Source organism: Phalangium opilio, unplaced genomic scaffold (assembly GCF_054372755.1).
Source record: "Phalangium opilio isolate 3A_F unplaced genomic scaffold, DU_Popi_V2 ptg000042l_1, whole genome shotgun sequence".
NCBI lineage: Eukaryota > Metazoa > Arthropoda > Arachnida > Opiliones > Phalangiidae > Phalangium > Phalangium opilio.
The window spans coordinates 3,217,741-3,349,580 of NW_028324166.1; the positions used below are offsets into that span (position 1 = coordinate 3,217,741).

Sequence of the window (131,840 nt, forward strand, 5' to 3'; positions counted from 1 at the left end):
TTTCCTCTCCATACGGGACTTACGACGTTACCAAAAATACCACCCCCCTTTTCGGAGAGTTGTTCTGCCAAGGCTACGGAGCGCGTTCGACGACAGGGAATGTCAGCCACTAACTAAAGGCCAGCGCCCACAGAAATACCTCTCGTAAACCCCGTATTGCAACTTCACTGATTTTTTTCCTCTCTTTTACTCTGCACCGATTGCGCATGTTCTGATAACGAGCCACAGCTCGGTACCGGTTTTCAAAGCGAGAATTTTGTCTCTTCGAGTCTCCTTCTCATAGGTGCTCACTGACTCTAATTGGAGTTCTGACGTCGGTGTTTACAGTTGATCTGCGATATATTTTCCAAATAACTTTCAGTTAGCCGAGATAAAACGAAGTATATAGTTCATAGTTCTAATCTTAAGTTTGAAACTTTCAGGTCCAAAAATATTTTTAAAGTAAGACTTTTTTGCTTAAATACTATGAATAATATGTTAATAGTTAGGTTTTATTATTTTTCTTATGATTTACTAGGCCTAATTGTTTTTAACGAAATATTCGAAAATAACCATTCTTGCCAATCAGATCCTACTTCTTGATCAGTGAAATTTGGTGAATAATCTCGAGCTATATTAGTGATGGTTAACACGCTTAAAAATAGAAGTTGAGTGTTCTATTCCCAAAAGAATTTTTCTTGGCTCAATTTCTAAACACATTGACTTGCTTTTATGAAATACTAGTAGCAAAGGACCCGGTGATGCTCGTCAACCCATTGAGAAATTTTTATTTTAATTTTCGAGCAGCTATTTAAAAAATATAACGGCAAATCGAAGCGCCAAACACAAAGGATATAGGGAAGCAGGATTCTAAATATTCAAAGAAAACTGTTTAAATAAGACCCATGTAGTTAAGTCAAAAGTTGTATTGTCTGAAATGGCATTTAGAGCAATAGAATCATTTTTCAGATTCAATCTGTAGTGTGAACGTAGACGAAGCTAAATTTAAAGTCAAAAACATTTACCGATAACAGATTCAACTTAACGCATTATGGGTTATAGTAAGGGGTTTCAGACAAACATTTCAAACCATGGCTTAACTACATACGCATTTAATACTTTAGAATGCTGAAATTTGCGTTGTTGATTGCGTCTCAGCTTCTTATTTGCATTCACCTAAAAGCTCTGGCTCAACACACACCACCTCGATGTCGTATGTATTGCAATTTTAAAAATATTGTTTACAGAAAAAAAAACGCAACTTCAATATGCATGTATAGGCCTAATATGTACATGACTGTCCTTAATTTAACTGGTTTCAAGATAAGTTCATATTTTGTACAGTAAACTGTGACCTTGTCGCCGAATGTGCAACGCAGAATCCATAATTTAAAAAAGGGCTTGTAGACAATTGCAACGTTTATAAGACAATTGAAAATGGAAGGTCTTGCGTTGATGCAGCCCAAGTAAATATAATACAAATAATTTTAACCTGAAAGTGATAATTTGGATACTATTGTAATTAAACGAAAAATTAAGTGCTGTGTAGACGTAACCTAAAAATATTCACCCGTAGAGTTAGGCTGAATAACAAACTTGAAGGTTAACGTGAAGTGGAAGCGTAGATGTGTTGGAGCTAGCGGTTCAAGGTGGAAAACAACATAACGCAATGCTCTATAGCGAATTTCACCTTGAAATGGCAGCACATACAAAATCTATTAATGTCACACGACATTGCCGTCAGTTGAAAGTTAGGATGAAACCGAAATTAAATTTGAATGATAAGTGTGGCAAGAAATGCCATAGATTTGTAAGACAGAAAACCGAATAAGAAGAATGCAAACATACGCTATCCATTTCAGACAGCGAGGTCAAATATTTACTAGGGTACATACGTGAAAAGGTCAAACGGGTACCAGTTGTCAGTAACAGGGGAAGTCGGTTTGTTTTAAAGGAAGTGGTCTAGTAGGGTCTAGGGAAGTGGTCTAGGGGGGGAAGATAGCGGAGGTGTTGAGCTCAGTGCTACTGACCATAAACTCATTGAGCACGTATAAGGAGGAAGGTAACTATAACGGCACAACCTGATCTCTTTCTCACGCGCACCTACCTCGGCGCACAGCCAAGGATCCAGACGTCACGTGATCCGTACTAGCCGTAAACAAACTTCTCTGATTTTCTTCTCTCTGTTTGCTAATAGTGCACGTGCGAAACTCTGGTACCGAGCCACAAGGGGGAGGGACTGACGGAGAATTTGGTCTTTCCGAGTTACCTTAATCAGGGCCTTAATTCTTACACGTGCTCACTGATACACTAACCGAGCTGACTTTTAAACTGAAAAAAAAAAAATAAATAGTTCTTCATTAATTTATTTGCATATTATGATTAAATTTCTTATCTAATGACAACTTTTATCGAAATTAGGACGCCCAGTGCATACTTAATAGTATTCCTCACGAAAGCTCAGTAAGTCCTGGAAACGTCTTAAGATTTTCTTAAGAAATATGCAGGGTGATTTATAATGGATGATAAAGAAAAAAAATCCCAAATCACCCTGTATGAAGTGAAAAACTTCCAATTAATTACTTAATTCATTTTCTTTAGGATGATATAGATACAGTAGTGTCATTTCATGTAAGTCTTTAGGCTTCTAATTTTAAAAATGTCTAAAATATTACGTTATTAGATTAAAATAACTACTACCACGTGTATAATAACAGGGAACCATATTTTACAATGGAAGTAAGGAATAAATTCGCTAGGTTAAAAATAGAAGCCTGTTCTGACACAAATAAAAGAGCCAAACAGTTTCCGAAATTGAAGCAACTCGGTAACACTTAATTGTCACGCCCGTACCGAATCGCAAGGTACTCTGGGATGGGCTCATTGTCGTCTATGACGTAAAAACATTTCTCTCCCCCCTGCAACTCTGCTACGAGGGACACCAGCTAATTTATTCCTTCCTTTTTTAAAGTCATGTCTTCCTTTAATAATTAATATTTATTTATTTTTAACAGAAATGTACCTATCGGTTTTCCAATAACTACAGAAGGTGTTCAGAAACTTAATGCAGAGAAAAAAGCTATGAAAATGTAGACGTAAACATGTGGAATTCAAACTAATGGAAACCTATATTCTTATTCACGCACACTTGACATTAAAAAAACTTTATATATATATATATATATTATAATTAGGGATTTTATATTATAAAAGGATACGGTGTTTTAAAAATATTTGCACTAATTATTATGTAATGCAATGACATAAATAAATATTTAATCATCATGTCAATTTTAAATTAATCAAAACTGCACTGGTAGAACCAAGACTAGCATCGATATAAATGAGGTAAGTACGTGACTGAAGGCCCAGTCATGCATGACTCAGGATCAACCATTAGATTAACTCTCATATACTAAACTCCAATTTTTAGTAAGTTACGTTTCTAGAAGAATAATTGAAGATTAGTTTTAATTAAATTTGCTATATTGCAAAAATAAATCTGTATCATTTCTCAAAAGTAATTGGAAAACGTTGCAATTGATCATATTCTTCATATCTGTCAGAAATAATTGTTATTCCTAGAAAAAATCTAGCGTAGACGCATATTGCTATATGTTATAAAAATTTCATCATAATGCAAAATGGTATTACTTCTACTTGAAGTTCTCAAAGAGGATTTCAGTAGTCTCGCGTGTCTCTGGCAGTATACTGCGGTAAAACGTACTTCAAAATTTGCTCGACTAAAATATTAGTTTCAAAAATGTTCCAGAAGTAAGAAATTTTGATTTTATTTTATGAGTTCCTTGTTAAATAGTCAAGTGTGATTATAAATAAATGATTTAAGTTTTACTCTCATTTGATTACGTGACAATGGAAAGCACAGAGCGTTACATGCAGAGTCAATTAAAGTTCTAAGCAGGATAGGTGAAAATCTGGTTTTTTTTAAAAAAAAAAAAAAATAGAAAACCAGGTGATTTTAACAGGTTAAAACTATCAGTAAAATATTTTTATTTTGCGGGAATCTAGCCCTCATAAAATACATCCATCGGTTATTTTTAGCAAACGACTATAAAGCCATTTAATAATTAATGACATGTATTTTAACAATTTAGAATGCTGAATATTGCGTTGTTGCTTGCGTCTCAGATTATTATTTGTATTAACGCCGAAGATTTTGACCTAAAAAAACTAGCAATGAAATCAATCAATCCTTTCTGTGGTAAATATATTGTACAGACATAGACCATTACCATTTTCAAAAGTCGGAGGTAAAATAGTCTGGGGTTTCGACCACTGTTACGTATGCTTTTAAATAAAAGGACATTGGTGGACGGGTAACTTAGAAGCTTTATCTAAAGTCTTTGTTTCCACATACAAAATTATCCCTACACCAAGCAGACTATACTGCGCCCCACGTACTTGAAAAACGTGTCTAATCAGTGTTAAATTCAGTACAAGGAAACGTTTATATAAACAAATTCATTCCTGACTGTTTCTAATTGAACTGATTTTAAGAATCAAGATTCTCAAGAAATAATTGAGATTTGTTCATAGATTCTACAGAAAGAACTCAGGTTTTAGGTCAGTGTGGAAGTACTTATCAAGATTTTGGAAATGCACTGGTGGCTTGTAATGTTCAAACGACTGAGAATGGTCGAACTAAAATAGATTGTGCTAATCCGGAACAGGTAATTATTTTTGAAATAATATTCACCTTACTGTATTAATATCTGTGATATTCAAAATGATTGAAAAATGGAATTTTGTCCTCTTTGAATAATTCTGAAGTCTAAAATACACGTACTCGGTAACGCTGACGAACAAACGCGAAGGTTAACTTGAAGTAGAAGCAAATTTCCGTGGGAGCTAACGTTTCGATGTGAAATACGACAAAGAAAAACGCAATGTAAAAATAATCACATTAATTTGTCAGAACGTACAAATCTATAGAGTGTCAGTTTAAGGTTATAGTATGGAACAGTGTTACGGAGGAATATTAGATTCCTGTCAAGTTATACCAGTACTGACTGTACGAGTTAAAATACAGATAACCCCAATAGACCATTTCGCTGTTACTAAGAGGGAAATACAAGGGGAAAATTTCGCCTTCCATTTCGTTTTGGCGCCTGCGCTGTAGACATTATGTATCATGAGACTACGCAAAAACAGCGATGTATCAACCCTCTAGGATGTCTCTGTACTGAGGGTTGCCTACCCATTTTTTTACGTTATAAAAATTAAATACCCGAGTAATAAGGTCCTTTATTGTTGCCTCAAAGTAAAATTGTACCCAGCTAGTCATACAATATTAGCAAATTATAATTAAACATCTTATCAAATAACATTCTTTATCGTAATTAGGGTGCGCAGTGCACGCTTGAAAAAATCCCTCACGAAAAGCCAGTAAGTGTTAAAAATAACTCTAAAATGTAGGGTGGAACGAAAAATCAAGTGATTTTTTCATCGATTCTTCTGCTAATTATAAGATTAATAACCACGCAGGAAATACCTAAAATTGATTTAAAATTTCATATTTGATTGATATTTCATAAAAAATTTAAATTAGCACCTCCGAAAATCGCGTAAATTTACAAGGCAAGTTCAAAATCTCGGGCCACGATTGTCACATCGTGTGCACTTTTTATCAAATTTTGCACTAAATTTCAACAACGTGGTGCGTGTCATTGGAATTTTTGTTAACATAAAGGCAGGACGTTTCGTGATTGGTCGGAGGTGCAAACTAATTTGAATTTTAAAATCAATGGAGATACATTTATTTATGTATTTCCTGGATGTTTCACTATGCAGAATGGCCTCATCGGCCAAAGTTCACTTGATTTTCCATTTCATCCCCCCTTAAGACTGCTAAAATGCAGAGTGATTAACATAAAGAAACACAGTCTATGAGAATGAAGAGAAAATATTGCAAAACAAACCCACTTAACTAAATATATTGCGTTTTTTTATTTTAACCACCCTGTATGAAGACAAACACTTCTAATTAATTATAACAATTAATTTCCTTAGAGTGATATAGATACATTAGTGGCATTTCATGTAAGACTTCTAATTGTTTAAAATATATCTTCCTTTTAAAGTTTTTGTTTTGCTATTAACAGAAATGTATAGGTGTTACACTGACTCCAGAAAAAGTGATGGAGTTTAATCAACAACTTAAAGATTCCCAATCTGGAGGCTCGACATAATAAATTAAAACTATAGGACACCCATATTCTTATTCAAGTGCACTTGACACGTCTAGATTTTATTTTACACCAGGTTATGGTATTTCAATAATATTTGATGTTTTACTATGAAGACATACATAAATAAATAATCATGTCAATATTATACAGTAAAGGAATTTTAATAAAATTTTAAAAACTTCTTTGTTTAATAACAGTTGGTAATAAATGTTTATATGTTACAAAATAAGAATTATCTAATCAAAATTAGATATATCAGCATAATTTTCTGACAGTAGACCAGCCTCTTTAGCTAATTCATGGAAAACAGATTTACTGTTCGACATCAGTATCGAAGGCTTATCAAACTCAATTACGGATCCTTCACTCATTACCATTACCCTGAAAAACATTAGAAATAATAGAAAATTCCATTAATGCCATGAGAAAAGCATTCTCGCCAAGAACCACCGCTAGAGGCAGTGCGAGTTGGCGGGTATCAAGCTAGTGAACTCGGGCTGTGTCTCGTGTGGCCTCTTGGCTAGTGGGCGGTAGCCTCCGGTGACGGCCCCGCCCCTGTGCCTTGGCTTCTCCAAGTACTTAATGCAATGGTCTATACTACACATGAGCACTCGTTGAAAAATTGCTCCAAAACTTGCCTTACTTCAAACAAAAAGACTTTGAAGGATTGGTAACTTTGAAGCCCTATCTAACGTCTTTGGATCCATATACCGGAAGTTCCCTCTTAACCCCATATCAAGCAGTGCATTCTAAAAGGGTGTAGGGTTACTTACCTATCGCAATCCATTATAGTGTTTATCCTATGAGCTATAGTTATCACTGTGCTTTCTTTAAATTCTTCGCGTATTGTTTTTTGAATCAGGTTATCAGTTTCAAAATCCACCGAAGCCGTGGCTTCGTCTAAGACCAAGACTTTCGTGTTTCTCAACAGAGCACGCGCCAAGCAAATCAACTGACGTTGGCCCACACTTAACCAAAACATATTGAAAAGAAAAATTATTACAGTAGACAAAAGCATTTCTATGCTTCATTTACCTTAAGTTGGCTCCTCCTTCTGCAATTTCGTGTTCCAAACCGTGAGAAAATGTTTTAACCAATGAATTTAAATGGGCTTGATCGACAGCCCGATAAATATCGCGATCCGAATAGTTGTTAAGTGGGTCCAAATTGAGACGGAGAGATCCGGCGAAGAGAACAGGATCTTGAGGAATGATAGTTAGTCTAGATCGCAGCTCAGACAGTCCAATATGATTGATATTTATGCTATCAATTAAAATGTTGCCTCTATCAGCTTCGATTAGACGAAATAAGGCTGACGTTAACGAGGATTTTCCTGCACCTGTTCGACCAACTACCCCGATCTATTGTAGGAATAAGGAGTATTAGTTACATATTGATCACAATTCAATTGAAGATGGATGCTATAGTTTAGGAATTTATGGCTAATAACAGAAGAAAATAGGGGAAGTATGTATTTCCAGCTTTAGCTAGTGTAAGGCATCCCTTTCCCGTAAAAACACGGTTTGTGACGCAAAATTTGAATTCGTCCAATCAGAGAGAGAGAGAGGCAAGTTATCGAGAGAAATGTTCTTAAACGCATTACAGACGAAGGGAAAATAGTTTCGGGGAAGTGTTTTCATCCGCGACTTCCCGCCAAAATCACGATTGAAGAAGGGCGGGAGAAAAGCCGTACTACAAGGTGGGTCAGTAGCGATTTCCAGCCCCCCCTAATACTCGAGGCCGATAGGTACCCACTTCCGGAACGTATAAGCATCGTCTGCTTCAGGCGGACCGCTGATTTTTTTCAGTCGCGACGTTAGGGTTAACGAGTAAAATGTAAAAACATTGAAATTAATGCTTTAAAGGTAAGATAATTTAATTTTATTTACGAAACAAATTAAATTATCGTAACTTCGAAGCGATAACTTCATAATTCAATTATTAAAGCATTTGCTCGTTAGCCCTAACTTCTCGACTGAAAAAAATTCAGGAAGTCTATAGCTGAGCTAGCACTTCAAAAAGAAACTATAATCCCCACCTTTTCCATAGGGTTTATGACGATTGAGATATTTTTTAATGCTAAATCCAGATCTTCTCTGTAACGAGCGCAATACTGATTGAAAATTATTTCCCCACTTTCTGGCCATAATCGGTACAGATTCTGACCAGGTATTTCCCATTCACCCTACAGGATTAGATTGAATTAGGAATTATCATTATAATTGTTGAACAGAATCACAATTACTTCGGTTTGCAATCGTGAATATTCAACTATTCTTTCAACTGATATGAAAGAGTCTTCCACGTTGGTTCCAATGACTGTGCAATTGAATAGCATCACAGCAAGCTGAAAAGAGCTTGTATACTACTTCTGCCAATACTTCTTTAACGAAGCGTGTTTATACCAGAAGAGCGTTGTTTATAATGTAAGCAACGTTGGCCGGAGTTATTTCACCTTCTTGAAAAACAGTTGCTAATGATATAGTGAGAACCATAATTGAACCAAGGACGCTAACTCTGGCGGACAACCATCTAACATAGAAAGAAAATTTATTAATAAATATATTCTAGTATACTGCTTTCTCGAAACGCTCACCTAACTGAATAGTTTCTTAGGTTTTCGACATCCCTGTTTTTATCAATTAGTAATTCTGCTTTACTAACGAATCTTCGAATTGCGTCATGAGCTCTAATGACGTGTGCTCCAGCCAAAGATTCAGTGAAATGGGAATACAATGGGGATCGAGTTGTTCCGTTAATTCTCTTCAATTGAAGACTTGTACTGGCGTACATTCTCTGCAAGAACAGCAAATGTCATAATGACAATTTAAAACCGAGGAACTGATCACTTTAAGAATGCTTGTACACCAATAACGAAAATATTACTCGGAATACACCATGCAGGGTTACGTGGATGATACTAAAAGTACAACATGATCACCTAGACAGTGCCGGATCAATACCCTAGGTGGCCCCCAGGCAATAGTCATTCGGGGGCCCACTGCGATATGACAGCTGAGATCTTAAGGCTGACCATCGGGGCCCCCTGGGCACGTGCCTACAGTGGATAATCCGGCACTGTACCTAGACTGCATCATGATTACTTGGATTGCACCCAGGTAACGGGGATAAAGGCCACAAATCATTAAGATGTTACTTAATTATTTCGAGCTACGTGTACAAAGATTACACGACGTGATCAACCCTCGAACAGAAACAATTCAATATTACCTGAACACATAAAAGTAACACGGAAAAAATTACGACTGTCGCAATAAAAAGGGGAATTTCAATTGCAATTGCGACGATGTTACTTATAATACCAACTAATCGCAGCAAACACGTGCAAAGAGCGTCTGGTAACTTGGAGTCCACCTCATCGACGTCGAAAGAAAACCTATTCAGAATTCTACCTAACGGTGTTTGGTCGAAGAAGGACACTGGTGATCCTATAACACTTGTCAACATTTCGTGATGTAATATTCTGGAAGCTCTATGGCTTCCCAGAAGCAACAAGAAACTACCCAAGTACATTAAAAGACCTTGACCAATCACTAGAACGGCATAAATCGTTATTCTAGTGTTCTGCGGCATCATTAGATTTGTGGAAGAGTGTGTTCCGTTGACAGGGGATAAATCGTTGCTCCATAAGACTAACCAATAGGAAGCCCAGATATAAAGGCCTTGTTGGACGAATAGGCATATAGTGACCAAAATACTCAATGCTACGCCGAAAGACTTTAAATAGTGGACAAAAACCGCTGTTGATGTCTGAAAATTACGAAAAACTAATTTGGTAAAAATTGCTTAAGTAAAGTTATGACATCACCGTGAAAATACTGAGTGTTTCTGATAAGTTTACAATAAAGTGAAGAGTGTGTTCTTTGGATCAGCCTGACTGAAAAGTGAAGAAAAACACGGGGTCTAAATCACACTTACTTACCAGAAACACCCTGCCTAACACCACAAAGTCATTCTTTATCAACATTCCCAAAAACTTACGCGTCCTTTTGCAACTGATTCGGGTAATATGAGGTTCTTAAGTTCGGTATTTTTGGTATCGTTCTCGTGCCCTGACAAGACGCTTTCGACGCTCAAAGTACTTTTTCGCCTGTTGTAGAAGTCTGTCAAATTAGTTCCTGAAGTTCATTTGATCTATTTATCATTTTCATTTACTTTTGCAATAATTCATCCGGAGTTTGCTTTTGAAGTGCCTCGAAATAGGGTGACTCATTATCAGATATTTTGTCATACGGTCCTTGGTCAATGACAGTGCCATTTTTAAACACAATGATAAAATCAACCTCTCGCAATAATGCCAGATTGTGAGTTACGAGAATCCTTGTCTTGATGATAGAGGAAATATTTTACACAATTGAAAATATATTTATTGCAACAACGCTTAAAGCAAAATTTCGGCTCCGGTGGTACCTTAAAATTCTGACTACACATAAATTTTACCTTGCCAAAGGCAGGAGCCAATCAGAACTCGTTAATGTCGAGGGCGGAGCTAAAACTAGCCTTTGCTAATTAAGCTTAGAGAGAAAGTCAACTCCACCCCTCGATTATGGGAGCATCTAGTGGCAATTTTTAAAACTAAACCACAGCCGATATTTACTTTAAAAGAGCATGAAGGATTGAACAAAATTAACTTCTGTGAACCATTCATGCCACATTTAAGTTTGTTAAGCTCTAACTTTGTGCTTCAGAAATCCATTTCTCCCAATAAGGTTCTGGAATATTTGATTTCCAACGCGAGCATCAACAGCGCTGAGTGGATCATCCATGAGGTAAATGTCTGATTTCATGTACGTTGCCCTGGCTAAACTGATTCTCTGTTTCTGTCCACCACTTAGATTGACACCCTGAAGAGTTCGACACATAATTTCAATTCCGAAATAGTACCATTTATTGACTTCTTCGGGTCTTCAACTTACATTCTCACCAATTTCAGTTTCTTCATTAGCAGGAAAGGACTGAATATCATTGTTTAATGAACATACTCGAACCACATCGTCAAATCTTCGTTTTTCATACATATTATCGAATACAATATTATCTTTAACGGATGCATTTTGAATCCAGGGCTGTTGTGGTACGTAGGCTAAGGAACCCTAAAATTAAGAGCTCATAATTTTAGCATGTATTTTAAATTACGTTAACACTCTTAACTATTACGTTAACTATAATTTCTCCTGCTATCTTATACATATCTCCTAAAATGGCTGAAATAATTGATGATTTTCCTGAGCCAATATCGCCAACGATTGCCACTAGAGAGCCTTTTGGGATCTGCAAGCTAATGTTCTTCAAGAATGACGAGTCGTCACTCCAACCAAAGTCAGCGTTCAAAATCTCTACACAAACTGAGAGTTATACAGCAGAATGTTAAATTGGTAGCTTCATTTAAGAATGGCCCGGGGCCAAGTACGTTCTTAAACTCACAATTATTTTCTCGTTTAGTGACGTAGTCGTGTGTTTCCTCCGCGTTTAACACAGAGTTGATTCTCTTACTCGAAACGTGAGCCTAAAAGAGATTTGTGATATTAATTTGTAAACATAAACGTATAATCCGTAAGTATGGGTTTAGTCGTCTGCTAAAACGGATACAATCGAACTTCTCGTGCTTTTATTGTAAATATGCTTTCTCAAAAAAGAAGCCGTAAAGGCTTTGAAAGCTGAACAGAGATCGAAAGTTATTGAACAAATAGAGACGTTTATCGAAACTTTTGGTTTCGCTTTCATTTCTTTTTTAACAATAAATTTCGTTTCTTCAATAAAAGCAATATCAAACTTCAAAGTGTTTTCTATCTTCGTCTCCCATTTCTTTGACGCCATTGATTACCGAACCAGTGTCACCCATACATACGGATAATTAAATATTCTTCGTATGTTTTTTTTATTTACCATCGAACATGCGTTTATTAACTTTGGGAATAACGTCAAGAATCTCCGCAGTGCTAAGAAAATTCGAAAACTCATAAACGCCGTAATTGCGGTCAAACTAACAGAGTCGTGAACGAGATACGTGGTTAACGTGATGAACTGCAGCTATTTAGAAAACATTAAAAATGTTTTAAATTTTGATTTCCATCAACCACCAAGATCTTATAATGTAAAAGGTTTTCATTTTCGTACCAGCACAGGAAGATAGTTGAAATATACGCTGTTGAATGCGTTAACGTAGCACATTCTTTTCAAAATTTTGATTTCCCGTTGTCGCATTTTAACAAGTTTTTGTTTGAATGATTTTTCCCAGCCGTAGAATTTCAGAACCCTGATACCACTTAAAACTTCATTAAGTGTTTTCATACTCTTATCCTTACATCGCATAAGCTCAACCTACAACATTGGAGAGCAAAAATTAAATTTAAATTAAACTTGTAACTTGCAAAGTTTGGGTGAAGCATAAATTCATAGTTTAGTCGCTTTAAAGGAGGGGTTTAATCGAAAATCAAGCGATTTTTTTAACCATTCTTGTACTAATTGTAAGATTTATCTGCATAGTGAAACATCCAGGGATTACCTCCGAGGTGATTCTAAAATTCAATATAGTTACAGATTTCATAGATACTTGGAAATTTGCACCTCCGACCAATCACGTAACACCCTGCCTTATTGTTAACAAAATTCCCGTCGAATGGAATTTAGCGCGAGATTTGATTATAATGGCGTGCCATATGACATAGAGCGTGCCGAGTAAGTTTTGTTAACAATAAGGCAGGGCGTTACGCGATTGGTTGGGGGTGCAAATTTAAAATTACCCATGAAATCTGAAAACTAGAATTTTAAAATCATTCGGAGGTATTTCCTGGAAGTTTTACTATGCAGATTGGATTTATTATTAGTTAGAATAATCGATAAAAATCCCTTGATTTTCCATTTCACCTTAACTTTAATAGTTACCTGTAAGGCATGTTTACACTTCGAAGTGATAATGATAATTGGAAGACACAATAGCGTTATGCCTAGTCCTACGAATGCAATCACACCCAGTACTTTCCATAATGCAAAGATTAACAAACTTATATGAATGGGTGTCATCCATATAACCTGAACCTCATTTACGACATCGGTAACTATCTGTACATCAACTGAAATAGAGTTCTGAATTTCACCCATTGTAAACCGTCGTCTCGAAGAACAGGACAGCTTCATTGCCTATGAAATAAAACACATTTTGTGATATTAAATAATTATTTGTTTTGTAAGGTCTTTAATTATAAAACGATTATGAATCCTGCCTTTTTGAAGAGGCTTATCGTGATGGCTGATTTTAGTCTCAAACTTGTCTTCAGGGCATGCGCCGTGTAGTAGTCGTCCATAATGCCTAATAGAAACTGTTGGCTGAATAAAATAATGCAGTACATAATCCCCTTCCATATTTCGTTTTCATCAGACGCAAAATCTATAAATAATCTGAAAAAAATAATATTGAAATGAAACAATGTGAAATTCCATCAAAAATCTTGCGCTAACATTATCTAGCAAATATTACAAACTATCACTCAATGCTAGTTCCCTACGCTGATTATTCGCGTGCACCATAATAAATCTCTGCATTTATGCTTATCAAAAATTCACAAAATTATAGAAACGGCTAATGAGGCTTTCTATCTCACAATTTGAAAGTGGTAATATCTAACAATCCTCAGATTAAAACATGAACAAAAATTAATTAGAAAGTAATTAAAGTTTCAAACTTACATCAACGAAAAGGAGACCGTACAAAAGAGAACGTCACTTATCATTTGTATTGGTGCAACTGCTAAGACTGATGGCCCAAATGCCTTCATTAAAGCCGTAGCTAAATTGATGTTGGATTTTGGAGTACCTCTAAATAATCCACAAAAAAATAATAATATAAAACCGTCTAAATTTTATTATAATTAGTCACAGACCTTTTCAAATACTTTTCAAGTCGTTGAGAAACAATAGTGGTTTTATCTTCAAAGTTCCCGTTGAAAATATCCTTTACCGTGACTTTCGCCTTCCTTAGCTTCCAAATGAAACTGTTCCAACAATGTCAACAGTTCGGAATTAAATTGCGAATAAACGGAACTTGAAATCTAAACACTACTTACGGAGAAAGCCAGAAAAAGAAGAGTGTTGAAACGTACGAAGAATTTTCTTCGGGGTTTTCATTCTATAGAAAATTAAGATTATATAAGCTTAACAATTACGCAATTTCTTAAGAAGAGTAGGACTATGCTATTTTTTTAGAAGATGCAATTTCGCAATTTCTTTAGAAGATACAACTACGCAATTTCTTTAGAAGATACAACTACGCAATTTCCTTAGAAGATGCAACTACGCAATTTCTTTAAAGATTCAACTACGCAATTTCTTTAGAAGATGCAACTACGCAATTTCTCTAGAAGATACAATTACGCAATTTCTTTAGAAGATACAATTTCGCAATTTCTTTAAAAGATACAATTTTGCAATTTCTTTAGAAGATACAACTTCGCAATTTCTTTAGAAGATGCAATTACGCAATTTCTTCAGAAGATTAGGATTACGCCATTTCTTTGGAAGATACAACTACGCAATTTCTTAAGAAGACGCAATTACACAATTTCTTTAGAAGATACAATTACTCTATTTCATTAGAAGATACAATTACTCTATTTCATTAGAAGATACAATTACTCTATTTCTTTACAATTTCTTTAAAAGATACAATTACGCAATTTCTTAAGAAGATGCAATTACGCAATTTCTTAAGAAGATACAATTACCTCGATAGAACAGTATTGTTGCTCTTCCTCTTGGAGGCGATACTTGGGTTTCTTGTCGGAGAAACACGAAAATAGAAGCATAAGAAAAACGGAGACATGTTCCAAGGAATTTAAAATCAGCTCCAGAACATCTACATCGTGGTCCTAAGAAAATTACGAAATGAATTACAAATAAATCTTATTTGAAATTTGAACTATACTGACATTTCTTATCATAGACAGCAAAATAATTATATTAGAAAATGTCGAGAGTAACCAAAAATTAAATTGAACTCCTGAAGTTCGAATACCATATATTTTGTGCAATGGCACTAATAGCAACAAGACAATCTGAAAATATTTAGTGAAGTTATTCATTTAATTTGATATGTTAGAATAATTCTTTTAGTAATCGACTTACGTTTGTGACACATTTCACAGAATTCGAGACAACATCCGCTGAGTAATGTGTCTTCGAAAAAAGTTTTAAAATCAGATTTGCGATGGATAAGCCCACGAGTAGTGTTAGCAAAATCTTTTTTTTAAAAAAAATGTAAATTTTATGTAATAAGCGTAAATAAATGATACAAAATTAAACAATGCCTTGCTGAAATATAAATAGAATTGCAAAATAAATTACGAAAAAATAAGATGCGCACCATTTTGGAAATGCTCAAAAATGACCATGGGATTTTGCTGTACTTCGACCTGTACACTGTGATAAGTTCCAGAGGAAGAAACAAGAAGAAAAATCCACATGGAATCCATATTAAAACGGTTTTGTCGAAACAATCGGTGAATTGTAAGGGTTCCGAAGTGTACCACGTCAAATTCGAATTCTGTAAAGTACAGTATAAACGAAACATGTAAATTACTATCAGTTGATTATGAAAGCTACACAGTTGAAGAAACATTCATGTCAATAAAAGCTCGTATTTCAATTACATTTTATTTACAGAGTATGTGTGTTGTAAATAAAAATGATGTTGGCTGCAGTTAGGCCTAGTTATATTTTTAAAATATTTTCGACAAAAGTTTGTTATATTGTTAAAAAAATCATGTAAATGTTTGTTATATTTTAAAAATAGTTTCGGCAACAGTTTGTTATATTTAAACACATTCTTTCAGGGAGATCTGGAACTTTGAAGAGATATTCTCTTACTATACAAATACAATATACCTGAAGAAAGTAAACTTTCAGATAATTTCCCTACATCTTGTACTTGAACGACAAAAACTTACTGGAATTGATTAAGAGAAGTTTCATATCCTAAATATCTAATTGTTCTTGGCATCTTCAAATGCAATTAAGTTGAACGATGCTTCATAAAGAAGAAGATAATTCAACTTAAGATGTAATGTAAAGTGATTTCAACGAGTTGATCAAAAAGTTCAAAGATAAACTTATAAAAACACTCAAGTATCGATCGCCAATCAATATTAATAATTTTATCAAAGGCTATTAAAATTATATCTTCATTTTACAAATTGGTATAAAAAGGCAGGTCGTTTCTGGTGATGATCACAACATTCATTCTTCGAAAACATTTGTTATTACAGTTCGCTCAAAATGTTTAAACTAGTTTTTGTCTTCACTTTGGCTGCTTTGGTAATACGATGGTTTACTTTTTATTTGTTTAAAATTTATTTTTCTCAATTAATTTAATAGTTTAAATTGACTTATAAGTTTACTTCTCTTCTGCGTTTGTAAAAACGGCATATTTCTCAAATAACCAATAGTTTTCTTTTAATACTTTGACTAGCACTCCTAATGGCTAATTCTTGCCATAGACCAAACTTAAACATTTGGATGCTCTTTAGCAAGTAATTCAGGAATCGGTAGTTACTTTAACAGTCATTTTTGATTTAGGGCGCAGCCCAAAAGTCTCACGACTACATGGGAGCCTCAGGATGGCATCCGTCTGCTGCTTTTGAAATGCGTGCTCCCCTCCCTGTCGAAGTGGCCCCACTAGGAGGAAAAGGATGGGCTCCGTCCGCAGCTGCTTTTGACGCCCGTGCACCTCTTCCCATGGAAGTGGCCCCATTGGGCACCCCAGATTGGCTCCCATCTCACGCTACTTTAGATCCCTTAGGACGACCCATTGACATTGCTGCTCCCCTCCCCGTGGGTCCCGCTGCTCTTCCCTTGGAAGTTGCCCCATTAGGAGCACCAGTTGTGACTTCCGCTGTCGCACCGGAAGTGATTAACTTCCCTGCCCCCGCCGCGATGCCTGCTGCCCCACTTATCAACTTGCCCAAGGGAGCCCCGGATGTCGTCGATGTACCCCACAACAATATCGTCATGCCCGGAGACAAACTTGAGAACAAAGACCTTCTTTTGAACTTGCCATCACCAAACATCGAAGGACCACACCCGATCCTCAAACCCAAGGATGTCTTGATCCGTTTCCCCCAAGATATTTTCGAAGTCCCCAAGCCCTCCATTCAACTCGTAAAGATCATAATATTTTCTTTAATAATTCGATTCAGTTGACTTTATAAAATTTCGCTTTCTAGAAACCCGTGCTCCACAAAGTTCCCCTCACCACCAGAATCTTGACACCCAAAGTCAACCTTCGTGAGTTTCTGTTCAAGGTACCCAGTGCCCAAATCACCGGAAAGAGTGGATACGTTCAACCTCTTCCTACACTTTTGTAGAAAATTTGTCTTCAACTAATTAGTTTACCCTAATTTCACAGTAGCTTAAAATGTAAATAAACAGTGATTGAAATAAAATATTTTTCTTAAGGGAAAATTTTCTAGTTATTGAGTTTCAATTTTTAATAATTTTTGTATAAAGGCATAAATGTACGTGCAATACTGACATACTTAAAATCTAATAAATTTTTAATTTGCAGTGAAAGTAAGGTGGTTTTCAAAGAAAATTCCCTTTTTAATTTTACACGGAATTTTAATTCCGGTAACATTTAAGAAAGGGCCCAGGTGCCTATCCCTGTCCCTGTGCCAGACGCGTACACGATTTGGAGAGACATTATTTGATTCGAATGGTTTTTAAAAATTATACTTTAGTGGGGTGCACAATTTAGTTTCATTAATATTATTTGAAATGTGACGTTATTAGAAATAATACACGGTGGTGTTTCAGAAATGTTTAGGGAGATCAACTATATGGGGGGGCCACGTGAGCCGTGTAAAATTAGTATTAAGGCCCAGCTCTTGGGCCATCTTGTTTAATATAAGATCTCTCATTCGCTGTCACACTTTTTGGACTTAACGACCCGACCAGTCAATGGTGTTTTGGAGATTCACAATATAGAAAAAAATCCTTTCTTACCCAAAACGACGTGGATTTGCAGATACTATCCGTAATAGGTGATGACATTTTTTTATATATAATTACCGACCTAAAGGTAATGAATTATAAAATAATTCAGTCAAAAACTGTCCTGTTTTAAACTGTTTTAAATTACACAAACAAAACAACGTTCCGATCACCCGCTATCTCACAGTGTATATCAGTTACTAGATGCAAGTGTAGTTGTATCACGAGCGCCACAACGCAGGAACCAAAATCCCTCCAGCCATGAAATGTAGATGCATTGAAATCAACATATTTGTGTTATCCATTTTCGGTAGGCCTCTACAGTCTAGTTTTGCCATATTTTTCTCATTTTATATAGGATTTCTGACATTTAAAAATAAAAGGATAAACATCTTTCTTTGACTTGCTGAAAATGACTGTTTCATATCGAAATAATCCTTAAGATAAAATAAAATTGTATTTTTAATGTAATTTGATATATAGAAACCAAAATAATAATTGAAATAGTCAAAAGTTTATAGATTAAAAAACAGAAAGTATACTTCGTTCACAGTTCCCAGAATTTGGAAATTAGAAGCACCGTTCCCTCTTCTTCTCAACCCCCAACACGAACCAATCAATCAGAGAACAACGTTTTTTAGGTCAAAAGTTAATATAAAATAGTACTCATGGTGGTTATCCAAATGATAATTCTTGGTACTAGAACTAGCATCGGATACTATATTGAGCCTGATCACGCATGTTCTCTGTACTACAGTTCTAAACGTAATCTTACGCAGAGAGGATCGACACATTTACAAGTTGTAAAGGGGTTTTTATATTACACAGGGCGAACTAGATTCTGTGATTTATACCATTTGTTTCTATCTAAGCATTTTTGACTTACGCATGAGTATTTTAACTTTCCTCTCCGAGTGACGATGACGTCACGGAGAGATATTAGTTTTATCTGAAGTGAGATGAGACTAGAGGTACTGAGCTAACCAAATTCTCACTTGGCGAAAGTGAATATTCTTGATAAGACACCAACGGTTGGCCCTCTGGTAGCGGTTTCTGAGTCTTCCCTCCAAAACGTGAGACGCTCGCGACGGTAGACGGCCGAACTAGATTCAAGCAGAGGCGTGCGTGTTTCGCGGCTTTAGGTTGAGGGGAAGGGGGTAGGATATGTTTTTGGAACTCGACCAATTTTTTTCTCTGTAGTGTATGCGCGATGGAAGCGGCATAAAATTCTCTAGTGCCAGGATCTACCACCAATGCTAGAGCCTTTCACTTCTAGTCCCATCTTACTTCTGGTTTTATTAATGTTAATTTAAATAATAATCTAAATAAAAATTGGCCTTATCTGTTTGGGCAGCAAGATAGTAAGGAAACTTTCCATTTTAATACTCTTATTTTGAAGTAATCAACTTGTCGCCAAATATTGAATACGTAATTAGGTTATATCGTGAAGGTCGAGACGAACAAAAAAGTAATCAGATTTATTCCCTATAGGGAAGAGCTAATAGATGATTCAAATATTAATAAGGATTTTCTTACGGATAAATTACGCCTAAAATGTTATGGTAAGACTTTCCTGCACAAACTGACAACAAAGGGCAGTTTTAAAAAATGTTAAGCCAGAAATGTTATTGTAAGCCTTTCCATTGCAAACTGACAACAAAGGTAGCTTCGAAATGCTGTTGTATTTATTTCGCAATGATAAAATCTTGTGTGATTTCCCAAGAGTATGAGATCATATAGATAGTGCTAGATATTTTGACATGATAATAGGTGATTCCTTAAATTCTTCGGAGAAAGGCTTTGCCCCTTTTAACATTTCCAAGTGATAATCCTTTTGTACGCTAGTAGGGTCAGAGAAACCACCAATAAGAAGGCTAATGCTTTATTTGGAGGTTCATGAACACTAAATTTTATAGTTAACTGTGTTTTAAAGATTTAGTTTAGAAACCACGGGAATGGGTTGAACGTATCCTATTTTTCGGTGATTTGGACACTGGGGACTCTAAAAGAGATTTTGTCAGAGGTCGGCGTATGCAGTTCAAGTGCGGAGTGTGTGAAGAGCCATTTAGATAAACGGATTTCCACAAAACCAAAATCAAATCAGTTAACTGAAAAGAGTTAAAGTTGTGGTGTTGAAAGACAGGCTTGGAGATTTAAAAAATATGTTTTCTAAGAAAATGTTGGGTAAGAAGACGGAACATTTCAGATTTGTAACGGTATTGGCCCTTAGATAACTGGTGCTGGCAAGTACAAAGCAAGTCTTTTTTCAATAGGGATTATCCGGCCATGTTAATATTAGTGTGAGGAACATTTTTGTAGAAAAACACTTTTATTTCAATCACTATATATTTACAGAAATTCAGCTAATGCCAAATTATTGGTATTTAATAAGTTTAAGACTAATTTCCTAGAAGACCCCTGGAAGAGGTTGGACGTATCCGCTCTTCCCGGCGATTTGGGCACTTGGAACCTTGAAGAGATATTCATTAAGGTTGACTCGGGGTGTCAAGATTCGGGTAGTGATGGGAACTTTGTGGAGCACGGGTTTCTAGAAAACCAAAAATATTAAAATTAAACTGGATCGAAATATTAAATATAATATTATGTTCATTACGAGTTGAATGGCGGGCTTTGGAACTTCGAAAATATCTTGGGGGAAACGGATCAAGACATCCTTCGGTTTGAGGATTGGTTCTGGGCCTTCGATGTTTGGTGATGGCAAGTTCAAAAGCAAGTCTTTGTTTTCTAGTTGGTCTCCGGGCATGACGATGTTGTTGGGGGGAACATCAACGACTTCTGGAGCTCCCTTGGGCAAGTTGATTAGTGGGGCAGCAGGCATCACGTCGGGGGCAGGGAAGTTAATGACTTCCGGTGCGACAGCGGAAGTCACGACTGGTGATGCTAGTGGGGCAACTTCCATGGGAAGGGGAGCAGGGACATCGATAGCAGCGGGAGATGGTACCCAGTCTGGTTGTACAAATGGAGCTTGAGTCTCGACGTATCCAGGTCCTACCAAAGGAATTTGAGGCTCCAAGAATCCAGGTCCTACCACTGGAGCTTTAGGGTGAGGTGCGATGAATCCAGGTCCAGCCAATTGATCAATTGGGTGAGGCCCAACGAATCCTGGTCCTACCAATGGACCTTGAGGCGCTACGAATCCAGGTCCAGCCAATGGATCAATTGGGTGAGGTGCGACAAAGCCAGGTCTAGCCAATGGAGCTGGTGGTACTACAAATCCAGGTCCAGCCAATGGAGCTTTCGGGTGAGGTGCGACGAATGCAGGTTCAGCCAATGGAGCTTTTGGGTGAGGCCCAGAAAATCCGGGTCCTGCCCATGGAGCATTAGGTGCTACCAAACCTGGTCCTTCCCATGAACTTGCCGGAGGCACCCAACCTGGTTGTCCATAATCGTGGAATTTTTGCGCAGCGCCCTATGAGAAATATTATGCTTTGTTAGATTGTAAATACGATTCAAAAAGTTGGTTTAATTTTCGATGTCAAAATAGAAATGAATTAACAATATTTTAAGGAACTTACCATTGTGGCAATAGCCAGCAAGATTACTGATGTGAACATTATTAGAAAATATAAATTGATGTTACTCTACGAACTTTGAAGTAAGAAACGATTGTGATGAAAATACAGCAAACTACATGCCTTTTTATATGAAATAATTCTGTGATAGGTCACTGAAGTATCACTAATCAAGAACTATAAATTTTTAAGGATTAACTTTCAAAAGCTATTTATCTCATGAGCACGTCTCGAAATATAACTTAACCCGTTTTCAATTATTAAATTAGAGAATGCCATTAGTGAAAGATAAGCTCGATCATTTCTAATTGTAGTTGAATTAATATCTTCAATGCGATAAAAATTATCGTATTAAAGGCAGAATATGTTGTTTCAAATATTCTAACAGAAAGATATCATAGAATTATTTTAACCGTTAACATATTAATTTCTTGATTAGTGACACTTCAGTAAGCTATTGAAGAATTATTTCATATAAAAGCTCGTGCAGTTTACTGAGTTTTCATCACAGTTGTATTTGTAGGCTAATATCAAGTTACAAATTCCAAAAATGTTCAAATCAATAATCTTCCTGGCTTTTGCCACAATGGTGAGTTCCTTAATTCAGGGGTTAATCATGTCTATCCAGACATGAAATAATTAGTAAAAATTATACGGATTATATTTTCAAAACTGACAAGTAAATTATTTCAAACAGAGCTCTGCGCAGAAATTTCACGACCCTTATGGATCACCAGCTTGGGTCTCTCCGACGGGTTCATGGCAAGAAGCAGGATACGGTGCATCTCACCCGAAAGGTCCATTGGTGGGACCTGGTTTTGTGGAACCGCAAGCTCCATTCTTTGGGCCAGGATTCGCCGCGCCTAAAGGTCCACATGTAGAACCAAATTGGGCCCGTGCTCCTCTTCCCGTGGAAGTGGCTCCATTAGGAGGACCAGTCGTGACTTCCGCTGTCGCACCGGAAGTCATTAACTTCCCCGCCCCCGCCGTGGTTCCTGATGCACCACTAATCAATTTGCCCAAGGGAGCCCCGGAAGTCGTTGATGTTCCCCACAACAATATTGTCATGCCCGGAGACAAACTGGAGAACAAAGACCTTCTTTTGAACTTGCCATCACCGCTTATCGAAGGCCCAGAACCAATCATCAAACCGAGGGATGTCGTGTTTCGTCTACCCCAAGAAATTTTCGAAATCCCCAAGCCCTCCATTCAACTTGTAAGGAACATGAGATTATATTTATTAGTTCGTTTCCAATTTTTCAATTAACTTTAAAACTTTCTAGAAACCCATCATACACAAAGTTCCTTACACTCTCGTCACCCTGACGCCCCAAGTCAGACTCCGTGAATATCTCTTCAAGGTTCCCAGAAAGAGCGGATACGTTCAACCCATTCCCAGTGTATTCTAAATTAATTAATTAGTTAAATACCAACAACTTTACCATGTAAATTTTACAAACTTAAAATAAAACATTCGCCTTTTTATTCTTGGCTTCAAACAAACACTCTGAACTAGAAGTTAACATTACTTAGAAAAAGGGCACATTCAAAGATACATATCTAAGCATTTAAGAGCAAAACGTTTGCCCCAACAGTTTTTAACAATCACCTGTTACTAGAATTTTATAATAGATGTATCCTCATAATACTTTAGTTATGAAACAAGATTCTTCCCAGTGTCACCCTTTTTGTTTGCTCCCCTTCTCATTAAACTTCTGATGGGAATTCTGTAACTGTTTGGTACTTAATCCTATATTACGCTATTTTATAATTATTTACATTGTTTATTTCGCTAAGTGGTGAATAATGAACTTGGATTTTATTTAATTTGAAGTGCATTACAAATAATTTTTATAGGAAAATCATAGAGTTAGTTACTGTGGTTCAAGTGTGGCTAATCTGAACCAGTTTTGCAGCGTATAAACTAGAATTAAAAACGTTCCAATTCTACATGACTCTCACTTTAAGCACTGTAGATAATATGATTCTGATAAACCCACAGTAGTTTCCATAAGTATGGGTGTGCGGATGAGCCCTATCGGCAATCGAGAACAGAATATTACTTTGACTTCCGTTGAGTGTGCACGTAGGAAGTATAATTTGGACCCACACTTATAAGGAGTATTATGGGATAAAGTTGACATTGATATGAAGATAACATTTAAGTTTTAGAGCAGGGGTATATTTCAGCTGTCGTCTACTTTTAGTATACTTTTGTAGGCTTATAGTTATAGTTATATTCAACAATAATTTTTTTTTTCTCAAAACGTTACGATCATATTTATTTAAATCATATTTAATCTGAATTTCAATTATTTGTAATTTTTTTAGATTTCTCTGGGAATGGCTTGAGCGTACGCGCTCTTTCCAGTGATTTGGGCACTGGGAACCTTGAAGAGATATTCACGGAGGTTGACTTGGGGTGTAACGGTGCGAAGAGTGTGGGGAACTTTGTAGACGATGGGTTTCTAGAAAAACACAAAATTTGTTAAGTCAATTGAATCGAAATACTAAATATAATCTGATGCTCTTTACGTGTTGAACGATGGGCTTGGGGATATAAAAGACAGGTTGGGGAAGACGGAATAGGACTTCTTTTTCTTGGATGATGGGCTTGGGTGCTTCCACAACTGGGGTTGGCAAGTTCAAGTGCAAGTCCTTGTTCTGGATGGAGTTTCCAGGAAGACGGATATCGGCGTGGGGAACGTCAACGACTTCTTGGGCTCCCTTGGGCAAGTTGACAAGTGGGGCGCTAGCTAACAAGGCAGGGGAAGGATATTCCATGGTTTCAGATCCGAGGTGGGCGGTCAAAACTGCACCTCCTTCTTGGGCTACTTCCACTGGGAGGGGAGAGCGAATGTCCAAGGATCCAGAAGATGCTGGAAACTGAAGGATTTCTGATCCGAGGTTAGAGGTCATAATAGCTCCTTCTTCTTTGATCATATGGACAGGGAGGGGATTACGAAGTTCTACGGAGCCAGCTGAAGTGATCCATTCCGATGCACCAACTAAGTCGGATGACTTCTGGCCAGCACACTACAAGGAATTTGTTTTCAAAGACATTTCTGGGAAATGAAAGGTTTATCATATTTATAAAGTCAAATTACCATTGCTGCGACGGTGAAGGCTAATACTAGTCTCAACATATTGATAACTAAACTGTAATTTTAATTTCAAATATTGAAGCAAGAGAAGATTTGTGATGAACAGAACGACATAACAGGCCTATTTATACAAAATTTTCAAAACGCATAAATTTCAAGAGGTAACTTAAAACGGGTTTTAAAATTGAGATATGTTCTTGATTTACATCTTCAAAACCCCTTAACGGAGCTTTGACCTAGTTTAATATAAGTTTTACAATCTCAATGGTGCGAAATATTTCCGAAATTTGACTACCACTTGAAATGATAAATAATTTAATTCTAATCTTTTATCGGATTATAATATAAAATCCTTTAACTTCAATTTAAATCGATGTGAAAATTTTGATATAAATAGGCAATCGATCTGTTGTATTCTTCACAAATCCAATTCTCTCTCAAACGTATCCAACTCAAGAAAAATCACCAATATAAACATTATGATGAAATCAGTTGTTCTCCTGGCTTTGGTCGCTTTGGTAAGAATCTGCGTTATTTTTAAACTTATTTCTGTGCTCAATATTTAGAGATTTCTTCTAATTCATGATCATAGTGCGCTGCCCAAAAGTCTACCGAATTCTTGGGTGCTTCTGAGATGTTCGCGTCTTCAGGGTCCTTGGGTGCTTCTGAGATGTTCGCGTCTTCAGGGTCCGTGGACATTCGCTCTCCCTATCCGGTGGAAGTAGCCCAAGAAGGAGGAGCGGTGTTCGCCGCCAACGTGGGATCGGAAACCTTGGAATATCCCGCCCCTGCATTGTTATCTAACGCCCCACTCGTCCACTTGCCCAAGGGTGCCCAAGAAGTCGTTGACGTTCCCCACGCAGATATTCGCCTTCCCGGAAACTCCATCCAGAACAAGGACTTGCACTTGAACTTGCCAACCCCAGTTGTCGAAGCACCCAAGCCCATCTTCCAAGAAAAGGAAGTCCTCTTCCGTCTTCCCCAACCTGTCTTTTATATCCCCAAGCCCATTGTTCAACACGTAAAGAGCATCAGATTATATTTAGTATTTCGATTCAATTGTCTTTACAAATTTTGCGTTTTCTAGAAACCCATCGTCTACAAAGTCCCCCACACTCTCCGCACCGTCACCCCTCAAGTCAACCTCCGTGAATATCTTTTCAAGGTTCCCAGTGCCCAAATCACCGGAAAGAGCTCCTACACTCAAGCCATGCCCAGGGCGTGGTAGGATAATTCAATTTAAATATCCAAAATCAATTTCTGTAAATTATTGAAATAAAGTATTTGGCTAACATTGTAACGTAATCGTTATATTTTCAATTCAAACCACTCGAATACAAAGTGGACTTGATTAGTTTAACACGTTTCACTTGAGTAAAATGACAAGGCCCATTCAGACTAATCTGAAATCTTACGTACACGTCGTTGTAGTCGCTTTCTCTTAGACTGTTCACAACTGTCAACGACTACGTTAAATTTTCTCGGGTTTAGTTTGAAATTTTTCAGTTTCATTAGACAGTGTCGAGATGGCACTTTTCTTTAGCCATAGCTCAGTCGATCATGCTTTACTGACGCATAATAGAGTTACGTATGTTTTTGCGGACGATGTATGAAAAGTTTCAGTATTCATGGGGCGCTCTTGCCTTATCTGTCTTTTTCGAAAATCCAAGGATGATGATGATGATGACACTTCTTCAAATACGTTTTCTGATTAGTATATTTGTTAAATCATGAATCATAATCTTTCAATCGACGAAACGTGCAACAGATAAAGCCTAGTTCTCTTGAAATTGCAATTGCAGGCAAAAGACGTGTTCTGATCTCTCCCAATGAAATTGATATATATTTTGCATAATTGTAGAAATGTATCGTATCACTTAAAATTATGAAAAGGCAAAAAGGCAATGGGATTATTAGTAAATGAGGAACTGAGGTGGATGAAAGCGTTCCCTTATGATCGATATGATTTTTTACAATGCGAAATTTGGGCTTCTATGGTCTCCGTTCCATTAATGAGCGTAGTTATACCCTAAAGGCCCATTAACATGCAGGCTGTTGCTCGTAAAAACAGAATTTTACTTGAAATAGTAGCAAGGCCATTTACATGGCAGCTTGAAGCTTTACTTATTCCTTAGTTTGATTATCAACAAGCTCAATCCGCGACCGAATCAAATGTTTCAAGAGCCAATAAAAAAATAGCACCAGAAGCGCATGACATACGAAGTGATTTTCTATTATGCATAACATAGCGGCCGTCTTATACGGAAAGCTTTTACCATCAAGGGGGGGGGAATGTCAGCCCCCTTTCCAACTTTATTTTTCCTCTCGCGCCGAGAAATCCAAGCGGGTGGGGTTCGGGTGGATTTTGTAGGTGCGTACGCATATATCACCGTCTAGAAATAGTTCCCCTTATTCTCGCCAGACGGCAACCCTAATAAATCGATGCAGTTCTTGTCAGTATCCCCCTTAGGTGGCTAGTGCCGACTCAAATAAAAATCTTTCCGTATGAGACGGGTCTACCAAAGAGTCTAGAAAATCACTTCGTATGTCATGCGCTTCTGATAGCACCTATAAAAAATACGTCTTTTCCGTTTTAACTAATTTCAATTGGTGTCGTCGAAATGACAAATGTACCGTATTGACGTTATGATTTATATTGAGCCAAATGGTATAGATGAACCATCTAATTTAGAATTTCTCGAATTCCCATTTTAATTTTAGCCGTTAAAAATATTTCTCTCCAAAAAAAGTAGCGTCATTGATTGTCTAACAGCAATGACTGCCATTTAGGCTTAACATAAATACGAAAAAATAGGCCTAAATGTTTTTATTTTTTTTTCAAAATTAGGATCAACACATGTTTGAAAATATTTGCCTTAGCAAATATCTGGATAATAAGAAGTTAATTATTTTGTTATGTTCTTAAAAGCATGTAAAAAAGTGTGCTTGAAGGTTCTGCTTGAGCCTGTGAAAATGTAAGGAAAAATCCTGAGCTCACGCTGCAAGCGGATTTGTAGAAACCAGGTAGGCCTAATCAGCCTTAAAGCAAAGGGCGGCTCCGTTGATGCCCCTGAAAGATGCCTTTTCTGCTACACGTTGGCTAAGCTTGGCAAAGGCTAGTTAAACCAAAGGCAGGAACCAATGAGACCTAGTGCATTGGGTCTGATTGGTTCCTGCCTTTGGCAAGGTACAATTCGTGTCCAGAAGATTAGCCAGCATGCTAGGGGTGATAATGGAGCCGCCTGTTACTTTAAGTGTTTTAAAAACTAAATGTTTCACTTTCTCCAGAATTAATATGGCAATTCTAAACATGGTATCAGTATCTATTATTTCTATCTACTTTTGTTACTATATTTCGTTCGATCTATTCCATCTTTGGCTTTCATTTAAAACGACTTTTTATGTAAGTTTGAATTGAATTGTAATTATAAAACAGAATTCAAAATGTTAGCCGAATACTTTATTTCAATAATTTTGAATTTACAGAAATTTGTTGAAGGAGTTCAAATTGAAATATCCTACCACGCCCTGGGAATGGCTTGAGCGTACGCGCTCTTTCCAGTGATTTGGGCACTTGGAACCTTGAAGAGATATTCACGGAGGTTGACTTGAGGGGTGATGGTGCGAAGAGTGTGGGGAACTTTGTGGACGATGGGTTTCTAGAAAAATGCAAATTTGATAAGTCAACTCAGTCCAAATACGAAGTATAATTTGATGTTCTTTACGTGTTGAACAATGGGCTTAGGGATGTAAAAGACAGGTTGGGGAAGACGGAATAGGACTTCTTTTTCTTGGAAAATGGGCTTGGGTGCTTCAACAACTGGGCTTGGCAAGTTCAAGTGCAAGTCCTTGTTCTGGATGGAGTTCCCGGGAAGACGGATATCAGCGTGGGGTACGTCAACGACTTCTTGGGCTCCCTTGGGCAAGTGGACGAGTGGGGCGCTAGATAACAATGCGGGGGCGGGATATTCCATGGTTTCCGATCCGAGGTTGGTGGCGAACACCGCTCCTCCTTCTTGGGCAACTTCCACGGGGTAGGGAGATCGAATGTCCACAGACCCAGAAGACGCGAACATATCTGAAGCCCCCAAAAATTCGGAAGACTTTTGGGCAGCGCACTAAACGGAACAAGTCTTTAAAAACCATTTTTGGAAATATAAAATATTCGAACTTATTTAAAAATTACCATTGCTGCGACGGTGAAGGCAATTACTAGTTTCAACATATTGCTAACTTAACTGTTATTGTTACTTGTAAAATTGAGGAAAGAGAAGATTTGTGAACAACAGAAAGATTTCACTTGCTATTTATACAAATATTTCAATACTCATCAATTTCAAGAATTAATCTAAAACTACTCTTTATAAACCAAGATATTTTCTTGATTCGCGTCTTAAAAGCTCAATTGAAAGAGCTTTGACCGCGATTAAGATAAGTTTTGAATCGTCGATGGTGCGAAACATCTTGAAAATTGACTACCACTTGTCAGAAACGATTTAATCCTAATCATTTATCGGATTGAAATTTTAATTTCTTTAACTTGAGTTTAATCCCTGGTGATATTCTTGGTATAAAATGACAGTTATTTCGCAGTATTCTTCACAAATCCAATTCTCTCTCAAACGTATTCAGTTCAAGAAAACTAACCAATATAAAAAACATGATGAAATCAGTAATTCTCCTCGGTTTGGTGGCTTTGGTAAGAATCAGTTTTTTCTTTCAACTTTTAGGTGTGCTCAATATTTAGACATCTCTTCTAATTCATGATCATTAGTGCGCTGCCCAAAAGTCTACCGACTTCTTGGGTGCTTCGGAGATGTTCGCGTCCTCAGGGTCCTTGGGAGCTTCAGAGATGTTCGCGTCTTCAGGGTCCGTGGACATTCGCTCTCCCTACCCCGTGGAAGTGGCCCAAGAAGGAGGAGCGGTCTTCGCCGCCAACGTCGGATCGGAAACCATGGAATATCCAGCCCCCGCGGTCTTCTCTAGCGCCCCACTCGTTAACTTGCCCAAGGGAGCCCAAGAAGTCGTTGACGTTCCCCACGCCGATATCCGTCTTCCCGGAAACTCCATCCAGAACAAGGACTTGCACTTGAACTTGCCAACCCCAGTTGTGGAAGCACCCAAGCCCATCTTCCAAGAAAAAGAAGTCCTCTTCCGTCTTCCTCAACCTGTATTTTATATCCCAAAGCCCATTGTTCAACACGTAAAGAACATCAAATTGTACTTTGTATTTGGACTGAGTTGACTTAACAAATTTACGTTTTTCTAGAAACCCATCGTCTACAGAGTCCCCCACACTCTTCGCACCGTCACACCTCAAGTCAACCTCAAAGAATATCTCTTCAAGGTTCCAAGTGCTCAAATTACCGGAAAGAGCTCCTACACTCAAGCCATGCCCAGGGCGTGGTACGATATTTAAATTTAAATATCCAAAATCCATTTCTGTAAATTATTGAAATAAAGTATTTGGCAAACATTTGAAATTAACTACTATATAATCCGCACGCTAATAAATTAGGAAACTGATAAAATTAAAATACATGTTGTTTCTGATAAGTCTGGCTTAATTTGTAGGGTGTATTCTTTGGGATAATCTGAGTCGAAAGTGTGGAGAAGATTAGGCCTATAATATTTAGATACGGAGACAAGGGCTCCCAACCATTGGCCCCAAAAAGACAAGGGATCATTCTGAGTCTGAAAATTAGAACAATTGCTCTGGTCAAAAACCGCATTATTAATTCCTTGGACTAGTTTTTAAATTCAAGAAGTGGGGGTTACTGGTCATCGTTACCAGTTAATTAATTGAAAATCTATAGGAAACCTAAGTGGGACCAGTCCTATGGAATAACTTATTATTTTGGACGATAGGAGGGTCACTGGTCCCAAGGACTAGTTTAAAAAATATTCTTTTTTCCCAGACTGCATGTCGTGTTAAACATATCAGCCTGATCATCTTGATTAGAAGTATTATACAGTTTTAACGGAGTCTACCCATTCAACCGAATACCATTGGAACATGGAACGAATCCCATTCGTCCGAAAATTTCTAGCCAGTATTTTAAAATCTAGCCCAATGGCGTTTTTCTATTAAAAGGGAAAATTTTCCCATTCAATCGAATCCCATTGGAACGAATTGCCTTCAACGGAAAGTTCCAAGCTAGTATATTTGTTTATTTGATTTCGAAGTGATCTGCGTCCCACCGTGGTCTACTGGTAAAGCGTCGGATCAACACGCAGAAAATCTTCGTTCGAATCTCCCTCTAGAAGGTGAGTTTACCAAAATCGAATTATAAGTATAATTCTGAATAATCGATAATAATCGAATTTAATTTCTTTGCAGGTGCTGAATTTAGAAGGCGAATTTAAAGTTCAGCAGTATTAATAATAATGTGCCTTTTCCAAAACATTAATGTTATGTTAGGTTAGGTTTGGTTAAGTTAGGTTAGTAGTATTTTATAAATCATTTAACAATGTTAAGCCTTTTCCAAAATATTGACGTTTAGCTTCATGGACTTCTCAAATGATATACCTTTTCCAAAAGATTACTAATATGTGCCTTTTCCAAAACATTAATGTTATGTTAGGTTAGGTTTGGTTAAGTTAGGTTAGTAGTATTTTATAAATCATTTAACAATGTTAAGCCTTTTCCAAAATATTGACGTTTAGCTTCATTGACTTCTCAAATGATATACCTTTTCCAAAAGATTACTAATATGTTAGGTTAGGTTTGGTTAAGTTAGGCTGGTAATATTTTTTAAATCATTTAACAATGTTACGCCTTTTCCAAAATATTGACGTTTAGCTTCATTGACTTGTCCAATAATATGCCTTTTCCAAAACATTACTGTTATATTAGGTAAGGTTTGGTTAAGTTAGGTTAGTAATATTTTATTAATCATTTAACAATGTTACGCATTTTCCAAAATATTGACGTTTAGCTTCATTGACTTCTCCAATAATATGCCTTTTCCAAAACATTACTGTTATGTTAGGTTAGGTTTGGTTAAGTTAGGTTAGTAATATTTTATAAATCATTTAACAATGTTACGCCTTTTCCAAAATATTGACGTTTAGCTTCATTGACTTCTCCAATAATATACCTTTTCCAAATCATTACTGTTATGTTAGGTTAGGTTTGGGTAAGTTAGGTAAGTAATATTTTATAAATCATTTAACAATGTTACGCCTTTTCCATAATATTGATGTTTAGCTTCATTGACTTCTCAAATAATATGCCTTTTCCAAAACATTACTGTTATGTTAGGTTTGGTTTGGTTAGGAGGACGTCTCTTCCTCTTTGGAGCGGTTATACACTTCAAGTAAATGTATCCCTTATGGAATGAAAAAGTAAATAAATAAAACCATCAAATACTACTCTATTTGAGTCTTTTTGGGTATGCAATATTGGGTTAATTGGAATAGGAGAACTGGGAATTTAGTTGAATGAGGTTTGGGTAAATGGGAATTGGGTGTTTTAAATTGAGTGAAATGGGGGTAACCAAAAAGTTATAAGTGCAATATGACCTTTAATTTTTCCTATATTTACGTACAAAATATAAAAAGATTAATTGGCTAAAACATTTTTATAAGAAGATATCTAGAGGCTTTTAAGACCAAATTACTGCAATAATTTACCGCCAAATTCGGCTACATTCCGGTCGAATGGGATTCTGTCGAATGGGATTCTGTCGAATGGGTTTCGGTGAAATGGGTTTCGGTCGAATGGGCCAGAAGCGTTTTAACAGCCTTCAATCTAAAAACGTTATCGATCCTTTATCTAACAGAAGTTTGTGATGGTAAAATAAAGCTAATTCAAGGTGTTTTAAATCTAAAAGAACCCAGTCCAAGAGCTTCGAGTTAAGGTACTGTACCTTTTATTCGTACAAAGCTGACATCGTATTTTAATTTACGGAAAATGGTTGTGAATGACGGGACTAGAGGCATGCTAGAGGCGTAAAAAATAGGTGGGGGACTCTGTTCTCGACTGAAACAGTTATTCAACAATGGAGCACCGTCCGCTAAGAATATCGAAATCTAGTCCAATTCGGAATTGAAATTTACAGAATAAATAAATGTTGTTCTGATATTTATATATCTGTGTTTCCTCATTTTATCTATCTGAATTAAATTTATTTAAGCTTAATATACCTATACCAATCCATTAATTCCAGAAGAGAAGCAAAGATCACAGGGGCGGTTTTGACCACATCCTTTGCGCTAAAGAACGCCGCTATAGGCAGCGCACATCTAGCACTCGGCGTGCAGTGAATTTAGGCTCCATCTGGCATTGCCTAATAGAGCGGCCTCTCGCCTATACGCTGGTTTTTCCAGGGAGGTATGAAATAAGATGGAGTGGTAATGACGATTGGCGACACGACCTCTCACAGTGTACCTTAATCACGCCCCTAACTTCGGTAGGCGATTGTGAAGTGCTGCCGTATAGCGCCTTTGTATTTGTATGAGAATTAGTTTCTAGTTTCAAGATAGAGGTGGCATCCTTTACGATTCAGTACAGTACGACCCTACCTAAACGCTTAGCATGCTGGGTCACTGGGGGGACTTCGGCGCCGTAGATGGGGGTACAGCGGTAGCGTTAAAGGTATGGGGGTTACCGCTCCATCCCTCTCTCTATCCTTCAAGGTTTTTCAGCTAGTAAAAAATGGAATGGTCTATTATGAACCGCTAATAGAAATAACCATAGAGATACAAGAGGAACAGTTGAGAGTCATTTTTGTGACGGTTTTAAGGCATTCGCCCCTTCGCATGTGTAATGGGGTGAAAGACTGGTGGTGCCCCTACACGCGGCGAAGGTAAACTAAAAACACGTTTTCAAAAATCCAGAAATTGCAACTTGGATTTCCCGCGCTTTAGTTTTTTTATTTAATAACTCCTTCGCTCGTCGATAGGGAGGTGCCACCAGTCATTCACCCTATCACACATGCGAAGGAGGAGAAGCGAAAAGTCCCTCACAAAAACGTTCAAGGGCCGCTTTCCCCAATAGTTTGTCTAGGCTTTAATAGTGTAAAAATGTCCATGGAAATAACCTTAAGCTAGGAACTTGGTGGATAAAAGCCTCTATAATGCCCGATATAATGTACACATCTCGAAGTCTGGCTTTCTCTCTAGCTTCTCTGGTCGACCAATCATCGATCAAATTTGTAACGTTAAATTTTCTCTTAATGCTATAAAAATAGTTCGGATATTGAGGCTTTCAGGGCAACCCTGGTGAATGTAATTTTGTTGTCGTACTTAAGCTAGTGTTCATAAGGAGGTTTTCCCTAGAATATCGATAGAGAAGTCGCAATTTAAATGTTATTCGTTGTCTCAGTGACATCGTGAATCACTTTTCTACTCATTGACTCACTTTCTCTTATTTAAATTTGTCCTTGATGATACATTACATTTTATCAATATATCTGTTTTCTTTCGAGCGGGTTTTATATGAGTGTGTATTGAATCTTAAACTTAATATCGAGTTCATACGGTTCATATTGATAACCAAATACTTCATTTTAATAATTTTTAATATACACATATTAATTTAAGGAAATTCAGTTGAATTATCCTACCACGCTCTGGGCATGGTTTGAGTGTAGGAGCTCTTTCCGGTGATTTGGGCACTTGGAACCTTGAAGAGATATTCACGGAGGTTGACTTGAGGGGTGATGGTGCGAAGAGTGTGGGGAACTCTGTAGACGATGGGTTTCTAGAAAAATGCAAATTCGTTAAGTCAACTGAATTTAAATACTAATCAAAATCTGATGTTCTTTACGTGTTGAACAATGGGCTTAGGGATATAAAAGACAGGTTGGGGAAGACGGAAGATGACTTCCTTTTCTTGGATGATGGGCTGGGGGGCTTCTACAACTGGGGTTGGCAAGTTCAAGTGCAAGTCCTTGTTCTGGATGGAGTTTCCAGGAAGGCGAATATCGGCGTGGGGAACGTCAACGACTTCTTGGGCTCCCTTGGGCAAGTGGACGAGTGGGGCGCTAGGTAACAAGGCGGGGGCTGGATATTCCATGGTTTCCGATCCGACGTTGGCGGCGAAGACCGCTCCTCCTTCTTGGGCCACTTCCACGGGGTAGGGAGAGCGAACATTCACTGACCCTGAGGACGCGAACATCTCTGAAGCACCCAAGGACCCTGAAGACGCGAACATCTCTGAGGCCCCCAAGAATTCGGTAGACTTTTGGGCAACGCACTAATGATTTTAAATAAATAGTGAGACCCACTGTAAAGTGAAAAATAGGGTTGATTCTTACCAAAGCGACCATCGCCAGAAGAACAATTGATTTCATGACGATGCGTAAATTTCTGATTTCTCTAAAGCTAATTACTTCTTAGAGATAATTTGATTTGTGAAGAATATGGCGAAGCGACTGTCTATTTATACCAAAAATAGCGTAGAGTTTTAGATTGAAGTGAAAGTATTATAATTCGATAAATGATTCCGATTAAATATTTCTTGTCAAGTGGTAGTCAACTTTTGAAGATTTAACACCATCAATATTCTAAAACTTATCTTAATCGCTGTCAAAGCTCTGTTAAAGGGCTTTCAAGGGGTGATTCGTGAAACGATCTCGATTTAGGCAGTTTCAGATTAATTCTTGAAATTTATGGGTATTGAAATATTCGTATAAATAGCCAGTGAGATCGTACTGTTCATCACAAATCTTTTCTTTCCTCAAGTTTTATAACTACAATAACAGTTCAGTCTTCAATATGTTGAAACTAGTAATTGCCTTCTCCGTCGCAGCAATGGTAATTCTTAAATAAGTTTAATATATTTTATTTTCAAAAATTGTTTTTAAAAGACTTGTTCCGTTTAGTGCGCTTCCCAAAAGTCAACCGAATTTTTGGGGGCTCCAGAGATGTTCGCTTCTTCAGGGTCCTTGGGAGCTTCAGAGATGTTCGCGTCTTCAGGGTCCGTGGATGTTCGCTCTCCCTACCCCGTGGAAGTAGCCCAAGAAGGAGGAGCGGTGTTTGCCGCCAACGTTGGATCGGAAACCATGGAATATCCCGCCCCGGCTTTGTTATCTAGCGCCCCACTCGTCAACTTGCCCAAGGGAGCCCAAGAAGTCGTTGACGTACCCCACGCCGATATTCGCCTTCCCGGGAACTCCATCCAGAACAAGGACTTGCACTTGAACTTGCCAACTCCAGTTGTCGAAGCACCCAAGCCCATCATCCAAGAAAAAGAAGTCATCTTCCGTCTTCCCCAACCTATCTTTTACATCCCCAAGCCCATTGTTCAACACGTAAAGAACATCAAATTACACTTTGTATTTGGACTGAGTTGAGTTAACAAATTTGTGTTTTTCCAGAAACCCATCGTCTACAGAGTTCCCCACACTCTTCGCACCGTCACACCCATCGTCAACCTCCAAAAATATCTTTTCAAGGTTCCAAGTGCTCAAATTACCGGAAAGAGCTCCTACACTCAAACCATGCCCAGAGCGTGGTAGGGTAATTTCCTGAAACCATTTTGTGTAAATTTAAAATTATTGAAATAAAGTATTTTCTAACATTTTATTCCAATGTCTTAATTACAATTCAATACAAATGTCTATATAAGTCGCTTCCAAATAAAACCTATAAAGGGTTAATGTAGGAAGAACGTTGCACATAAGAAATCCCCTATCTGTCCTGGACTACTTCGCAAATAGGATCTTGAGTCATAATTTTCGTAAGACATTTTGCCGTTCGGGTCACCGTTTTCAAAGCTTTATATCTCGGAAATAGATAAGCTTATAAAAATAATTCTTTTCGAGGTGCCAAAAAAATTTATTATAGAGTATTTCTATACGGTAGATCGGAGTTTTCATAGGTTGTGGTGGACTTATCAGAAACACCCTGAATTTTATTGGTTTCGTTATTTGAAAGCGTGTGGATTAAAATGTAAGTATAATACTGAATACCAAATGTTGGCCGAATACTTTATTTTAATAATTTTGAAATTACAAAAATAGGTTTAAGACGTTAACATAGAACCGTCCTACCACAAACTGGGAATGGCTTGAGTGTTCGAGCTCTTTCCGGTAATTTGGGCACTTGGAACCTTGAAGAGATATTCACGGAGGTTGACGATGGGTGTCACGGTACGAAGAGTGTGAGGAACCTTGTAGACGATGGGTTTCTAGAAAACGCAAAATTTGTAAAGACATTTGAATCGAAATACAAAATATAACTTCATGTCTTTACGTGTTGAATGATGGGCTTTGGGATATAAAATACAGGTTGGGGAAGACGGAAGAGGACTTCTTTTTCTTGGAAGATGGGCTTGGGTGCTTCCACAACTGGGGTTGGCAAGTTCAAGTGCAAGTCCTTGTTCTGAATGGAGTTTCCGGGAAGGCGAATATTGGCGTGGGGAACGTCAACGACTTCTTGGGCTCCCTTGGGCAAGTGGACGAGTGGGGCGCTAGCTGACAAGGCCGGAGAAGGATATTGCATGGTTTCTGATTCCCGTCGTTTGCTCCACACCATTCCCTCTTCTTGGGCCATTTCGACCTCTAGAGGAGAACGGATTTCCAAAGAACCAGAAGATTCAAGCCATTTCTTTTCAACGGCTAAGTCAGACGACTTTTGGGCAGCACACTAAGTGGAACGTACATTGAAAAACCTTTCTATGAAAACAATTTTGTGAATGAAATTCTTACCACCGCGACGACAGCCAAGGCAATGACAATTTTCAACATTTTGATGCTCGAATTGATTTGGGATATAAGATTTGTTTGAACAAACAAAAGATTTGTAGTGAATTGGAACACCTTACCACTCTATTTATACCAAATTTTTGAATATCATTCTTCAAGAGATAGTTAAAAATATCAGTCAAGTGTAGAAATATACTGAAATCAAATCTTCTCCCATTAAAAGATCTTTGACTGCGACTTGAAGATGATTTTCGCAACAACAATAGTATGAAATATATTTATTTTTAACACTTGAGATTAAGATTTGAATATTTTCGAGCCACAATAACGGTTCTTATGTTTGGTATAAATAAGAGCGCTGCTATGCCTCAATTCATCACAAATCTGTTCTCGCTTCAACGTTTCGAGCAAATCACCACTTAGTAATCATGATGAAATACGCTATTTTCTTAGCTTTGGTCGCTATGGTAAGAACTTTATTTTACTTTAAATTGACGCTACTAGAAAATCACTTCGTACGTTTTCACTAGTGCGTCGCTCAGAAGTCTTCTTCTACTATGAAACAAGTAGAATGGACTGAAAGTACCAAACCATTGGAAATCCGTTCTCCACTTCCGGTGGAAGTTGCTCACGAAAGTGAACCAAGCCTCCGTTCGGAAAGGATGGAATATCCCCCGGACGCTATGATATATCCTTCCCCCGCCTTGTCAGCCAGCGCCCCACTCGTCCACTTGCCCAAGGGAGCCCAAGAAGTCGTTGACGTTCCCCACGCCAATATCCGTCTCCCCGGAAACTCCATCCAGAACAAGGACTTGCACTTGAACTTGCCAACCCCAGTTGTGGAAGCACCCAAGCCCATCTTCCAAGAAAAAGAAGTCCTCTTCCGTCTTCCCCAACCTGTCTTTTATATCCCCAAGCCCATCGTTCAACACGTAAAGAACAACAGATTATTTTTATTATTTCGATTCAATTGACAGTTACAAATTTTCGTTTTACTAGAAACCCATCGTCTACACGGTTTCCCACACTCTTCGTACCTTGACTCCGGAAGTCAACCTCCGTGAATATCTCTTCAAGGTTCCCAGTGCTCAAATCACCGGAAAGAGCTCATACAGCCAGCCCATTCCAAGTAGCTTGTAGGATAATTGTACTAATTAATATCTGTGCTTAATATTAACCATAGAATGTTGAATGTGCCAATGGTAAATAAAGAATAAATGTGACACGAATTTTTTTCATACTTTATTTGCTATGATATAGATAATGCGGAACTATTTTTACAAGTTTCCATGCTGTAGGCCAATGAAATTTAAAGGGTTTGTGAGTTAGTACTTAACAAATAGGTGCTCACTAAAGGCCCTTTCGGACGATGGACATTTTCACTAGAGTAGATGGTTCAAAAAGTCAGCGATCAATTTAAAAAATTGGTGATTCAACTTGTCCAAGTTTTGAACACACGCCACAACTTTTTTACTCAACTTACTTTGACTCATCTAACTGTGGCCCACCCATGTTGGAATACAACAATTTCAATGAATGGTCAACTGCTCTCTTTAATTCAGATAATCCAACACTTGGTAAATTATGTAATACTTTTAAAATATAAATTAAAAAAATTTTAGTAAAGAACCAGCTGCCTAAGATTGTTGCCAGAGCTCACGTTTGCCGGCGACATCGTCCCTCGTGTTTGTGAAATATTTTTACGTAAGTATATATTTGTTGACAGAAAAACGTTTTATTTCAATCATTGTATATATTTACACATTTTAAGCCATTGTGAAATTAGGGTAAATTAATTATTTGAAGACAAATTTTCTACAAAAGTGTAGGAAGAGGTTGAACGTATCCACTCTTTCCGGTGATTTGGGCACTGGGTACCTTGAAGAGAAACTCACGAAGGTTGACTTTGGGTGTCAAGATGCGGGTAGTCATGGGAACTTTGTGAAGCACAGGTTTCTAGAAAACAGAAAATCCTAAAGTCAATTGAATCGAATTATTAAAGATCTTCTCATGTTCTTTACAAGTTGAATGGAGGGCTTGGGGACTTCGAAAATATCTTGGGGGAAACGAATCAAGACATCCTTGGGTTTGAGGATCGGATGTGGCCCTTCGATGTTTGGTGATGGCAAGTTCAAAAGAAGGTCTTTGTTCTCAAGTTTGTCACCGGGCATGACGATATTGTTGTGGGGAACATCAACGACATCCGGGGCTCCCTTGGGCAAGTTGATTAGTGGGGCAGCAGGCATCGCGGCAGGGGCAGGGAAGTCAATGACTTCAGGTGCGACAGCGGAAGTCACGACTGGTGCTCCTAATGGGGCAACTTCCAAGGGAAGAGCAGCGGGAGCCACGGCGAGGGGAGCAGCAATTTCAATGGGTCGTCCTAAGGGATCTAAAGCAGCGGAAGATCGGAGCCAATCTGGTGTTCCCAATGAGGTTGGAACCCATCCTTTTCCTCCTAGTGGGGCCACTTCAACAGGGAGGGGATCACGCATTTCAAAAGCAGGAGACGGATGCCATCCTGGGGTTCCCACGTAGTCGTGAGACTTTTGGGCAGCGCACTAAAACGTACAAGGCTATTAGAAGACATTTTCTTTCCTATTTTAAAAGGTTTTATTTTCAATTCTTACCAAAGCCACCAAAGTAAAAGTAACTACTGCTTGCAGCATTGTTGTTTGCGACTTCGTATTAGTTTTAATTAAAAAACTTGATTTGATGAACCTATTAAGACTCTGAGCCTTTTTATACCAAAAATTTTCGAGTGATGCTTTTAATAAGATAGTATTTAAACCGCAATTATAGTGAAAGAGGAAAATTCGAAAAACTGAATCTAATCTTCAATAACAGCACTTTCATTCGAGTTCACGATATTAGAGAAAAATATTTCTCAAATGATATATACTAGATATTTAAGAAAAGGGTTCAAATTTTATTTTCTTGGTCGATAAGATACTTAAACCGTTACGAAAATTTCATATAAAAAGGCCAGTATTTGACTGAATTCATCACAAATCAACAATTTGTTTCAAACAACCAATTTCATCATGAAGTTTGTTCTTTTCTTCGCTTTAGCCGCTGTGGTAAGATCAATATGTTGTCCTTTTACCTAGCTTGTTTGTATATCCATCATTATTCTTTTAGTGCGCTGCCCAAAAGTCTCATGACTTTGTTCGACCAGCTTCAACTTGGGAACATTGGTCTTCCCCTGCTTTGGCAGATTCAAGATGGGGTGCCCCATTGGCAGCTCCGAAACTTATCGAGACCTCTGCTCCCTTTGACATCCGTGCTCCTCTCCCCTTGGAATTGGATACCTTAAGACGATCCTTTGACATCCGTGCTCCAGCAGCCTTAGAAGTCTCTGCTCCTCTTCCCATGGAAGTAGCCCCATTAGGAGCATCAGTCATGACTACCAATGTCGCACCGGAAGTCATTGATTTCCCTGCCCCCGCCGCGATGCCTACTGCCCCACTAATCAACTTGCCCAAGGGAGCCCCGGATGTCGTTGATGTCCCCCACAACAATATCGTCATGCCCGGAGACAAGCTTGAGAACAAAGATCTTCTTTTGAACTTGCCATCACCAAACATCGAAGGACCACACCCAATCCTTAAACCCAAGGATGTCTTGATCCGTTTCCCCCAAGATATTTTCGAAATCCCCAAGCCCTCCATTCAACTTGTAAGTAACTTGGGAGGATCTTTATAATTTGATTCAGCTGACTTTATAAAATTTCGTTTTCTAGAAACCCGTGCTCCACAAAGTTCCCATGACTACCCGCATCTTGACCCCCAAAGTCAACCTTCGTGAAACTCTCTTCAAGGTTCCCAGCGCCCAAATCGCCGGAAAGAGTGGATACGTTCAACCCGTTGCTAGCGTATTCTAGAGATTGTTAACTTTGTTAATTTAACTTTTGTCTGTCACTTGACGTACAATAACGGAAATAAAAAATATTCTTGCAAAAATTATTTGTATTGGTTTTGTTTTTTATTGAACAGCGGATGAGCAAAGTATGGGGAATGATTATGCGGGCTCGCCCTAGTTAGGTTATATCGGTTTAAAGGTTATAGTGTAATTTATAAGCAGGAGGTGACGAAAATGGTGGTGGGGTCAATTCCTCTCCAGAGGACGCATTGCAATCGGTACCTTGGGGACAGTAGACTCCCTTAAATTGCCGACAAAGTATTTGTACTTAATTGATAGAACTTATGATTAAGGACATATCTCTTCAATGTTTACAGAATATTTTTTAAAAATCAACAAAAATATATTGGTACACAGCGGTAATAGAAGCTCTGTAATGTTATCAAAAAATGTAGGAAATTTTAGACCAAATAGGCCTACCATCAAAGTTTTTTTTAAAAAAACAGATCAATCAAATTTATAATATTTGAAGCGAGTAACTTTGGATAACTTCATTTTGGAGGTAAATGTCCCCACTAAAAAAGTTTCATTTAAATTCGCCGCTAGTTAGCAGTGGCGTCTGTTGAAAATGAAAATTATGACTTAGGTGTCAGCAAAAATTATGGGGATCAAGCATTCGTACAACTACCAAACGCCACTACCAACGTTTCCGGTGTCTGTGTTTTACGCCTTTTCTACATCTATGTAAGTTAAAATTTGTTTATGCGGAGTTTGAAAATTAAGGTTACCAAGGGATTGCTTCAATAAAATTCTACAAAACCAAATTTTCACCGTAAAATATTTAGGCAATAGACTAGTAGCACTAAATGTTATTTGTCCATAGACCTTAATACAGTCAAAGTTGGGAAACTGCCATTACTCTATTATATACTATAATTTTATTTTTTATGTTTTTATTTGTTTGTGTAAGTCGTTCGTTATCATCGTTTAGTAGCTAGTCCTTTTGAGTTTGAAGTTTTTAATATTATCTGTCTTTTATCTTTTGTGGTTCCGCTATCATTACACTAGACACTTTGAAACCGTTTTCAACTGTTTTAGAAACATCAACATATTATGAGAAAATTAAATTACTATCTTGAAAAAATGAGTTTCAAACTCTCTAATGTAAACGCGACCTTTCAAAATCGCTGAAATTTCTATGTACTAATGCTCAATAAAATTCTGTACCTGACGTTTTGAGATACAAAAGCATAGATAATAAAAACCGCGAAGTTTTAAAAAAGAGTACAGTACCTTAAATGGAGATTGGCAGATATTGGTCCAAACTTCGTCTACCGTATTCATTGTTTTAACACTGGTTTATACACCCCAAACTAAAACACACCACGCGGTCAAATAAGCGGATCGAGGAACGCAACCTAAATATGCGAATTTCGAGCACTGGCACAACTAAAACGCACGCACCACTAGTTTACAGTGACTCTCTGCTACTGTAAGCGAGAAAAGCTAACGCGTCCAATATTCTGGCGTGTCTAGTACAGGTTTGTTTTATATTATATATTATGAAAGCTTGAAAGTTTTATTACTGGTAGTTTTAAAAATCAATCATTTTCAACGTCAAATGCTAAACGGCAAAATGTTTTTAAATTTAGTTTGAAGGTACTCTTTTATACTATAAACTAAGTATAACGGTTTTTTACGTTTTGAAATTTTTACTTTTATGTCTAAGTACCAAACATAATATTTATATATTAATTCTTATAATTTTACTTATTAAAATTTCTTGTGTATGTCTTGTAAATCTCATGCCAGGCAATGATAATTAAAAATATTAAAACTTATTAAACGATATTATCCCTTTAACAGACACTCACTAATTTAAGTAAGATTACTTCGTAATAACTAAAAGGTTAATTGCTACCCTCAGACAGATAAAATTGTATGCTGTTTGTGGTGCGATATTATCAACGTAGAAGTGAAAGGAACTCTGTTAAGGCAGTAGCAAAGGTGTGAGACTGATATGGCTTGCGCAACTTGTTTAAAATCGATGAGAATGTAGCAGAGTACAAAACCCGTCAATGTGGCCTCTTTCCCGCTTTTCATAATGTATTCGTATAATTTAGGTTATTCCTGTAGGCTCATAAATGCTTGCTTATATCTAGTACAATTGAATGCATTCCCCATTCCCCAATAGATTCTCCCATTTGGTTTACGTACAGCCATCCCTGGTACAGCACAAACTTTCGAGGCTCAACATGTTCAGAAATCATCTTTTCGCTTTAATGTTCGCCTTCTATTTTATTTTTCCCATTAATAGTCAAACGTGCAACAGTTGCGAAATTGTTCCTGATGGTTTTCCTTGTTATACCGATGAAGAGATCAACGGTTGGCTTCAAGTTTATGTTGCAAACGGATGTAGTAAGTCAATTTATAATTCATACAATGTTACAAATCGCCAAAATGTGTTACAACGGTACATAAGTATTAAGTGGCATTTCAAGGAGAAAGTATTGTGCTACCAAGCTTGGTAAACCACGTGTCCAACTCTTTAAATACCGAATCTAAAACGCCAGTCCAAATTTATTTGGTTATAATTTTTTTACGACTTATTTTATAGGTTCAGAGGCTACTGATGATCAAATCACTCAATTTAACAATTGTATAAACAATATTCCGTACTTCTTCGAAAACGTAAGCGTGTTTAATTATATGCAGATGTAACTTTCGGAACCTCATGTATGTAATTTTGTTTTAAAGAACGTTAACCTAGCCTCGGCCAAGCTTCAATGTGGGGAACAGCTTATTGACAACTCAGGCCTTAGTAGCGACGCTACTCCTATGGATTTCCAGTCTTTGTTTTGCGAAACTCTTAATGGATCAAACGACGAAAATTCGGTAAGTACCTGGTCAATCGTGAACTACGGTATTTAGCACAGATAAACATAGGCCTTGTAATGTGAGGTAATAATGAGAGTGATTACATTAGACTTACTCGGCATCACTTGTAATACATATTTCAGTATACTCGTAATAGAGCTATTGTAATGAAGATATTTGAAAAAAATTTATTATCTTAACCAACAGATAATTTGTTTTTGCCACCTAAAAAGGGGCTTGATTATAAATTTGAAGACATATTCTTTCAGATTAAAATAGTGTCATGTATTCTGTATGAATATGCGAGGAAATTTTCTCTGGAAAAGCAAAATTTCCAAGATTTTCAAGTAAATAAATAATAATAATTTTCAACAGTATTCCGATTTTTAACATGATTTTCTATTCTTAGTGCACTAATAACTCAACAGCTGGAAGTACCTCTATGAAACAATCTTTGCCAGATACTGGATCTCAAATTATTACTCAAACAATTACACAGGGAAAATAAATTAAAGTTAACATATTACTACTGTATGGTGGGGTTGTTTAATTGTCTGTTTATGGTTTTGGGTATACATTAAAATACAATATACATAAATTTTCTTTGTGTTTCTGTTAATTTTTGAAATACCACATAACAGAAGTCCCCTATGTTCTTTCCCACCTAGCATATCCATTGAAAGTGGCTCTCAATTAGGACTGATATTTATTCCTCCACCTTTTAATTGAATAAATTCCTGATCAAATTAAAATTAAGTGTGTTATCTTTTTTAAAAGTGAACGAAAATTCTGAAGACAAAATAATTTTTTTTTGACAATGTTTGCTGACTTGAAAATATCAGAAGGACTCTTCGATATCGTTCCGATCGTTGACATACTTCAATACTCGCTTATATATGTCAAAGATATCATATGATTAAATACGAGCGACCTATAACTCCCGTGACATACAACGCTAGGTAATGAAATATAGGTTATTAAGAATAATGTAGCGCGCTTAGCAGAATTGACAGTCTCTAACCCAATATTTACGAGTCTAGCTTTGAATATGCTGATTCAGTATAAACACCCTTATCAATATCATATATTGAAATTGGTAAATGGATCACGGTGTGGCCTTATTCTGACACCTATTTGATAATGTGCAACGCTTATACATTCAATGTAGGTTATTTATCATGCAAAAACCGCTCGTTTAGACCCGTAGTTATTAAACCATATTTTCGATTCCAATAACGTTTATTTCTCTATATTAAATATGTTCTTAAAGTATTTATTCTTTGGCGTCTTTCTAGTTTTTCAGGTTAAAGGTCAAACTTGCAAGAGTTGCGAATCCGTTACTTCAGGTTTCCCGTGCTATACCGATGACGATATTTTCAACTGGGTTCAAGCAGTTCGTGAAAATGGTTGTAGTATGTACCAATTATTTAAAAATTAAATCTTTTGAGTTGTGATCAAAATATTACCGCAACATTTTAGGTTATAATTCCACGGATGACCAAATAAGACAATTTTACGATTGTGTCATGAATATTGCTCCGGACTATATTACAAACGTGAGACAATATTAAGTTTAGAGTCTTATACCAGGAATTAATTGATAGGAATGAAAATGTTTCATATGAAGAAATGCAAAACGAGTAGAGCCTAGTCCCTTCGATCCTTCTTATTTGTCCCTCTCTCCAACTTGTTCGTCTTTAGCCTGTCTTTTTGACTTTCCAAAAAAGACCTAATAATGGACACTTAATGAGGATTACGCTTATGTTATTAGTAATAGATAATTGATATGTTTTCTTCATACATTGTTATAAAGGTTGTTGAAAATGTAATGAAACCTGATCTTCAATGCGGTGAAAGACTTGCAAGTAACACGGGCCTGACCGACGATTCCAGTCTCTTGGATGGCCTTGCTGCATTTTGTAGAAATCCACCAGGACGTGAAGACACAACCTCCGTGAGATACTTCAAATTAATTATACTTCAAGTTTTGATGTTAATATCCAGATCTTTTTAGTTCAAACTATTGTCATGTTCATTGTATGAATACGCCAGGAAATTTTCTGCAATGGGAAAACAAGACTACAATAACATACAAGTAATTGCAAAAGTTATAGTTTCGGAGCGTTAAACCATTTTGTTTATTATTGTTTGACCTTCAGTGCCCTGCTAATAACCCATCTTTTGGAAATGTTAACGCTGGTCAATCTGCATGAGGTCTGGCATCATAAACAATCACTCTGGAGTGGTAAACTATGTATCATGAATGACAGAATGTACAGTAAAATTGCAAACTTAATAAATTACAAGAAAAATATAAACAAGTACTTTTTCATCTTCGAGGAATTATACCATTCATATATAATCATTTCCTAATCCAAAATGATATCTCGGAGCACAGATACATTAAACATTTGCGACTCAAAATGACTCGTGGTACCAGTTCTATTCAGTTCCAACCACAGTTAAAGCAAGGCCTTGTAAATAACCACTGATAAATCATAGAAGCACTTAAATCACTTTAATCAAATAATTCCATATCTCCAAAACAGTAGCCCGACGGAGAGATTCATTAAACATTTTCGACTCAAACTGACCCAGTTTTATCATAAGTTTATAAGATTATGTTCCATAAGTATGACACTACCTATACTTCTTTATACTAGTTCGAGAACGACGCGAGCATTGACTACACTCGGTTAATTTTGCAGTCCATCATCCTATTTAGTCTCTACTAAGCCTTTGACAGCGTCTCAGCAGAAGTCTCTTTACTAGAATCTACGATGTTTCACCTAAGTCACTTCATGACAAGCTCTCAGTAACCAGTGACAAACTTAAAGACAATGGCGACCAGAAATATAATTAAACCTTTATCAAATAACGCCAGCGCGTTTCACTAAAACTTAATACACTGGTTCCCTATATTGTTACGGACTTTATGACTATTGTAATTCGGTTTGAGTCCATATTTTAAAATGGCGGCCCCAAATTAAGTAAAAATGTCACAACGGGCTGACGATTAATTAAAAAAATATTATTTCCGAACCATCTTAAAGCTTTGACTTTTTAGTTTTGCGCTCTTTAAAGCTGGAAAACTATTGTTAGGACTTCTTGTGGCTGCCTATCCCCCTTTCTTCCCCTGTTTTTGATATGACCTGTGTCAGCGTAAAACTGTAATATGGCCGGGGCCATTTTGTTTTAGCCCAAAACGGGTCAAAATGAACTGTTTATTACTAAAACCTTCTACCTACACCATTCACGTTTGTTATCGAGTCAATATATCATATAGTATTTAGGTTAGGAGAACTGACAAGACATATAGCGCTGTGAGTGTTTTCAATTCAGTTTAGACCTGGTTCGATAAACCACCTACACAAGTATGCAATCTTGTTTGTTATTGCCGAATACCTATATAAAATATTCTAAAGCAAATTCATTTATGCCATTCTACTCTGCAGCGAAGGTAGATGATCAACATGCTTGAAAAATTAAAATTAGTTTTCAGTTTGTTGTTTCTTGCTCCGAAAGTTTATGCTCAAAGCGAGAACAGTTGCGGAGATGTTCCACCAGGATTCCCCAGTTATACCGAGGAAGATATCAACGGTTACATTCGCGTTTTTAATGAATATGGTTGTAGTAAGTCTGAAAATTATAATTTTTACCAAAAGTTGACTAAATCAAAGTTTCCAAATTACCACGTCACGGTGTTAGATTCCCTAAATAGACCATCTCATCTCGAGTGCTTATTAAACTCCTTCAGCCTAAAGCAAGGCTGAATACATTCTCAGTACAGTAAATGGTATTTGAAACACTAAATCGATTTTTCAGTGCTGCCGCGTAGCGCCATTATATTTGTATGAGAACTAGCTTCTATTTTTAAGACATAGAGGGCGTACTTTACGATACCGTACCGTACGATCCCACCTAAACGCCGAGGATGCTGGGAGGGGGTGCCATAGGTGGGAGCACAGAGGCAACGCTATGGGTAAAGGGGGTTCACACTCCATCCCTCTCTCCTTCAAGGTTATATTTGGGGCATCATAGTAATTTGCGCTTGTGTAGCGGTGGGGGGCTTCCACTTCTTCCCCTTTTTATCTTTGTAGGCGGAGATACGCTCTTTGACTTATTCCCTTTTGCTTATAATTAAGATTGCCCCATGCTTCCTTTTCCCTTATACTTGCTACATTATGCAACATGAACCATTTAAAAATAACTTTAATCTTGAATCTTAGGCCCAGACGCAACTGATGATCAGATAAGAAAGGTTTACGATTGTTTCGTAGAAAATGTTCCGGTTTATCTGACAAATGTAAGAAATCTTATATTCGAGAAAGTGGTTTTGGTTTGTTTGAATGCATGTTCAATTAACCAAATTGATTACTGTTTTTGGTATCAAGAATGATATGGTGATTAAGGCTCCTCTTCAATGTGGTGAGAAGCTCGTCGATAACTCTGACCTAACGAATGATCCCACTTTATACAACAGTCTGTATTTGTTTTGTAAAAGTCCACCTGGACCCAACAACAGTACTTTTGTGAGTATCTCGTTTAAAGTTAAAGATTTCAATAAAAGCAAGAATGAAAACGTATTTTTAAAGAAGCAGAACGAAATAGTAGGTCATTTAGTTTAAAAAAAGGGGCTAGGAAACTATTACTATCATGTTTGGAGCGTGTCAATTCAGGGCCGTTGAGAGATGGGTTAATTCGATCAGTTTTCCCGGGGTCCGTACCTTCTTAGGGGGCCCGGGCCACAAGTAGGGCCAGCAAACTCTCTCGAAGGCCCTGCTTGTGACAATCATCCTCCACGGGACTTGGGGTAGGAAAAGGCGACTGAGATAAACAGATATTTTTCGACTGTCAGTCAGTAACATGATGAAAATGAAGATTTTTCAGAATGCTTTAAATACAGTGAGCTGTAATTTATTTAAAATGGATGCTCCCCCTGTAAATGAAATAAATTTTAACTCGTAGTGGTCCCATGAGTAGATAAAAATAGAGACGAGAGATGGTGTTGTTGGGTACAGTGTAACTCACCAATCCAAAATAAAAATATTTTTGTTTTCCAGTATAAACTTATCTCATGCGACTTATATACCTATGCCAGATTTTTTTCATTGGAAAAACAGAACTACCAAGATTTCAAAGTAAATGCTAAACTTTACTGCAATGGCTGCGTTCAGTAAAGCTCTTGCGAAAATTAACCGAGAAGCCCTACAGCGAGAAACCGGTCTCAACGGGTATTAAGTTTAGGGTTACTGAACGCAGCATACAATGAACAGTAGGCGTTGCTGCTTATTTTATGATCTGATTTATAGTGTCCTAATATCCAGCCGTCTGGTGGAACTGACTCTGACGGCGGAGCAACAGAATCTCAAGTTATTTCGCAAACCATATCTTGAAATAGATACAAATATTCTGCCTAGATTGTATTTAAAAATATTGATAAACTGAGCATAATTCAATGTATAATTCAAAATAAAATTATGTTAAAATTAAGGGAATCACGACGTTAATTTTTAACCGATTAGAGATACAATATCTTCATGAGTAAGAAGAAAATATTTAGTCGTCAATAAAGTTTTTCAACAAGGTTGCCAGTTTCCTAAAATTTTACGAGAATCTATGACGTTCCACCTATATCATTTCATGACAAGCTCTCAGTATCCAGTGACAAACTTATGGAAAATTACGTATGGTCTTATGGTAGTACTTGATGTGTTAGTTACGAGACTAATGCACAGATGGCGCTAGCTCTCTATCGCCTCAGTTTTTATCAAGTATGAAAGCAAGGAGTAATATAAATTAAAGACTGTGTAGTGTGTAGTAATATTGTTTTTTGATCTAGCTGCAGTGTATATGCGCTTTTAAGGAAAACTTAACTATCACTCCTATACAATAACTCCATGGAAAATTCCAAAGGAAATCAGTACTTGCTCTAAATATTGTGCACTATATGGGCTAGAGAAATTCCCTCCCCCATTTCTTAAATTTACCGCGATTCAGGGTTGCCACTAATTTAGAAAGCATCCCAAGATTGGAACTGAATGATCTGAATCGAACTGAAATACAAGCTTTCAGTCCGTTGTAGACAACGGTTCAATTGCACTGACAAATGACTGGCAACACTTGTCTGCAAAATTATCAATATGGAGATAGTGATCCAGATTTAGTATTGTTGTAAAAAAGCATGTTAAAGCTAATGACACAAGTTTTATTGAGTTTTAAATTTTTTAAGGCCATGTCACATGACATCTTTTTATTTTGTATAAAAACCAATTGAAAAATTATTATATATTTTTATTCATTTCATTTGTAAATTGATTGCTTGAGGTGTAACTTCGAATTACATGCCAATTATAGTTGGCATTTTACTGTCGTAATTGTAATCTGCATTTTAAAATTTTAAAAACTATTATCCAATTTATTTAAAGTTTAGTTAAATTTATTCGTGTCTTGCAAGTGTTCATAATGGACAAATATTTAAACGAGAATGTGTTCAGGGCCTCGATGAAAGGTGACGCGAAGACTGTGAAAAAATTACTTCGAAAGGGTGCTAAACCTAACGTGGTGGATATACATGGATGGACTCCATTGCTATGGGCGAGCAAGAAAGGTAGCGCTGAAACTGTCGAGGCTTTGTTGGATAACGGTGCCTTCGCGACTGTATTCTACGAAGAAGATGGTGCTCAAGACAAAGTGACTCCTTTACACGTCGCCGCCAGAAACGGTCACCTTGAGGTAGTTAAATTACTCTGCGATAGGACAGGCGAGGTCAATTATAAAGACGATGAAGGCAGAACAGCCCTGCATTACGCAGTTCTCTCGGGCAACCTGAACATAATTCATTTGTTGTTCGGCGAAGGAATCGATCCCAAAATCACGGATAACCATGGTAAAACACCATTGGACTTGGCCAGGTATGTATTCGTACTTTGGTAATACCTAGTAGGACGATTGAGAAAAAGAAATCAGAGAGAAATTTGTTTACAACTTACGGCCGAGGCTTAGCTCTGCTGCTGTTATTCATGCTTGGTTAGTGTATGCTTGACTCTGGCTCCTCGGTTGTGCCCTCTGGTAGATGCACGCATGCGCGTGAGATACAGAGACAACTGTGCCGTTCAAGTTACCTTCCCCCTTCACTCATTCACTCGCCTCTCTAATTCATCCACGATTTTAAAGAAACAGGTTGTACGCTCGGGTAGATGCACGCATGTGCGTCGGATACAGAGACAACTGTGCCGTTCAAGTTACCTTCCCCCTTCCCTTTTTTCACTCGGCTCTCTCTAATTCAACCACGATTTTAAAGAAACCGGTTGTGCGTTCGGGTAGATGTACGCATGCGCGTGAGATACTGAGACGACTGTGTCGTTCAAGTTACTTGGTTAAAGAGCACATTTGAACGACGATAGTGCAGTTTTCTCTTAATTTCTTTTTTGGTTCTTGAATGTTGGCCTACAATACCATTTTTACCACATCATTGTATTGGTATTTTTAGGTCTTGCATGTCTTCTTGACCAGACTGTTAATCATTAATTATTGTCCATAGGGAATGGGGAGAGCGAGACATAGTGGCATTATTGTGGGAGAAATGTGACTACAATCCTCTCGACGACCTGAGTCATTTGGCCGCAAAAGTCGAAAAGTCCGAGAAGGATCTGAAGAATTTATCCCATCACATGGACCGAAAGAAGGAAGCATATGAGGTTGAAATAAAACACCTAGATGAGCTTATCGCTATATTAGAGAAAGAGGAACACTAAATTTTACTTATCAATTTTATAATAATTGAATATGAATAAATTTTTAATATCAGATAATTGCAAATGAACTTTAAATTATTGATCATGGTCAAGAGAAGTATGAATAGGTTGGCCTGACTCTCGTGAGTTTAATTTTTCGTTAGGGTCTCCCGATATCTCCAACTTATGTTTTTTACCAGAATCGCCCAGTACTTTTCCACTTCAACGTTAACTTGCTGTTACCAGCGGCGTCGCTCGCGTGTAATAAGAACTTCCATCAAAATGATATAAAGAATGGGTACATTTTACTGATGACATATTTTTGTAGCACACTAGGAGCGAAGGCACTTGGCGTTGCCCGTCAGCCCCTAGGGATGCATTTTTTATTACTTTTCACGCGGACATTATTCCATAAAGGGGGATTTTAAATTTCTGACCGCCATTTGAAAGGATGACAACAAATCGAACCCAATAGACCTTTCAGCCCGTCTATAGGTTATATATATATTGTTGATGAGGAGGGTACGCGCCCTAGCACCGATGCCAAAGGCATATTGTGCATCCTCGTAATCAGGCCTTGAATAGGCCTGTAGCTGCAGCGTAGCGAAGAATTCGCTCCACCGTGAGAGAGGAGACCCTCGAGGGTTCCAGGGTGTGTGAATCAAAATATTCTAATCTAAGCGAGGCGAAGTAGTCGCACTCGCAAAGTACGTGGGCGGATGTTTCTTCCATCTCCTGACACGACCTACAGAGAGGGTCGTCGGCAAAACCCATCAGATGGAGGTGCCTATTAAGCCGGCAATGCCCGGTCAAAAGACCGGTGGCCAGCCTAATATCCCATCTGCCGAGCGAAATTAGGTCCCTAGCACGAGACCTGCAGGGACCATTGACAAACAACTTTGTCTGTCTCTGGCCCTCCATGCTGTGCCAGAGCTGATTTTGTATGACAGTCAACCTGTCATGCAGACACCGTTTGACGTGCCTGTAGGGGATGGGGACGGCCGGCTCCGGCCCCAAGAGCTTGGCCTCCGCACCCCTTCTATAGGTTAAAGGAAACCAGTGTAAAAAATATTTGTGGAATCGGTTGAAACGCGCGGACTTTGTTGCAAAGAGAAATGTTTTTACATTTCTTGGCGCCATTTATTAAGATGGCGGCGGATTGGGAAAATCTTTCTTAGTACGCGCCTACTACTTATGAGTAACGTTTCTGCAGATTTTCAGCCTTCTAGGGCCATTGGTTTGAGCTGGGCCTTGATTATCAGTCAGTCAGATTTAGATATAGATTTAGATGGTTATTTTATTTCTCGATAAATAAAAGGCGAAAAGTAAACAAGTTTTTTATCGTTTTGTTTTGAGCCATCATGCTATTGTATAGACATTTTTCGATGAGAAACTAAATCCTCAAGGTAGGTCTAATTGAAAAAAGGTTTTTATCACTATCCGCGTGTCATACTAAGTGTACACTAAAGAAAATTCTTTCACGGCGGTAATGTCTCATATAATTAAATACCAAGTTGCGGTGAAACGTATTTTAGGCTGCAGTAGGACAGACTAGCACTCTATAGATCCCCTTTATACAGATAAACTTAATGGTAGATTATAAATTTTTGGTTATACTGTGGGAAATATAAGAAGTGGTTTTGTGGTTGAGTGCAAACCCCTTTCCTCAAACGTTCTTCTGAAGACCGGTTCTAGACCATAGATATGTTAAAAGGGTAGATACACAATTCAATGGGAGGTCGACGTGGAAGGGGCAACGAGCAGACAGCCGCTATTTTCTGGGGGTAGCCGTATAAAACGCCATCTATCGGGAACTTTCGAAACTAAATTAAAGGATGAGCTTAGAGTAGTGGCACTCTATGTTAACCCCCTATAGGGCATAATAAGTCAAACCCTCGGAGATGCCATTACTCCATTTTATACGAGCTAAGAGCAGAAAAACGTATTTTATAAATTTTACACCTGTAAAATCGTTTAAAAAACACTTGGAACTTGTATTTCTACTTACTTTCGAGGAAATACCACCGTTTTCTGAAGGTAAGAGTCTTTTTTTATACATTTATTAGTAATAAAAACATTTAAGGCGAGCTAAGCCTTGGTCTTGTAAAACACGGCAGATTAGTGATTAGCGTTGTTTTCAGCGTTGAAAAACGTTATTTTATCATGTTAAAAAAACGTTAGCAACGTTTTAAGGTACTGATATTTAAATATCCGGACATTAAATTGTTACATATTCTTAAAATAAGAGTCGATAATGGTGCCCACCATAACAAACTTTGATAAGTGTGTGTCTCTATATTTAAAGGCATAAAACAAAATATAACATAAACGTTTTTATTTACTTATTTATGTAACAATCATGGCTTCAACTCCTGTTTGCTGCGTTCAAACTGTAGGTGTAAAGAACGTTTTCTTTCTTACCACAACTTTCCGAAAGAGACTACCACTAGAAAGAAGTGGATTAATTCTATAACATTAGCTGTAGGACCTCTGTCCACTGATATCTCCAGTTTACGGATTTGTTCAAAACATTTTACAAAATCAGATTTCTTTCCCACCACTGGAAAGAGACTACGTAGAGCGCTCAAACCGTACGGTTCGCGATTCCATCCTAATTTGGAGATCAAATTAATGTAACCGATGAAATTATCCCTAAACTGACTCTCCGTAATTTGACTCTCGAGCAACAATCTGAAGCATTAGAAGAAATGGGAGCGTTGTCCTTTGATCATGGATTGAAGCATGAACCCGCTGCTTTTTCAAATATTCAGGCAACACATCAATACCCAGTGTCACACCTCTGTGGGTTTGATTGTTAATCCAGAATTTTTCTTCCTTGGGGCAAGCCCCGATTGCCTTATACTGGTTGAGGACCAGCTGTACTTAGTGGAGATCAAATGCCCTTACACTATTTTCAAGAATAAAGAAACTATCAGAGGAAAAGCAGCTTCCGGTAACTTTTACCTTTACATTGACGAAGAAACGGATGAACTGGAACGTCTATCATCAGATTCAGGGTCAGATTTTCGTGTGTAACGTACCCGTATGCTTTTGGGCAGTATTTGTGCCACCCGATAACATCGAAATCTTGATGATAGTGAAAGACAACCAATTCATCAATGATACCTTGCTTCCAAAATTATCCTCTAAATATTTCATTAGTCTCCTAGGCCTACCTCATTTTGCCATAGAAATGTTCGAAAAGCCTAAAAAATAAATTTTCCAAGTCACAAAAGTACAGCCTCTTTTCTCTATGTGCAAATCAAATCTACATTATGGCCATGACCAAGGCTTAGCTCGCCTTAAATGTTTTTATTACTAATAAATGTATAAAAAAAGACTCTTACCTTCAGAAAACGGTGGTATTTCCTCGAAAGTAAGTAGAAATACAAGTTCCAAGTGTTTTTTAAACGATTTTACAGGTGTAAAATTTATAAAATACGTTTTTCTGCTCTTAGCTCGTATAAAATGGAGTAATGGCATCTCCGAGGGTTTGACTTATTATGCCCTATAGGGGGTTAACATAGAGTGCCACTACTCTAAGCTCATCCCTTAATTTAGTTTCGAAAGTTCCCGATAGATGGCGTTTTATACGGCTACCCCCAGAAAATAGCGGCTGTCTGCTCGTTGCCCCTTCCACGTTTTTTTCGTTAAGCCTAAGCCAGCGAAGTGGATCTAGACCCTTTATAGTTTTACTATATCTATGTTCTAGACCACTCGTCATTTTAGCTTAACGAATAACCCCTAATTAAGAGTGGTATTTTAATTGAATTCTAGTTTTAAAAATATTAGTTTTTTTGTTTAAACATAAGTATGCAAATTTAACAGTGAACCATTTGATGTTTAGTGTCCTCATAGGAAAGTCTTCCATGGTTTCAATGCCTTAAAACGTTCGGGCGACGCCGGGTAGTTTCGCAAAGTGCAATTTTAATAGTCATTTTGTAATAGCTCTCATTTCTATGGAATTGTTTTTCCCATCAAAAGGAAAAACATTTGAAGACCTGAAAAATTCCATAAGACTCTTATGATTGTTTTTATTGGTTCTTGCAAAACACTAATAACAAAATATGGGTATTTTCATTTTGATAATTTTTGGACAGAAGTATACCCTCGAAAATGAAGTGATGTGTTTTTGTTATATTAGGAAAAACACATACATATATACTGTCTGTCTGACAGTAACGCTGGGGCTCGCAAACATGATTGATATTAAGTATTCTGATTAAGTATTAATTTCTAGTTAACAAATTAGGTATTAACAGTGTACAAACTAGTTACACTTCACAGCACAAAGAGTAAAGATGGGATTATAAAGAATTGAGGTGTTTAATCACGGAAAAATTTGAAGTTAAATGAGGATTATTTGTGGTAAGTTTACCACCTGCGAAAACTGGGTAGAAGTAGTAGTTCTTATAAACCTGGAAAACCTTGAAATGTTAGGGAAATAATGGTTCATTAAGAATTACAGGTAAAACTCATATATTTATAATTTTAGTAAAATTCGGAAAAATAAGGGAAATTTGTAAGGCTTGAGTACGTTTTCTCTGAATTTAAAATAAGTAACCCCGTAGTTATTACTCCAAAAAAAACCCCACTCCACTTACTAGGTGCTCTTGCACTTTAAAATATCAGGGAAATATATGGGAAAAACCCTGGAAATTCAGTTTCCTAATAGTTGTATGTACCCTGTTCAAATGTTGGCTTTGTATCACAAATCGTAAAATCAAAGATGTTTAATCGAGGAGTTGGAATAGGGCATCATAAAATTTAAATAGATTTGTTCAAGGTCAAGATCCAACAAAAATGGTTTTTATGCACACAGAGTGAAAGAGTAAACGATGGGTGAGCGAGCCGAGTCTAGTCTTAGCTTCCTCTGTCGAAATTCCCAGAACTCGTCCTTTATGAGGTCTTTGTCATTGTTTTCAAGTGATATGTTGACAATCAAGCCACAATGTACAATACAATATACTCTTCATATGACTCTCGTCATAACGTATTTATAAGCCTCGGCTTTGCTAAGTGCATTAGAATATTTCTAGAGACAAATCAACAGAAACCGTAGGGCCTAGTCTTTAGTAATCTATTTCCCAAAAACATTTTGAAAGCATCGAGAACTTATTCCCATAATTCGCAATTCTAATCACGTGATTATCAATTAGTTGCATTCAATAAGGTTTAAAGCGCTGATAAGATAGTAGCGTTAATTTCACAAAGTAGCCTCCTAGCAGTAACATCGGAAGTCTGGGGTTATTAACAAAGTCTCCATAATTAAACGTTTGTATCGTTCAGTGTGAGACGATGAGCGCGAGATTAGATGATAAACTGTCCATGGCGTCCATCTTCGGCTACTCAAAAACGATGGAAAAACTTCTTGAAAGGGGCGCTAACCCTAACGCGGTGGATATCCATGGATGGACTCCACTACTATGGGCTAGCAAAAATGGCCACGCTGAAGCTGTAAGGTCTTTGCTCGATCATGGAGCTATTTTGAACGTTTACAACACCGATGATGGAGTCAATGATCAAGTGACCGCCTTGCACGTCGCCGCGAAAGAAGGTCACGTGGATGTTGTTAAGGTATTATGCGATCAAGGTGCCGAAGTCAATTACAAGGACGATGAAGGACGAACACCTTTGCACTACGCAGTTCTCTCTCGCAATCAGAAAATAATCCATTTGTTGTTCAACGAAGGAGCCGATCAAAATATCATGGATATGCATGGAAAAACACCGATGGATTTGGCCAGGTACGTGATTTTAAGTGGGGTATCCGAAATCACAGGCAATCAGTGCCTTAAGAACCCAAGTCTAAAAGATCTAAACATGGCGATTAGCATATGGTACGGGGGTTTTTGCGCATTTGTTAGGTGCGTTCAAGTAAAGTAACCGATTGAAAACGCCTCCTAAAAGTGTTGTAAAGTTGGCTTCGACGGCTGGGTAAAATTTATTTGAAATGCGCCACAGGCACCACCACGTGATGCCAAGATTAAGGACTCCATATGGAGTAAGACTGGACACCTAGTCCTGGTTTTACGCAAGATAGTAGGAGGCATCAATTTCCCGAAGTGGTAGATTTCGAATCTTTTTTGACCACGTCTTTCCTCAATCACGTGCATGTAGCGTATTTCAAATTATCTCTATCCACAGACACTTTAAAATATATTGATGTTGCATTAAAATTAATTAAAATATCGTTATTTTTGATTGATAGGCAATGGGGTGAAAGAGAGATGGTAAATTTATTATGGGAAAAGGCCAGCTACCGTAATGACAGTTTCCGGCACATAATTAAGCAAATACAAAAGGCTGAGATTGATGCGAGGGAAATGGCCATTCATATGGATAACAAGAAGATTGAATATCAAGCCGAAATTGACAGACAGAACGAGATCATTGCAGATTTGGAAAGAAATGAATGTCAAAATTGAAGTAAACTACTTTGTCGTATGAAACAAAACAATCGATAAGCATGACACTTACTGAAATTCGAAAACAAAGAAATGAAATTCCTCAAACGAACTGGTTAATTAATTGCTAATCAAAAATTAAATTAGAAGCAATAAATCCATGGGTTTGATGCAGAACTAATAAGTATGAACACCAATTGGGTAATATTGATTTGGTACCCAATTATACCAAAAATTAATTTTATTATAAAATATAGAATTTAATATTGTTCTGTTGTGCCTATAAAAAGTCCCCTAGGTGACTCACGAGAAATTTAATTATATATCTATATAATTAAAATTATATAGTTTAAAAGGTCAATAAAAATAAATTGAAATTATATGGCAAGAGTTAAAAAATTTAATGAAAATAATCGAAATTATATGGGAAGAGTTAAAAACTTTAATAAAAGTAATTGAAATTATAAGGAAAAAGTTAAAAACTTTAATTAAAATAATTAAAATTGTATAGAAAAAGTTAAAAACTTAAAATTATTAAAATTATGTAGAAAAAGTTAAAAACTTTAAGTAAAATTATGTAGAAAAAGTTAAAAACTTCAATAAAAATAATTAAAATTATATAGATAAAGTTAAAAACTTTAATATAAATGAAAATTATATAAAAAGAGTTAAAAACTTTAATATATAATTTAAACTAAATGAAAAGAGTTAATACTCTTTTTATTACTAAAATTTATATCTTTCTTTGTTCACCATTTTGTAATGCTTATATCGTTGTTTTGCATTATTTACCATCAGCGTTAATATTAATCTATGTGCGAAAACAATATTGTGAACCCATCATAGTTTTAAATTGAGCTTTATGTACAATTTTACCATCTTTGAATACGTTAATTTTTAATCTGCTCATTTAATTATTAAACCTCTTGATTTTGTGCAATAAATAAAGTATCAGTATTAATAATCGTTACTTTTCAATTTTACTCAGAATTTTCAATGGAGTTGATTTAGATCCTGATTCAGATCTTTTCGAAATTGCACTATAGTTCAAAGGGCACAGGACCAACAAAGAATCTTATTCATCACAAATCAATTTTGGAAATAGCACAGGTATACACATGTCCAAAAGCAGTTTATTAATTGCTTAAACAAGCGTTTAAATTAACAAAGTTTTGAGGCAACTTTTCAAGGTCAAAGCTTGAAATTGCGTTTGCGACTTAGTTTTGAAACTTCCGTCTGCCAGATTTCGCTACGATTGACCTAAAAAAGCAATAGATTTCAAACTTTAAAACTAACGTCTATAAATTGCAGCGTGTATCGAAATTCTTTGCTACTATCGCTTTAGAGAAGATATTTGTTGACAGAGTCCAGTTAGATCTAGCCAAATTAATCGTTCAGGTTTTTTATCTCGTTCAACGCAAAAACAATTGATTTAATAGTAACAGAAGCTTATAACCTTAAGGAAGTAAACATCAGCTCTGCAGTTCCGGTGAATATTTTTTGTGGCTATGACAGCTGAGTGTTGTAATTTCCTAGTCCTGTCAGGCGGAAACTAAATAGAAAAAAACTGCAAGCTATATCTATAGACCGAATTGCGTCAGTAGGCCAAAAATGACGTATAAGTCCTATTATCTGGGAAAGAAATAAATATTAAACACGTTTCTGCTTAGAGGCGATAGATGGCGCTATGTAAAACTGTTCATGTTGACATGGTTGATTTTTTTGATAGAACCAGATATGCGACTGAGTTGAAGACAGTAATAGCGCCATCTATAGCCAATAAGCGGAAACATGACGCGTTTCCCTGATATTTTCAAAAAAAATAAAGACTTTGGCCTATTGTCGCTACTTAGTCTATAAATTCTCTTCTAAAAAATTAAGTTTTCGGGGAAATTGGGTAGCCAGCTCAAGTCAATGCAAGAAGCGATATCTAGTTTACTAGGAAGAAGGTATAAATTCGCCACATCACCAGCTTTATCTGCAGTCCAAAAGACGTAGGTCCGGAGTTAATCCCCGCCTCTAAATTACAACCAGCCAGCATCTCGTTGGTTCTTGAAAACTCCTCACTTCAGCTCGACGCGAATAACGAAAATTACGCATTTTCCGACTGAGGAGAGTGTAGCGAAATAGCCCGGGGCCTCATTTTACGTCCCCCCTTGTAATTTTAAAGGGGGATTGGGACTATGGCACGCGAGTACATAGGCATCTTAAACCTTCTCCCTAACAAACTAGATATCGCTTCTTAGTCACGGTATATAACATACCTCGTAGTAACTCCCCGTATTATAAACTTCTGATAGTACAGTTAAAATCTTTTTGATCAAAGTCCAAATATTCAATGATCGAAAAATAGATGTTGATTATAATATTCATTCGAACGAGGTAATTGAGAGAAGTCGGTTCGCATACAAAATTAGCTTTTGTTAAAGTGATCGACTCTGATGGAGGTTTCGAAGGCGACTCAGCTTTTCACGGCCGTTCTGTTCGGAGATCATAAGAAGGCCAGATTTCTTTTAACCAATGGAGCTAACCCTTACTCCACGGATTCAAACGGCTACACACCACTGTTCGTCGCCATTCAAGAAGGACATCTGAAAGTGGTGGAAGTTTTCTTGGAGAAAGGGTACACTAAGCTTGGGTTTCCCGATCTGACACCCTTGCATGTAGCTGCTAAAGATGGCAAGGTTGAAATCGCCACGTTAATCATCGAGAAACTGGAACAATCCAATCGACTACATAATGTTAATTTGAAGGACAATGAAGGTAATATTTCTAATTTAGCGTGTTATGCTATTTATGCATGATTTTTACTGAAAGTAATTTAAAAAAAAACAAAGTTTCAAAAAATAATATCAAAATCGTTTTTAAAAAAATTCATTTCCGAAGTTTCAAAAGTTGATAGATATTAAAAGCCTCGACTGCAGAGTTGTAAAACTAAATGTAAAAATTTTTAAGTAATTAATAAGATGCATTTATTTTCATCTGTACTTATCAATTATTATCTAACTGAACGAGTAGTTTCAGCAGGGATAGATTTAATTTTAGAGGTGGGAATGGAGAACAGAGTAATCTGGGTGCGCGTCAAAGCCCACGTTCCCCTTCAACGGGACGGAGGGGTATGAAAGAAGAGGCGGGACATAACGACGAAGGTAAAAAGGAACTACGTATTTTTCGCGCTCCCCGTCAGCAACGTCATCAAAACGTAGGTTAAGTGAGCCAATAAGATAATTTTAAATTTTCGTTACGTGTTGAAGGGAGGGGCTCTATACTGGGTGGTCTATGAGTCTGACTGAACTAAATACTAACCGTTCTCCATTCCTACTTCAAAAATTACATGGATCCCTGTTTCGAATAATTCATAATTAACAAGAAAAAGATAAGGTTTAAAAGCAAGTACGTCAGTGTGACCGAGGATAGATTTAACTTTAGAAGTAGGAATGGAGAACGGTTAGTATTTTCTTCAGTCCGACTCATAGACACCCAGTATAGAGCCCCTCCCTCCAAGACGTAATGAAAAGTTTAAATTTTCTTATTGTCTCACTTAAACTACGTTTTGATGACGTTGCTTACGGGGACGGCGAAAAATACGTAGTTCCTTTTTACCTCTGTCGCTATGACCCTCTCGCTTCTTCTTTCATTCCCCTCCGTCCCGTGGAAAGGGGTCCGGGACTTTGACGCGCGCCCAGATTACTCTGTTCTCCATTCCTACTTTTAAAATTAAATCTATCCCTGGTATGACTTAGAACTTGGTCCTTCAACTATCATGCCATTTTGCCCTTAATATTAATTTTGTGGTTATTACTCATTAAGAGGGTAATTGAAAACTTGTGTTGAAATCAAACTTGTCTTTCTCAAAGGGACTGTAAAGTTTGCATCGACGAGCGGGTAATAATTATTTGTATTACGTCACGGGCACCATGTGACCCTTAGACTCCACATGAAGTCCACCTAGTCCTTGTTTTTCGCTCGATTTCACCGTCAATTAATCGAAGTGGTAATTTTCGACAAAAAAGCTAAACAAGTTTCTTTGAACCACGCCTCCCATAGGTCACGTGCCTATGACGTTATGCACACCCACCGTTACCCTTTTAATTCCCATTTTCTAAGATATACTTTGATTTCTTTATATAACAGGAATCATACAAAATTAAAATACTACTTAACAATATTTTTTGGACTTAATATTTAAAAAAATGAAATCGTAACCCAACTTCCATAAAATTATAGATGGTAAAGTTCTTTTGGTTTCGGAAAGAGCTTAGAATAATAAACTTTTAACTATCATTGTAAACATTCTATACGGAAATATTTATAAAGCAAATTTTATTGATAAGAAATCTTTTTAAAAGAGTTTATCAAAAAATATGAGAAGTTTGCCCTTTACAGAAACACGCTGTTGGCGAAATTTCCCTAGGTGATCTCAGCACACATTCAGGAAACACGTGACATAGTCAAAAACAATATATGTATATAGACCTCACTCCTCATTGGCTAGAAACTCGAGCAGGGTGGGGTTACATATTTACTTCAAGATAGTGGAAATTTTCCGAATATTTTGCAAGAGAAATCAGAACAGGAATAGACTATTCCATTAATATCATAAGACAAGCAAACACCACAGAGGGGGAGGGGAGATCACCTTCATGGGTTAATTCCCTCGTGCTATCAAGCACCGCTAGAGGCATTGTGAGTCGGCTAGTCTCCCTAGTGTACTAAACTGGGGCTCAGTATCGCGTTTGTTTCTCTGGAATGGTCTATAGAATATAGAGTCAACAGTTTTTACAACTCCAATATATGGTATGACGTCGCAACAGAGCGATTGGTTTAATCACATAAAGTCTTGGTTGTTGACTTATTGTTAGAGTTTTGTAATAAAAGCTGAGTAGTACAGTTCTTTATGGCTGGTGACCTAGATTCTTGAGTTTGGGTTAGTCTGTACCAGCGTGGGAAATAAGGCGGTGGCACAGGGCAAATGACCAGTTTAAAAATTGCCTGGACCAGTTTAAAAATTAAATCGGAGGGGGGTCAGTGGTCCACTTGTTCACTAAGAAAATTCAAGGGTAGCCAGAGTCCAGACATTATCTCAGCAGACGATGCGCCCTGGTCAATGGTCATGGACCAATTTATTTATTCCAGACCGGGGGGGATGCTGGCCCAATGTCCAGTTTTAAAAAAATCCTTATTTCCCACCCTGTTCTATACGCCATTTTCCACTATTGAATATCTTTTGTTATATTTTTTAAGGCACCCGGCGGAACATTAGTTTAAAATGGTCGTGGATTGAAAAAAATACTTCTTAGTGCAAGCTTACTATTTTGGCAGTTTTGCATTGACTATTAATAAGTCAGTCAGGATATTTTTCGATATAGATAATCATGTACTTATATCAAAATATTATCAAGCTAACCAACTTCATAAATTACGACCCTTTCACATGTGGTGATTACAATACAGTACGTTAAGTACAAGAACAAGACGCCGCGCAACGCGTTGCACTTGTGATCTAGCTAGACATTTTGTAAGTTTATCAATGATATGTTTCATGTTATAAGTACAAAAACGTTCAGCCCCCAGCCCTAAAATAATTTTCTTTTCATTTGAAAATAGAAATTAAATTTACAATAATATAATTTCAGGGATTGATTTAATTTTAGAAGTAGGAATGGAGAACGGCTAGTATTTACTTCAGTCCGACTCATAGTCCACCCCTCCCTCCAACACGTAACGAAAAGTTTAAATTATCTTATTGGCTCACTTAAACGATTTGATGACGTTGCTGATGGGGACGGCGAAAAATACGTAATTCCTTTTTACCTCTGTCGCTATGACCCGTCTTTTCTTTCATACCCCTCCGTCCCTTGGAAGGGGGTCCGGGACTTTGACGCGCGCCCACCACAATACTCTGTTCTCCATTCCTACTTCTAATATTAAATCTATCCCTGATTATTTTAAAGGTCGAACTCCGCTTCATTACGCTGCGATGAACGACTGCGAAGAGGTGATTTACATTTTGTACGGCGCCGGAGCGAATTTGGAGGTGAAAGACATTTTTGGCAAAACACCGCTGCATTTAGCCTTCCAATGGGGAAAGAGGAAGATAGTCCACTTGCTTTTAGAAAAGTTAAAAAGCAATAGTCACGAATTTCAGGAACTCAAGAAGAAAGCTGACGAAATTAATGACTCCATCGCCAAGCTTCGCAGTAAAAGAAATTTACAGGAAAATTTAATGATTCATAAGATAGACGAGCAACGCTACGACATTGGAAAATTGAAAGGCGACATTGTATTGACACCATCGACCGCGTCAGGCTCCGACTCGAGTGAGGAGGAGATCGACGATCAATCCGGAAGACAAGTAAATTCCATTGATCACAACTCCCAGGCGGAACCCAGCAGTTCGGGCATTATCTATAAACCAGACGAAAATGACATGAAATAATTTCAGTTTATTTTGCCTCTCACATGTATTTTATTGCTTTGTAATTGACATCAGAATCAGATTTTTTAATTAAAGAAATTTAATTAATTTACTTAGTTCTTAATTAGGGGAATGTTAAAATTAGGAAGGATCAGGAATTAAATGTTTCATATAAAAATTTAATGTGTCAGATTTACCACTTCCATTCCCTGTAAAGTGTCAGCCAAGCAAAGAGCTTTCCCTTTAATGCGTCAGCCAATCAAGAAGCTTTCCCTTTAATGCGTCAGCCAATCTAGAAGCTTTCCCTTTTATGCGTCAGCCAATCAAGAAGCTTTCCCTTTAATGCGTCAGCCAATCAAGAAGCTTTCCCTTTAATGCGTCAGCCAATCAAGAAGCTTTCCCCTTAATGCGTCAGCCAATCAAGAAGCTTTCCCCTTTCATGCGTCAGCCAATCAAGAAGCTTTCCCTTTAATGCGTCAGCCAATCAAGGAGCTTTCCCTTTAATGCGTCAGCCAATCAAGGAGCTTTCCCTTTAATGCGTCAGCCAATCAAGAAGCTTTCCCTTTAATGCGTCAGCCAATCAAGGAGCTTTCCCTTTAATGCGTCAGCCAATCAAGAAGCTTTCCCTTTAATGCGTCAGCCAATCAAGAAGCTTTCCCTTTAATGCGTCAGCCAATCAAGAAGCTTTCCCTTTAATGCGTCAGCCAATCAGGAAGCTTTCCCTTTAATGCGTCAGCCAATCAAGAAGCTTTCCCTTTAATGCGTCAGCCAATCAAGAAGCTTTCCCTTTAATGCGTCAGCCAATCAAGAAGCTTTCCCTTTAATGCGTCAGCCAATCAAGAAGCTTTCCCTTTAATGCGTCAGCCAATCAAGAAGCTTTCCCTTTAATGCGTCAGCCAATCAAGAAGCTTTCCCTTTAATGCGTCAGCCAATCAAGAAGCTTTCCCTTTAATGCGTCAGCCAATCAAGAAGCTTTCCCTTTAATGCGTCAGCCAATCAAGAAGCTTTCCCTTTAATGCGTCAGCCAATCAAGAAGCTTTCCCTTTAATGCGTCAGCCAATCAAGGAGCTTTCCCTTTAATGCTTCAGCCAATCAAGAAGCTTTCTCTCTAATGGGTCAACCAATAAACGAGCTTTCGCTGTATTGTGTCAGCCAATCAAGGAAATTTCCCTTTAATGTGTCAACCAATCAGCGAGCTTTCCCTCTAATGTAACACACGTAAGCAAAATGACGTGTATACCCAAGTTTAATACCGCCACACGCAATGCGTTCTAATATTTGTAGTTAAGAACTATGGCAAGGGGCCATTACTATGTGTTTTATCAATAAATTCTTGAATAAAGTGATTTTATTGTGAAAACTTACCTTTTTAAACATTTCCAATGTCTTCAAACTTTAAAAACATAAATAAAGCATGATTTTGCGTATTTTCGCTAACCCAAATCACAAATAGCACATCTTAAACATAAAATCATTTCGTTCTCTTATCAAGCATAAACTTCGTCTCCTGTTGATATATTCTCTCTGTTAAAGCCCATAGTCTCATCAATCAACGTTTCCAGTTATCAAACAAAGCAAAGCACCCATGAATTACGCATTACTATCAATATTTTTCGTTTAAACAAAACACATAACATAAATATTATAAAATCAAACAGAAGTAGGCAATAACTTCGAACTTGAAATCTTTTTTATTTTAATTCCAAATATTGTAACAAACGTGATTGGACAGGGTGTTTGCGATAAGTCAACCAAAAATTAAAGTATGTGTTCTTCGGTTCAAACTTAGTAGAAAGTGTCAAGGAACATGGGGTCTAAACCAATTAGTTACGGAGAAATGGGCTTGAAAACTTTGGTCCCTAAAATAAGAAAATAGAAATCAGCTAAGGCACACTTTTACCCATTTAACAGTACACTTCTGCAAGATTAAAGTTGAAAAACATTAGACTGGAGACTAATCAATGTTTGGAACTCCATATATCCGTAACAAAATGTTGTAGATCTCACCTTCTTTGACACTTCAGACTTAATTTAACTCTAAGAACACACCCTTCAATTTACGACAGACTTATCACAACATTCTGGTTTTTTTTTAAATTAGAACTTTTGTGGACAGTAACGTTGAACTTTAATAAATAATGTTTTCATTATTATTATATACATTGGTTGTACTAATACTGATTGGATTTTTGTATCGATTTATTAATGGCCCTTTTTCATTTTCAAAGATCGCTTGGTCAGTTTCTCTCGTAAAATCTACTAAACGAGGACACAGGAGTACGAGGATATCCTCGGTCCTTTGTTGTACACTATAGAAACGATATTAATCTTAAATTCTACCGAATATTAAAGTGACTTCTATCGCTACTGAAGTATCAGCACGTGTTTCGCACGTTTTAGTTCCCAAGGCGTAATAAATTATTCAGAAGAAAGGTCAACAGTTCGTAAGTGCCTGACAATTATTCCCAGTAAGTTTCTATGGTAATAATATTTTCCTATCTTAGTTTCCTTGTTCACTAAAAGATAATATTGAAATTACCATGCACCTCCAAACGGAACCCCTTCATATTACTGATATATTTCTAGCGTAGCGAGAGATTGTGGGTCAGTTTTTGCGTTTAAAATTCTGATACAAGTGCTTTTACGAAAAATAATGAAGTTGGCACATCAAAATGATGGCTTGCTAGGGTAGTATGTCTGTGCGACTGATGTGCACTGGTTTATTTCAAGAAGGAAGACTTATAATTTCTTTACTTATGATCTAACTTATCGGAAAGCAATCTACAATCGAATTGTTTTAAGAATTCTCTTTCAACTCAGTTCAACAAAATTTGAAAGAGTAAGGAACCTTAAAAATCATACGAACTGATCTATTTAACCTATGAATGAGAACCTTCGTCCCAAGTTGCCTATAAAGGTGACTTAAAATTATCCCTCAATATTGCAGCTTTCACGGATTGAGAATTTCTATTAAAATTAAAGATGAATGCTTCGTCACTGTACACTGTATTCAATGAAAAACTATTCTTCAAGTACAGGTAAGATGCTCTAAACTGTTGCTTTTTCGATTCTAATTTTATCTTAACTCTATAATACTATACATAAGTATGGGTCTGTTGTAGAGACTTATATTATGTCTCTGCGAAACTACTGCACCATTGGTTGTTGAAATGTTTCAGTATCAAACAGGATCAGACTAGAGACACGGTCTACCACCCCTTCTCTTACGGGCAGAGATAGTGATCACAGACGTAGGCAAATTCTCCACCAGGGGACACACTTTTACGACAAAGAGACCGCCAAGATATGCTTCTCTACCCTTTTATGAAGAATGAATGCTTGTTGCCACAAAAGTGATAGTACCGTATAAACCGGTATTTTGTAAATTACCAACTCACATATCTGCTCGTAACAAATATCCTTTCGACCCATACTTCTATATAGTATGATATGCTTAGGGTTTAATCAGTTTCGCAGTGACGTATAATCAATAAATTGATTAAAATAAAATATTATTAACAGGTTTAAGGAAGCCGTAACTATGACGTTTACCATTCCTGTTGTAAGTGTTTGTTATTTTATTAAAACCATTTCTGAAAATTCACGTTTTAATAAAAGAAAAATTCTAAGAAAAGAGCAGAGATACCTTTAAACGATATCGTTATTAAATTCAAAATTTTATTATTAATATACTCGTGACAATATATATTATTTCTTTTTAGAAAAGTAGTACCGATAACTGTCAATTCGGCAATTACAATTTCAGTACTAATTAGATATTTTAGGATTATAGGTATCTGCAACAACAACATGATACAGTGAAAATAATCAGCAATTTCATGGAAAGAATCCATAACTTGACGTGAGATATTTTATCTTAAAATTAACGTAAAACAAGGTTACTTTTATGCCTATGAAGGTACATCGTTGTTAGTTTACTGAAACAATGTGGCTTCTTACATTGTCGGCCATCTTTTTGTCTCTTCAGGGATAGATCTAATTTTAGAAGTAGGAATGGAGAACAGTGTAATGTGAGCGCGTGTCAAGTTTCACGGGAAGGGGTTATGAAAGAAGAGGTGGGTCATAACGACAGAGGTAAAAAGGAATTACGTATTTTTCGCCGTCCTCGTCAGCAACGTCATCAAAACGTAGGTTCAGTGAGCCAATAAGATAATTTAAACTTTTCGTTACATGTTGAAGGGAAGGGCTCTATACTGGGCTCTGAGTCGGACTGAAGTAAATACTAACCGTTCTCCATTCCTACTTCTAAAATTAAATCTATCCCTGGTCTCTTATAATTAATCGCGATGCTAGAGGGAAAATTGTCTCGGTTAGTTTTCTCGTGAAAATGTTTTTATGTAAGCACGTTGTAACTACGCTAAGAAAGGAACGTACCTAGCTCCACTTACCGTCATATATTTCTGATAAGAAATGTTTTTCTATTAGAGTGAAAATTTCATACGATATTATGTTTTTCAACCTGAGCGAGTCTTGTGATGGAAAAATGATGGTATATTTCAACTTATTTATCAGGTTGAAATATATTTTACAAGTATCGGTTTTATTAACAGGACATGGTGATGTTACCAATTGAATTAAGTTCCTTCGAAAATAACGATTGTTGGATAACACGCGGAATATTTTCCAATTCCGAAACGCTAATATTATCGAAACCCAAAGTTATTCTTTCAAAAACATTGTCGTTTTTGAATATAGATGGCGTTGTAAGTTTAATTATTTATTGACAGAGAGGTTCTTTTATCCCAAAGATAACCAGATGATATCAGAGTGAAAACAACCTCCTTAAATAGAAAGATCAAGGAATGTAGACGGGCTTTATGACTTTTGGGCTCAGAGCCATATTTTAAAATGGCATTATTTTATGTCATATTTGAGATAAAAATTTCGAACTCATTTTAAACTACTCGTATACATTAATGCAATACCTGTGTTTTATGCAATAAAAACAGGCTGCATCGTTCTTACTATTTAGCATCTTTCTTCTATGCATATTTCTTTCATTAAATGCGTATGTGGTACTGAAAAAGGTCAAAAGTTTGAAAAAAGAAATTGGCAATAATTTTTGGAATTTAGTGGCAGTGTTTTTTTACGAACGTAAGATAGATCAAAAGTGACAATTTGGAACAATAATTTATTAATATTTTTGCATCTAGCTATTTCAAAGGTTTCGCATAATGTGACGGAAAAGATTTTGCTTTGTGGGTGGTTGTTAGGACTAACGTATTTCATATGCGTTTCGAGCTGTTTTCTGAAGTCCAAATTTAGCAGCGAAAACTACATTGTAATTCGCGATATTCCCGATCTCTTGCTGGATTTGGAATCAAAACCTCTTTTTATGGAGAAAGATTTCATTATTACGCATGTCCAAAAATTGGTAAGAAAAAATGTCCTATTATACCAGAATATAACCTAGCCTAACCAAAATTCGTTCACTAAGAACTAAAACCAATATGTCGCACAATCTCCCTCCAAAAGTTCCATTTAAGGAATGTTAACTTTTCGATTTTTTTGTTAAAAATTGTTAGGCCTATAGCAATATAAATCTGAAAGAAAATTTATTTTATTACATTGACGGTGAGGCCGATCGGAATTATCGTTTCATGATCGCAAGATGTCAATCGATTGGGATTATTTTTTTATGATCGCGAGATGTCAATCTATCGAGATTATCGTTTTATGATCGCGACATGTCAATCGATTGCGATTATAGTTTTATGTTTTCGAGATGTCAATCTATTTTGATTATCGTTTTATGATCGCGAGATGAAAATCGATTGGGATTATCGTTTTATGATCGCGAGATGAAAATCAATTGGGATTATCGTTTTAAGATCGCGAGATGAAAATCGATAGGGATTATCGTTTTAAGATCGCGAGATGAAAATCGATAGGGATTATCGTTTTAAGATCGCGAGATGAAAATCGACAGGGATTATCGTTTTATGATCGCGAGATGGCAATCGATCGGTATTATCGTTTTATGATCGCGAGATGTCAATCGATAGGGACTATTGTTTTATGATCGCGAAGGGTTACTCAATCCGCATTATCGTTTTATGATGGTGTTGATCGATTGACTGTGATAAATATAATTAATTTTCGATTTCTAGGCAAAGAACAATTCACAAATATCCGATTTGATTAAAAGGAGTTTTTTCTTCCACGATTTCTTAACGACGGACGGGAAATATTTGGTAGATGACCTTCCCGTTTCAGAAGGGAATGTATTAATTATCAGCGATCAAAGGCTAATTCAACGTATAGCGCTACTTAATTCCAATTATAACAAATTGAGCCGATTCTACATATCGAAACCCGGCATCATCAGCGAATACTTGGCCTTACCTATTAATAAACATTTTCTTCGGGATAAAATCTTCGATCAATACTTCACATTAGGGTAAGAAAGCACGTTTTCCTCAAGTATGCCCCCCCCCTTTATTTAGTCAACTGTAACAGGATTTATTTTCAGAATGCACGTCTGGTTCGAAACTAAACCTTTGGCGTATTTGGAACGCGACCTGAAATTCACATTTGATCTCATATCTTGGGTGAAACCACTTAAAACAACCAAGGCTCTAACACTGACACAATTATCAGGACCTTTCTACATCTACCTTTACGGAATTATTATTGCCTTAATCGAATTTGGGATCGAGATGATTCAAATTCCCATCAAAATGTTTAGAAAAACATCGCGAAATATATAACAGTTTTAAAGACGGTACTAAAATCATCAATAGACATTCCAAAGCTCTGACACGTGTTTTATGCCAGTTTGCGTGTTTTTGTAAGAATTTGCTAGTGCAAGAAATGAAATTTGCTGATATTTTTGATTAAAGTCACCAAGAAACTTCGATAGGTTGAAGTTTGAGCTTTGGAAAACTTTTAATAAGCTTGAGTATTGATTTTGGAAATATTTTATGAATCAATATCGATGATAATTGTTTGGCCAATTCAATATCCATGACACATTGGGAAAGAAAACAGTCTTCACTTAAGCAGATACCGAAATAGTTAACCCTGCAGTATGGAAGAGTAAAATTTGCTATTAATTTAAAGATATTTTTACGAAAAAATTATTGTTTTGAAAATAGTATGAGGCCTTTCCAAAACACTTTCAAAGTGTCTTGCTTAAACCAATCTAATTTGACACCTTGCAATTACGCTCTACCTTATAAGTAACAGTTATATTTGTATTTTCAAATTATTTTATTTATAAATTATTCCAATCTAGGAATCTGAATCGTATTACTCGAGTCTCGATGTCTTCATTCATCTGACGCCGTAACTAAAAGAAAGTTAAAGCCATGTAATTGTAATATTTTCACACGAGTAGAAATTGCTTACAGCAAATGTGTTGATCATAGGAACTCCTCTGTCCAATGACGCATTTCTGCTTAGATATGTCGTACACGAATCCTTTGTGGCAAATCATCAATGTCGCTTTACCGCCTTTGCATTGGATGAACGCTAAGCAATTTTTAGGGTGAGGACGTCTACGAGTTGAACTGCCGCATTTGAAATCCTCTACGACAGGGCCAAACATGTAGTATTTATCTGTAAAATCGACCATTTAAATAGAATCAGAAGGGGATAATAGTAGAAGGATGACACTCTGTATCCTCTTAATGCTTTAGTTATGTAATGTCACTCTTCCGAGGCTCACCCTTTTAGTTTGCTTTCCCGCTCATCAAACTACAAATGGGCATCGCACCGTAAGGTGAATTCTGTAGTTGTTTGGCACTAAATCCCCAGCAATCATCCCACAAACCTCGTCTTGACGTGGGACAAAAATGCACAAGCGCGTCTAGCCAAATATTTAAACGCTAATAGAGTAATGATGAGAGAACTATTTATCGTGTATGTGATTCGGTTTAGTAACCTTGCTCCAAATGATCCGATGTTGGGAAGAGTGACGTTACACTTACCCCGCTTTGTGGTACACTTCTCTCGAAGAGAAGTATTATATACTTCTGATAGAATCAAATAACATCAAGTGTCTCCCCCTCCTATACATCCTCCATGCACGTAAGCGCCTCTTTCTCAACACGTGATTTGTTCTCGAGAAACATACCAACATAAATTAAAAAAAATAAAATAAACTAACCCAAATTGTCTTTATTCTGCTTTTCGAGGCACACTTTATGTGAATAATAATATTTTTCGTATTCCTTATATACTGCTTTCTCTAATGTGCACTTGGAGACCTTCGGACGTCCACGTCTTCCTTTGATGCATTCCGCGTAATAATTCACTTCACCAGTGTTGTTAATGAGCTCGTAATACAACCCACTGCAAAATGGTAAACCATGAAGCTTATCTGAAATTTAAAAAAATAACCGGATGGGTTAAATTAAGCCTAGATTGAATGTATTTTTTCGAGTTAATAATTTAAATCGCGATTAAACCTTTAATTGTAATTTAATAAGATTTTCTACTAAATTGAATTTATTCTTTATGATTTACCGTATTGATATTCAGGCTGTTCGTTATAGACTTTGTCCACATCCCAATCGTATAATTTGGTGTTTGACGCTAAAATCGTTAAGTTAATTAGTGTTTTTTCTGGGTACTCAAATGATTCCCAATCAATGATGCCAAAAGCAAATTAAAATAACAGAAAGTGAGGCATTAAGAAGTACGAAATCCATACTTATGTATGTGCTTAGAATGATATTCAACACGTGATATCTTGCTTTCTATCTAGCTTATCTGATAAACAATGAACGACCCATTTTATGGCGCTATCCTTCCGATGAAAGTAGTTCAATTAGAACCAAATATGCGTTACAATCTCGGAAGTGAAACAGGGGGGGGGGGAATTATATCTCTTAGAAGAATCCTGAGTGGTGGGTTTGAAATAGCGCCCATGCGCAGAGAGAAAATATACGAATTTCCCTCTCACTCACAATTGGCTGGGGGATAGGAATTCATATTTTTTTCACTGCTGAATGGGTGCCTACTCGAAATGCTTTGTGAAATTAAGCGATGGGAATCCATAATACGTTAGTATTTATACATATCCATGGCCTCACTTTCATTTATTCCGATTTACATCTAATTCTTCGGACCCTACATTTGAAATTGGAAAGGATAACTTACGCCAGCACGCGGGAACTCTATTTTCGATCCCCTTCTTCAGTGTGCATCTGACGGTGTTATTATTGCCACTCATGGTGTATCCCTCGTTGCACGTGTAAGTGCAACTGAAACCTTTTTCCTTCTCTATCGACACGCATTCGCTTTTTCCATTTTTGGGGGGCTCAGGTTTCTCGCAAATTTCTTGAAATCAAAAGTCTTTTGTAAGAATTTTCGACCCAAATACAAATGCCCCTTTACATTTTCATATTGCAAAATAATAACTTTCATTATTTGAGTCGTTTTACATTGATTACATTAACATAAGAGATGTTTCAAATCTAAACCAACTACTCCTTTGGTGTTCTTACGAAAAAGTACTTATTAAAGCAAGGTTTATCATGTAGTTAAAATTATTCTCAAGGTGTTTTATGATACTGCATGTTGAGCCACTAAAGAACTTAACACTTTGAAACCGTTTTCAACCGTTTTGGGAAGGTTGAATCTTTCTATTTCCAAAATAATCAAATTTTGCGTTTTTCTATAATTGCAAGATTTCTTTTGTTAACAAACAAATTTTTCGTTCAAACATTTCAAAACCTGCTGAAAACGGTTTTAAGTGTCAAGTGTAAACACAAGTTGCAAATTGCAAAAAACAAAAAGCAGACAAAAAGTAAATTTATGTAAAAAATAAATTTCTTTGAATTTTAGTTTCAAACTGAACTAACAAAATTGGTCAATGTAATTTCCATGTGAAAACCTTTTATGTTTACTGATGGTTCCTATGTTCACACAATGCAATTTATTAATTATTTATTCATTTTTATCTTTCTTAAAACGCTCCATTAAGTATAGAAAACTTTCAAGAAATGACTTCATTTTGCGAGTACTTACTATAGCACTTCTGTTTACTCAGTTTCTTTTCAACTTTTCCATTTTTGGTTATTTTGCAAGTTGATAAGTTGTTTCCCATCCCTTCGTATCCAGGATCGCACTTGTGTTCGCATTCGAAGGCGTCATTAATTTCTTCCCCTTTTTTGCAGCTTACCATTTCGTTCAAGTCAGGGTCAGGATACTCGCACAACCTTTCTGAAAACAATAAACCAAATCGAGAATTATTACGATATACCAGTGTTTCCCAAACGCAGGATGACGACACACCCAAGGTGTCGTGTTACAATTCATAATTTTTCTCTGGTGAACGGGCACCTAAACGAAATAAGAACCCACAATACAAACTACTCGTGCCGCTATTCAAAGATTAGGCTAAGTTAGGTATATGTCTATACACTTTTAGTGCATCAAATTATAAATAGGATTACCTTCACATTCAGGAAATTTTTGATCCGTTTTGCAGTCTTTATCCCAGGTAACACTTTTGTCTCCCCTAAGTACGTAGTAGGATGGGTTTTGACATTCGTAATGACATGTGGTAGATTTGTAGTTGGCATCGCGAGAACATCTCTGTTGAACCAATTTTATTACTGTTCCTTCAATTTTGTGTAAGCAGTGCAGTTCTGCAATGATATTATTTACAGTAATTGTGAAATTTCAATTATCAAATTAAAGGAATCGTAAAAAGTACGGCTTGACCCACTGAAAGAACGTACTTTCGCACACGAACATATATCCTCTGTAAACTTCATCCGACTCAAAGAGATGGCCATCTTTGTTTCTCCAGAAGCCTTTTTTGCACCGCATATATTCGTTGACTTCATTATTTAACTGGTAACCTCTTGGACAACTTATCTTGCAGTCTTTATAGTCATAATTGCCATTGGATATACCCGAACATTGCACATTTACGTTAGGGGGTCCGTAAGGGTTTTCCTCACAAGCTGTTAAATAAATGGAGAGTGAAAATCAAAATCAACTAATTTCTTTTTTCTTACTAAACAATCTGCATAGTGAAACATGCAGGAAAAACGTCAGAGTAATTCTGAAATTCAAATTCGTTTGAGATTTCATGGATTTGAAATTTGCACCTCCGACCAATCGCGTCACGCCATGTCTTTTTGTTAACAAAATTCACGTGGCATACTCTATGTCTCGCGCTAAATTTCATTCGACATGGAGCGCGCCACGGGAAGTTTGTACACAAGAAGACTGGACGATACGTGATTGGTCGGAGGTGCAAATTTAAAATCAACTATGAAATCTCAAACATTATTGAATTTTAAAATCACTCGGACATTTTTTCTGGATGTTTCATTATGCAGATTGATATTTTAATTTGTAGAAGAATTGATAAAAATCACTTGTTTTACAATGATTTTTCTTTTCACAGTCCCCATAAGTAATGAATTTTGTAATTTCAAATTATGAAAACCCTAAAGAATTGTTTCCTTACTTCCACTTCTACTTTTACGACAAACGTAGTTATTGTCAAATGGTGGAAAAATATCAATTCTGTCAAGATAACGAGATACGTCTTTGGGTTTAATGAGCACCACTGTAATTAAGTAAGAATGCGTTCATGAAATACTCTGAAGTTCGTTTTGATTACTCGAATATTGAGTTCTTTCAATGATAACCTTAAAGGCAAGACGTAAAATCAAAATGGTTTCAAAAAGTGTATTGTACATTGTACGTGTGAATCGTTTTGAAGGTAAGCTGATCTTAAAGTAGGTTTAGTTCACAATTTAGAACTTGTGTGCAAGTAATTTCCTAGCCCCTTTTATGTCGTCCTATTTGGGTTGAGGGGCGCACCCCCAAATATCTCTACAAAAGTTAGGTCGCTCAACAAACGTTGGTAAAAACATTGTTCATCTTTTGCGGCGTTTTGCCACAATTGTATTTCGAAATGTAAAAACATCAGTAGCGTTTAGTCAGGTCACTCGCAAATATATTTCTGTATTTGCAACGAGCGGCGTTATCAGAGAAAGAAAAAGCTCACTAGGGTGCCAAAGAAAAATGTGGTTGACTTAAAAGAAAGAGGGAGATGTTCGAACAAAGACCTTCAAATGGCTACTTAAAGAGAATTATTTGCTTATGTTTTAACAAATATATTGCCTATTTATTTATCGATTTTCTCTAAATAAAATCTGAAATATTCTAGTTTCGCTATCGTGTAAGGATAAAATTAATTGATACCTTTAACTTTTTTATCTGAATTCTGCTTTGAAAGGGATATTTTCAAGTCTCGTTGTAACCACGTGTATCTGAAATTGCAAAGAACGCGACAATGCAGACATTCGGGATTTTTTTGATTATTTTCTTGCAGACAATAAATTGTTCTTATTCCCGTTTCTGTAGCCTCTTTTTGTTCCGGATGGAACGGTTTCAAATTTGCTTCGCAAGCAACATCTAAAGTTTAAAATAAAAATCGAATTCAGAAATTACACGATAAAATTTGAAGAGGAAATATTGCTTAATTATATAGGACATAAATATATTTATTCACAGTCAAGTGTTTACCAAGCGGCTATGTATTAGGACAACTTTTTTTATCGACTTACTTGTACTACCAGAAGATACAAGTATACTGTTTTGACTGACTTCAATCTCCTCTCTTACGAAGTTAACTGTCCTCAACTGCAATTTACCTTCGTAAAAGGAACATAATCATTATTTATAGTTTTCATTTACAATACTAAAGGCTCTTTCAGGAGAAGCAGCTTTTTGACTAAGCTTTATGGATCAACTAGTTCGATCAAATTTTTGATTTAATGTCTTCAGCCAATGAAATTAAATAATGAAAAATAATAATAAACCGTGGGTTATTTCGAAAGTGCCAAGGTAGGTGGCGCTTTAAAAGTTACATTTGAATATTGAAGTCTGCTGCAGACGTTTGTTGTGAAACACAATAAGCTGATAGTTGAGTAGTTGTGTGAGAAATAAGGACTCAACTTTTTGCTTCTAACGTTTTGGGAAGTTGATAAACCCTTTTGACTCATCTAAGGTTGAGTTATTTTAGTTGGATCGTCTGAAAGTTCCTTAACAGCAATAGAGTATACCGCGAGTTAATTCAGGAATGCTTACAGCTAATAACAAGTTGGGAAACCAAAATTTTACCTCTCCGAGTCTAGACGAGGACTGTCTACCTACTTATTTACTTGAGTATGCTACTATTGATATTTAATGATAAGCAATTGCAGCGATTAAAATTAAAACACTGAATTGAAAAATTCCAGGAAAAGAAAATTATGGTCGGAACATCCTAAAGCTAGCACCCATGCACCATGTGGTTCTGAGAAGAAAAATTTAAGAAGAGCAAACGAAACATCTTCTTCTTCATCTTCTTCTACACACTAGGTCAAACTAATAGCCCATCTTATGTATATACAATGTTGCTAAAAAGGAAAATCTAGCTGAGCGTCTTGGAATGTTACACGGAATTAACATTTTGAAATTAGGAAACTTCATTCTGCACACTGAAATAAGGTTTGATATAGTTGCTATAATACGTACCTTCGCACAAACTCGATAGTTTTTCGTATTCTTGGTTATTGTGGCCTCCCTGTCCGGCGCACGAAAAGTAGTCGAATTGCGCCAGACGGACATTTCTTTCCCCGCTAGCTTTCTCGACTTTACATTTGATGTAGTGGTATGGTTCGGTTTCTTCTTTACAAGCAAATTTTCAAGGAAAAAATTTTTGAAAAATATGTAAATATTTATAACTAAAATTGGGTATGGCTTTAAATAGGGAATAAAGCAAATAACCGAATCTATATCTATATAAATCAAAGTCCTGACTGACTGACTGATAACCTACGCCCAGCCCAAACCACTTGCCCTAAAAGGCTGAAAATTTGAAGGAACGCTACTCATAAGTAGTAGGCAAGTACAAGGAATTATTTTTCCAATCCACCGCCATCTTAATAAATGGCGCCCAGAAATGTAAAAAATATTCTTAATACAACAAAGTCCGCGCGTTTCAACCGATTGCACAAATATTTAGTACACTGGTTTCCTTTAACCTCTAGACGGGCTGAATGGTCTTTTGGTTTCGATTTGTTGCAATCTTTTAAAATGGCGGCCAGAAATTTAAAAACCCTTCTTTATGGAATAATTTCAGCATGAAAAGTAATTAAAAATGTCCCGACGGGCTGACGGGCAACGCCGAGTGCCTTCGCTCCTAGGGTGCTGCAAAAATATTAGTCATCAGTAAAATCTAATCATTCTTTATATCATTTTGATGGAAGTTCTTATTACACGCGAGCAACGCCGCGGGTAACAGCTAGTAACCGAATAATCCACTAAATCATTATGGGGAGGGGGAGGGGAGGGAGAGGGAGAGAGTGCGTCATCAGAACGAAAATGTAAAATCAAAACTAAACGGGACTAGCAACTTGACCGCGGTAGTAAATGAAGAATTTCAAAATACGTCATGAAAATGGAAAACGAAAAATAAGAGTTCAGTGTTTTTTCCTTACCCCTCCAGCAACCGTAGTTGTTATCTGGCTCGATATTTCCAAAAACTTCTGGAAGGTGTTCGGATGGACTGATGAGATCATGAAAAGTTTGTTCGTGAAAAAAGACCACTAAAAAATAAAATCAGAATGTTATAATAGAAAATGGGTGACACCCTGCATCCTCTTAATACTTAAGTTATGTAACATGATTCTTCACGGGCTCATGGCACCTTTTTGTTGCTCTCCTGCTCATTAAACTTCAGATGGGTAACTATCGCACCGTGCTAGGGTGAATTCTATAACTGTTTGGTATTTACTAAATCCCCAGCAATCAATCCACAAACCTTGATTGTCTTGACGAGGGACAAAAATCTGCACAAGCGCATGCGCCTTGGCAAATAGTTAAGCAGTGCTAAAAGAGTAATGATGAGGGGAACTATTTATCGCGTACGTGATTTGGTTTAGTAACCTTGTGCACTACAAATGTTAATATGATGTTGGGATGAATCATGTTACAATTACCCCGATGGTACACTTCTCTCGAAGAGAAGTTTTATATACTTCTGGTAGTATCGTTATTAAAACCTTCAGAAGTTCCGTTTTAACTTTGTGTGGCTATGTAGTAACCGAACGAAGCGTGTAGGTGAGTTAAAAATTCAATTTTCCAACATTAGACTAGTGGCGGTAAAGAGGGTCGTAGACTGTGTATCCCTCCATCTGGGCGCCCAGTAGAGGGATGACACAGAGCTAAGAGATAGAAGGGTATGACGTTTGCATATGTAGTACTGCCATTACTCTATTAAGAGTTGTTTCCGCCTGCTCTCGGCGTTTGCAAAAATTTTAGCAGTCGAAAAACGCGGGTTTTCCGTGACGATTTTCAACCTAGTGAGAATTGCGCTTAATTGCCTACCTTTCACTTTCTCATCTGCAGCGTTCGATGTTTTGTTATTGGCGAGTAAAATTTTATAAACTATACTTCTGAAATTGTAAAGCGTTGGGCAAATAACTTTACAAAGCATTTCATCCTGGGGAGTTTCCACATCCATGAGACAAAACAATGTTTTTATAGATGGGGTCCATCCACTACGTTGGTAATATGCCGAGAAAGGTATTGCCCGGCATTCAAATTCTGAAGTTTAAAACATAATTTGAAAATTGGAACTAATAGCTTGTCGACTGTGGAGCAAAAGTAACGTAATAAACATAAGTATAACAGAACTTTCCAATTGTCGTAATGCAAAATTGCTCGAAGAAAGTTTGTTCCGGGTATTCTAAAACCATTTTACTCCTTGGTGTTCGCGCCTATTGTTACTGCCTCTACCAAGTTTAAGCATGGTTTTCACTTGGCGTAAATCACGACTTTTCGCCCGACGTCAAGCGACAACCGAAAAAAAACCTAGTTACGCTGGACAGAAATTACGTTGAGTGTGGCGATATTAGCTGTCTATTTTTTCGGCCGCGTTCAACGTTAACGCTCTGCGCGAGCCAATCAGCAATAAGATAGAGTCGAGTCGTCATTTTCGACCACGCGTGTTCGGAAGAGGCCGTCCGCGGTCCGCCATTTTTTATTTATTTTGATCCTAATCGAGTCAGTTACTTGTGCAAATCCCTGAGAATTCCGAAGTTCAATGTTGAAAGGTTTATTGAAGAGGTTAGTAACAATACAAATCTGTATGATATTAGAAACAAGGATTGCAAAAAAGAAAGACAATAGATGGGCCGCAATTAGTGCAGTGTGCAGTTTATCTGTTAAGCCTTGGTTCCATTATTTGCGGGAACTACGCTAGGTGAAAACGCTATAACGCTGGGCGACAACGTAAAAAGCAAATCTGACGTTTGACGTCCAGCTGCAAAGTAGTTTTTTTCGGTCAAGTGAAAACCATGCTTTAAGGGTCACTTCTACCGATGCTTTGAATATATTAATAAATGCAACTAGGGGTCACTTCTATGAAAGTTTTGAATATATTATTTTAATATTTTTATTTTTAAGTCATGTTTTAATCTGAAACACACCTTCCTTGACATACTTAATTTTGCGTCAAACCTATTGCTGTTACGTTACTTATGGTGGAGAAAATATTTCGCTTCGAAGGCGCAAGACTATTTACAGGCAGACGTATTTTGTCTGCATATTGCACTGGCCCTGAATCATGGTAGTATATAAACATCGACTAACCTTCTCCTGTTTTAGTTTCCGTTATACAGCTAGCGCTGACTACAATCTCCTGTCTGAATGTTATTGGGTCGACACCCTTATCTATATAAAAATTAACAGAATTATATTACTTAACTTGTCCTGGAGTGATTAATGATATACGTAAGTTCCATAAGTATAACACTACCTATACAAGTTCGTAATACAAGAGACTTCCAGCTCGAACTTGTTCGAGAACGACAAGCGAGAATTGAAGTCCTACACTCGGTGGTAAATTTTGCAGTCCATCATCCTATTTAGTCTGTACTAAGCCTTTGACAGCTCCTCACCAGGCGTCCCTTTACCTCGAATCTATTACCTACTTCATTCACTTCGTGACAAGCTCTCAATAACCAGTGACAAACTTATGGAACTTATCTTATGAACCTATGATCCTATACATAATTTTTACCTTTTCTTTTCATCGATGTGTTAGCAGCCAGGCAAAATTTGAAGATAAGTGTCAGGAAAAAAGTCTGAAAGAACTCTTGAAATTTCATGTTGTTCCTTATTTTTCCGAATCATCAAATAAAATGGAATTTCAAAGTTCTCTCCAAGTTGAGTATTTTATTCAAAATTATGTTGCATTCAATAGTCAATGGAAAATACGACCATTTATTATTTATTTTTGTAAAGTACCTATTGTTCAGTTTTACTTGACAATAGGTACTTATCAAGAGTTATAAAGTTAAGAGACAATTACTTTCTTATAATATCATCTTAGAACATTGAAAAGGCAACAAATAAATCCACATGACTCGGGTTAAAAAATTCGGTGACGTTTTAGGGAGAATATTAACGACATCATGGATGGGTATAATTTTAGAAATAGGAATGGAGAACAGAGTAATCTGGGCGCGCGTCAAAGTCCCGGACCCCTTTCCAAAGGAAAGAAGAGGCGGGGTCATAGCGACAGAGGTAAAAAGGAATTACGTATGTTTCTCCGTTCCCGTCAGCAACGTCAACAAAACGTAGTTTAAGTGAGCCAATGAGATAATTCAAAGTTTTCCTTACGTGTTGGAGGGAGGGGCTCTAAACTGGGCTATGAGTCGGACTGAAGTAAATACTAACCGTTCTCCATTCCTACTTCTAAAATTAAATCTATCCCTGACCTGATGACATTTATAAAGAAAGGTTGTGACTTAAATAAAGCAATTCACAAAAATTGTTGTCAAACGACATAGATTGTGTAATTATTTAATAAATAGTATAATTAAAAATATTTACAGCGTCAGGCAGTTTTAGTACCTTATCTGACCACTACTTTCCAAGATGGCGACGGTTTGAAAAGGCAACAAATATTTTTTCAGCATTGTATCGTAGCGTTTCGTAGGTCAAGAGGTTATATGATACTGTGGGCAGTCAGTCAGTCAGTGGATTTCACAAAAATTTGTATGAAACTATTACATCAATTGTTTTTTTTTTTTGCATTGCATTGATAATATTCTCGTGGTACATATGTATCTGCTTGTAACACTGTGCTAAGTAACTATTCTTTAATTTACGGTTTGAATGTGAGACACGACGTGGATACCATAATTTTGTATGGCTATTTTAAACATTTTATTGTTTAATTTCGAAGAGTTATATAGGATGGTCTGACTTAGGGGCAGTAAAGAAGGCAACGGCGGGTGGGTAAAAATTATTTGAAATACGTCAGAGGCACGTGACCGAGGAGAGGTGTGGTACAAAGAAGCTTAGTTCGTTTTATTTCGAAAACTACCACTTCATGGAATTGGCGCTGCAATCTCGCGAAAAAGGACTCGGTGTCCAGTTCCCAGTTCCACTCTATGAGGAGCCTTTGTATCTTTAATAATTGTAATAATTTTTACCCATCCGCCGATGCCTTCTTTGCAGTCCCTTTAAATTAAGTGGGAATGTTCTTTAGGCATTTTTGAGGCACTGTTTTCGAGTTATGATTTGAGGGATTTAGAGATGACCCCTTTGTTAAATTAGCCTATTTTTCAGGATTTTAATTAAATTGAAGGGGTCATCTATAAAATACCCTAATCGTAACTTGAAAACAGTGGCCTGTACGGAAATATTACATAGAACATTTTCGACTCAAAATCGCCCAAACAACATCCACCTTAATTTCTAAGAGACTTATCAGAAATACCATGTATAAGTTTCAACTCGATATATCATGAAATATTAAAGTGTCTATTTAACTGTATATAACATTTAGAAACTGTGCCCATTGATTGATTTAACTTTTCAAATAATTCTTAAAAATTTCAATTGCCCATCGATAGTTTTTTATATTTGTACACTTGTTCGAGAATCATAACTACAGTGGAAAGACATATTCCAAGAAGCAGTATGTTAAAAACTGGTAGTACGAATGTGGCACTCATGGGCTCAATTCTGTTTAGACCATAGGAATCCTCGTCGAGTAACAAAATTTTTCTGGCATCGTAAGTGCTCAATCTTCGGCATGGTTCACCTTGATTCGTTTCCAAATACCTTAAAATACTAATTAACAAACAGAAATATAATTAGTGATGTTTTACGCAAATTTGTTTACTGTATATTCTTGGCTTATTTTTTGGCTCATAGGTGACACTAATCACATGTCACCCACGCTCTTCTTACTACCTCATTTTCTATTATTCATATTTGCGTTTGCTTTTACCAAGAAACGATATCTAGTTTACTAGGAAGAAGGTATAAATTCGCCACATTTTTTGCTTTATCTCTAGTCCAAACGTACGTCCGGAGTTAATACCCGCCTCTAAATTACAACCAGCATCTCATAGGTTCTTGAAAACTCACACGTCAACGCGACGCGAATGACGAAAATTACAGTCATATTTTCCGACTGAGGAGAGGTGAAATAGTCCGGCCTCTTTTTACCGCCCCGCCCCCTTGTATTTTGAAAAAGGTGGACTGGGACTATGGCGCGCGAATACTTAGGTATCTTATAACTTCTCCCTAGTAAACTAGATATCGCTTCTTGCTTTTACTTACAGATAATCAACCCTTTCTAATAACGCCTTTGGTAAAGTCTTGTCAAAAAAGACGTGGTTTCCAATAAATTCGTAATTGGTGCTTCCAATATAGGCGAAAGTGTTGCTTTTCAAAAACAAATCCACATTTCTGCCTAAAATGTAGTAGACAAACGGGGTAAACCAAACCGTAGCGTATTTTCCGGTCGAAATCAACTTCATTATCTCCAAATAATTTTTATTATAATGGCCCCTAAGTGACATGGTACGATTCAATTGCTTGTAATGATCCTCTTTGTTCAGCTGAAAATATAATTGCCTTTCATTAAAAACAAGTTACGTCTACATGTTTTGAAGAAATGATTTTACTTGAGTGTGATATTTCATAATTCCACCTTCGAAAAGAACAACTTTTAAATCATTCCTCCGGTACAGATCATCAAAGCTATCGACATATGCTGATTTTGAAATTAACAGGGATCCTTTCAGATTTCCAGAGTACGATTTCATTAAGACGAATGAAGCCAACATCCAACAAACGAATAAAATTTTACCGGCGATCTTTGAATTTTTTACAAAGTCCCTGGCTAATAAAAAAGATATATGCATTTATTATTTAAAACTGTATAGCACAAATTCAACAATTCCTAACCAAAGGCAACAAATTGTAACATGATTCTTCCCAACATCATAATTGACATTTGGAGCAAAGTTACCAAACCGAATCACATACGCGATAAATAGTTCCCTCATCATTACTCTATTAGCCCTTAACTATTGTGGTTTTGAGAATCACGGTTTGTGGGTTTATTGCTGAGGATTTAGTAGCAAACAGTTATCGAATTCATCCTAGCACGGTGCCATGCCCATCTGAAGTTTGATGAGCGGGTGAGCAAACAAAAAGGGCCGGGGATGAGCCTGGGAAGAATCAAGAGTAAGAGGATACAGAGTGTCGTCCTTCTTCTATTATTCCCTTCTGGATATATGAATTCCTTACTTCAATCTGTTTTGCACAGATTTAACAGTTCCTAACCATAGATAATTAAATGTGAGTCATACATGACGCGTATCAGAAGTAGGATGAGACTAGAAGTAAAGAGCTCTAGCATTGGTAGTAGATCCTGGCACTTGGGAACGAATTTGAGGATTTTATACCGCTTCCAATGCACCTACACTGTAGAGAGAAAAAAATTTGGTCGAGTTCCAAAAAATGTCCTACCCCCGTTCCCCTCAACCTAAAGCCGCGGAACACGGACGAAGCGGGTGCTTGAATCTAGTTCGGCCGCCTACCACCGCGAGCTTCTCACGTATTGGAGGGAAAACTCCGAAACCGATACCAGAGGGCCAACCGTTGGTGTGTTATCAAGAATATTCACTTTCGCCTAGTGAAGAATTTGGTTATCTCAAAACTTCTAGTCCCTTATCCTACTTCTGTGCGTACGGTTATTTTTATCGCCCTCTGTTTTGACAAAAGAGAAAATAAATTTTTACTAACGATTTTGTAAGAGATCAGCGATGTAAAACCACAAATATTCGAAAAACATGAATTTATCTTTGTATTTATTTTTCCGAATTTCCATATTCAGTTTTTGAGAGAGGTAGGAAATAATCAACATCGATATACAAATGCAAATCCATATGTCGCTCTCTAAACCCGTTATATTGTATATTTTTTCCATAGTAGGTTTATCTTTGTCAATTGCGGTCAACACTGAAAACGTTCCTGATCGTATGAGCGGTGAAATGTGAACCAATTTTGGAAGATACTCGTCACATACAGAGAAATCTAAATAAGTCTGTAGTGTCTTTAATAGGAAAAAAATATTCCCTTAATTTCATCGTGGATATGAATAAATATTATGTCTGATCAGGGATAGATTTAATTTTAGAAGTAGGAATGGAGAACAGAGTAATCTGGGCGCGCGTCAAGTTCCACGGGAAGGGGGAATGAAATAAGAGGCGGCTCATAGCGACAGAGATAAAAAGGAATTAGGTATTTTTGGCCCGCTCCTTCAGCAACGTCATCAAAACGTAGTTCAAGTGAGCCAAAAAAATAATTTAAATTTTTCGTTACGTGTTGGAGGGAGGGGCTCTATACTGGGTGGTCTATAAGTCGGACTGAAGTAAATACTAGCCGTTCTCCATTCCTACTTATAAAATTTAGTCTATCCCTGATTAGAGTAATACTTACACCCTTTATGATGTGGTACGCTTTCCCATTTTTTATATGCGTGGGAATAAATTTTAATCTAAAAGTAGTGTAATCACGCGAAATAGTGGTATAATTTCAGAATCAAAAACACATAACCCTTATCGTAATAAACGTGCAGTATATCATGAACAAGTGCAATTTATGAACACAGCTTTTATCTTATGAAAATTAACATTTTGCCACTGCGATTCTAACAGATTTAAAACTATTCATTGTCTACTTACGTAACGTTAGGCAAATTAAGAAGAACGAATTGCATGACCGTAAAAGTTTCAATAAAATATGGTACAAAATCGCCATTCTCCAAAATTTCAGAAATATTTGAATCCCACGGCTTTTAAAGAATTTAAAATTTTTTTTTAGTTTTTGGAAAAATCGAAAGCGTATTTCTCGAGGGACTTACAAAACTATAACGTATTTCGATAGAAGTTGATGAATTGTTAAATACCTGAAATAATATTTCATTAAAGGGAGGGTGAACTGGAAAATAAAGTGATTATTTGTCGATTCTTCTACTAATTATAAGATTTGTCTGCATAGTGAAACATTCAGGAAATACAGTCTCCGATTGATTTTAAAATTCAAATAAGATTGAGATTTTATGGATAATTTGAAATAAGGAACTCTGACCAATCGCGTAACGCCCTGGCTTCCTGTTAACAAAATTCCAGTTGCACGCTCTACACCTCATGCCACGATTATCACATCGTGTTTAAAATTTTATCAAATCTCGTGATAAATTTCATTTGGTATGAAGCGTGCCACGAGAATTGATTTTCCATTTCACCCTCCCTTTAAACCTCATTGTAAAATCACATAAAAATAAGGTAGTGTGCACCTGAACGAGACTAAAAAGCGCACATGGTACAAATTTCTGGTTTAATTAAACTTGTCCTTATAGCTAATTGGTGTTATGTTCATTTAAAGGCCGGGAAACGGCGAGAAGGGTTCTTGTCAAACTGAAAGCCGTGCATCGAACTAACAATGGGCGACCGTGCTTCAAACTTTTTAGGGGTTCTTGTCAAACTGAAAGCCGTTCAAAGCGGTTCTTGTCAAACTGAAGATAAACAATGGACAGTCTCTTAAATTTTGTTTCCCCGACTTTTTGCATCCCCCATTTAAGAGACTGTCCATTCTTTATCTTCAGTTTGACAAGAACCGCTTTGCACGGCTTTCAGTTTGACAAGAACCCCTAAAAATTTTGAAGCACGGTCGCCCATTGTTAGTTCGATGCACGGTTTTCAGTTTGACAAGAACCCTTCTCGCCGTTTCCCGGCCTTTAACTAGAATATTCTACATTTTGAGCTCGGTTTATACATACCATTTTTCTTTGATCCAAAAATTTCGAATGTGCCCAGGATTTTTATTCCACAGACATTTATTTGAACCTCAATTCGTTTACAAAAAGCAACGATGTCAGAGAAATGAAAGTTCTTGTAATAGTGGCCAGTTATTGATCCACATTGTCCACTAAGGGTGTGTTTTGTCTAAAAAGTAAACCACTCAATCAACATAACAAAACCCCAAGTCAAAAAAGAAAATTAAGATCTGAAATGTGAAAAAGTTCTTTTTATCAGCAGGATCTGTGTTTTTCACCAGTGTTTACCTCTACCGTGACACAACAATGTCTAAGAGGCTAATCGAATATAAATCAATATATTGTATCTACCATAAGTTCATAAGATATGTTCCATAAGTTTGTACTGGTTACAAATTGGAGCTTGTCATGAAGTGAATGAGGTAGGTCATAGATTTGAGGTAAAGCCACGCATGGTGAGGCGCTGTCAAAGGCTTAGTAACGCAGAGTCAATAGGAAGATGGAAGTCGTGCAAAAATAACCACTGAGTGTAGTACTTCAATTCTCGCTTCCGTCGTTCTCCTAGAACTAGCTCGAGCTGTAAGTCTCTCAGTAGCATTACGTAGTATAGGTAGTGTCAAACTTATGATACATATCTTATAAACTTATGATCTACTAAGAACTTGTTAATTTTTGAACTGTCACCTATTTGGGCGTTTCTAATTAAGACTGCTACTACCGCTAGCTCTATCATTACAATCTTTAGTTCATATTTCCAACCGCTAGGATCGCTGTACGTTTATACAATGAAACATAGCCATGTTTCCCCCTCTTCTCCCCTGTGTCCTGTTATTTATGAAAAATCCCTGTCTTGAGCGCCCATTATTAAATTTATTTAATTTGTTTCATTTGATATGAATGAAACAATGAAATGTGTCCATGAAAATAATTAAAAATACTAGCGAAATGTATATTAAACTTCTTATGATTTATCATTAAACCAGGGATAGATTTAATTTTAGTAGTAGGAATGGAGAACGGTTAGTATTTACTTCAGTCCGACTCAGAGCCCATCCCTTCAACACGAAACGAAAAATTTGAATTATCTTATTGGCTCACTTAAACTACGTTTTTATGACAGTGCAGACGGGGACGGTGAAAAATACGAAATTTCTTTTTACCTCTGTCGCTATGACCCGCCTCTTCTTTCATAACCCCCCCCCGTCTCGTGGAATGGACTCCGGGACTTTGACGCGCGCTCAGATTACTCTGTGCTCCATTCCTACTTCTAAAATTAAATCTATCCCTGATTAAATGTAAGACAGAAATTTCACTGCAGTTGAAAATCCAAAGATTACGTAAGGGAACAATACTTAGAAAAAAAAACCTGACAATTTAATGCACAATTTCTTTATTGAAATGTTTGTAAAGAATTATTAAAAATTAACATTTAAGATGTCATGTCGTGAACCTTGGCAAAGTTCGTAGTGTAGTCCTAAATTTAGAGTTCAATGCCCTCTTCGTCGTCTGCCAGAGTAATATCGTAAGACTTGGCAATCTCAGTAATGCAATGCTAGAAAACGAAGAGAAATTAGGCCTATTATCATCGTGCTAAAAATAGGCCTAGAGGTTTTCAATGGCTTACATTTGCCGATTCGGTAGTCTCGGTTACAACAGATCCCTACAAGTAATTAGTGGATGACAAATGTGGAAAACGTATCAGTTAGAACAATAGGAATTCCAGAGTTGTTGCAAAGCAGACGACAAGAGAGGAGGAGAGAGTGGATGGAGTTGAAATATTAGTAGGTCATGTGCGATACCATGTGATTTGGACGGGCATAACTGCTGCCGCTTTTCGGGAAACTGTTTTACACCTTTTTTGTATGAGAAAAGCTCCTTTTTCTAAGATACAGGTGGCGGCTAAATAGTATCGCACCACCGAGGGTCCTGAGAGGACGTCAAGGATGATGGGGTGGGAGGGTATACGAAATCTGAGAGAAAGAGGCGCGCTCAAGTTGGTGGACGAATTGTTAATTGGTCAAGAAGGGCTACTGGCGAACCAATTACAATTGAGTCCGACTATTTCTTCTCCATTTTTGATATCTCACCCAACCTGAGACGTTCCACAGTTAGCGCGCCTCTTTCTCTCAGATTTTGCAATGTCCCCCATCATCCTTGGGAGGACTTCGGTGCCACAGGCAATGATGTATGTATAGAGATTCCCTCTCCATCTCACAACTCTCTCCTGACCATTACCCCATCACAGGTAATCTGAAGGTATCCCTGAAACAACTTTGGATTCCCTTTAAACCAATCTTACCAAATTATTTTCTCCAATGTATCCGTAAAAACTTAAAAGACATTGACCATCCTTAACAAAAACTCAAGATTAAAAATGCTTTTTAACACCAATTAAATTCCAATTTATTTTCAACTCACTATTTGCAAACGATTACGGCAGCCTACGCTTAAATATTGCTCCAAATCCTCTATAGCTTCGTCATTCGGTCCCGTCATGCATTTCATAATACCTTCGAGGAACTATGGCCAAATTAAAATTTGTATTGTTACTGATAAGTATGCCATAAATGAAGGGGAATGATATTTGGACTAACGGTTTTGAGTCGAAAATGTAACATCTATGACATTTTGCAGTTCGAGTCTCTTTTTTTCTTGAGCTATGAATTGAGTGTTTTAGGGACAACCCTTTAATTAAACTATCATAGTCTTTCAGTTTCTTAATTAAATCAGGGATAGATTTAATTTTAGAAGTAGGAATGGAGAACGGCTCGTATTTACTTCAGACCGACTCATAGCCCACCCAGTATAGAGCCCCTCCCTCCAACACGTGACGAAAAGTTTAAATTATCTTATTGACTCACTTAAACTATACGTTATGATGACGTTTCTGACGTGGACGGAGAAAAATACGTAATTCCTTTTTACCTCTGTCGCTATGACCCTTCCGCCTCTTCTTTCATACCCCTCCGTCCCAGGGAAAGGGGGTCCGGGACTTTGACGCGCGCCCACATGACTCTGTTCTACATTCCTACTTCTAAAATTAAATCTATCCCTGATTAAATGTAATTGGTTATCAGTAAAATAATAAAATCATCACTTGAAAACAGCAAAATGTCAAAGAAGTTACATTTTATATCAGAAACACCATGAATAATATATATTGGTGTAGGGCGTTGTCGGTGGCAAAGGAGTTAGACACTAGCCCTCTATGCATTGTAAATAGGGCCCCGATTGAAAAGGTCTAACTCTTCGTGTTTGGGCATCGCTTCGCAAATAAAGCTCAGATTATTAGATTTATCATATCTTTTTATAGACCACAAGATGTCCCTTGCATCGCCCGTTTACAAAAGAGCAAGCCCACATCGCTAAATTTGATCATAATGGGAGAATTTCTTGGTCTTACCCATGTGGGAATTTCATTGTGACATTTATATACATCATCGCGAGTTTCCGGGTACTCTTCCATTAGCTCTGAAATGGTATATCACGAGATGGAAAGATATAGTTAAATTATTTCGAATTATAGCAATATGATTTTATATTACACAGTTGAAAATAGTACACAATACACGCTTGTACCCATTTTCAAGAAATTTCTCTTAGTTACGACTTACGGCATAGTTCTGATTCATTAATGGCTTGGCAAACCAGCAGTCCTCCAATAATTGCGAGAAGAATTATCCAACCTTTCATGTTTAGCAATCTAGAAATAACAGAATGTTCGAACTAGGTTGATACAAATAGTCTGCTGAATTCAACAAACTGAACTACGAACTCTTAAAACCAATTGATCTCTTAAAGTTTTTCCCTATTGGTTTTGATTAGTCAAATACCCAACGTTCTTTCAAAGTACTTAAATATCTAGCTCTAAGGCTTGGCATGTCTTAGGAAAATGGTTTTAATGAATTTTCAGTGGAACGATTTCATTTTTGACCGGATTACAAACATTGGTTTTATGATATTTAATTAAAATTATAGTTAACATAAAGGGAGATGAAATATAAAATAGAAAAATATCATCTTCTTTGATTTCAAAGTAACTAGCAGCTAATTTCCTTAACTTCGGTTGATCATCATGAAATTAAGAAAAGCGGATTAAAATCTTTCGCCTTTTAACCAAAATTTCTACATCCTTTAATCGGTCGAACAGAAATAAAGGTCAAGACCTAAAAGCCTGTTTTCTCTCAAGAAATCACATATTAATATTAAAACGTATTACGTTTTTGACTTACTTGTGCTATTTCTAATATTGCAAAACTAAATAGACTTCTCGCCTTGAATCTTCTCGGCGTAGCAATAGCAGTTTATATAGTTTTCATATTTCTTGCAAAGGAAACAATTTCTTATGCGTTTCCGGATTCAAAAAAAAAATTAAGTTGAAAGTTTTTAAATACTTTGACAATGGACCTTACATACCCTATTTGGCACAGGAAAACTGGACGCTTTGTCTGTACATAAACCAAGGCACGACCGAGATAAGATAATGTTTTTAGTATATGAAGGTCATTCTAAATTTCACAAAACTGTCTAAAGCTTGGTTGGGAGAAGTAGATTAGTTTTTCTCACTGTCCTCGGTCACAAGGTCACAAAAAAATGATTTCTTTGCGGGTCCCCATAAAATTCAGAAAGTCCATGATTTGACAGGATATGGTGATTATAGGCTTCCTGAATTAATTTCTTTACGCACTATCTTAAATTTAATTATCCATTTTCATTAAATATGTAATTAAAACCTGAACGTTGAAAATTTCAATTTCCTTGATAAACTGTTAAGTAAAATAACGGATCAATCAAGCTGATTAAAGTGCCCAAGAGAGAGAAACATAGTACGATGAAGTGTTATCTGACATTAGTTTTGTTATATATTATACTATCTGATACCCGCGTTGAATCCAACGTTTGTTATGATGAGTAATTTAAGTTAGCTTATTTTGTTAAGTAGTATTAAGCGTCATTATAATTAATTATCATTGAATATCGTTAAATATAATTAATTATCATTGAATATCGTTAAATATAATTAATCATCATTGAATATCGTTAAATATAATTAATTATCATTGAATATCGTTAAATATAATTAATTATCATTGAATATCGTTAAATATAATTAATTATCATTGAATATCGTTAAATATAATTAATTATCATTGAATATCGTTAAATATAATTAATTATCATTGGACATGCAAAGTTATGTTTAGAGATGGGCGCGCTGCTAAACCGATATTTCGGTATCGGAACATCAGTAGAGAGGGTCCGATATCGGTGCCATATCGGCATTGGTACCGATATTTGGCTAAACCGATATATCGGTATCGGCTTAAATTGGTATCGGCCCATCTCTAGTTATGTTTACGTGTCAGTGTTAAATTAGTGCGTCTCAATTGACCAAGAGGGACCCAGTTCAGATTTTGATCCTCGTTGCGAAGTATTTAAAGACCTCTGAAACCCAAACAGGCGAACCGACATCCTGTCTGATTTTAATCTTACACACTAATTAGCAATCAGCAAAATTATTAGATTCAAATTAAGATTGTATCAGTACCTCATTAGGGATTATAATTAAACTTATCTTTAGTTCAACTCTTTATCTTTAATTTAAAATCCAATTATTAAACGTTCTGAAAAGCATGAATAACATAATAACAATATGTATGACACTTCCCATTGATCTAGTGCTAGGATGTTTGTTCCCATTTTATGAATAGAGATAAGTTCCAGGCAATTATAAAACCATATTAATCTTTCGATATATCTCGCTTCATAGGTTGTTTTTACGTAAGATTTATAAACTTGGTGGAAGTGACGTTTTTCATTGGGAGTCATACTTTTACTGGTTAAGTTATTTAAAGTTAAACCATTTCCGATTTCCTTTGGCTTGTGTTATAAATAGGGTTAGAATCGTTATTAAAATACATAAATTTTCTAAACCAAAGAAGTTCGAACCACATTTCCAAGTCCAAGATGAAAGCCATTTTTATAACTTTAATGTTAGCAGTGAGCGTTTGGAGTTGTTTAGCTCAGAGAAATTGCCGTAAGTGTTATAAGAAATAATTTCAAAACTTCGAGGTTCTAATGAAGCTAAATGCTGCATTTTATTATTTTAAACCAAACTATTGACGATAATTTTATTGAATTTATAGCTCTTATTAGAGCACATCCACCGGCATTATCCGTAGTGACCGAATGTCAACGCACACACATGCCAGCCCGAGTCGGTTTCTTTAGATTTTAATTTTGTTTTATTTACAATTATAAAGTTCCCTTTTATAGTTGCTGGAAATCGTCACTGATTGTAGTTCCCAGCATTTGGGCAGAACAGTAACTCTAGAGGATTTCATGACTATGCTTTGTAACGATGACCCCGATGATCTTCCCACGGTAAGCCCTTTTCTTCACAATGTCTCAATGATTCAAATATTTCAAAAATAAACTTCGTGTTAAAATTATAAGGTCTACACAAGAATGGATATTTAGTTTACTAGGGAGAAGGTATAAATTAGCCACATTTCTTGCTTTATCTCCAGTTAAAACGTAGGTCCGGAGTTAATCCCCGCCTCTAAATTACAACCAGCATATCATTGGTTCTTAAAAACTCACGTCATCGCGAATCGAATGACGAAAATTACGTATTTACCGACTGAGGAGAGGCGAAATAGCCCGGCCTCCATTTACGTCCCCCCTTGTATTTTGAATAGGGGACTGGGACTTTGGTGCGCGAATACTTAGGCATCTTATAACTTCTCCCTAGTAAAATAGATATCCCTTCTTGGTCTACACCACAAAGTAAATTTCATGCTTGAAAAATAACTATTTTCAAAATCTAAAATATATTATTTTCCTAATTTATGCCACTTTTAGCAAAACGAATGTTTGCTAGAGCATGTAGATTACATCACTGAGAATGTAAGACTATAACGTTAAGAATTCATTATTTTAAATTGTGATAGGCCTAAATGATTTGATTTGAATTAAATTTATTTTAGTTCGAACTGATTGAAGAATCTGCTAAAAGGGCTGAGGTTTGTATACCATTTATAATGCAATAGTAGTATTGTGATTGATAGTGAAAATTAAACATTAAATATTGCAGGATTGCGCCAAGGCTCATTTTCGAGTGACCGAATACATGTAAAAACAAGTCAGCATGATTTTTTTTATTACTCTATGTACGAAAAATAAAATTGAAATGCAATTGTAAAATTCCTCAGTGTATTTTCGTTGTCTTTCATAAATCTCCATGCTTTTGTCATAAGTTGATAAGATATGTTTCATAAGTTTGTCACTGGTTACTGAGAACTTGTCATGAATGACGTAGGTGAAACGTCATAGATTCTCTTAAAGCAACGCCTGGAGCTGCGCTTTCAAAGGTTTAGTACAGACTAAATAGGAAGATGGAAGTCCTGCAAAATTAACCACCGAGTGTAGAACTTCAATTCTCGTTTGTCGTTCTCGAACTAGCTCGAGCTGTAAGTCACTAGCATTACGAACTTGTATACGTAGTGTCATACTTATGTAATATATCATATGATATAGTTCACTGAAACGTCTAATAATTAAGATGATTTAAATCTAATGGATTAAGTTTTCCGAGTGGAAACCGCCAAAATACAAAATATATAACAGTTCAGATATTTGAACTTTGTTGCCAGGCAATTAAAGACCGCCACAAGAAAGCTGACATCCGCTCTGATATGAATCTTCTACATTTTATAGCAATTAGTGTATTTATTATTTAGAACTTCACTAACTCATTAGTGGCTGTAATAATAAATATAATCTCTATATCAAAATTATTATAACCCGTAATCGTTACAGTTTATGTAGTACAATATCAATAGGTCTGACACTACCCGTTGTCGTAATGCTAAATAATTTCTTAAGAAATTTTTGTAAAGTGACTTTTGATTTAAAAATAGGACGGAAAATTTCTGAACCACATGTCTCCTATTGGCATATACGACCACCTCTATTAAAATATTTCCTTCTGTGGTATACTTATAGTTACGTATGTTACATATGATAATATACCGCATTTCCGTTGACTTTTATTATAAAAAGAGTGAGAACCTTCAATGAGTTCAATTATTAAAATTTTCTAAAACCGTTAAGTTAGAAGAAACGTTTCCCTATTTCAAGATGAAAGGCATTTTCTTAACGTTGATCTTAGCTGCGAGCGTTTTTAGTTGTTTGGCTAAAAGAAATTGTCGTAAGTGTTTTAAAATTTTAAATTAAAATATTAATTTAATACTGGGCATTGGATGTCAAATTTTACTTTCAAATGTTTCATCGTAACGATCAAACGAACGATATGTCAACTTAAGATTTAGATGGTTTGCGTTCTAGTGTTGCCAGTCATTTGTGTGTGCAATTCAACCTCTATCTACAACAGACTGAAAATCATGTAGTTCAGTACGATTCAGATCATTCAGATTCAAACCGGAGACGCTCTCACAAATTACTGGCAACACTGAAGCGCGGTGAAGGATTAAAAACTGAGGGGGAAATTTCTGTAGCTCATTTATTCCGGACACTATTTATACTAAAGATTGTTAAATTAGGGATTTTTAAGAATCTGAAGTTTTACGTTTAGCAAAAAACTACTACGCGATTTACTGATGCAGCGCAATAGCATATTTTGAGCTTATAAAGCTACTGTGTGAAAAGATTTTTTTATATGTGTGATTTTAAAATTGACTGATTGCATAAATTGTACCGCTAATTTGTAGAACTAATTCGGGCAAATCCAGAGGCTGTACACGTGGTGGCCGAATGTCAACGTAGACTCATGCCAGCTCATGTTTGTTTTGTCATATCAGGGATAGATTTAATTTTAGAAGTAGGAAAGGAGAACGGTTAGTATTTACTTCAGTCCGACTCATAGACCACCCAGTATAGAGCCCCTCGCTCCAACATGTAACGAAAAGTTTAAATTATCTTATTGGCTCACTTAGACTACGTTTTGATGACGTTGCTGACTGGGACGGCGAAAAATACGTAATTCCTTTTTACCTCTGTCGCTATGACCCTCCCGCCTCTTCTTTCATACCCCCTCCGTCCCGTGGAAGGGGGTCCGGGACTTTGACGCGCGCCCAGATTACTCTGTTCTCCATTCCTACTTCTAAAATTAACTCTATCCCTGGTCATATATTCTATTTTAATTTTAGTTAAATTACTAAAGTTTAAGTTTTATAGCTGTTGACTATCGTCGTGGATTGCCTTTCCCAGCATTTGGGCAGAACCTCGAGTCTCGAGGAATTCTTGACCAGGCTTTGTGACGATGATGATGTTAGCAATGATCTCCCCGGGGTAAGTTAATAAAGATTGCGACGTAAATTTTAGGATAGATATTAAGTTCGGTCAAAAACGGATTTATGGGATAAGAACGTCGGATCGTACCTTTAGCCTCTAGTACCATCCTCGCATACTTTATTGAGAAACTTCGTCTGCTTATATTTTGACTCCACCCACAAATTCGATCTCTATAGAAGTAGCTATATACAGAATTTGTGGGTGGAGTCAAAATATAAGCAGACGAAGTTTCTCAATAAAGTATGCGAGGATGGGGAGTGAATTCGCTAACTCCGACGTTCTTATCCCATAAATCCGTTTTTGGTTCGGTTAAAAGCAGTGATACTAGAATAATTATCACTACATTATCGTAAAAATATTTCATTGAATTATAAATTAAAAAAATTACTTTAAGAATGACGTCCCAACTTAATCTGTCCAATAGTAATAGTATGAAACAGTTTGACTTCAGGGTTCGATTTAGCAGACGCCACAAGGCCAATGGCGGAGCAGTAGTTCTCGCACTAAATAAATGCTTATTATTTTCTTTAGCAGCAACGGAACTGTTCCGAAGAACACGATCACTACCTCATACAGAATGTAAGACGATGATGATGATAAGAGTTCCTTTTTCAAATTGGTTTAATTTAAATTTTCATTTACTTTAGATGCAACTGATTACAGAAACTGCTAAAAGGGCTGAGGTTTGTATAAAGTTAAAAATGTTATTATAACATGATTAAAATGACTAATTAAAAATTCCATATTACAGAATTGCGCAAAGGCTCATTTTCAAGTGAACGAACAACCAACTAACCAGACGTTACCTTGATTGGTTTTATTAATCTCTGTACGAAAACTAAAATTAAATTTTAATTTCAAAATTCCTCTTTGAAATATATTGAAATATATTTTCGTTGTTTTTTTCGTCAATTCGCATGTTATAAGGCAATTAATATAATTAACATTAAAACTTAAATATGATTTCTTAGAAAAAATCAAATATCAAAAGTATATATATAATAAAATAAAAAGTCACGATCAAGCAGGCGAAAGGATATGACAGTATATCCCCGTTTCCCCAATTTTCTACCCCCTTTCAAAATGTCCTACTTCGAGTCACGGGACTTGGATACAATCACGAGAGCTACGCCTAGGCCTATTTACTGCACCTGCGGTTTCTGGTATTCAAAGGCTTATAATAACGCAATGGCTATCATTATCACATACCGGAAAGCAAGGTGGTCAAACACCAATCTCCATTTTTCCTCCAAGGATCCATAAAACAAAATTTTTAATATCGATTCAACTTAATTTCAAATTTCAAAATCTGTACTAAATATTTTAACCGTGTTTATAATTGACGCAAATCGAATCAAAATTAAGATAGTTAATAATTAGGCCTATTTATATTTAGATAGAAAATAAATTATGCATTGGATTATCGTAAAAACTTAGATACAAAATATTGTGACTAAAGCTTAATAGTTTTTATAAGTGTTTCAAAAAACACTTAATAAAAATCAAGTATAGTGTTAAGTTGTGGATAGTTCTTAATAAACCAATTCGGAAACAATTAACTTTAACTTTTCTGATAATTAAGTGTTGTTTCAAATCATTTATAAATCTCGGATACATAACAGGGCAAGCCAACATAAGCTTCGATATAAATCTTCGACATTTATTAGCAATTAGTGGAATTATTAAGTTCAACTTTAGATAAACGGGATTATTACCTCATTAGGGATTATTACAATTAAACTAATCTTTTAAACAAAATTATACCTCCTTATCTTTAACCACCAATTATAACTCCTTATCTATAAACGCCAATTATGAAATTTAGCAGGAGCAGATGACAAAGGAGTCTCGGACGCTAGCTTCCACAATATAGAAGGCAATGGGACCCGCGTACGTCACAGCTGTAGCGGTATCGTTTGCCATAGAGGCGCTATCAGACATTATAGCAGACGATGTTTTTGGTGGATTATATCTGGCACCAAAGTCTGCTGTGAATTTTTTTTGTAATAACGGGTGGCTACTGAGGTTCGTCTTACCCGATCGCGACAAAATATACACAATATAATTACTTTATTCAAACAGCTGTAACCGTTGGTATTAAGATAAAAGATAAGACTACATTTTGTGACTTTAAACCAACTAAATAGTCAAATTAAGTCCAAACTAGCTGAGAAACCCAGGTAAGCCAAGGCTTAATTAAAGGAACATTATCACACCCCCTACTTTTAAAATTCCGTTTCGTAGTTCACTTTTCTGAAATAGATGGCGGTTGCATCTATGTGGCCCACTCTGAAGCCGGGTGTACACAGACAAATATTTTCGTGTTTTAAGAGCGTTTTTTTCTCGAAAGAGACAAAAATCTTCAGTGTGCACCCGCATTGATATTAACGGCCGCTTTTCTAGAGAATTGAGAATGGACTCGTCTGGGGGGATTCTAACCATAATTTCTACCATTCCTACTAAGTCTGGTACTTCCTCCTACCTTCCCGCGGGGACCAAAGTTTATAACTTCACGCGGTTCACGGAATATTATTGCGGTTCATTGATTGAATGTTTGCGTTGTAAGTTCGGGTTTTTTTCTTAGTTTTATGTGTAGAAGACAATTTGACGTTCTAGCAGCAAATTTACGTTTGAGTGAATTGAAACTATTTTTAAAATGGTCGATATATATAGTGCGCGCTAAAGAGGCAAGAGAAATTTCCGCCTCGTTTCTTACCATTAACCGCGCTTCAGGGTTGCCAGGATTTTGTTAGAGCATGTCGAGTTCGGAAGTTCAATTCAGTCTGTTGTAGAAAGCGGTTAAATTGCACTCACGAATGACTGGCAACGCTTGTCCGCACAATATCTATACCTATTCATTTCAGTTTCCTAGAAACCCCAATATTTGTCCAAAAGTTGCTGTAAATGCCGAAATGGTTTTGGTTTTTTTGGATAAGATTGGATTGAGCAATTGGTAAAACAGGCTTTCGGATTGAAATGCTATTGCGGTTTGCCATTGCGATACACTTCTGTTTTCCGAGGATCTGCGCTAATATTTTATTATAATTGTCCTGCTGTAGCATCAGGACCGAATCACAAAAATGTACGCTTGAATTTGACAATTTTTATCGGTATTAGATGATAATGAAAGACTTAAATTATAATAGGGAGTTTGGGAAAGTCAGGATAACTTTCGAGGCATTTATTCTGGAAATATCAAACTAGCGAGTGCTGTTTTATTAGCAGGCAACGAGTTTGCAAAAATTGAGAAATGGGCGCGATTTGCCAAAATTCATCTTATATCTGACTAGCCGTTACCCGCGGCGTCGCTCGCGTGTAATAAGAACTTCCATCTAAAATGATATAAATAATGTGTAGATTTTACTGATGACTAATATTTTTGTAGCACCCTAGGAGCGAAGGCACTCGGCACAGTCCGTCAGCCCGTCGGGATATTTTTTATTACTTTTCACGCGGGCATTATTCCATAAGAAGGGTTTTTAAGTTTTTGCCCGCCATTTAAAAAGATGGCAACAAATCGAACCCAAAATACCATTCAGCCCGTCTATAGGTTAAAGGAAACCATTGTACTAAATATTTGTGAAATCGGTTGAAACGCGCGGACTTTATTGCATAGAGAATTTTTTCTTACATTTCTGGGCGCCATTTTAAAAGATGGCGAAAAATCGAACCCGAAAGACCATTCAGCCCGTCTTAAGGTTAAAGCAAACCAGTGTACTAAATATTTGTGAAATCGGTTGAAACGCGCGTACTTAATTGCATAGAGAATATTTTTTACATTTCTGGGCGCCATTTTTTAAGATGGCGGCGGATTGGAAAAATCTTTCTTAGTACGCGCCTACTACTTATGAGTAACGTTCCTGCAAAATTTCAGCCTTCTAGGGCTAGCGGTTTGGGCTGGGCGTTGATTATCAGTCAGTCTGTCAGTCAGTCAGTCAGTCAGTCAGTCAGTCAGTCAGGACTTTGATTTATATAGATATAGATGACACATTTTATCGGTATTAATCAATTGAGAACGCATTTATAATATAAGTACAATAATTAACCTTTAAATCGGATAGGTATCAGAGGCACTTCATTCAACCAGCGATACTACAATATTGGCAAAATATGCAAAACGAGCTTTTTATAAAGTTAGCTGGGAAAGAATTGTTAATTGCTGGGGACGGAAGGAATGATTCTCCCGGATTTTCTGCAACATATTGCACTTACACGTTCGCTGATTGTGAAACAAACAAAATTTTAGCAATATCTACAGTAGACGTAAGAGAAGCCGATGGGAAAAGTCCAAATATGGAGTTCATAGGTTTTCAAAGGGCTGCCAAAGAAATAATGGAATTAGCCAAAGATAACATTATTGTTATTTCTGAAGTTGTCACGGACGCCCATTGTAAAATTAAGGTTGAAATGAGTAAGTAAAGAAATCACAAACGCCAAGAGGAGAATAACTAAAGAATAATTCCATTTGATCATGCGGTGTTTCAGAAAAGCCAGATAGGATATTCAAAAATGCCACGCATTCCTTAGATACATGGCATGCTGGAAAGAATATTAGAGCCAAAATTGCCGATGTATGTGTCACCCCTATTTATTAAAAATTTTGAGAAATTGAACCAATAAGAATTGCTTTATTGTAACTTATGATGATAAGTGAATGCGTTTTTTATGTTTTAAAGGCTGGAAAGTTGAAGGCCACTGAGGAACTAGTGAAGTGGGCGCCTGATATTAGAAACCATTTTTGGTTCTGTGCTAGAAATTGCGAAGGTGACGTGGATAAATTGCAGGCTTCATTTCAAAGTGTATTAAACCACGTCACTGATTATCATGAATGGCTTACGGACTTTGGCGCCGGGTACTCATGCGCACATGAAATACTGTTACCAAATGCAGAAGAGCGAGATAAAAAATGGCTAGAAGCATGAATTTATTTATTAACATGAATATATATCTGCATTGACTAGTTAAACTACATATTCAGGGATGGGAGGGGCTTAGTTTGAGTGACGTCAGAGGATTTCTGCCGGTTTGTTTTTAAAGCTAAAGCTCTTGTCACGCGGAAGGCTTAATTACTACCGCATTAATTTAACTCCAACAGCAGGGAAAAACCAGCATCATCAATTCTCACGATTTAAAATGTTAGTAGTTTACTTTCAACCGTTGCATCATGGATTTATAAAAGATCCATGGTTACATTAATTTTCATAATGGCCAAGGCTTAGCACTTTACCAACAGTTTTCAGTTTCAGATTAGGAAAAACATTGCAGGCACTTTTTATAATTTCCTTTAAAAGATCACTATCACTTTCGGACATCGTGTTGAGATATTTATTCACGTATCGGCGATAATTTTTAATATTCAGTTGACGCAGTTTGGTGAAATTGTATCATTCATACAATTTTGTTAAACTGGTCGTCTGCTGTTCGAACTTCCAGGTGTCTCGATTTTGATTGGCTACCGCGATGACGTTAAACGCGTATGTAATAGATAGGTCCCTCCCATCCCTATATAACATGATAGAAAGGCTAATGATACACATATATATTCATGTTAATAAATAAATTCATGCTAGAAGTTAATTCGAAGGCGTATAAAGCTCTAGAAGACATTGTGCTGAACAAAAATTTCCAAAAAAAATTTAGAATACTACGTAAATTTCAGGTATTATCGTTAGTGGTGATAGTATTTGAGTGACTCGGTTAATTTTAAATTCGTTTGTAACAGACACACGGGATTCGTTGAAGTTTTTCACAATCTTATGCTTGCGTATGTCTCTAAACGGAATTTTTATAGGTGAAAAAGAACCTTCAAATTTCATTCAGAAAACGGATTTTTTGTACTAAGGTTTTGATATTTTAATTTAGTTGGGACAGCTATAAAGCTAGAGTAACGTTAGCCGCTATAGACCATAACCAACACGCCGATCGAAAACAGGCCCGTACGAAAGATGGACAGCTTAGGTATAGGTACTTCTATAGCAAGAAATCAAAAAGCTATAACGTTGGGAAGGTTTTTGAGCCTAAACAATACAATTACATAGACTCTTTGATTGAAAGCATCTTTGTAGAAAAGGAAAATTACGTGGTAAGATAGTTTAAAACCGGTAACAGTTCGCAAATGTCTTAGGTGGAAAGGTTTTATTTTTATAAACCTTTCACCCTGGTCGTTGCAATTCCTTCAGGAGCTCATTCTTGAACATTTTCTATTATTAAAGGGAAATGTATCAGACCCTTCTTTCATGGGAGAAAATGATCCCCGTCACATTTCTAGCAATATAAGTATGATGGAGAAGCCACCTAACGAGGAGTTACTAGCTAAGCACATGTCAAGATTTTAATTTCATATACCTAGCCAGGTTTATGTGGAACTGAGGTCGTTGCACACTAAATTGTTTTAATAAAAATACTCATTTGATATTCAAACCAGAAAAACTTATTTTATTTAACTAACGAAAGCACTCATTTGATTTTACAAATAAAACACTCATTTGATATTACAAACAGAAAAGTTCAATAGTTCATCGGAACTACCCCCCTTCTAAATGGCACATATTGACCATCTGGAGATGGATATGCTGCCCGAATTCGTAGCACGCAGCAAGCTGGGATCACAATGCGATTTCCGGCGCCTAATCGTCCAAATTCCATTAGCGTGTAATTTCGATATGCCTGATACCTAAACAATCAATATGTCTTTTGAACTTATCTTTATGTTCAATTGTAAAGTATATAACCTACCTGAAATTATTATTTTCTGGGCCTAGACCTCGTCGAATGGCCGCTTCATTTCGAAATCGCATGCTCACGTATAAAAGTGGACGGTATAAACACATTAAAAAGAACATAGCTCTTTCAGAATTACAAACACGTTGTCTGCAACAGACATTTTCGTCTTCTGTTGGCATAGGCCGACAATTTCCACAGATACATTTATCTTTTTTGTCTCCTTTGAGAGATCCTGGCGCATAAAACAAAGGTTCTGGTGGATCGCCTCCCGCTGCTAGAACGATCAGGCTTCTTTCACCATTCGATTGTTGCACATCTATTTAGTAATATGATTTTTATAAGAACTTTTGATTGGTTAGTAATCAACTTCGCCGACAATCGTGATTACCATTCGACATTGGCACAAAATGTAAAATTGACAGAGCCTCTGGTATTTGTCTCGCTGTGACCCGAAAATACTCTTCCAACTGTTCACGGGTTGCCTCTGAAGCGGCTTTCTATATTTTAGAAGAAATGTTAAATGTAATAGGGAAAATGAAAGCGATTAGACTTACATTTATTTCATCATTGTGTTGCTGTAAAGCATCGCAAACTTCGTTGTTAGTATTTATTTCATCCGCGTTCAACCTATCTGTAAAGGAACTTTTACCAGGAATGTTGCAAGAAGGGGGCGTTTTGTTATTGGTTCTCTTTTTTTCCACCAAATAAATTTTTTTTCGCGTTGATTTAGCCTTATTTGCAAATAAATCCTCTTCAGAACTTTCATCGCTGGATATTACCTACAAAACATTTGCAAATAAATATTTTCCTTAGTTTTTACCCCTATTTTGCTCTAACGTGGGCAATTAACAGCCAAGATTTTAACTTACATTTCCCCTTTCTTCGTCCTTTTCAAATTCTTCTTTGTTTTTATCCCTATTTGAACACGAGATTTTGCCTGGAGCACATTTGCATTCCCGCGTACATTTCAAGTTATTTGCGCGGCAAGAACATCCTCCTCGCGTAATTTTTTCGCTACCATAATTTAGTGGTCGGGTACAAGCATTGCGACACTTACACGGCTCTGTATTTGTAATGCTTTGCATTTTGTAGAATATTGAACTACTAGGCCTTCAACAAATTTTCGAAGCTTCGTTGTGAGGTTTTAAAAAACGTAAAATCTTGATAATAATCAAAAGTAAATATGGGTCGCAAATAACAGAATAGGTAGGTACGTAGGTCTAGTAAAGAGTACCGCTCTAGTTTGATCTGCAGACTCGGAATCCATGGGAAGGGAAATCCCAAGAATTATTGTATAGAAAGGTTAAGCAAACCTCTAACCATTCCTAACTACCTTTGTGAACGTCTAAATTATGTCCACTGTTGAGGTTAAACTATTCAAGGTTGCTTAACGTCTCTATTGCTTCTTCGTGGAAAATTCAAAGCATCACAGGGGAGGGGACGAGTGTTTAGAATTTGTCAAGCCGGTGCTCTGAAGAAAGTGTGGGTCGAACGCTTTCACCCCATTACCTATTTACCTTCAATAAATGATGAACATCTGTAAGGCGTGGTATACCCCTTTCCGAAGTACAAAGAGTTTTTTTTTTTTGGTTCTGTAGTTTCAAGAAAATTTGTTTCACTAGACCTTGCCCATAGATAAGAACGACAGAATAACAAACCAGCATTAATAGACCTACCCATAGACTCGTGGGCCCCCTGTTGCGACTGCTATCCCAACTTAAACTGAAATACCTTAGGGCAAAAAAAAAACCTCTATTCCTTCCATCCGAAAACTCAAAATCCTACCGCGAAACTCTTTCTTGGAAGGGAAAAATTTCTAGACGGGTGTGGGAAACGAAAATGTTTCTCAATTCTGCCACTACTCAGAAAGTGCGCCAGAGTACAGAAAGTAAAATTTGGGGATTTCGTCGGCTAAGTCCGAGCCAAAATAGGGTGATAACGATCCTTTAACAATTTGTGCCCACTAGAATGATTGGGCTCGGGTTTTCAAAAGATAAAAGCAAGGTTTTAAAAGACGCCGAAACACAATGTTATATATGTGTTTTAGGGCCAAAATATTGCGTATTTCTTTTGAATTAATTGACTGCAAACGAAATCACTGTCTCTTACTTTTTGGGTTTTAAAAGATCGTGAGTGATTTCTTTTCCCAACCTCTTCATTTGAAGAAGAAATTTAGAGAAAATTGGCACTGAAACACAATTTAGTTTTTTAATAGTGTACATACGTTACTCGCTGGGCTTTTCATTATCAACTTTAGTCTAAAAAAAGATTAAAAAGCCGTTGAAATCCATTTTTCAACTCTAATACTCGTTAAGCCTAGGCTAATTATAAGCAGACGATACGTATTTTTGAAAGAGAGGCTCCAGACGCGATTTCCCAGATCTCCTTTCGAGACTTTGCAGCCACGCTATTGGTTGGAAAATTAAGCTCAAATTTCCTACGAGAGGTGGCACTGGCCTAATGATTTTGGTTAATAATCGTGACGTTCGCGGATCCCATTGCCCTCTACATTATGGAAGCTAGCGTCCGAGACTCCTTTGTCATCTGCTCCTGAATTTAGTAAAAGCATAAGAATCATAATAACAATAAGCTAACCTTTCACCAGGGATAGATTTAATTTTAGAAGTAGGAATGGAGAACGGAACGGTTAGTATTTACTTCAGTCCTACTCATAGACCACCCAGTATAGAGCCCCTCCCTCCAACACGTAACGAAGTTTAAATTATCTTATTGGTTCACTTTAACTATGTTTTGATGACGTTGCTGACGGGGGGTTTCAAGTTAATGTTTCATTCATTCGTACCAAGTTCTCTACGTTACTTAAAGCAGCTTAAACGTATTGTACAAAATGTCCACTCTTGTCACTGTACTTCTGTCCAACCACCAACCCTTTTAGAAAAAACCCTGTATTTCAGAAATGATTCAACGCTATACTGCATTATTTTTAGCCAAATAGATTCTTGATTTAATTTTTTAACATTTCGTTCATAAGCATTTACCCAAATATTCAAAACAAAACTTTGATCATTCAGAAAAAAGCAACACTTTATTTATTTCTATCGGTTACAATTTCTCCGAATAAATCAACACCGGTATTTTGATCAACGTTAAAGTATTGTATGGAAACATCGTAGTACTCGGACACTGTCAGGGATAGATCGAGATCTAATCTGTTGTTAAACCCTTTCTTTGTCGTTTCGTAAATGACATCACCGTAGCTATTTTTAACTTTAATTATGTGTCCATCCAGTACACCGTTCCAATCTTCGGGTGTTTCCCAAGTTGCAATCAAAATGTTATTTTCTTCGTCCAGTGTTACGTTCAAGTTCCTAGCCACTCCTGGTGCTAATAATAACAATAATAGAAAAAATAATCAATAATAACAATATTAGAAAAAATAATCAATAATAACAATATTAGAAAAAATAATCAATAATAACAATATGAGCATAAATAATCAATAATAACAATATTAGCATAAATAATCAATAATAACAATATTAGCAAAAATAATCAATAATAACAATATTAGCAAAAATAATCAATAATAACAATATTAGCAAAAATAATCAATAATAACAATATTAGCAAAAATAATCAATAATAACAATAATAGCAAAAATAATCAATAATAACAATAATAGCAAAAATAATCAATAATAACAATAATAGCAAAAATAATCAATAATAACAATAATAGCAAAAATAATCAATATTAACAATACACGTAAAAACAGGAATACATAGAATTCCTCAACTTGGAATCCATAAAGAGTCCCAAGATTTCATACTAATATCTGATTGAATGTAAGGGGAAGGGCTTAAAACTTTGATAAAAAGGTAGCTGCGCCTTCCTAGCGTTTCATTGGTTATTCGAATGTATAGGACAACCAATCGGTTGTTATATCAGTTTGGGAGGATAACTTAAGAGTTTTTTGCCGATTTAGATACGGTTAAACAAATCGTGCCTAGACGTTCAGTTATCTCGTAATTCAATATTGAAAATATATGTTCTAATAATTTCAAGAAAATACAGAAAGTTTTCCCCAAAACTAAGCCTTTGCAAACGGATTCTGATGCTTTGGTTAACTCTGTTGATGTTGACAGCGCGCAGGTCGCGAGCTACATCAATGTCACGTGATATCTAAGTTCAAACAAATTACTCGTGACGTCATTTGTGACGGTTTCTATACCTCCCCTTTAATTCAAGCAGATAGGATAACAAAATGGTCTGATAAAGATTTCAAGTAGAAGAAAATTGTGTAATCCTGATTTTCCAATATTATGAGTAGTTCTAGATAATTTTTAAAAACTTAACTATTTGTCAATCAAGTTGAAACTGACCTGCGCTGTTTGTTCTACCAGTGTTGAAACCAGGCTTGGAATATCTACGTGTGTTTGTGTCGGGATCATCATCAATTAGAGATAGAAAGAAGACGTAGACGGTGTAAGGTTTCAAATCCTGGCAAAGTATGTTCCTAATCCCCGTATCGTTAGTAAAGATCACTTTAGAACGCTCAACTCTGCAGTAAATCATATAGCCAGTAAAGTTGGCCGTACTAGGAATATCCCAAGACCATAGTATACTGGTGGAAGTTGCGAAGTTGGCAGTGATGTTTTCGGGCTCTGGGAGAGACTCCTAAAGACATCAAGATAACCAATTACTTTGTCAGACATAAGATACAATTGCTAAACATATTTGGCGAATCGGGGCGCATGATATGAGTTTAAATCATACTATACATAAGCACGTTTTGAAAAGTTTCATATCCTCTACCTGCCTCTTGGCTTTTGGTGTTCAATTTTCCACCATGTTTCAAAATGCCTGGGAGAAAAGTAATATATAAATGGGCTGACGGGCAACGCCGTGTGCCTTTGATGCTAGTCTATAAATAAAATCTTGTTCTTCCCCACGAGTGTATTCACAAATCACGTGACATTAAGTATACGCCCTCATGACTGATTTGTCAAAGCCCCCGAAACTCAAAATTGATGCCAAGGCTTAACGAATATTAATGTTTTCACAAATCACGGAATTTTATGTATAATGCCTCTTCAGACAATTGTTAAGGCAAGCGAATTTTAAACTTAAAGAATATAGTTTCGTTTAAATGCTAGCGTCCGTTGTGTCCGATCTTTTCGCGTTTTAAACAAAATTATAATTTCAAAGAAATGTTTCTAATTTAGGACATGAACAGAAAATACATGAAAATTGCCACCAAAATTCTAACCTGTTGCGAGTAACAACCAGTACATCCTAAAACGAACAGTAGACTTAAAAGCAACATTGCGCTTTCGGAAGGTCAGCTATTGAACTAAACACCTTACTGTTCCATCGCAAAACTACCAGCCTTAATTTATATCAGTGACATAGCATCATAAGTAGTAAAATCAAATAAGTATAACAGTATTCATTGCCGGAATGCTCAAGGTTAGTTACCATGGGGGTTTTACGTGAGACGACATGGAACCATATGGCAGCATTTGTTGTTTATGTCTCATCAGGTGTCGCTTCAACAAACGTTTTGAAAAATAACGAGATAGATGGAGTAAATAAGGTATTACTATTAAACACAATTTCTTTAACGTATTTCATTGAGTGGTATACTTATTGATGTTATGCTACTTATGATAACACGACGAATTGTCAGTGAATTCTTTCTGGTTTACGAAATTTACTTTATAGTGTTCTTCCGCAGTGGTTTCATACCTGTTGCACATTCAAGGTTATACTGAGAATCGAACAATTAAAAAAAATGCATATAGATAAGATAGAATAACAATAATATCTCTTACAAATCTCTGTATCTGATGGCCCAGGATGTATTACGTAAAATTAAAAGGTGTAATAGCGTTTAATATTATCTATGATAAGTTTTGATAGCATTATATAGTTGAAATTATGAAAATTTACAAGCTAATAACGTTCAAATATTTGTTATTTGAAAATTAAAAACATTTTTTAAATAAACAGTCCACCTTCTAGCGCCAAAGATTTGTAAATTATGACATGGGTGACGTCATAACTGTATCGTTTTGAACTTCAAGATGGCACACTAGATTATTCAAACCGCAATAGAGTGTCTATACTGATAGTCTAAATTGATTGGTCTGAGCTTATACGGCTATCAATATGGTCATCAAAACCGAGGTATGAGATAGGAAGGTGTGACGTCGCGAGAAAGTTCATAGTAACAGACTAGAGACAGTTCTCAAAATAGCTAGAGAACATGCTGTTTATCAAAGAAATTATTTTGTTCATATTCAAATCGATAAAAGATGGTTTTCAGGTACTAGTCCTTCAATAAAATTATCAGAAAAAAATGGAAACATTTATACAAAATATAATTTTATCAAATCAATTAACGTAATTTAGCTCATTTTCGTTTAATATAAAATTGAATAATAACGGCTGAACAAATAAAATTAATCTTAATTTATATGATGCGTGCTACTCGGTCGAGTGAAATTTTAGCCTTACCTCGAAGACGATAGGTAATTAATTTTAGTTATTTATTGCATCTGCCTCTAATTCAAACTAAATACCGAATGAAGGCAAATACTACGTCATTATGAACTTCGGAATTCTTTACAATAACATACCCATAAAAGTTGAAAAAAGGTAGTAACGACAAAAACGCCATTCAGACAAACAAATGTCAACAGATTTCTGCAGTGCTTCAACAGAAATCTGTTCACAACTATCCCAACGATGAGAAGAACTGAACCAAATCACTTCTGATGAAACTTTTCAATAGGGACTTGGCAATTCGGGCTTAACTCCGCCCCCAGCGCCATTATGGTATGTTTTTTTAACAGAATGAAAGCTATATAAGCCCCTCCTCCTGGTATGTTTTTTAGCACTAGTGGAAGGTAGCCTGACGTTGCATGACGTAGTACTGCCAAGTCCCTATAGAGTTACTGATACTAACTATGCAGTTTGGTCAATCAAATTCGGAAATTAACTTAACACTCAATCAAGCAAACTGCTTTCTCAAAAATATATATAAAACAACTAGCAAAGACGCCCGGCGTTACCCGTCAGCCCGTCATGGCATTTTTATACGTTTTTCTGGCACCATTTTTAAATATGGCAGAAAATCGAAACCGAAAAGCACCACAAGTCCCGTCTTCTTGTAAACTACGCCACCTCTGTCTTAAAAATAGAAGCTAGTTCTCATACAAATACAATGGCGATACGAGGCAGCACTTAACAATCACCTACCGAAGGGTAGAGGCGTGCGCGAGATACACTGGAACAGTTTCATTGTCGCATGATGCCCATCATCTTTTCCAATCCATATTACCTCATTTATCCCTTGTTAAAGACATTTGGTCTGTCAGAACTTTGACTTACATTGATATAGATGAAGTTTCAAAAATTTAGAAATATTAATTTACTACGTTTTTCTAGTAATGTACAGCCTCGAAAATATAATATTATATTAAAAAAAAAAAGCGCGTTCATCAAACAGTTTAAATGAACGATTACAAAGCTGTCTAAACAATTAATAAAATGTAATTAGCCTAATTATTTTTAATTGTATATAAAAGCCACATTCGACAAGAACCTTTTATGATTCCTTATTCCTAGCTCCCCGTAAAACAACTTTAACATCGTTACCATGACTAAATTTTTACTAATTGCAGTGTGCTCTGCACTAGTTCTGAATTTAACAGTTGCCCAAGAAGAGAAGAAATGTGACATGCATAAAAAAATATGTGGTAAGATATTATTTCAATAATATGTAGTGGATATGATAATATAAAACTAGTAGAAAAGGGGCCCGATGTTGCCTGTTTGGGCCTTTTGGTTACTAGTTAAAATGGCAGCATAAACCCTAAACCAGAAAGTTCGTCTATAGAAATTAATGAAATAGAAAATTTGAATGTGAGTGTAAGCGGTAGTGTCGACCGGGTGAGCTGGGTGAAGGTTTTCAAGTATTCTGGTCCACATTTTCAACATGGACCCGGATTGGGAAACGTTTTCGTTAGTGTGTACTTAAAACTAAAGAGTAATTGAACGCGCCACTAAAACTAGTGTCGACTGAGATGTTCGTGCTCATGAGTGAACTTTAGGTCAATTTTAATATCAATTAACTTAAATTCAACTTGACCTAAAATTCCACGCATTCCACACGAGTGTACGTTGTCCTTGTTATCATTTATAAATTTTTAATTTTAAAACACAGATTTAGCGAAGGATATGGCAGGAGCTATGAAATTTAAGACTTGTTTCGAAACGACAGCGCCTCCCTTCGTAAGTATCAAGCTTTTTTTTTTTACTAAATTTCAGGCATAATTTGATATAATAAAGAAAACTCAAGCGCGTATAAATAAGCAACAAAAATTACATAGTGTTGATTTTAGTACACTTGAATATTATGATGGTGTTTGTCTTTATCACTCAATTCTAGTTTAGAGATATCACCAACAAATGCAAGGAAGAAAATGGCGAAAAAGATACTCCTATTGAAGAGCTGATAAAGAAGATATGCGACGAGGCCAATAAAGATCTGGCTCATAAGGTACTGAAATTTTAAATACACCCCAATCTGTAAGCTTCGAAAATGAGGTTGTATAATGAATTATTCTTTTCCTCTGGCAGATTGGAAAATGCAAGAAGGCCGGTATGGAGGCGGAAAGCGAAGTAAGTTTGATTCCTTCATTTTGGAGTGTTATACTTCTCGCTTCCTAATTGATACAGCAAACCCCTTTGACTATATGATAGGTCAAGCTATACCTGAAACGTTTTGGTTATAGAAATCAGGTCCTGAGCAATTAAGTGAAATAGCTAAAAAGAAGTATTGTTTAAACCCCGAAACTTACGACACCGCTACTTTCTAGTGTCTTAAGGAAAAAGTACTTTTTTCCTTCCAATAATACAAAATACAGTATGCTTGAGTTTACAACAATCTGTGTAAACTTAAATGTTAATATGGGTAATTAGCAGCACGAGTTAATACATAAGGGCACCATCGGAATAAAACGATTAACACGTGATAGAATCAAAATTTAGATATTTACCCTTCCTTGAAGCAATTCAAATATTTAGAGTAAAATCTTGCCTAGCAACTATCGTAATTAGCACCAAAGTTCCCCAAACACATTTCGAGCTAAACGTCATACCTCATTTACGCAACAAAGTCTTGATTTTAATTGGTATTTTTTTTCTGTTTCTCAAGAAAAATGCAAACATGAAAACCGAAATTGAACCATTCATGGTAAGATCAGTAGACCATTTCGATGTAACTAAGAGATAGAACACGGGGATAGAACTTTGCCTTCCATCTCGCTTTTTGGCGCCTGCGCTGTATTCTTTTTTAACCATGAGTGTGCCCAGCGGCGGCAATGAATCAACCCATTTATATGTCCCGATACTGAGAGTTGCCTATCCCCCTTTTTACATCGAAAAGGTTTTTACTTAGAAGTATCATAAGTTACTAAGTTTGACACTGGTTACTGAGAGCAAAGAGAATATACCAAGAGAAGCAGAAAGTTTATTCTTTCACAAGGCTTTTGAGAAGTCCGGCCACGGTTTTGGTGTATCTGTATCCGGTTTTTGTTGATTGGCTAAGCAGCGACGCTTTTATTTGTTAAATTATGTCGACTGCTTATTTTTGGTGGTTGTAAAGGGTTGATCTCTGGGTTGACTGTTGATGTACAAAGGTATTTTTAAGCAGACGACACGTTCACGTGAACAACCGGAACTAGTTTCTCCAAATTCAGAGCCGGTCCTTATTTCCAAAGTTTCTGCTCCTCTTGGTATATTCTCTTTGCTGCTAGTCGTGGAGGAACGTAGTTCTTTGATTTTTGTAACGTGACGCCTGGTAAGGCTTAAAGATCTAGACAACATATCCGCTTGTAGTCAAGGTTTGCGTCCCTCTCGAAGTATATGTCGCCTCTGAACCAATCAAAAAAAATTTACTCCCCCCTTGTTATATTACTGTGAAATTTGAATTTCATTTAACAGATTTGCACTAAGAAATCAATGCTAAACTTTAAGAATCAAAAATATTTCAACGTCTCTAATGCATCAAGAGACGAACTACGCTCCTCAGAGAGGAGTAAAATATAACGTAATATTAAATTAGAGCTCTGATTGGTCCTCCAAAATAAGATATTGGGTCGTAAATATCCTACTGAGCACTTATGAAAGGCTTATTTATTAACCTCCCCAGGGTTTAACTTTGTATTATTACTAGTTATCTTTGATAATAATTGTTACCAATTTTTTTAATCCAGAAATGTCTCGGTTAAAAACTAAATTACTACGAAGAATTAACACGTGGATCATCAACATTACGAATATAATAAAACAAAATTTGACATAAAAATGTTATCACTTTTATTTATGGATTTATATTTTAATATTTATTTCATTTTTTGAAATCATTTTACTAGATAGTACAATTCAGAAATTACTGTTAACATTTGAATTGTTGAAGCTCAACAGCTTTCCCACGCGAAGCAAGTGCATCTGCAACCGCCGGGTTCAGCTCCGCACCCGCTTAAGTCACCTGACAAAGATGCGAAAGCGCGGCAAGTGTTCCAGAAAGTGCATTGGATTGTGCAGCCCAAGTGAAAGCAGTCGGCAGTGTTGACCAACATGGTACACACCAAGATGGCGGCGAGAGCGTAGAAAGTGGCTGACTGTAATACAAAACCAAAACATATTAGGTTTTGTCATAAGATGAACTCAATTTGAGAACAAATAACTTGTTCTTTTAGTGTCAGATATTCTGTTAAAAATAGATATTTTTCGGTGGAAAATTTGATTTAGTCCCATTTCCCCCAAAATAGTTCTCCCAAACGCTACTTATCCCAATCCCAGTTTACCCAAAATTATTTAAACGACACAGTCTTAGCCTTAGCTCTTTTCTTGCAATCACCAAAGCAAGGATTATTCTATATACAGATGTAGTATAGTTTAAGATATATATAAACAGCCATTTCAAATAATAATATTAAAAAACTATCCTTGGAATATCTAAATGAAACCGAGCTTTAAAGCTACAAAACTACTAAAGGCATCGTACTTACGAAAAATATTTCCACATATTCACTTAATATTATGGAAAACGGGAATATTAAGGTTCTGTAAGATTTCTTTACACATGAACACAAGGCGAACTGCTAACGCGGTGCACTAGTGTAACAACGGACGATAGATTTAGAAAGTTTTTGGGTTAAGCTGAAATTGGGAGAAACGCTTTTGGTTTAAATGGGAAACAAAATATTTTTGGGTTAAGTGAGAATTGGGAGAAATGGTTTTGGGTTAATTGGGAGCATACCGGAAAATTTATCGATTATTTAAGTAAGTTGTCCTACTTATCAGGGTGATATATCTTTAAAAAAAACGGATTTTTATTTTTTCTAAAAAAATTTAACCCCTTCTAAAAACATATTTTTAAGAAAACAATTTTATCCAGTGTGGTTTCTGGTAAATAAGGTAATAGCTTTGAATTAATTTACTTATAAACTGTTACTTATTAAATATTAGTGAACCTTTAGTTCATAGCGAACAAAATAATACCCCATAGAGGCCCTTGACTTCAATTGAAAAATTTGAAATATCTAACCTAATAATATTCTTCAAATAGTCAAACAAATGTGATTTCAACGAGAATATGGAGCAATCGAATCAACTAACTTAAAACCATAAATCGTTTCGAAACAGGTATGTAATTTTTGAAGGAAAAGTTCAGGTAACATAACATTATACCAGGGATAGATTTAATATTAGAAGTAGGAATGGAGAACAGAGTAATGTGTGCGCGCGTCAAAGTCCAGGACCCCCTTCCACGGGACCGGGGGGGGTATGAAATAAGGGGCGGGTCATAGCGACAGAGGTAAAAAAGAATTACGTACGATCAAAACGTAGTTGAAGTGAGCCAATAAGATAATTTAAACTTTTCGTTACGTGTTGGAGGAAGGGGCTCTATACTGGGCTATGAGTCGGACTGAAGTAAATACTAACCGTTCTCCATTCCCACTTCTAAAATTAAATCTATCCCTGATTATACTTATTCTAAATATAAAAGTAAAAATATTTAAAAAAATATCTCTTATTACTACAAAATAATTGGAATTTAATTAGTCTTAAAAACGAGGACTGCTGCGCCATCCGCCATTGGTTTAGTGGCGTCTGATAAATGGAACCTCTTACGTGCATGATCGAGTGGGCTATGAACTACCTTACCCTTACCTCTCTCTCTCAGCCTATGAGAATTCTGAGAATCTCTTTAGGGGCAAGTGGTTCCAATTATCAGTTGTCACTAAACCAATGGCGGTTGGCACAGTAGACCTCGATTATTTTTAAGGCTAATTAAATACTAATTATTTTTTAATAAGAGATCATTTTTTTTTAATATTTTTTCATTTATTTTTTATAAAAAGGCCGTTATTTTAAGGTATAATGTTATATTCCAATGCTCAGAAAACCCAAACTAAGCCATTAAAAACAAAATCACTAGCCTACGTACCTTCATTTTCGTTTAATTTAACAGTTAGTTTTTCAATAAAACTACCAAATTGATTTCAAGAAAAATACCGGAATGTTTTAAACATAGTTTTTTATACTAATTTCCTTATCTTGATCTTTATCTTTATCTTTATCTTTAGCTTTCAAAGATGATATTTATTTCTTGGTCATTTTAAGGGTTGGTATTAAGAAATGATGGGATCGATTGCCTCCCCATCCCAGACTTAATATCAATAATTTAACTTGTGGCCTTTAAGCCTGCATATTATTATTGAGATTGAATTTCATTCTTATCAAATATTTTTTTTTGATTAACATGGAATAAAATTATAAAAACGGAACTTATTAAAAGGAGATTAAAATGGTCAAGCAAACGTTTTTTATTAGAAAGTCTGACAAAATATGATGTAAATCAAAGGGTGAAATAATTTTAATTTTATGTTATTTTGTTTTGTCTTTGATATCAAAAATATATTTCTGAAAAATCCAGAATTGCCTTGTTAGAAAACCGAATTAATTAGCATGATACAAACGTGGATTGGTCAAAATACTTCAACCCTCCTTAAGGCAAAGAAACCAAAATTATTACGTACCTTCATTTTGATTCAATTGAAGAGTTAGGTTTCCAATAAGACTACCAGAATGTTTTCTAGAAATTACCTGAATGTTTTAAGCATAGTTTGGGTCCGTCTTTTATACTAATTTCTTTATCAATCTATTAAGCTTACTCAGATGATATTTATTGCTCGGTTATCTTATTGGATGGTATACGAGGAAACCAGTTTGATTTTGTTGACGTAGGTCATTTCATTTTATGTGGAATTGGTTCCTGGTTCATACAGTTTAATATCAATGTCTCAAGTTAAGTCTACTTAAGCATATAATTATTATTATTGAAATTTAAGTCTTTTTCAATTAGTTTTTGTGTATTATGGCATACAATATTAAAAGCGGAACTAACTAAGTTTAAGAGAGAACAAAACTGTCACACAGACATTTTTTCAATAGATTCATTGATTTATTCTGATAAATCGATATAAAATTCATTAATAAAAGCGGAACTTACCAAATTAAAGGGAGAATGAAACTGCCAGAGGAGCGTTATTTAATAGATTCATTGATTTATTCTGATAAATCGATATAAAATTCATTAATAAAAGAGGAACTTAGGAAATTAAAGGGATACATAATTTGCCAAACGCATTTTTTAAACCAAGTGAAAATCATTAACAAATTAAAACAAAAATGTTTTTGAGTTAACGTGGTAAGCCTAACGCAAATTGCCTACAGCCTACTACACGTATTTGAAACTAAGGCCTAGAGGTCCGTGCACTCGAGCTAAAAAACTCGCGGATATTTTAAATCCTGAAGATCCTGAAGTTTTTTGTCTCTTGACAGCACGTACGTTACATAGAGACCTAGCTTTGCGCGTGCTGACAACCAATGTTGTAACAGACTATATAAAGAATAAGCTGTCGTCCGAGATAGGGAGTTGCCTATCCTGTAGAGTGAAAACAAATTTCCTCACGCTCATTCTTTATCCATGGTGGGAACCTATAACCAATCACCGGTAATATTTCTCGAGTTAAAAGACATCACATCGAGAGCACGTGACGTTTCCTTTCACGCTTTTGTTCAATTTTTTTTTTTTCTTAATGTATTGGAGTTTACAATTTGCAAATACATTTTGAGAACAGTTTGAACTATTCCTTTGTAAAAAATCAAACCATAATACGATTTTGGTGCTAAGGCTATTAAGATTATTTTTAAAAAAATTTAAATTAGTTTTCATTTTGTAAATCAGAATTTCATATTCAAGAATCTATTTGTAGAATTATTTGTTGAACTTGAGTTTTCTGACGTTCATGAACGTAGTTCTTCACCAAATTGTGCTGAAAGCTATTGAAGGGTCTGCAAAGGAAGCATCGGCCGATGGGTAAAATTATTTGAAATACGTCATAGACATGTGACTGAGGAAAGGCGTGGTTTAAATATGCTTATTTCGTCTTTGTTTGAAAACTACCACTTCGGGGAATATTTTGACAAATAAGAAATGAAGTTGACTGAAATCATGTTTTACACAGAAACACACTTTTAATAACATATTTCATTGAGCGTGTATCGTAGTTATTTTTGATATTTCTTATTAATAATTGTAATTTAGCTTTATTTACGAAGGAATGTCCAAGCTAAGCCTTTGTTTTATTTACAATGCAGAGACGTACCAAACGGACTACACGTTGTGGCATATTTTTGGAAGTAGTGTTACCCCAAGAACTCAAGAACAGTCTATCTAGAAACGACTTCCATTAAAACAACATAGGTTTAAATAATATTCTCATTTCAATTTTCAATCAATTCAAATATTTTATTCAACATTTTATTGGAGTAACATATTAGACTATGAATCCGTGGCACTTCATCAATTTTTCGATCGTCTTGGTACAGGGCACTTTGGAAAAAAAATCAATCAAAATAATAATAATAATAATAATAATAATAACACTCGTTTTCTATTAATTTATAACTACTTCATTCTTTGTTGAATTGTAGAATGTTTTCAGCTCATTTTCCCAGTTTTCAGTTTCTCGTGGTACTTTGACTCTATATGCTCTCAGGATGCAGCAAATAGCTGTTTGTTTCTAAACAATAAGAAATTCATTAGATGAACTTCTTATCTCATACCTAGATTACGTTGAAAAATAAATAAATTCATTTGCTTTTGAAGGTACAAAACTATTTAGGACCATCCACCTCAGTTTAACAAATTTCTGAACAAAAACCAAAACATAGTAGATGGATAATATTAACTAAAACTGTCGAATATTAAAACTTCTTTGTGGGTTAATGCGCCAGACACACATATTTACCTTAAATATTTGAAAGATTATCTTAATAAGTTTTTGTTCAAATTATAGTTTTACGCTACAATTATGTTTTTCTACAGAAAGTGTTTGATTGACACCGTAAAGGCTATTACCGAGTTAATAAACGCTTTTATTGCATAAAAATTGAAAGAGACAAACCTCATCATGGGGAACCTTAGCATTGCATAACGAATCGTCCTTCCAACAGGATTCGTTATTTGGTAACGTGTTTTGAAACAAATTCTACGATAATTTTTCCAAAAATGTATCAAATCAAATATCGAAAAACAAATTAAAGATTGACGACTTACTAAAAATACTTTCATTACACAATTATTATGTTCGCTAATTTTTTTCTTAGCTTCAGCTGCAACGAAAATTTCATGGGATATTAGGTAGTCGGAAATTATTAAAAAATCATGTAGCCGACATAATTTGTTAGACAAAGACCAAAATGTCGAATTTTCAGTTTTCTCGCTGAATAACGTTCACAGGTTTCAACCTTTTTCACTTATTTTTAGCGCTAGCTAATAGTATTTGGTCAGTTTAGGTTTGGTTATTTGACTCACAATGGTATTAAGTTAGGAAAGGCTTTGTAAATTGAAACCCATTTGTATAAGGTCAAGTTAAATTTGTTTGTTTGAACCCTTATTAGTATTAGATTAAAATATATTTGGTTGATTGTACTCCTATACTATTAGGCGCTTCAGTAGCATTGCGCCGAATCCCAATCAACCGAACCCAATCCCATTCGACCGAAAAGCCCAAAGTTTGGCGGATTTTCGATTCGGTCCAATGGGACAATCCCATTGCACCGAAAAACCCGCACTTCGGGTTTTTCCCGATGGAATTGAAATAAATAAAATCCGGGGAACGCAACTTAAAACAATTTTAGGCCTACGTAAAATGAACACTAGATCCAATCATTTTCTAAATTATTATTTTAAAACTAAGGATTGTAAGAACAAAATAGTAAAATATGTCACAAATAAAACCAATTGCTAATGTTTATCTTTTTATGTTATATTCATCATGAAAATACTTTAAGCCAGCCGTTTTAATATACTTAATATAATAATAATAATCTAGCTATATTTCGTGTCCATAACACCCAGTGGGCTATATTTCAATGGGTCACGATTTCAATGCATAGAGGGGTGATGGCTAGCTAGCCCCTATGCCACAGCTAACCGACAGCGCCCTATACTAACTATTACAATTAACCTCGGCAAGTTTTGATGGAAAGGAGAAACCGGGTAAGACCGCGGAGGAAAACTCCCTTAACAAGTGGGGAGAGAACTTGCAAACTCTACGCAGAAAGGTTTGTTCCTAGGTCTTTCACCCGGTGCCACAGTCCGGGATCGAACCCGGAACCCTCTTGCTGCGAGTCGAAAATGCTAACCACTTCACCACCCCAAGTGCATAGCCGCTCCAAAGAGGAAGAGAAGTCCTTCTAACCAAACCTAACGTAACAGTAATTTTTTGGAAAAGACATATTATTTGAGAAGTCAATTAAGATAAACATCAATTTTTTAGAATAGGCGTAACATTGTTAAGTGACTTACAAAATACTACTAACCTAACTTAACCAAATAGTGGCGTTCCCAAGGCAGTAGAAATGTATTTAAAACTCTTTCGTTAAAAAACGACATAAATAGAAATTAAACTACATAGCATTTTTGGGGTCGCTTAATTCGACAAATAGCGTCGTTTGAATTGTAAATACCAAACCCACGGTTGGGCTGAATTCATCAAACCATTGGCGGGATTCGGTCTAATGGAATTCTACGCAGTGGGAAGATACCCTATTAGGCAAGGTTAAGTTTGATAATTTGATCTCTTAGAAAAGGTTAATTACACCCCATAAGTAAAAGGCCACGTTTGGCTAGGATGTTTGAACCCGAATGGATTTAGGTGTGGTTGTTTGAACCCCAATAGTATTAGGTTCGGTTATTTGAATCCCAATAGTTACTGACTGGTTAACTGACTTCATAAAACGTAAGTAATTGTCCGGTTTAAAATAAGAACGTTTTCCTTGTTGTTTTTACTTACGAGTTTTTTTGCTCTTTTGATTTTTCAGATCAGACTCAAAACGGTCGCAGTAAAATTTATACGACTGAAACCCAATTTTTTCTTCAAACTTTTTGAAACCAGGACAGTATCCCTCCTCCTTGGATTTCACGATCGAAATTGAGATCAAAATTATCATCGGGAAAAGAATCTTCGATACAAAGAAGTTCTCCATTTTCGTGTAGTTAACGCTGGCGTTGTATGGTAGATTTCGTTTTCAAGTCACGAGAAAGAGTGAGCATTATTCACAATCCAGTTGAATATATATTTTTTAATTTCTAGTAATGTCCATTGAGAGCTTAAGCTATGATCTTATTTGTCTGTTGGTCTGTTTGTTTTCAGCTGTTTACGCAAATGAGATATTTGGAAAGAATAATGAGAGGCATCATAGTGAGTCTTATCAACTTGTTTTTTATGTAAAGCTGGCGTAAGCTCATTGGATAGAGTAGGCTAACTCACTAATGCGTCATAGCATAGTTGGCTGTTTTCAAAACTCGGGTACCTGTTCATTGAGCTGTCAGAAAGAAAGAACATCATCTGTTATGTGTCGTAGCATCATGGTCTGTTATTAAAGTTCCCGTACTTCTTGTATTGTGCAGTCACGAACAAACCACGTCGTATGATAATGTTCCGTACCATATGTTGTGTGACTCGTGTATTCGTACTGGTTTTGCGAAGGGAAATTATGTGAAATACCTGTACGTCAATATTTAGCTCTTAATCCTAAATCAAACTTTTTAAGTTCACTGAGATTTGTTTGGGCGAAAGTGTAGCAAATGATTGCCTGTAACGCACACCAAAACATTTTTGTTATGTTATTATAATAAGAACTCACGAAGCAAACAAACTAGTTTTTAAAGTTAATTGATCTTTATCATGTTCATAAAAAATAAGAATTTGAAGTACCTAAAAAATGCACACTTAGTTCACAAAGATTATGAATCTTTCTGTCGCATGGCAAAACATTTTGTATAATTGTCTCTTTCTAAAATTTTTGGTTAGACCCATCAGTTGGATAAATTGATTCGAAAAAAAATTTAATATTGCTAAAGTTCTCGAACTCTAACTCAAAACAATAACGTACCTTTCATTTTGATTCAATTGAATATGTAGGTTCTTGAGAAAACTACCAGTGTTTTAAGTATAGTTTTGGTCAGTCTATTATAATAATTTCTTCAATATTCTCTTTAGCTTGCTCAGATGATATTTATTGCTTGCTCATCTTATTCAGTGGTGTACGAGGGAACCAGTTTTAATTGGCGTAGGTAATTTATTTTAATGTAAATTATACGGTATATGTTTAATGTGAATAATAATGATACAGGTGTATTGTAGAGATTTTACGCAGTTTGAATTCCCAAAATTTATTTCGACCCTTTTTTAAATTTAATTAAAAAGAAATAAATAATTTGTGGATAACATATTTAAAGGAAAAGTTCAGGAGACATAACATTATACCTTAAAAGAATGGCCTTTTTCTAAATATAAAAGGAATTAAATATTAAACAAAATAAATAATCTCGAATTACAATATGATAATTAGCATTTAATTAGTCTTAAAAATAATCAAGGACTACGGCGCCATCCGCCATTGGTTTAGTGGCCTCTTCTAAATCGAATCTCTTACATGCATGATCGAGTGGGCTATGCCCTACCTTACCCTTACCACTCTCAGCCTGTGATAATTCAACCAATCCCTTTAAGGGTAAGGGGTTCCATTTTAGCAGATGTCACTAAACCAATGGAGGATGACGCGGTAGTTCTCGTTTTTAAGACTAATTAATGCTAATTATTTTGAAATAAGAGATCATTTATTTTAAAATTATCCCTTTTATATTTAGAAAAAGGTTGTTTTTTTAATGTTATAACCAAAGCGTGTATATTGGGAACCTATAACCAATCGGCGATCTTATTTCTCGAGTTAAAGACATCACATCTAGAGCACGTGACGTTTAAGGGTAGGTTTGTCATAGCACCGTTGCCCAATTACGAATCGAGTATAGTCATCCTAGCCATGACTTCTTTTAAAACCATGTTGATGTAAAAAATGACCTCATAGCAATTTTCAATAAATTCATATATTTTATTCGAGTAACATATAATTCAAATAGACATTTGCAGAGAAACCAAGGCGCAGGAGATGGGTCACCATGATAGGCTAGTTCCCTCGGGCCCAGAGACAACGCCAGACGGAGCTCGCGTTCGCTAGTCGACTCATACTGCCACTTGCGGTGCTTCTGGGTGCTAGGGAAATAGACTCTTGTGGCGGCCCAGGCCCCAGTGCTGTTTGCTTTTCATATGGTATCTCGGGAATGGTCTATTGGACAATGAACTCGTGGCACTTCAATTTCTCTTCGCTCTGCACTTTAGAAAAAAAGAGAAGAAACAATTAACATCACAAAATAACACCTTTTTTAATAATTATATAACTACTTTAGTAATAGTTGAATCGAAGTATTTTCTCATCTGATGTTCTTGGTATTTAGTTTCTCGTGGTACTTTGACTCTATACGCTCTGGTGATGCAGCAAAAGGTTTCCTTTATCTAAATAATACGAAATTAATTATAAGATCTTGTTATCTAATAGTTTGTTTACTCTAGGTTGAAAAAAGAATCAATTCATTTGCGTTTCAAGGTTCAAAAGTCGTCAGTAACCAAATTTCTGAACAAAACCAAACCAAGGTGATTTGTAATGTGGAACGCCAAATAGTCATGATCTATATTCGAGTAATTCCGCGGCTAAGGGCCGGAAATAGACACGGAATACTGGACATTGTCCAATAAAATTTTAAAATGTCGCAAATTTTTTTAAAAAACTAAGGCAGTCACTAGAAAAGTGACCAACAAATTTTTCCGAAATTTTGATAGCTGGACTATTAAGTTTCGACACTTTTTTTGGCGCACTCCAGTGGACAATGTCCCATAAATTTTCCAGTCAACGGGGGAGCAGGGATAAGGGAGTTGAGATGGATTGGAAATGATGAAGGGCGACCTACGGCACCGTATCTCGCGGCAGTGTACCTCGCGCACGCCCCTACCCTTCGGTAGGCGATTGCCAAGTGCTGCCGCGTAGCGCCATTTTATATGTACGAGAACTAGCTTCTTTTTTAGGATAGAGGGAGCGTCCTTTACAATTTCGTCCGGTACGACCCTACCTAATCGCTGAGGATGCTGGGAGGACTACATTGCCGTAGGTGGGGGTACAGAGGCAACGCTATAGGTATGGGGGTTTCCACTCCATTCCTCTCTCTTTCAAGGGGGGAGTCACTAAACACATGTGCTATAAGAAGTTGCTCTTATTTCGGGCCCTGTTCTTGAGACATCCGCGCTCAAACGGATAATACTACTTGAAGAACGTTTTATTGGTTTGCGCCACTTGGGCATCTGACTCACCTAATAAACTTAAATAATTTAATGATTATCGTAATATATGTGTGTTTTATTTTTTTAGATTATAGCTTTTTGCTGCAATTATGCTTTTCCACGGAAAGTGTTTTATTGACACCGTAAAGGCAATTTCCGAATTTATAAACGTTCTTCTTGCATATAAAATTAAAATAGACAAACCTTGCTGCTAATGGTCTGTTTACCGTGGCATATCGAGTCGTCCTTCCAACAGGTTTCATTGTTCGGTAACGTGTTTTGAAACAAATCCTACGATAATTTTTCGAAACTGTTTCAAATCAAATATAGTAAAGAAAAGAAAGTAAAGATTTTTAGACTTACTAATAGAACTTTCTGCATGCACTTAAGTCTTTCGTTAATTTTTGCCTTCTCTTCAGCTGCAACGAGAATTTCAAGTGATATTTGTCGGATATTATGAATAAATCATGTAATCGACATAAAGACCAGGGATAGATGTAATTTTAGAAGCAAGAATGGGGAACGGTTAGTATTTACTTTAGTCCGACTCATAGCCCAGTACAGAGCCCCTAGTAGCTAAAAGTACTACGTCAGTTTAAGTTAGCTTGTTTGAATCCCAAGAGTATTAGTTTAGGATAGCTTTAGCGATTTTAATCCCAATAGTATTTGCCCAGATTATTTTTGATTATTTGAACGCCAAACGTACTAGGTCAAGTGAGGTTACGTTATTTAGGTTGTGTTGTACCCCAATAGTATTAGGTTTGGTTGTTTGTACCTCAACAGTATTCGGTTTGGTTATTTGAACCCCAAATATTAGGTGCACGTCACCGGGACGGAGGGGTATGAATGAAGAGGCGGGTCATAGCAACACAGGTAAAAGAATTACGCATTTTTCGCCGTCCCCGTCAGCAACGTCATCAAAACGCAGTTTAAGTGAGCCAATAAGATAATTTAAACTTTCCATTACGTGTTGGAGGGGGGGCTCTAAATTGGGCTATCAGTCGGACTGAAGTAAATACTAACCGGTCTCCATTCCTACTTCTAAAATTAAATCTATCCCTGATAAAATGTGTGAAGTTTTCCGGTTCTAAGAAAGAAATAAAGTATTTATTATTGTTTTTACTTACGCGTTCTCTTTTCAGTCTTTTGATTTTTCAGTTCGGATTTCAAAACTGAGCAGTAAGCGTTATAAGTCTGATACCCAAAATTGGCTTCAAACTTTTGGTAACCAGGGCAGATTTCATCCGCCTCGGATTTCACGATCGATATTGAGATCAAAATTATCATCGGGAAAAGAATCGTCGTTACAAAGAAGTTCTCCATTTTCGTGTCGTTAACGCTGGCGTTCTATGGTAGATTTGCTTTTCAAGTCACGAGAAAGAGTGAGCATTATTCACAATCCAGTTGAATATATATTTTTTAATCCCTAGTAATGTGCATTGAGAGCTTAAGCTATGATATTATTTGTCTGTGGGTCTGTTTGTTTTCAGCTGTTTATGCAAATGAGACATTTGGAAAGAATAATGAGAGGCTACATAGTGAGTCTTATCAACTTGTTCTTTATGTAAACCTGGCTTAAGCTCATTGGCTAGAGTAGGTTAACTCACTAATGCGTCATAGCGTAGTCGGCTGTCTTCGAAACTCATTGAGCTGTCAGGAAGAAAGAGCATCGTCTGATTTTTGTCATCGCAACGTTTGATATTTGTCACAGCATCAGGGTTTGTTATTAAATTTCCCGTACATCTGGTATATTGTGCTGTCACGAAGAAATCTCATCGTATGAAATGTTCCCTACCGTTGCGTATATTGTAATATACAGGCCTTTGTACTTATTTGTTATGCTAAGGAAAATATAAGAAACTGCGTGAAATATCGCTGCCAGTACGTCAACATTCAACTCTTAATCCTAGGTTTCTATATTTTAATTTCTACGTTATTATTTCAGTGGGATTTATGTGAGCTACGAATAAAGTTAAACCAAAAATAAAAATCAATTCCAGAAAGGTCTCGATTAAAAACTAAAAAAATATTTAGAAGAATTAAAACGAGGATTATCAACATTATGAATGAAATGAAACCAAATTTGGCGTAAATTTTCGAAGTGTTTTTTCCCGTGTTTTCCCTCATGTTTAAATATTTGTTAAGCATATTTTTGGAATCAGAAGAAATAAATAATTAGCATTTAATTAGTCTTAAAAATAATCAAGGACTACTTCGCAGCCGCCATTAAAACAATATTGGTTAAAAAAATTGTCTCATTGCAAATTTAAATAAATCAAAATATTTTATTCAACATTTTATTGGAGTAACATATTAATTAGACAATGAACTGGTGGCACTTCAATAAATTTTCTGCGCTCTGCATTTTTGAAGGAAAAGCAATCAATATCACTAAAAATGTCACCCGCTTTCCGTAAATATTTAATGGACTTCTGATATAACTATACCTTAGTCCTGTAAATTGATTGGGCGACTTTCATTATCTTATTTGCCCCATTGTATTTTTCTGATGGTACATTGAATCTGTCTGATACTAATGGTACTTTGGTTCTATATGCTCTAACGATGCAGCAAACGACTTTGGCAGTCTAAAAATATTCGAAAATTCATTACAAGAACGTTTCATCTCTATGATGAAAAAGTTAAATTCATTTGAAGGTTAAAAAGTTGAAGATAAATTTATGGCCACTCGCATCAGTTACCAAATTTCTTAATAAAAACCAAACCAGGGTGGCTTGAATCGTTTATATAAGGAAAAGTTTTTGAATCCCAAAATATGAACAAAGTTTCTTTTTTTTTTTTTTGGTAATAATTTGGCCCAACTACCTTAAATATTTTGAAGTTTGAGACCTTATAGGCTAGTACCGAATTTGTACACGATTTTCTTTTCTAAAAAATTTCAAGTTGGGGAAGCCAAATAAACCTCTCCGAGTCGAGACGAGGTTTTACTTAAATAACTAAATAAATGTAATTGATATTAATTATTTTAATCGTCAGTAATTTACCGTAATATTAGTTAAATGGTTTTAAGAAAATTTATTCCTAAAATTGTTTTAAACATAGCTATTGTTGACGTTTGAATTTTAGTGTATGCCTCTTTAAGAAATTTTGTAAATTTAGAGAATACGAAAAGCCGCAATTCGGAGAACATTGGGAGGCTAGACGTTTCTCGTAACCCTAGCCGATTGCCGCGTACATCTTATCCCTATAATGGAGTAGATGTAAATATTGCTAGCGGTAGACGGCCGAACTAGATTCAAGCAGCCGCGTCCGTGTTCCGCGGCTTTAGGTTGAGGGGAAGGGGGTAGGAAATGTTTTTGGAACTCGACCAATTTTTTTCTCTCTAGTGTAGGCGCGTGGGAAGCGGCATAAAATCCTCAAATTTGTTCACTAGTGCCAGGATCTATTAGTACCAATGCTAGAGCACTTGTTCTAGTCCCTTATCCTACATCTGGTCCAGTGATATCATCGTCACTCGGAATGGTAAAAAGAGGCAAACCTTATCAGAGGTCATAAAATCATTGCATATAGAGTCGTCGTTCCAACAGGATTCGTTGTTCAGTAACGTGTTTTGAAAAAAATCCTACGATAATTTTTTTCGAAACTGTTTGAAATCAAATATCGAAAAACTAATTGAAGATTGTAGACTTACTAAAAGAATTTTCTTATGGCACTTTTTATAATCGATTTCTTTTTTATCCTGTTCAGCTGATATGAGAATTTTAAGGAATATTAGTCGGGAGTTAATAATAAATCATGTAGGCCTAGTCGACATAAAGAGCTAAACCGAAGGCGATTTTGTCGTTTTCTTGGGAAATAATGTCCACAGGTTTCTGCCTATTTCACAATATGATAGGTTTGGTTATTTGAATTACAATAGAATTAGGTTGGAATAGGTTAGATTATTTGAATTCCAATGTATTAGATATGGTTAAGTTATTTAGGTAAAAAGTTAGGTTTGGTTATTTAGGTTTTGATAATTGAAACCCTGGTTAGGTTCGATTATTTGAACCCAAATATTATTAAGTCAGGTTAAGTTGGCTTTAAGAACCCAAATTGGATTAGGTCAGGTTCATGGTTATATGAACCCAAATTGCATTAGATCAGATAAATTTAAATTAGATATGTTTGGTTAATTAAACTGAATTTTATGTGGTTAGATTAAGTTATTTGAATTCCATTATAGTATTAGGTCAGTTCTGGTTACCAGATTGAATACAATGCAAGAAATTGTCCACTATATATTTTTTTTACTTCATTTACTTACTCATTTGATGTTTCACTTCGGATTTCAAAAGTCTGCAGTAAGACCTAATCGACTCAAACGCATAATTTACTTCAAAACTATAGCCATCAATGCAGAGGTCATCCTCTTCAGATCTCACGATCGAAATTATGATAAAAATTATCATGACAAAGAAATTCTCCATTTTCATGTTGTTAACGCTGACGTTCTATGGCGGATTGTGTTCACGAGTCACGAGAAAGAATGAGACGTATTCTTAATTCAGTTGTATATTTAATTTTTAAACCCCTAGTAATGCGCATATGAGAATTAATGCTATGATTTGACTTGTCTGTTGGTCTGTGTGTTTCAAGCGGTATTCGCAAATGAGATATACGTGGAAAGATTAAGGAGATGTACCGTAGTGAGTTTTATCAACTTGTTTTTGTAAAGTTGGCGCACGATCATTGGTTAAAGTTCATTAAAAACTCATTAAAAATCATATCGTAATGGGTTGGTTGCTTTCAAAACTGGTATAATTGTTTATTGTGCTGTCAAGAAAGATGTCACCCTATGAAAAATATAGTACCATTATTTAAAACGCAATTCTTATTTAAAAAGTAATATTTTAAAGATCCCATTAATTATGTCTATTACTGCAAATACAATAATGACTTTTCAATAATTTCAAAAAAATCACATTATAAAACGTTAGATGTACCAACAAGAAATTCCATCCCCTCAAAACGAGAAAAAAACCTAAATAAATTCTCATATTTTATTCTCATATTTTTGGAGTAACATATTACACCTCGAACTCAAAGCACTTCAATATTTTTTCATTGATCTGCAATTTGAAGGAAAAAGCAATTAACATCATAAAAAACACTCGATTTCAAAAAAGATTTAATTACTTTATTCTTTGTTGATAACATAAATTATTTATTTCATTTTCTTAAATGATAGTGCAATTAGGAAATTTCTGTTAGCATTTGAGTTGTTGAAGATTAAGAGTTTTCAAACGCAACGCGAGTGCATATGCAACCGGCTGGTTCAGGTCCACAAAGACTCACGTCACCACCGGGACGAACTCTAAGACGCGTCAAAAGTTCCATATGACGCAACTCGCGGTGCAGCCCCAGTCAATTGGGTCGATCTCGGCAAGGCCGATTGATCAATATGGTGCACGCCAAGAGACAAGATAGCGGCGATAGCGTAGAACAGCACGAAAACAAATTGAATTATGTTATAAGAACTCATGTGAAAAATTGACCGAATCTTTAAGTTATTTGATCTTTTATCCTGTTCATAAATGGGAAGAATTCAAAGTACCTCACAGTTTTCCCCATCTTTTGCTCTGACCTCAACCTTACAGTGTAATTCAAGTGAACGCCATAATTTCCCTTGCCTGCCGGAGACAGGCTTAAAAGGTGAATATGTATAACAAGTTGGAAAACCAAAATCAACATCTCCGAGTCGAGATGAGTGCTATCTACTCAATTAAGAGGTTTTTCTTAAATAACTAAATAAATATAAATATAATTTATATTAATTATTTCAGCGCGTGTGTAATAGGAACCTACAACCAATCAGTGGTGTTATTTCTCGATTTAATAGACATCACGTCTAGAGCTCGTGACGTTTTCTTTCACGTTTTTGTACAATTTCTTTATTTCTTAAAGGGAGGGTGAAGTAAAAAATCAAGTGATTTTTTATCGATTCTTCTACTAATTATAAGACCAGTCTGCATAGTGAAACATTAATGGAAATATCTCCGAATGATTTTAAAATTCAAATTAGGTTCAGATTTTAAGGATAATTTTAAATAAGGACCTCTGACCAATCGCGTAACGCCCAGCCTTTTTATTAACAAAATCCTCGTGGCACGCTCCATGCCGAATAAAATTTATCACGAGATTTGATAAAAATTTGCGCTCGACGTGACAATCGTGGCGTAGGTATTCTAGCTTAATTTTGATATTGTAGCCATGACTTCTATAAAAACAATATTGGTTAAAAAATTATCTCATTGCAAATTTCAATAAATTCAAATATTTTATTCAACATTTTATTGGAGTAACATATTAGGCAATGAACTGGTGGCACTTAACTAAATTTTCTGCGCTCTGCAGTTTTGAAGGAAAAGCAATCAATATCACAAAAAAATGTCAACCGCTTTCCGTAAATATATAACTATACCTTAGTCCTGTAAATTGATTGGGCGACTTTCATTAGCTCATTTGCCCAGTTGTCTGTTTCTGATGGTACTTTGGTTCTATATGCTCTGGCGATGCAGCAAATGACTTTGCCTGTCTAAAAATATTCGAAATTCATTACAAGAACTTTTTATCTCTATGTTGAAAAAGTTAATTCATTTGCGTTTGAAGGTTAAAAAGTCGAAAATAAATTTATGGCCACTCACATCAGTTACCAAATTTCTTAATAAAAGCCAAACCAGGGTTGTTTGAAACATTTATATAAGGAAAAATTGTTCAACCCCAAAATATGAACAAAGTTTCTTTTTTTTTTGGTAATAATTTGGCCCGACTAACTACCTAAAAGTTTGAGACCATATAGGCTAGTACCAGAAGAAAATGAGCTAGTACCGAATTTCTTGGCTAAAATATTTACAAGTTGGGCAACCAAAATAAACCATTAGACGAGGTTTTACTTAAATAGCTAAATAAATGTAATTGATATTAATTATTTTAATCGTCAGTAATTTACCTTAATATTTGTTAAATGGTTTTATGAAAATTTATTCCTAAAATTTATTTTAAACATAGCTATTGTTGACGTTTGAATTCTAGCGTAAATTTCGTAAATTTAGGGGATACGAAAAGCCGCAATTGCGTGAACATTTGGTGGAAGCCCTACCATTGGGTGGC

At 36.2% G+C, this 131,840-nt stretch overlaps 24 protein-coding genes and 7 long non-coding RNA genes across 45 annotated transcripts in view; 19 read left to right on the forward strand and 12 right to left on the reverse strand.

Annotated features, from left to right (window-relative positions):
* Nucleotides 1-321: 321 nt before the first annotated feature.
* On the forward strand, nt 322-3,264 carry LOC149678372 (uncharacterized). 5 transcript variants are annotated; one of them, XR_016366065.1, is made up of 9 exons: nt 322-441; nt 518-595; nt 787-889; nt 949-1,040; nt 1,104-1,192; nt 1,324-1,445; nt 2,401-2,442; nt 2,581-2,610; nt 2,994-3,264. It is a non-coding gene; the product is annotated as an uncharacterized LOC149678372 (long non-coding RNA). The 5 variants fall into 5 exon arrangements; XR_016366064.1 differs by having other exon boundaries at nt 518-889; XR_016366066.1 differs by having other exon boundaries at nt 518-1,040; nt 2,697-3,264.
* An 891-nt stretch (nt 3,265-4,155) lies between these two features.
* Nucleotides 4,156-6,366, forward strand: LOC149678373 (uncharacterized). Its single transcript, XM_089836347.1, has 5 exons — nt 4,156-4,201; nt 4,537-4,670; nt 5,344-5,385; nt 6,010-6,039; nt 6,102-6,366. The coding sequence occupies exons 1-5, from the start codon at nt 4,177-4,179 to the stop codon at nt 6,186-6,188; spliced, it is 318 nt and encodes a 105-aa protein (XP_089692473.1). The 5' UTR covers nt 4,156-4,176; the 3' UTR covers nt 6,189-6,366.
* LOC149678374 (multidrug resistance-associated protein 1-like) lies at nt 6,217-18,367 on the reverse strand. Of its 2 annotated transcripts, none has more exons than XM_089836338.1 (26): nt 18,204-18,367; nt 15,568-15,747; nt 15,330-15,443; nt 15,134-15,259; nt 14,930-15,073; nt 14,273-14,334; nt 14,090-14,200; nt 13,896-14,024; nt 13,433-13,607; nt 13,095-13,349; nt 12,327-12,530; nt 12,096-12,239; nt 11,634-11,715; nt 11,367-11,554; nt 11,126-11,302; nt 10,886-11,053; nt 10,365-10,534; nt 10,191-10,299; nt 9,420-9,959; nt 8,785-8,984; nt 8,594-8,720; nt 8,434-8,535; nt 8,227-8,373; nt 7,224-7,549; nt 6,962-7,156; nt 6,217-6,569 (listed from the first exon to the last, which is right to left on the reverse strand). In XM_089836338.1, exons 1-26 carry the CDS (start codon nt 18,249-18,251, stop codon nt 6,425-6,427), a joined length of 4,368 nt encoding a protein of 1,455 aa, XP_089692464.1. In that variant the 5' UTR covers nt 18,252-18,367; the 3' UTR covers nt 6,217-6,424. The 2 variants fall into 2 exon arrangements, with proteins under 2 accessions (XP_089692464.1, XP_089692465.1); XM_089836339.1 differs by lacking the exon at nt 18,204-18,367 and adding an exon at nt 15,854-15,915.
* Nucleotides 16,360-17,663, forward strand: LOC149678375 (uncharacterized). Its single transcript, XM_089836340.1, has 3 exons — nt 16,360-16,517; nt 16,779-17,360; nt 17,426-17,663. Exons 1-3 carry the CDS (start codon nt 16,479-16,481, stop codon nt 17,564-17,566), a joined length of 762 nt encoding a protein of 253 aa, XP_089692466.1. The 5' UTR covers nt 16,360-16,478; the 3' UTR covers nt 17,567-17,663.
* Nucleotides 18,368-20,501: 2,134 nt separating the features above from the next.
* Nucleotides 20,502-21,883, reverse strand: LOC149678376 (uncharacterized). Its single transcript, XM_089836348.1, has 3 exons — nt 21,728-21,883; nt 20,806-21,621; nt 20,502-20,739 (listed from the first exon to the last, which is right to left on the reverse strand). Exons 1-3 carry the CDS (start codon nt 21,764-21,766, stop codon nt 20,599-20,601), a joined length of 996 nt encoding a protein of 331 aa, XP_089692474.1. The 5' UTR covers nt 21,767-21,883; the 3' UTR covers nt 20,502-20,598.
* A 288-nt stretch (nt 21,884-22,171) lies between these two features.
* On the forward strand, nt 22,172-23,227 carry LOC149678377 (uncharacterized). Its single transcript, XM_089836351.1, has 3 exons — nt 22,172-22,313; nt 22,422-22,940; nt 23,008-23,227. Exons 1-3 carry the CDS (start codon nt 22,275-22,277, stop codon nt 23,131-23,133), a joined length of 684 nt encoding a protein of 227 aa, XP_089692477.1. The 5' UTR covers nt 22,172-22,274; the 3' UTR covers nt 23,134-23,227.
* A 747-nt stretch (nt 23,228-23,974) lies between these two features.
* On the reverse strand, nt 23,975-24,991 carry LOC149678378 (uncharacterized). Its single transcript, XM_089836353.1, has 3 exons — nt 24,832-24,991; nt 24,260-24,760; nt 23,975-24,192 (listed from the first exon to the last, which is right to left on the reverse strand). Exons 1-3 carry the CDS (start codon nt 24,868-24,870, stop codon nt 24,052-24,054), a joined length of 681 nt encoding a protein of 226 aa, XP_089692479.1. The 5' UTR covers nt 24,871-24,991; the 3' UTR covers nt 23,975-24,051.
* A 196-nt stretch (nt 24,992-25,187) lies between these two features.
* LOC149678379 (uncharacterized) lies at nt 25,188-26,128 on the forward strand. The gene is made up of 3 exons (XM_089836356.1): nt 25,188-25,346; nt 25,421-25,849; nt 25,916-26,128. Exons 1-3 carry the CDS (start codon nt 25,308-25,310, stop codon nt 26,054-26,056), a joined length of 609 nt encoding a protein of 202 aa, XP_089692482.1. The 5' UTR covers nt 25,188-25,307; the 3' UTR covers nt 26,057-26,128.
* A 2,138-nt stretch (nt 26,129-28,266) lies between these two features.
* Nucleotides 28,267-29,175, reverse strand: LOC149678380 (uncharacterized). Its single transcript, XM_089836362.1, has 3 exons — nt 29,015-29,175; nt 28,554-28,946; nt 28,267-28,487 (listed from the first exon to the last, which is right to left on the reverse strand). The coding sequence occupies exons 1-3, from the start codon at nt 29,051-29,053 to the stop codon at nt 28,347-28,349; spliced, it is 573 nt and encodes a 190-aa protein (XP_089692488.1). The 5' UTR covers nt 29,054-29,175; the 3' UTR covers nt 28,267-28,346.
* Nucleotides 29,176-29,395: 220 nt separating this feature from the next.
* Nucleotides 29,396-30,384, forward strand: LOC149678381 (uncharacterized). 2 transcript variants are annotated; one of them, XM_089836355.1, is made up of 4 exons: nt 29,424-29,527; nt 29,603-29,635; nt 29,672-30,031; nt 30,098-30,384. In XM_089836355.1, the coding sequence occupies exons 1-4, from the start codon at nt 29,489-29,491 to the stop codon at nt 30,245-30,247; spliced, it is 582 nt and encodes a 193-aa protein (XP_089692481.1). In that variant the 5' UTR covers nt 29,424-29,488; the 3' UTR covers nt 30,248-30,384. The 2 variants fall into 2 exon arrangements, with proteins under 2 accessions (XP_089692480.1, XP_089692481.1); XM_089836354.1 differs by having other exon boundaries at nt 29,396-29,527; nt 29,603-30,031.
* A 2,020-nt stretch (nt 30,385-32,404) lies between these two features.
* LOC149678382 (uncharacterized) lies at nt 32,405-33,214 on the reverse strand. The gene is made up of 3 exons (XR_016366068.1): nt 32,977-33,214; nt 32,700-32,862; nt 32,405-32,581 (listed from the first exon to the last, which is right to left on the reverse strand). It is a non-coding gene; the product is annotated as an uncharacterized LOC149678382 (long non-coding RNA).
* Nucleotides 33,215-34,319: 1,105 nt separating this feature from the next.
* On the reverse strand, nt 34,320-35,250 carry LOC149678383 (uncharacterized). The gene is made up of 3 exons (XM_089836358.1): nt 35,091-35,250; nt 34,601-35,029; nt 34,320-34,534 (listed from the first exon to the last, which is right to left on the reverse strand). The coding sequence occupies exons 1-3, from the start codon at nt 35,124-35,126 to the stop codon at nt 34,394-34,396; spliced, it is 606 nt and encodes a 201-aa protein (XP_089692484.1). The 5' UTR covers nt 35,127-35,250; the 3' UTR covers nt 34,320-34,393.
* Nucleotides 35,251-35,428: 178 nt separating this feature from the next.
* Nucleotides 35,429-36,360, forward strand: LOC149678384 (uncharacterized). Its single transcript, XM_089836357.1, has 3 exons — nt 35,429-35,589; nt 35,658-36,086; nt 36,153-36,360. Exons 1-3 carry the CDS (start codon nt 35,551-35,553, stop codon nt 36,291-36,293), a joined length of 609 nt encoding a protein of 202 aa, XP_089692483.1. The 5' UTR covers nt 35,429-35,550; the 3' UTR covers nt 36,294-36,360.
* Nucleotides 36,361-36,750: 390 nt separating this feature from the next.
* LOC149678385 (uncharacterized) lies at nt 36,751-37,645 on the reverse strand. Its single transcript, XM_089836361.1, has 3 exons — nt 37,485-37,645; nt 37,030-37,422; nt 36,751-36,964 (listed from the first exon to the last, which is right to left on the reverse strand). The coding sequence occupies exons 1-3, from the start codon at nt 37,521-37,523 to the stop codon at nt 36,824-36,826; spliced, it is 573 nt and encodes a 190-aa protein (XP_089692487.1). The 5' UTR covers nt 37,524-37,645; the 3' UTR covers nt 36,751-36,823.
* A 172-nt stretch (nt 37,646-37,817) lies between these two features.
* Nucleotides 37,818-38,710, forward strand: LOC149678386 (uncharacterized). Its single transcript, XM_089836359.1, has 3 exons — nt 37,818-37,948; nt 38,012-38,413; nt 38,481-38,710. Exons 1-3 carry the CDS (start codon nt 37,910-37,912, stop codon nt 38,619-38,621), a joined length of 582 nt encoding a protein of 193 aa, XP_089692485.1. The 5' UTR covers nt 37,818-37,909; the 3' UTR covers nt 38,622-38,710.
* A 486-nt stretch (nt 38,711-39,196) lies between these two features.
* On the reverse strand, nt 39,197-40,294 carry LOC149678387 (uncharacterized). The gene is made up of 3 exons (XM_089836349.1): nt 40,109-40,294; nt 39,503-40,039; nt 39,197-39,437 (listed from the first exon to the last, which is right to left on the reverse strand). The coding sequence occupies exons 1-3, from the start codon at nt 40,145-40,147 to the stop codon at nt 39,297-39,299; spliced, it is 717 nt and encodes a 238-aa protein (XP_089692475.1). The 5' UTR covers nt 40,148-40,294; the 3' UTR covers nt 39,197-39,296.
* A 102-nt stretch (nt 40,295-40,396) lies between these two features.
* LOC149678388 (uncharacterized) lies at nt 40,397-41,443 on the forward strand. The gene is made up of 3 exons (XM_089836350.1): nt 40,397-40,558; nt 40,620-41,156; nt 41,221-41,443. The coding sequence occupies exons 1-3, from the start codon at nt 40,523-40,525 to the stop codon at nt 41,359-41,361; spliced, it is 714 nt and encodes a 237-aa protein (XP_089692476.1). The 5' UTR covers nt 40,397-40,522; the 3' UTR covers nt 41,362-41,443.
* A 43-nt stretch (nt 41,444-41,486) lies between these two features.
* LOC149678389 (uncharacterized) lies at nt 41,487-44,814 on the forward strand. Of its 3 annotated transcripts, none has more exons than XM_089836364.1 (7): nt 41,487-41,901; nt 41,986-42,083; nt 43,657-43,757; nt 43,957-44,030; nt 44,097-44,234; nt 44,486-44,563; nt 44,626-44,814. In XM_089836364.1, exons 2-7 carry the CDS (start codon nt 42,001-42,003, stop codon nt 44,722-44,724), a joined length of 573 nt encoding a protein of 190 aa, XP_089692490.1. In that variant the 5' UTR covers nt 41,487-41,901; nt 41,986-42,000; the 3' UTR covers nt 44,725-44,814. The 3 variants fall into 3 exon arrangements, with proteins under 3 accessions (XP_089692490.1, XP_089692491.1, XP_089692489.1); XM_089836365.1 differs by having other exon boundaries at nt 43,672-43,757; XM_089836363.1 differs by having other exon boundaries at nt 41,487-42,083.
* Nucleotides 44,815-48,451: 3,637 nt separating this feature from the next.
* On the forward strand, nt 48,452-49,650 carry LOC149678390 (uncharacterized). Its single transcript, XR_016366260.1, has 4 exons — nt 48,452-48,522; nt 48,611-48,748; nt 49,280-49,357; nt 49,529-49,650. It is a non-coding gene; the product is annotated as an uncharacterized LOC149678390 (long non-coding RNA).
* A 583-nt stretch (nt 49,651-50,233) lies between these two features.
* Nucleotides 50,234-52,026, forward strand: LOC149678391 (uncharacterized). Its single transcript, XM_089837131.1, has 2 exons — nt 50,234-51,130; nt 51,760-52,026. The coding sequence occupies exons 1-2, from the start codon at nt 50,682-50,684 to the stop codon at nt 51,971-51,973; spliced, it is 663 nt and encodes a 220-aa protein (XP_089693257.1). The 5' UTR covers nt 50,234-50,681; the 3' UTR covers nt 51,974-52,026.
* Nucleotides 52,027-53,737: 1,711 nt separating this feature from the next.
* On the reverse strand, nt 53,738-55,661 carry LOC149678392 (uncharacterized). 3 transcript variants are annotated; one of them, XR_016366071.1, is made up of 3 exons: nt 54,923-55,661; nt 53,961-54,860; nt 53,738-53,878 (listed from the first exon to the last, which is right to left on the reverse strand). It is a non-coding gene; the product is annotated as an uncharacterized LOC149678392 (long non-coding RNA). The 3 variants fall into 3 exon arrangements; XR_016366070.1 differs by lacking the exon at nt 53,738-53,878 and having other exon boundaries at nt 54,075-54,829; nt 54,917-55,661; XR_016366069.1 differs by lacking the exon at nt 53,738-53,878 and having other exon boundaries at nt 54,075-54,860; nt 54,917-55,661.
* On the forward strand, nt 53,851-54,470 carry LOC149678393 (uncharacterized). The gene is made up of 2 exons (XR_016366072.1): nt 53,851-53,989; nt 54,349-54,470. It is a non-coding gene; the product is annotated as an uncharacterized LOC149678393 (long non-coding RNA).
* A 363-nt stretch (nt 55,662-56,024) lies between the features above and the next one.
* LOC149678394 (uncharacterized) lies at nt 56,025-58,832 on the forward strand. Of its 2 annotated transcripts, XM_089836366.1 has the most exons (3): nt 56,025-56,320; nt 57,242-57,699; nt 58,164-58,832. In XM_089836366.1, the coding sequence occupies exons 2-3, from the start codon at nt 57,251-57,253 to the stop codon at nt 58,378-58,380; spliced, it is 666 nt and encodes a 221-aa protein (XP_089692492.1). In that variant the 5' UTR covers nt 56,025-56,320; nt 57,242-57,250; the 3' UTR covers nt 58,381-58,832. The 2 variants fall into 2 exon arrangements, with proteins under 2 accessions (XP_089692492.1, XP_089692493.1); XM_089836367.1 differs by lacking the exon at nt 56,025-56,320 and having other exon boundaries at nt 56,483-57,699.
* Nucleotides 58,833-60,717: 1,885 nt separating this feature from the next.
* On the forward strand, nt 60,718-66,141 carry LOC149678395 (ankyrin repeat domain-containing protein 55-like). Its single transcript, XM_089836368.1, has 2 exons — nt 60,718-61,122; nt 64,314-66,141. Exons 1-2 carry the CDS (start codon nt 60,801-60,803, stop codon nt 64,796-64,798), a joined length of 807 nt encoding a protein of 268 aa, XP_089692494.1. The 5' UTR covers nt 60,718-60,800; the 3' UTR covers nt 64,799-66,141.
* A 1,250-nt stretch (nt 66,142-67,391) lies between these two features.
* On the forward strand, nt 67,392-72,044 carry LOC149678396 (uncharacterized). Of its 3 annotated transcripts, XM_089837133.1 has the most exons (9): nt 67,392-67,616; nt 67,725-67,815; nt 68,300-68,339; nt 68,563-68,639; nt 69,224-69,287; nt 69,349-69,892; nt 69,952-70,172; nt 70,909-71,198; nt 71,271-72,044. In XM_089837133.1, exons 2-6 carry the CDS (start codon nt 67,760-67,762, stop codon nt 69,520-69,522), a joined length of 411 nt encoding a protein of 136 aa, XP_089693259.1. In that variant the 5' UTR covers nt 67,392-67,616; nt 67,725-67,759; the 3' UTR covers nt 69,523-69,892; nt 69,952-70,172; nt 70,909-71,198; nt 71,271-72,044. The 3 variants fall into 3 exon arrangements, with proteins under 3 accessions (XP_089693259.1, XP_089693260.1, XP_089693258.1); XM_089837134.1 differs by lacking the exon at nt 67,392-67,616 and having other exon boundaries at nt 67,677-67,815; XM_089837132.1 differs by lacking the exons at nt 67,392-67,616; nt 67,725-67,815; nt 68,300-68,339; nt 68,563-68,639; nt 69,224-69,287 and having other exon boundaries at nt 69,546-69,892.
* Nucleotides 72,045-89,305: 17,261 nt separating this feature from the next.
* LOC149678397 (uncharacterized) lies at nt 89,306-91,443 on the reverse strand. Its single transcript, XM_089837135.1, has 5 exons — nt 91,309-91,443; nt 90,324-90,425; nt 90,205-90,255; nt 89,530-89,565; nt 89,306-89,457 (listed from the first exon to the last, which is right to left on the reverse strand). Exons 1-5 carry the CDS (start codon nt 91,369-91,371, stop codon nt 89,386-89,388), a joined length of 324 nt encoding a protein of 107 aa, XP_089693261.1. The 5' UTR covers nt 91,372-91,443; the 3' UTR covers nt 89,306-89,385.
* Nucleotides 91,444-96,026: 4,583 nt separating this feature from the next.
* LOC149678398 (uncharacterized) lies at nt 96,027-98,089 on the forward strand. 2 transcript variants are annotated; one of them, XM_089837136.1, is made up of 6 exons: nt 96,027-96,117; nt 96,638-96,708; nt 97,104-97,217; nt 97,752-97,799; nt 97,868-97,903; nt 97,972-98,089. In XM_089837136.1, the coding sequence occupies exons 1-6, from the start codon at nt 96,048-96,050 to the stop codon at nt 98,029-98,031; spliced, it is 399 nt and encodes a 132-aa protein (XP_089693262.1). In that variant the 5' UTR covers nt 96,027-96,047; the 3' UTR covers nt 98,032-98,089. The 2 variants fall into 2 exon arrangements, with proteins under 2 accessions (XP_089693262.1, XP_089693263.1); XM_089837137.1 differs by having other exon boundaries at nt 97,755-97,799.
* A 1,149-nt stretch (nt 98,090-99,238) lies between these two features.
* On the forward strand, nt 99,239-103,649 carry LOC149678399 (uncharacterized). Its single transcript, XM_089836371.1, has 9 exons — nt 99,239-100,302; nt 100,367-100,535; nt 100,606-101,218; nt 101,282-101,631; nt 101,706-101,791; nt 101,897-102,879; nt 102,943-103,011; nt 103,083-103,302; nt 103,433-103,649. Exons 4-6 carry the CDS (start codon nt 101,331-101,333, stop codon nt 102,140-102,142), a joined length of 633 nt encoding a protein of 210 aa, XP_089692497.1. The 5' UTR covers nt 99,239-100,302; nt 100,367-100,535; nt 100,606-101,218; nt 101,282-101,330; the 3' UTR covers nt 102,143-102,879; nt 102,943-103,011; nt 103,083-103,302; nt 103,433-103,649.
* A 78-nt stretch (nt 103,650-103,727) lies between these two features.
* Nucleotides 103,728-106,490, reverse strand: LOC149678400 (uncharacterized). The gene is made up of 5 exons (XM_089836370.1): nt 104,813-106,490; nt 104,498-104,722; nt 104,332-104,440; nt 103,956-104,259; nt 103,728-103,893 (listed from the first exon to the last, which is right to left on the reverse strand). The coding sequence occupies exons 1-5, from the start codon at nt 105,026-105,028 to the stop codon at nt 103,728-103,730; spliced, it is 1,020 nt and encodes a 339-aa protein (XP_089692496.1). The 5' UTR covers nt 105,029-106,490.
* A 5,667-nt stretch (nt 106,491-112,157) lies between these two features.
* Nucleotides 112,158-114,238, forward strand: LOC149678401 (uncharacterized). The gene is made up of 5 exons (XR_016366261.1): nt 112,158-112,203; nt 112,361-112,471; nt 112,552-112,593; nt 113,129-113,167; nt 114,189-114,238. It is a non-coding gene; the product is annotated as an uncharacterized LOC149678401 (long non-coding RNA).
* A 16,750-nt stretch (nt 114,239-130,988) lies between these two features.
* The window catches only part of LOC149678402 (uncharacterized), a 1,526-nt gene continuing 674 nt past the window's right edge, over nt 130,989-131,840 (reverse strand). Inside the window, exons 2-3 of the long non-coding RNA XR_016366262.1 lie at nt 131,152-131,265; nt 130,989-131,078 (exon numbers count right to left, since the gene is read on the reverse strand). This is a non-coding gene — a long non-coding RNA (uncharacterized LOC149678402). The remainder of the gene's footprint in view (nt 131,079-131,151; nt 131,266-131,840) is intronic.

What these genes read in the sequence shown, in the direction of transcription:
- LOC149678389 (XM_089836363.1), top strand. Translation starts at nt 42,001, where the DNA reads ATGGGGATCAAGCATTCGTACAACTACCAAACGCCACTACCAACGTTT. An exon ending in TTATGTTGCAAACGGATGTA is followed by an intron (nt 43,758 to 43,956) that starts GTAAGTCAATTT and finishes CTTATTTTATAG; the next exon opens with GTTCAGAGGCTACTGATGAT. An exon ending in TTCCGTACTTCTTCGAAAAC is followed by an intron (nt 44,031 to 44,096) that starts GTAAGCGTGTTT and finishes TTTGTTTTAAAG; the next exon opens with AACGTTAACCTAGCCTCGGC.
- LOC149678374 (XM_089836338.1), bottom strand. Translation starts at nt 18,251, where the DNA reads ATGTCATCACCTATTACGGATAGTATCTGCAAATCCACGTCGTTTTGG. An exon ending in TTTTGAGCATTTCCAAAATG is followed by an intron (nt 15,444 to 15,567) that starts GTGCGCATCTTA and finishes TTTAAAAAAAAG; the next exon opens with ATTTTGCTAACACTACTCGT. An exon ending in TGTTACTTTTATGTGTTCAG is followed by an intron (nt 8,985 to 9,419) that starts GTAATATTGAAT and finishes CTGTTCTTGCAG; the next exon opens with AGAATGTACGCCAGTACAAG.
- LOC149678400 (XM_089836370.1), bottom strand. Translation starts at nt 105,028, where the DNA reads ATGCAAAGCATTACAAATACAGAGCCGTGTAAGTGTCGCAATGCTTGT. An exon ending in AGGACGAAGAAAGGGGAAAT is followed by an intron (nt 104,723 to 104,812) that starts GTAAGTTAAAAT and finishes AATGTTTTGTAG; the next exon opens with GTAATATCCAGCGATGAAAG. An exon ending in TTTTGTGCCAATGTCGAATG is followed by an intron (nt 104,260 to 104,331) that starts GTAATCACGATT and finishes ATTACTAAATAG; the next exon opens with ATGTGCAACAATCGAATGGT.
- LOC149678373 (XM_089836347.1), top strand. Translation starts at nt 4,177, where the DNA reads ATGAAATCAATCAATCCTTTCTGTG. An exon ending in ATTGTGCTAATCCGGAACAG is followed by an intron (nt 4,671 to 5,343) that starts GTAATTATTTTT and finishes TATCGTAATTAG; the next exon opens with GGTGCGCAGTGCACGCTTGA. An exon ending in ATACATTAGTGGCATTTCAT is followed by an intron (nt 6,040 to 6,101) that starts GTAAGACTTCTA and finishes TGCTATTAACAG; the next exon opens with AAATGTATAGGTGTTACACT.
- LOC149678398 (XM_089837136.1), top strand. Translation starts at nt 96,048, where the DNA reads ATGAAAGGCATTTTCTTAACGTTGATCTTAGCTGCGAGCGTTTTTAGT. An exon ending in TTTGGCTAAAAGAAATTGTC is followed by an intron (nt 96,118 to 96,637) that starts GTAAGTGTTTTA and finishes GCTAATTTGTAG; the next exon opens with AACTAATTCGGGCAAATCCA. An exon ending in TTAGCAATGATCTCCCCGGG is followed by an intron (nt 97,218 to 97,751) that starts GTAAGTTAATAA and finishes TATTTTCTTTAG; the next exon opens with CAGCAACGGAACTGTTCCGA.
- LOC149678379 (XM_089836356.1), top strand. Translation starts at nt 25,308, where the DNA reads ATGATGAAATCAGTTGTTCTCCTGGCTTTGGTCGCTTTG. An exon ending in TCCTGGCTTTGGTCGCTTTG is followed by an intron (nt 25,347 to 25,420) that starts GTAAGAATCTGC and finishes TCATGATCATAG; the next exon opens with TGCGCTGCCCAAAAGTCTAC. An exon ending in CCAAGCCCATTGTTCAACAC is followed by an intron (nt 25,850 to 25,915) that starts GTAAAGAGCATC and finishes TGCGTTTTCTAG; the next exon opens with AAACCCATCGTCTACAAAGT.
- LOC149678397 (XM_089837135.1), bottom strand. Translation starts at nt 91,371, where the DNA reads ATGGAAGAGTACCCGGAAACTCGCGATGATGTATATAAATGTCACAAT. An exon ending in ACATTGGAGAAAATAATTTG is followed by an intron (nt 89,566 to 90,204) that starts GTAAGATTGGTT and finishes AATTACTTGTAG; the next exon opens with GGATCTGTTGTAACCGAGAC. An exon ending in AGACTACCGAATCGGCAAAT is followed by an intron (nt 89,458 to 89,529) that starts GTAAGCCATTGA and finishes TTCGTTTTCTAG; the next exon opens with CATTGCATTACTGAGATTGC.
- LOC149678391 (XM_089837131.1), top strand. Translation starts at nt 50,682, where the DNA reads ATGGACAAATATTTAAACGAGAATGTGTTCAGGGCCTCGATGAAAGGT. An exon ending in ACACCATTGGACTTGGCCAG is followed by an intron (nt 51,131 to 51,759) that starts GTATGTATTCGT and finishes TATTGTCCATAG; the next exon opens with GGAATGGGGAGAGCGAGACA.
- LOC149678376 (XM_089836348.1), bottom strand. Translation starts at nt 21,766, where the DNA reads ATGTTCACATCAGTAATCTTGCTGGCTATTGCCACAATG. An exon ending in TGCTGGCTATTGCCACAATG is followed by an intron (nt 21,622 to 21,727) that starts GTAAGTTCCTTA and finishes TATTTCTCATAG; the next exon opens with GGCGCTGCGCAAAAATTCCA. An exon ending in CAAAGCCCGCCATTCAACTC is followed by an intron (nt 20,740 to 20,805) that starts GTAATGAACATA and finishes TTGGTTTTCTAG; the next exon opens with AAACCCGTGCTCCACAAAGT.
- LOC149678399 (XM_089836371.1), top strand. Translation starts at nt 101,331, where the DNA reads ATGCAAAACGAGCTTTTTATAAAGTTAGCTGGGAAAGAATTGTTAATT. An exon ending in TAAAATTAAGGTTGAAATGA is followed by an intron (nt 101,632 to 101,705) that starts GTAAGTAAAGAA and finishes GCGGTGTTTCAG; the next exon opens with AAAAGCCAGATAGGATATTC. An exon ending in TTAGAGCCAAAATTGCCGAT is followed by an intron (nt 101,792 to 101,896) that starts GTATGTGTCACC and finishes TATGTTTTAAAG; the next exon opens with GCTGGAAAGTTGAAGGCCAC.
- LOC149678387 (XM_089836349.1), bottom strand. Translation starts at nt 40,147, where the DNA reads ATGCTGCAAGCAGTAGTTACTTTTACTTTGGTGGCTTTG. An exon ending in CTTTTACTTTGGTGGCTTTG is followed by an intron (nt 40,040 to 40,108) that starts GTAAGAATTGAA and finishes TGTACGTTTTAG; the next exon opens with TGCGCTGCCCAAAAGTCTCA. An exon ending in CCAAGCCCTCCATTCAACTT is followed by an intron (nt 39,438 to 39,502) that starts GTAAAGAACATG and finishes TCTGTTTTCTAG; the next exon opens with AAACCTGTGCTTCACAAAGT.
- LOC149678384 (XM_089836357.1), top strand. Translation starts at nt 35,551, where the DNA reads ATGTTGAAACTAGTAATTGCCTTCTCCGTCGCAGCAATG. An exon ending in CCTTCTCCGTCGCAGCAATG is followed by an intron (nt 35,590 to 35,657) that starts GTAATTCTTAAA and finishes TGTTCCGTTTAG; the next exon opens with TGCGCTTCCCAAAAGTCAAC. An exon ending in CCAAGCCCATTGTTCAACAC is followed by an intron (nt 36,087 to 36,152) that starts GTAAAGAACATC and finishes GTGTTTTTCCAG; the next exon opens with AAACCCATCGTCTACAGAGT.
- LOC149678377 (XM_089836351.1), top strand. Translation starts at nt 22,275, where the DNA reads ATGTTCAAATCAATAATCTTCCTGGCTTTTGCCACAATG. An exon ending in TCCTGGCTTTTGCCACAATG is followed by an intron (nt 22,314 to 22,421) that starts GTGAGTTCCTTA and finishes TATTTCAAACAG; the next exon opens with AGCTCTGCGCAGAAATTTCA. An exon ending in CCAAGCCCTCCATTCAACTT is followed by an intron (nt 22,941 to 23,007) that starts GTAAGGAACATG and finishes AAAACTTTCTAG; the next exon opens with AAACCCATCATACACAAAGT.
- LOC149678375 (XM_089836340.1), top strand. Translation starts at nt 16,479, where the DNA reads ATGTTTAAACTAGTTTTTGTCTTCACTTTGGCTGCTTTG. An exon ending in TCTTCACTTTGGCTGCTTTG is followed by an intron (nt 16,518 to 16,778) that starts GTAATACGATGG and finishes TTTTTGATTTAG; the next exon opens with GGCGCAGCCCAAAAGTCTCA. An exon ending in CCAAGCCCTCCATTCAACTC is followed by an intron (nt 17,361 to 17,425) that starts GTAAAGATCATA and finishes TTCGCTTTCTAG; the next exon opens with AAACCCGTGCTCCACAAAGT.
- LOC149678383 (XM_089836358.1), bottom strand. Translation starts at nt 35,126, where the DNA reads ATGAAATCAATTGTTCTTCTGGCGATGGTCGCTTTG. An exon ending in TTCTGGCGATGGTCGCTTTG is followed by an intron (nt 35,030 to 35,090) that starts GTAAGAATCAAC and finishes TAAAATCATTAG; the next exon opens with TGCGTTGCCCAAAAGTCTAC. An exon ending in CTAAGCCCATTGTTCAACAC is followed by an intron (nt 34,535 to 34,600) that starts GTAAAGAACATC and finishes GCATTTTTCTAG; the next exon opens with AAACCCATCGTCTACAGAGT.
- LOC149678385 (XM_089836361.1), bottom strand. Translation starts at nt 37,523, where the DNA reads ATGTTGAAAATTGTCATTGCCTTGGCTGTCGTCGCGGTG. An exon ending in CCTTGGCTGTCGTCGCGGTG is followed by an intron (nt 37,423 to 37,484) that starts GTAAGAATTTCA and finishes CGTTCCACTTAG; the next exon opens with TGTGCTGCCCAAAAGTCGTC. An exon ending in CAAAGCCCATCATTCAACAC is followed by an intron (nt 36,965 to 37,029) that starts GTAAAGACATGA and finishes TGCGTTTTCTAG; the next exon opens with AAACCCATCGTCTACAAGGT.
- LOC149678388 (XM_089836350.1), top strand. Translation starts at nt 40,523, where the DNA reads ATGAAGTTTGTTCTTTTCTTCGCTTTAGCCGCTGTG. An exon ending in TCTTCGCTTTAGCCGCTGTG is followed by an intron (nt 40,559 to 40,619) that starts GTAAGATCAATA and finishes TTATTCTTTTAG; the next exon opens with TGCGCTGCCCAAAAGTCTCA. An exon ending in CCAAGCCCTCCATTCAACTT is followed by an intron (nt 41,157 to 41,220) that starts GTAAGTAACTTG and finishes TTCGTTTTCTAG; the next exon opens with AAACCCGTGCTCCACAAAGT.
- LOC149678386 (XM_089836359.1), top strand. Translation starts at nt 37,910, where the DNA reads ATGATGAAATACGCTATTTTCTTAGCTTTGGTCGCTATG. An exon ending in TCTTAGCTTTGGTCGCTATG is followed by an intron (nt 37,949 to 38,011) that starts GTAAGAACTTTA and finishes CGTTTTCACTAG; the next exon opens with TGCGTCGCTCAGAAGTCTTC. An exon ending in CCAAGCCCATCGTTCAACAC is followed by an intron (nt 38,414 to 38,480) that starts GTAAAGAACAAC and finishes TCGTTTTACTAG; the next exon opens with AAACCCATCGTCTACACGGT.
- LOC149678378 (XM_089836353.1), bottom strand. Translation starts at nt 24,870, where the DNA reads ATGTTGAGACTAGTATTAGCCTTCACCGTCGCAGCAATG. An exon ending in CCTTCACCGTCGCAGCAATG is followed by an intron (nt 24,761 to 24,831) that starts GTAATTTGACTT and finishes AATTCCTTGTAG; the next exon opens with TGTGCTGGCCAGAAGTCATC. An exon ending in CCAAGCCCATCGTTCAACAC is followed by an intron (nt 24,193 to 24,259) that starts GTAAAGAGCATC and finishes GTGTTTTTCTAG; the next exon opens with AAACCCATCGTCTACAAAGT.
- LOC149678396 (XM_089837132.1), top strand. Translation starts at nt 70,134, where the DNA reads ATGGAGAAAGATTTCATTATTACGCATGTCCAAAAATTG. An exon ending in TTACGCATGTCCAAAAATTG is followed by an intron (nt 70,173 to 70,908) that starts GTAAGAAAAAAT and finishes TTCGATTTCTAG; the next exon opens with GCAAAGAACAATTCACAAAT. An exon ending in GATCAATACTTCACATTAGG is followed by an intron (nt 71,199 to 71,270) that starts GTAAGAAAGCAC and finishes ATTTATTTTCAG; the next exon opens with AATGCACGTCTGGTTCGAAA.
- LOC149678380 (XM_089836362.1), bottom strand. Translation starts at nt 29,053, where the DNA reads ATGTTGAAACTAGTAATTGCCTTCACCGTCGCAGCAATG. An exon ending in CCTTCACCGTCGCAGCAATG is followed by an intron (nt 28,947 to 29,014) that starts GTAATTTTTAAA and finishes TGTTCCGTTTAG; the next exon opens with TGCGCTGCCCAAAAGTCTTC. An exon ending in CTAAGCCCATTGTTCAACAC is followed by an intron (nt 28,488 to 28,553) that starts GTAAAGAACATC and finishes GCATTTTTCTAG; the next exon opens with AAACCCATCGTCCACAAAGT.
- LOC149678394 (XM_089836366.1), top strand. Translation starts at nt 57,251, where the DNA reads ATGAGCGCGAGATTAGATGATAAACTGTCCATGGCGTCCATCTTCGGC. An exon ending in ACACCGATGGATTTGGCCAG is followed by an intron (nt 57,700 to 58,163) that starts GTACGTGATTTT and finishes TTTGATTGATAG; the next exon opens with GCAATGGGGTGAAAGAGAGA.
- LOC149678395 (XM_089836368.1), top strand. Translation starts at nt 60,801, where the DNA reads ATGGAGGTTTCGAAGGCGACTCAGCTTTTCACGGCCGTTCTGTTCGGA. An exon ending in TAATTTGAAGGACAATGAAG is followed by an intron (nt 61,123 to 64,313) that starts GTAATATTTCTA and finishes ATTATTTTAAAG; the next exon opens with GTCGAACTCCGCTTCATTAC.
- LOC149678381 (XM_089836354.1), top strand. Translation starts at nt 29,489, where the DNA reads ATGATGAAATCAGTAATTCTCCTCGGTTTGGTGGCTTTG. An exon ending in TCCTCGGTTTGGTGGCTTTG is followed by an intron (nt 29,528 to 29,602) that starts GTAAGAATCAGT and finishes CATGATCATTAG; the next exon opens with TGCGCTGCCCAAAAGTCTAC. An exon ending in CAAAGCCCATTGTTCAACAC is followed by an intron (nt 30,032 to 30,097) that starts GTAAAGAACATC and finishes ACGTTTTTCTAG; the next exon opens with AAACCCATCGTCTACAGAGT.